The sequence below is a fragment of the Callospermophilus lateralis genome, chromosome 3, assembly GCF_048772815.1.
Source record: "Callospermophilus lateralis isolate mCalLat2 chromosome 3, mCalLat2.hap1, whole genome shotgun sequence".
Taxonomy (NCBI): domain Eukaryota; kingdom Metazoa; phylum Chordata; class Mammalia; order Rodentia; family Sciuridae; genus Callospermophilus; species Callospermophilus lateralis.
The window spans coordinates 45,940,966-46,085,144 of record NC_135307.1 but is presented as its reverse complement, the minus strand read 5'-3'; the positions used below and the strand labels follow the sequence as shown (position 1 = coordinate 46,085,144).

The following is a 144,179-nucleotide window of genomic DNA, read 5'->3' as shown; positions in this document are numbered from 1 at the left end:
TTCTTAAATATCTCAGACTCAGACTTATTTAACCAGATATCTGATGGCATTTAGGTGGTAGAAAATTATAACTTCCTTGGGATATTTTGGTAACATAATTAACTCATACTTCATTAAATGGCAAGATTATAAAACTAGCAGACTGCTATAAGCTACATAATGTATCTAGAGCAACAACTAAAAAAGTCATACAAAGATAAAAACTCAAAAACATGATAGATAAAATGAAATTCTAAAATTTTCAAATAACCTATGGAAAGACAGGAAAAAGAAAAAGGGGGAAAACAAAATAATATGGCAGTCTTTGGCCTCAACAGATAATAATTATATGCAACATAAATGTTCTAAACATACCAATTTAAAAATAGGGGTTGCACTGGGCCTAGTAGCGCATGCCTATAATCCCAGCAACTTAGGAGGCAGAGGCAGGAGAATACTAAATTCAAAGCCAGCCTCAGCAATTTTGTGTGGACCTAAGAAACTTAGTGGAACCCTGTTTCAAAATGAAAAGGGCTAGGGATGTGACTCAGTGGCTAAGCACCCTGGGTTCACTCCCTGGTCCCAAAAAATATAGAGATGATTTTAGTTAATAATGTATTAAAGGGCTGGGACTGTAGCTCAGTGGTAGAGTGCTTGCCTAGCACATGTGAGGCACTGGGTTCAATCCTTAGCACTGGATAAAATAAATAAAGGCATTATGTCCATCTATAACTAAAAAAAAAAAAGTTTTGAATAATGTTAATTAGATCAATTTATCCGTGAAGTGCTTGCCTGGTATATGTGAGGCACTGGGTTTGATCCTCAGCAAAGGTATCGTGTCCATCTACAACTAAAAATATTTTTTTAAAAGTAGTGTTAGTTAGGGGCTGAGGTTGTGGCTCAGTGGTAGAGCGCTTGCCTAGCACACCTGAGGCCCTGGGTTCCATCCTCAGCACCACATAAAAACAAAATAAAGATATTGTCCATCTATAGCTTAAAAAAATTAATGTGAATTAGATCAATTTAGCCATTCTACAGTGTATACATATTTTGCAACACCATGTTGTGCAAAATAATACATGCAATTTTTTGTCAAAAAAATAATAATCTTTTAACTAGATTGACCAGGGACTCAGAGGAGTCATTTTTCTTTTGAGACAGGGTCCCACTAAGTTGAGAGGAGAAGGAAATGGAAGGTTGAAAAACCGAAGCAGAGTGGATTTTTCAGGCAGTTAAATTAATACATATGATACTGTAATTATGGTTACATGACATTAACATTTGTTAAAGCCCATAGAATGTACAACACAAAAAGTGAATCCTAATGTAAACTATGGTCTGTAGTTAATGATAATTTATCAATATTGGCTTATTAATTGTACCACACATAAAATTGAAGCACAGGGCTGGGGTTGTGGCTCAGTGGTAGAGTGCTCGCCTAGCACGTGTTAGGCACTGGGTTCGATCCTCTGTACCGCATACAAAATTAAATAAACAAAATAAAGGTATTGTGTCCATCTAAACTAAAAAAAAATTGAAGCACAGTGGGCTGGGATTGTGGCTCAGTGGCAGAGTGCTTGCCTCATATGTATGAGGCACTGGGTTTGATCCTCAGCACCACATATAAATAAATAAAATGTCTTGTGTTCATCTACAGTAGATTTTCAAAAATTTAAAAATTGAACCACAGTAATATAGAATGTAACAGCAATCTCAGAATGAGCCAGGATGTGGAAACTGCACTTACTGCTCAATTTTTGTGTAAACTACAACTGCTCAGATAAAATCTATTTTAAAAAAAAGAAGAAGAGAACTGGAGGTATGGCTCAGTGGTAGAGCACTTGCCTAGCATGTGCAAGGCCCTGGGTTTGATCCCTAGCTTGAGGCCATCCTGGGGAACATAGGCCCTGACCAAAAACATGACCCTATGATGTGCTGTCTACAAGAAACACTTCAGCCAATGCAGTGGTGCATGCCTGTAGTCCTAGCTACTTGAGAGGCTGAAGCAGTAGAATCAGAAGTTCAAAGCTAGCCTCAGCAACTTAGCAAGACCCTATCTCAAAAAATGGTCAGGGAGGGGCTGGGGATGTGGCTCAAGCGGTAGCGCGCTCGCCTGGCATGCGTGCGGCCCGGGTTCGATACTCAGCACCACATACAAACAAAGATGTTGTGTCCGCAAATAATGCTAAATACTAAAAAATAAATATTAAAAATTTTTAAAAAAATGGTCAGGGATGTACCTGTGATAGAGCACTCCTGGGTTAAATCTTCAGTAACACACATAAACAAAGGAAGGAAAAACTCACTTCAAATTTCACTATACAGGCAGGTTGAATCAAAAATAATAGCACACAAACATTAATAAAAGAAAAATAGGAGTGGTTTTATTAATATCAAATGAAGTAGACTTAGAGCAAAGGAAATCTCCAGAGACAGAAATAGACATGATGATTAAAATATCAACCAACTAAGAATGGTAATCCTAAATATACATACATGGAGAGCTGCAAAACTTGGTAGAACTAAAAAGAAAAATAGACAAGTCTACAATTATAGGTAGAGACTTCAGTGCCCCTCTCGTAACAATTAATAGAACAACCTTGCAGAAAATCATCAGGGATATAGAAGAACTAACACCATCATCAACCAATAGGATTTAGAAGTTTATAGAACACTCTGCTCAACAATAGAATATACATTTTTTTCAAGTAGCCACTGAACATAAACCAAGGTAGAACATATGCTGCGCCATAAAACAAACCTCAACAAATTAAAAAGAATTGAAATTATGTTGAGTATAATCTGTGACAACAGAATCATGCTGAGAAAGCACTGTATCACTGAGCTGCATCCCCAGCCAAACAATGAAATCAAACTAGAAATAAATAATGAAAACATAATAGGAAAAATCCAAATACTTGAAAACTAAACACTACTAAATAACCCATGATCAAAGAAGAAATATCAAAAGAAAAAAATACACTCAGGAAGTAAAACATACATTAAACAGAAGGCAAATGAAAAAAAAAATCTTAAGCTAATTACTTCTTTCCCTAGTATTCTTTCGCCATTCAGCTTTTTTTCTCTGTAAAGTCTAGGAGAGATTCTGCAAAGTATTGTATTTGTTTTCCTGGGTGGCATAACAATAATGTTACTTAGAACAAAGATAAAGGGCCCACCAGTCCAGACCTTTTCTTGACAATTTCTTAAAGGGAAACAGATAAACCAAAAATCAAAAGAGTATGTGGAAATCCATAGAAGGCAAAAGATCTGTAACTACAAGTTATGAGTCATTGGACTCACTATGAATAATTTGGCTACATCTGGTAGAATAAGGAAAAGCTTGTTGAGTTCACATGTGTTAGAAATTCTAGCAGATCAAAGACTCAGCTTGAACTCTTTCCAAGTATAGCCAAAAACATCTGCCATTCCCTGCCCAAAATTCAGAAGTTCAGTATCTAACTATGCCTGTTACTTTGAAGGTAGAAATTCCAAAGGCAGAATCTTTTAAACTTATTTTTTAATGTACAAAAATATATATACATACATAATGTTTTGAAATGTAATACATTGTGGAATGGCTAAATCAAGCTAGTTAAACATATGCATGAACTCACGTACTCACATACTTTTTTTTAAGGAAACACTCTAAAGCTACTTTGATTTTTGAGAATACAACTCAATATTATTAATTTAGTCACCATGTTGTACAATTAGATCTCTTGTACTTATTCTCCTAACTGAAATTGTGTATCCTTTGACCAGCATATCTCTAACACCTGCTAGCTAACTCCCAAATCACTGAGAACCATCATTCTGCCGGCTGCTTCCATGAGTTTGAGTTTTTTAGATTCCGCATATGTGATATCGTGTGGTATTTATATTTCTGTGCCTAGCCTATTTCACCTAACATAATGTCCTCCAGGTTCATCATTTATTGCAAATGACAGAATTGTCTTTTTTTTTTAAGGCTGAGTAGTTATATCTTTATCTCACATTTTCTTTATCCATTTGTCAGTTGATGAACACATATATTGATTCCATATTTTGGCTATGGTGAATGATGCTGTGATGAACATGGGAGTGCAAATGTCTTCAACATACTGATTTCATTTCCTTTGGATATATAATAGTATGACTGAATCATATGGTGGTTACATTTTTAATTCTTTGAGAAACTTCCATACTGTTTTCCCTAGTGGTTATTTTTTTTTAAAGGCATAATCTTGAAGAGCTAACTCAATAAGATGAAGGCTTTAACAAAAAAAAAAAAAATTTACTTATGGCTGGGGGTATAGTTCAATGGTAGAAATCTTGCCTAGCATGCATAAGCCCCTGGTTAGACATCCAGCACCATGGGGTAGGGGGGATGGAATCCCGCCTAAATTATGAAAATGAAGAGCTGTGGGGGGGGGGGGGAGGTTGGGAATAAATTTAGGGCTGAAATGGTGCCCAGAGGAAAAAATTATCCTTTAATTAATAAAACCACTTATCAGTGCCAGTCCCCACTCTGAGCAAAGGGTTAAATGGCTGGAACTTCATTTCAGGTAATCACATATTATGACTATTAGAATAGATTTAGTTGCATTAAAAAAAAAAAAAAAAAAAAAAAAAAGTTCAAGTTGGGCGTGGTGCTGCACCATGCCTAGTGGCTTGGGAGGCTGAGACAGGAGGATCGCAAGTTCAAAGTTAGCTCAAAAACTTAGCAAGGCCCTGAGCTATTTAGCAAGACCCTGTCTCAAAATTTTTTTAAAAGGGGGGGGCACTGGGGAGGGCTGGGTTTGTAGCTCAGTGCCTGGCACATGTGGGGCACTGGGGTGGATCCTCAGGCACCACATAAATAAAAATATTGTATTCATCTACAACTAAAAAAAAAAAAAAAAAGTTTTTTTTAAGAGCTTGGGATGTTGCCCAATAGTTGAGCATTCCTAAATTCAATTCCTAGTACCAAAAAAAAAAAAAAAAAAAAAAAAAGCAAAGCAGTTCAAGCAAAGTAAGAAAGTAAGAGTAGCTTGAATAAGAGAAATTTTCCCATCACATACAAGTCCACAGGAAGGCTATCCAGGACTAGTAAGGTAGCTCCACAGCCATTAGAGATCCAGGCTTCTCCATCTTTTTGCTCTATCATGCCATACTCAAGCCTTTATTCTCAAGGTCACCTGCTGATCCAAGAGAGTGGTGACACTCTACTCCCCAAGTCTGTGACACAAGCCAAAAGAAGAAAAGGCAGAAAGGTGGAGAACAAATCTATCAGATGAGTCAGCTCCTTTTAAGCAGCCTTCTGCAAGTTTATTAATTCTGGTAGAATTAGTCCTATGGCCACACATTTTGTCAGAGAGGCTGGAAAATTCAGTCTTTTAGCTAGGGGTATAACCTTCAAATAAAAGGGAGACTATATATTCTTTATTAAACCAGAAAAGGAGAATAGACAACTTTAATGTGGATAAAAATTTCAAGTGAGATTAGAAAAGGAGGCAGCTTTGTAGGTCTCATCTACCCAGTATTGTTCCATCCTTTCCAATGTTAACTGAGTACAGAACTAATGGAGAAGAGGTAGATCCTTCCCCTCTCCACCCTTTTGAAGACAGAGTCAATGGGAGGAAAAATTATTTTAAAGCCATTTAAAGCACCTTCTGCTTTGGTTCTTGATTGTTTTCAAAGATGAAAACAATATGTTAGGGAGAAAAACATTAGAGCCCTTAATTATAATTTTGAATTTCAAGCCTATGACACTGAGAAACTGAAAAAGTGAACAAAAGTAAAAATCACTTTAGGTAAAATATCTGGATTTTTTAAATTATCATTTTACTAAGAAATAAATCTTCCATGTCACTCTCCCTGTTTCAAAAACTTTTTATAGTGTGATGTAATATTTGGATTAAAACCTCAAATTTTTTTTTTAATTTTAATATTTATTTAAGTTTTGCGTGGACACAACATCTTTGTTGGTATGTGGTGCTGAGGATCCAACCCAGGCCGCACGCATGCCAGGCGAGCGCGCCACCGCTTGAGCCACATCCCCAGCCCCTAAAACCCCAAAATTATTACCAGTAGAGGCTCCCAAATTGTCTCCATTCAAGTTGCCCTTAGTAGGTCACTAGTCTTAGGAAGGGACTGTTAATTTACAAGAAATAAACAGTTCTGTATATTAAGCAGTTAGATCCACCAACTTAATAAATATTCATGTCCTAACAGCTTAGTGCCTGCTGGACACTGTGTGACTTCTCAAACTTTGAAATGGGGTGGGACTCAACCTCCACCATCATTTCCTGCTCCATCCTGATTTAACTGAGATTGCCTTTTATCACAAAAAGTGGAAAAACCCCTTGTAGGATTTGAAGTGTAAACTAGCTCCAGATAATAGTTCCCATGGTGTCAGCAGATGTCGCTGTGTTTCTCTTAAAATTTAAAAATATTCAAGGCTCCCAAGAGGGTTGGCTGGGGCACCCCTGGGAGTTCCAGAGCACGGATGTGACATACTTTATAAGGCTTGCATTAACTACCCCATGACCTTTTCTTTAGTCTCATCCTTCTCTCCCTGTTCAATACACTCTATTTCCATTGGCCTTTTATTTTCACAAAAGATCCACATTCCTCCTTAGCTCAGTCTTTTAATTAATTAAATATATATATATATTCCCCCCCACCACCCCGTGCTGTTGACTTTGTTTAGAGGGCTTTTCAACTGTAGAAATATCCCATACGTCCCCTAGTCTGGAACTACTACTAAGATTATAAGTTCCATGAATCAGGGACCATGTGTATTTTGTTTCTGCTGCCTCAGCCTCCCAAGTCCTGAATTACTGGCACCACACCAGGTTTCACCACACCTGATTTAAAAACAAATTCAAGGGAAAGAATAGTCTTTGGTGGGGAAAGTGGAGAATAGAAGTTCATTGGATTAGACAAAGCGAAATGAAGGGAAGGGCAGCTGAATGCCCTTCCTATGTTCGTATATACACACAACAAGTAAAACTGCACATCATGTACAACCATGAGAATGGGATCTTAATTAGAATAAATTATACTCCATGTATATATAATATGTCAAAATACACTTTACTGTTATGTATATCTAAAATAATAATGATAAAAAGAATATTTTTTTCAACAAACGGGGCTGGGACAACTGAATATTCACCATGCAAAAAAGTGAAGTTGGACCATTGCCTCATCATATTAAAAAAATTAACTCAGGGTTGGGGTTGTGGCTCAGTAGTAGAGCTCTCACTTAGCATGGTAATGCCATGGGTTTGATCCTCAGCACCACATAAAAATAAATAAGTAGAATAAAGGTATTGTGTCCAACTACAACTAAATTTAAAAAAAAAAAAAAATTAACTCACAATAGAACGTATGAGGACTAGAGATATAGCTCAGTAGTCGAGCACATGCTTAGCATATACAAGGCTCTGGTTTCAATATTCACCAAAACCAAAACCAAAACCCAAACATAACAAAAAATAATAATAATAATAAGAGTTAAAACTATAAACCTCTTAAAAACACCTTAGATTAGGAAGTGTTTTCTTAGACATAACATCAAAAGCATGAGCAACAAAATAAAAACTAGGAAACTAAACATCAAAATTCAAAACTTTTGTTCTTCAAATGACACTATCGAGACAATAAAAAGCCCCTAAAATGGGAGAATATTTTTGCAAATCATATATCTGAAAAGGGATTCACATCCTGAATACATAAAGAACTCCTTACAACTCAATAAAAAAGACAAATAATCTAATATAAAAATGGACTTGAGACTTGATCAGACATTTTTCCAAAGGAAACACAATAAGCAAATGAAAAGATGCTCAACATCAGGAGCCACTAGGGAAATTTAAAACAAAACCACAGTGAGATACCACTTCACAAGCCACTTGAGTAATTAAAATAAAAACAAAAATGTGTTGCTAAAAAATGTGGAGAAATATACATGTATGATTATACTACTGGTGTGACTCTCCACCATGTCCAGAGGAATGAAAAGTTGTGCTCCATTTGTGTACAATGTGCCAAAATACATTCTACTGTCATGTGTAACTAATTAGAACAAATTTTGAAAATTTAAAAAAAAAAAGATCTTAACTAAAAAAAAAAAAAAATGTGGAGAATTGGAATCCTCACACTTTGTGATTAGAATTATAAGATGGCACAGATACCTTGGAAAACAGTTTGACAGCTCTCCAAAATATTAAACATAAAGTTATCATATTACCTAATAAGTCCACTTCTAGGTACATATCTAAAAGAAATAAAAATATATGTTGGTACAAAGATTTGTACATAAATGTTCACAGCACCATTATTCATAATAGCCCAAAAGTGCAAACTGAAATGTCTCTCAACCAATCAACAGATAAAGGAAATACATTTCTATACAACCGAATATGACTTGGCTATAAAAAGGAATGAAGTAGTAATACATGCTACAAACCTGAATGAACTTCGGAAATGTTATTCAAACTAAAGCCAATCACAAAATACCACATATTATTACAATTCCATTCCTGTGAAACATCCTGAACAAGAAAATCTACAGAGATAATAGAGTAATAGTTTTCAAGGGAAGAAAGAATGCGGAGTGACTGCTCATTGGTATGAGGTTTTCTTTTTGAGGTTATGAAATGTTCTAAAAGTAGATAGTGGTTTTGTAACTGTGAATATACTAAAAACATTGAAAGGGTGAATTCCAAGATCATTTAATATCATTATAGGGGCTGGGGATGTGGCTCAAGCGGTAGCGTGCTCGCTGGCATGCGTGCGGCCCGGGTTCGATCCTCAGCACCACATACAAACAAAGATGTTGTGCCCGCCGATAACTAAAAAATAAATATTAAAAAAATTCTCTCTCTCTACCTCTCTCTCTCTTCAAAAAAAATATGTCATTATAGCTACTATTGCAAAAATACATGTGAAAATTCTTATCTTCCTTATCACCTATAGAATAAAGTTCTAACTATACAGGATTGCCTACAAGTCTCAGAAGACCTTGTACTTCCTACCATTTCTTTATTCCCTATCAATTCCAGAGGCTCCAGCAAACTGCTTGGGATTTCTTGTGCTTTTTTCATGTGCTATGACTTTGTGCATTCAGTTTCTTTTCCTCTTCCCATTTGTCCCTAAGATCCAACTTATTCCTTTGTGCCCACAAGACATCCTGTGCATATGCCAGTAGCATGCATGTGATTGTTCCATAAATATCAGTTTCCTTGCAGTGTTTTACAGGGCTTTTGTGTGTGTGTGTGTGTATGTGGTGCTAGGGATTGAACCCAGGGCCTTGTGCACCCGAGGTAAGCACTCTAACAACTGAGTTATATCCCCAGCCAGGAATGACTCTCTTCAAGGGAGGGAACATTTTTTATCTTTGAATCCCTTGCCTTAGGAGAGGTACTTAATACATGCAGTAAAGAAATGATGGGCCTGGCAGTTGTGGCTCAGTGGCAGAGCACTTGCCTAGCATGTGTGAGGCACTGGGTTCAATTCTCAGCACTGCATATAAAAAATAAAATAAAATAAAGGTCCACTGACAACTAAAAAATTATTTTAAAAAAATGAATGAGTAGAATTAATAAACTCACTTCATTCTTGAATTAGTTTTTTTGATCTCCTACTCTTATTCATGTGTATTAATACTGTTTTCATCTTATGATTTTCAAGTCAATATGATTTTCTGTTTATGGTTTAAAAATCTACAGCTTTCCAACCTCTTATGAATTGGATATGAGGGGTCCCCCCAAAGCTCCTATGTTAATGTAGAAATATTCAGAGGTGAATAATTGAATTATGACAACTGTAATCTAATAAGTACATCCTAGTTTGAATGGACTGACTAGGTGATAACTGAACACAGGTAGGGTATGGCTGGGTACGTCACTGTGGGGTGTGTCCTGGAAGGGTGAATCTTCCCTGTGGCCCCTTCCCCTCTTCCCTGTCTCTGCTTCCTGGCTTATGAAGTGAGATCTTCAACCACACCCTTCTGCAATGATATGCTGCCTCATCTTGGGCCCAGAGCAATAGAGTTGGTCCATCATGTACTAAACTTCTGACCATGAGCCAAAATAAACTTTACCTCCTCTACGTTGTCCTTGTTAGGTATTTTGGTCATAGAGACACAAGGCTGACTAACACACAAGCCCTAGTAGGTAATGATAAATATATCAAGTGACCAACAGAAAGGAGAACTAAAAATACTCCCAGAGCCTGTCTCTATACTACAGATTTTACATACACAAATATACCCTGCTAAAGTGAAGCCAGAACATTCTTTTCCAACATCCATTCTCTACCCTATCTTTCAGCGTATGTATATCTTGCTTTCTCTTAATAAAATCAATGTGTCTCAAAAAAAAATTAAAAAAAAATTCTACAACTTTTGAGCCAAGCATGGTGGTGCACATCTGTATTCCCAGCACTTGGGAAGCTGAAGCAGGAGGAGCATTTGAACACAGCCTAAGTAACATAGCAAGACTCTGTTAAAAAAAAAAAATAATGATAATCTGCATTTATTTTAATATTTATTTTTTAGTTGTAGTTAGACACAATATCATTATTTTACTTATTTATTTTTATGTGGTGCTGAGGATTGAACCTGGGGCCTCACACGTGTTAGGCGAACACTCTGCCTATGAGCCACAGCCCCAGCTCCTGAATTTATTTTAATAAAGTAGGCTAAACAAAAGATTGCTATCACATAAGTTACTAGATGTAGTACACACCTATAATTCCAGTAACTTGGGAGGCTGAGGAAAGAGGATCACAAGTTTGAGGCCAGCCTGGACAATTTAACAAGACTTGTTTCAAAAAAGGAGTGTGTGTCAAGGTGTGAGGTGAGGATGTATCTCAGTGGTAGAGCACCCCTAGAATCAATCCTCTGTACTTCAAAAAAAAAAAAAAGAAAGAAAGAAAGAAAGAAAAGAAAAGAAAAAGAAAAACTAGTAATATTATTTTTAAGATAATGTTTCTTATGATTTTTTACTATCACAATTCAATTATTATCAATACATTATTAATATAGTGACTGAGGCTTTATAAATAACTGGTGTTGGAATTTAACAGATTACATCTGTGAATCAACAAATGAAAACTGGTATGTATTCATACGAGCTGCTGAAATTGGTATTCATAGAGTTTGAGATCATTTTTAACTATGTCACAATTTACTACATTTCTCTACTGCTACCTCATTACCTCTTCATGTGACACAGACTGCTAAGTTCCTTTATTGCGAGCTGTCTTCTAAATTAGAAGGAATTGAGATGTGTAAGATCCCAAGTGAGTTGTATGGATCGGACGGTGAGTCATGGAGATCAGACTCCCACAGACACCTCACACTGTGTTTATTTTCTAGTTCTAAGTTCAAATTCAGATGTAGAACCTGAATGAACTTTGAAAATGTTATTCAAATGAAAGCCAGTCACAAAAGACCACATATTATACAATTCCATTCCTGTGAAACGTCCTGAACAAGGAAATTCAGATGTAGAAGCTTCCTCATCAATCTTCTAGCCAGGCATGGGGTAGGAAGGATATCAGAGTTAAGGAGGCATGGGAGTAGAAGGGTGCAGCTTAAAGTGCTGAGCACTTTTGTGCTTACACTTGTCTCTGTCAGAAAGAGACAAGTGTGAGCTGAGAGTGTGATTGTCTCTTGACAGGGAGTGGGGCTCAAACAATGTAGTGGCTGAGGCTTCATAAATTATTGGTTTTTGAAACAAACATAGTTTTCCATATTCATCATTTTTTGTAGGTTTTGAAAAATGATTTTTAAACTTTCACATGCCATGGAACTCCCATTTAGATTGTTTCTTGAAAGAATCCTTTAGAGAGTGTTTGTTGCTCTCATTTCCTAAGGAATCTTGAGTAAACAGAAGTTTAGTTGAACCTTCAGAATCAATGAGGATGGGGACTGTGTCATGTCTATTGTCAATGAGTTGGTAAAATCAGCACTTTCATGAATACTGCATGTTTTTACTTATATGTGGAGTTTTAAAAAGTTGATCTCATAGAAGAAGAGGGTAGAATCGTAGTTACCAGAGTCTGGAAAAGGGTGGGAGGGGAGAGAGGATGGTTAACAGGTACAGGAGTGCAGCTGGGTAAGAATAACTTCTAATGTTCTATAGCAAAGTAAGGAAACTACGGTTGACAATTATATATTTCAAAATAGCTAGAATTTGGAATGTTCCTAGCAAAGAGAAATAATAAATGTTAGACCTGATGGATGTGCCAATTACCCTGATAATTATACATTGTAAACATGCACTGAAACATCACACTGGATCCCATTAATATATACAATTATTATGTGTTGATTAAAATTTTCAAAAAATATATATCTTAAAAATCAGTGCATTCCTTCACAGAAGAAGAAATATGATCAGTCAACAAATATATGAAAAAAAATGTTCAACATCTCTAGCAATTAGAGAAATGCAAATTAAAACTACACTGAGATTTCACCTCATTCCAGTCAGAATTGCAATTATCAAGAATACATGTAACAATAAATGTTGGTGAGGATGTGCAGGAAAAGGTTCACTCGTACATTGCTGGTAGAGTTTCAAATTCGTGCAACCACTCTGAAAAGCAGTATGGAGACTCCTTGGAAAACTTGGAACGGAACCACATTTGATCCAGTTATCCCACTCCTCACCATATACCCAAAAGACTTAAAATCAGTATACTGTAGTGACCTGGCCACATCAATGTTTATAGCAGCTCAATTCACAATAGCTAAGCTATGGAACCAGCCTACGTGTCCTTCAACAAATGAATGGATAAAGAAAATGTGATATATTGGGGCTGGGGATGTGGCTCAAGCAGTAGCGCGCTCGCTTGGCATGCGTGCGGCCCGGGTTCGATCCTCAGCACCACATACAAAGCAAAGATGTTGTGCCCGCCGATAATTAAAAAATAAATATTAAAATTCTCTCTCTCCCTCTCTCACTCTCTCTTTAAAAAAAAGAAAAAAAAAAGAAAATGTGATATATATAAAAATGAAATATTACTCAGCCATAAAGAAGAATGAAATTATGGCATTTGCCAGTAAATAGATGGAACTGGAAACTATTATGCTAAGTGAAATACTCCAATCCCCAAAAAACCAAAGGCCAAATGTTCTCTCTAATATGCAGATGCTAACACACACAAAAGGAAGAATAGAAGTTCATTGGATTAGACAAAAGGGAATGAAGGGAAGGGAGGTAGGATGGGAATAGGAAAATTAGTAGAATGAATCAGACACAACTTTCCTATGTTCATATATGCATACATAACCAGTGAAACTTCACATCGTGTACAACCACAAGAATGAGTTCCTAATTACAATAAGTTATATGTATGTACAATATATACACTCTACTGTCATGTATATCCAAAAAGAACAAATCAAAAAATCAGTGCATTCACTTTCATTCTGCATCCAGGATCCTTAAATCTGAGCTGGACATGAGTTTTACATACATTATATCACTTGATCTCTCCATCTCTTGAGAGGGAGGAGGTAATATCATCCCCATTTTACACATGAGAAAATTGATCCTTATAACAGTAAAGTCAATGGCCTGACATTATACCACCACAGTCAGAACTGAGATCCCTTTCAGAGGTTACTCTCAATTCCTAATAGTTGTTTGTTGCTGCCATTCATGTGTGGTCCAGTAAATGGGTAATTATAGCTCAGATGTGTGCTCTAGTACAGGATTATTCAAGGTTCTTCTGTCTCACCTGCTAATTGTTTGCTTGGGCTTGAAATTGTGAAGAGAACAGGTACACTGTGGTAGGCAGAGTAATAGCCTTCCAAAGATGTTCCTGTCCTAAGCCCAGAACTTGTGAATATGTTCTCTTACACAACAAAATAGACTTTATAGACATGATCAAGTTAAGGCTCTTACAAAGAAATTCTTTACTAAACTACCACATAGGGTCCAAAGAATTTATAATGTTCTTTATAAATGAAAAGAAGAGGGCTGGGGTTGTGGCTCAGTGGTAGAGCACTTGCCCAGCACATGTGAGGCCCTGGGTTCAATCCTCAGCACCACATAAAAATAAATAAATAAAATAAAGGTATTGTGTCCATCTATAACTAAAAAATATTTTTAAAAATAAATAAATGAAAAGTAGAAAGAGTCAGAGGAGGTGCAATGATTGAAGCAGAGGTCAGAGTGATGGGATTGCTGGCTGTGACACAAATCAAGGAATGTGGAGGATCTCTAAAAACTTGAAATAACAAAGAAACAGATTCTTCCCTACAGCCTCAAAAAGCAATTAAGCCTACGGATGTGGTGGTGCACACCTTTAATCCCAGTTGCTCAGGAGGCTGAAGCAGGAGGAGGAAGAGTTCAAAGCCAGCCTCTAAGTTGCCCTAAGCAACTATTTGAGACCCTGTCTCTAAATAAAATACAAAATGGGGTGGGGTGTGGACTGGGGCTGTAGCTCAGTAGCTAACTGGTAGAGTATTTGTCTTGCAGGTGTGAAGCACTGGGTTCCATCCTCAGCACCATATAAAAATAAATAAGTAAAACAAAGGTATTGTGTCCATCTACAACTAAAAAATAAATAAAAATAAATAAAAAGGGCTGGGGATGTGGCTCAGTGGTTAAGTGTCTCTGGGTTCAATCCCCAGTACCAATACCAAAAAAAAAAAAAAGCAATTAAGCCTTGTAGACATGTTGATTGTAACCCTGTAAGACTCACTTCTGACCTCCAGAACTGTAAGAAAATAAATTTGTGTTGTTTTAAGTCACTACATTTGTGATAATTTGTTTCAGCCACAATAAAACACCAATACTTGTGGTGTTTGACACTCAGGTCCATCCACTACATGGGGCCAAAATTCACGCAGCAATGATTGGAAGTGCTGCCGCTTTACCAAGCCGTGCTGTTTTGGTTATAACTCTCAGGGGTGAAGAAAGGGAGCTACTACTGATCCTGAGGTTCTCAGAGCTATCTTCACAAGTTCATGTGGAAAGACCTCACAATCTCTAGAAGCTTCCTTTTTGTTCTCTTAATAGCACTAGAATATCTTCAAATTCATTATTAAATCACCTATTGAGTACCTACTATATACCAGGCTCCAGAAATTCAAAGATGATAAGGACACAAATCCTCAGGCACTTACAGTGTATTTGGGTGACAGAATATGTAAACAAGTTATTATAATGCAACAAAATGTATTCAAAGACAAAAATATCTTCAGGCAAAAATTCCTAGAGCATGAGATCCATTAACTTGATCTGGGGAGTCAAAGGGGGACAGGCTTAGAGAGGGATTGATATCAGAACGGGATATATGTGTATGTGAGTGTGTGTGTTACATCTTTGGAATCCCCAGTTCTGGTGGGAGAGATTCTGAAACCTGATCTAGGCCTGTTCTCTGCTGAGGCTGCTGCAAATCTTCCAGGATGGAAGGGAGGGAGACCCTGAGAGGAAGAGACTGGGAAGAATGGTTGTGGATACCCACACACACAGCAAATGATCACTGTCCTGAGAACAATTCTTCATGACTTTCTTGGAAATTCAAGAAAGAGAAAAATTTCATAAACTGTAATGTGCCAGCTTATTTATTTACTTGGGATTTATGCTTAGACATTGGGAAATTTCCTCTTCATTTCTAAGTTAATCTTCCAATTAAGAAAATAAACGCACAATATGGACATAAAAATAAGCCTGTTTTTCATGGGCAATACCTAACATACTACACACACACACACACACACACACACACACACGTATTTGTCACATACTCCTCATGATTTTCTATCCCTAAACTTAATTCTGAGACACATACACACCAGTCCTACTGAACACGGATAGACTCAGAAACTAAATTTTAAAGCTAGAAAGGATCTTAAAGATAACTTAGTGAGAACTTGTACAGATGAAGAATGTGAGGTTTGGAGGGGATGAGAGATGGGGCAGAACCATGAGTAGCATTCAACTCTCCCAAAACTGCCCCCTCAAAGTTCTGGCTTACACACCACACTTCTGGTTCCGTTTGCTTCAAGATTCACCTGAGTTATTCAATTTAATAACTCAGACAATGACAATTCTACATTTTTAGTACAGAACGTTTTCACAAAATACATTTAACTGTTGATTAGAGTTTTAAATTCAATCTACCAATTTTACAAATAAAGTGAGGCAAAAATGGTAAAGATTTAGGAGAAAAGGTAGCACCTGCTTTTCATTATAATCGTTAAACATAGTGTTTAATTTGTAACGCGTTCATTATAAACTCATAGTGTTAAATTTTATGAAAATTTCCTCAAGATATAAAGTGACAACTTTTCTATGATAAATAAGATGTATTTGAGAATCCGTCTCGTCTCAACCGGGCAGGCTTTTTTAGAAGGGATTCTGATTGCCAAGAGGGAGGAATCTCCACTCCTGGGTTCATTTACCTAATGTCAGCCGTCATAAACTGAGGTATCAGAAGACTCCTAACAGCGAGTACAACCCGCTTCCTAGGAATCTAATACAGAAAAGGATATCACCAAGGAATGCTGCTACCTATCACTGTTATTTCGACTACAGAATTTTGAAGTTATTTTTCGCGGTTGCCTATTATCTGGTTTTTGCAGAGTACGTCAATCAAGTGGGAGTAACCCCTTTTAGTGTTTACCCTCATTTAGTAAGGAAAGGGTTATAAACAGTTTACACAGTTTGGTAGGGTTCCAAAAAGACTCGAAACGTTCAGATTCGGCCCGTTGGGGTGGAAACCAAGGGCGAAGGAACGAAAGACACCTCCGCGGGCAGTTCTTCACACACACACGACCCCAGCAGCAGCGCCCCGCGGAGGCAGGGTGGAAACGCCCCTCTGGGAGTCGGGCGCTTTCTCCAGCCGGCCGATGGGCGGTGCCCGATGGCTGAAGGCGACTCTGCCAGGCCCCTGGGCTCGCGTCACCGCCCCGCAGCGGCCCGGGCCTGCTGGGTTCGCTCTCCGGGGTCAGACGGAGGACGCGGGCGGGCTGGGGGCCCCCCCGGCTGCGGGGCGGAACGGCCTGGGAGCGGGGCGGCGCCGGCGGGGGACGGGGCGTGCCCACGTGACCGCCCCGCCCGCCTCCTGCGGCCCGCCAGCCCCGCCGCCTCCCCGGGGCTGCAGCTCCCGGCGTGCCCCGCACTCGCAGCCGCCTGCCTGCCCGCCTGCCCCTCCTTCTCCTCCTCCCAGATCCACGGAGCCGGAGCAGCTGCCGCAGTCACAGCCGCGGGCACTATGGTAAGGCGGGCGCGCCGGCCGGGAGACTGGGGCGCAGCAAGGAAGCCCCCCAGAGCGGCCCCGCACGACCCGGGGAATGGGGCCGCCATTTTAACCAGTTTTTGGCCTCCGAGGTGGGCGCTCCTGCGCTGTAGCCCCGCAGCAGACCCGCTGCTCTCAGCCGGCCGGCCTGCCCTCCGCAGTCAGGCCCAGCCCTGCTGCTGTCGGGATTCTTGAGGGCGGGGAGGGCCCGGGAGTGCGCGCGGGGGTGGGGGTGGGGTCGGGGCCGTGCTGCCCGGGCTGCAGGAGGGTGCAGCCCCCCAGGTGCCGCGTTTGCCCTTCGCTTCCTAATTTTTCCTAACACGCGCGCTCTAAAATTGGTATGTGATTTGCAGGCTTCGGGTCAGGGTCTAGATGGCCTGTAATAAAACTCTTAAGGGAAGACTGTAAAGGTGGGAAAACTGTTTTTTTTTTTTTTTTTTTTTTTTTTTTTTAATGCTTTCTCGTGGTAAAAAAGCTTCTACATTGGACTTTTTAGTTTTGACGTGTCTGCCTTTGAGCTGTGGGGCAATTATGTTGTAGCCGTAGGCGGTTGGAGTTTACACTTGATTCCCTTTCCTTATGAGGAAACGACAGTGGCTAGGATGACTTTAAAGAAAAAAAATAGTAGAAGCATTAACTGAAATCCAAAAGTGTTTTTTTAAAGGCCTGCAGAGTTGACACAATACAGAAGGTATTTTTGCCGCTGCTCCCGAAGCTCTGACATCACCCAATGAAATAGGAAACATTTCAGGGATGGGACAACTTGTATTTGTCCCTTTTGCTCCACCTTCCATTTGCTTTCTCTGGACACCTTTAAAAAGGATGAATGGGCAGGATGAGTTTGAGTCTTTAGATGTATCATGTACTAAATCTTTAAAATGAAATTAATCTGTTTGGACTGCTTGCATCCTTCAGTGCAATTTTTAAAGTCCAAACTAAATTGAATCCTCTGTAGGCAGACAATTTTGTTTAAATCCAGAATGCTTGTTCTGAATTACCATTCTTTGTTTATTTTCAGGCATCTGGAGTTACAGTGAATGATGAAGTCATCAAAGTTTTTAATGATATGAAAGTAAGGAAGTCTTCTACACAAGAGGAGATCAAAAAAAGAAAGAAAGCAGTTCTCTTCTGTTTAAGCGATGACAAAAGACAAATAATTGTAGAGGAAGCAAAGCAGATCTTGGTGGGTGACATTGGTGATACTGTAGAGGACCCCTACACATCTTTTGTGAAGTTGCTACCTCTGAATGATTGCCGATATGCTTTGTACGATGCCACATACGAAACAAAAGAGTCTAAGAAAGAAGACCTAGTATTTATATTCTGGTGTGTAAAAACAAAAGAAAAAAGTACTTTTAAAATGCAAGGATAATTATTATCATAGTCAGTTTTGCCTTTGTTCTTCTTATAAGTGAGATTCAACAATTGTTTTTTTTTTGTTGTTTTTTTTTTTTGTTTTCCTAGGGCTCCTGAAAGTGCACCCTTAAAAAGCAAGATGATTTATGCTAGCTCTAAAGATGCCATTAAAAAGAAATTCACAGGTACAAATATTGACTATTTTGTGTAGAGAAATTACTCTTTTCTAAGTATAATAAGATAATGGAATATTTTTTCTTTTTAGGTATTAAACACGAGTGGCAAGTAAATGGCTTGGATGATATTAAGGACCGATCAACACTTGGAGAGAAATTGGGAGGCAATGTAGTAGTTTCACTTGAAGGAAAACCATTATAAAATGACCATCAAGTGCCATCTGGATCTTAAGGGGTTTCATTTCTCCAGCTCAGTCCATTGGAATAGCATTAGGTGTTTTTTCATTTTTTTTTTTCTTCCCTTTCCTCTGGGCCCTTCCAACACAGTGAATGAAGGAGATATCATTCATTTAAGCAGCCTGTCAGTGATTGCCATTAGACTCTTCAATATGGTTATTTTTATGTAGAAGGAATGCCTTCCTGTCTTTATTTTAGCCAAAACAACTGGTTATATGCCTCCTTTGCAGCAAGCACTACAATGAATGTGATTGTCAATGTGAATAGTCTAGAATACTGCAAAGGGTAAGCAGATTGAATGCCTTGAAAGTATTATCCACTGGTCAGATGGTGAACTTTTTTCAGTATTATTATAGTTGCACTTGATTGTAGTTCTGTGAGGCGCTGGAGCATTCATACACCTCACCTGCCTTGGCAAGCCTTCTTTTGTGACATGGCAGCACGAATATAACACTATGCATTAAAAGCACTTTTTAAAAAAAAAAAAATGAGTTTAATCCCCCCAAAGGAATGCCAATTAAGTTTCATTAACTGTGTCATCAATTTATCCTAGTACCTCAGTGTTCATTCCTATTACCTACATATCTTCTTAAAAGAAATATCTGTTATTAATACCTTTTTGTTTTCCATTGAGTGTACACTACTGAATTAAGTGTAGGAGTTTTATGTTTACCATGTGAGTCTTGCAACACTAAAGATATTTTGAATATCAGTCATGATGGCAATTTCTGTATAAAAGAGCCTTAAATGGAACATTGTTTTGAGATCAAACTCCCCATCCTCACAAAAATGGCCACGTTGCAATAAAAATTGTGGCATGTTACAGAACGTTGCCTTGTTTTCCTTGGAAATTTTGCAAAATGTTACGTAGAACCACTTTTAGGGTAAACAGCTATAAATTTCTGCACTGCTCATTTGAGAACTTTTTTTGTACAACATTCATGCATGATATTTTCCAGATTTGTTGGATTTCTTTGGTTTAAACAATATTCTATCCTTAAAGACACCTAATATAAAACACCATTAGTAAAGAGTGGTACTTTTTTAAACATGTTTATTTATTACTTTATGTGTTAATATGGAGAGCAGTTTTTTTGTTTTTTGGCTTTTGGTTTTGTTTTTTGCACTTCGACATAAATATCCTCAATATCTCATTTGTTCTCCAGTTGTTTTTTTATTCACATTTACACTTAGAAATAATTGAGTAGAAGCAGCAGGAAATTTTTGTTGTTTATTGGGTCAAAATAATAATTTGTTAAATGGCCTTCAAAAGTTTAATGCTTCTGATATTTAGAAATATTCATTTTCACTACTGTAATAGAATTAGAAAAGAATTGATAGTCTTAAACATTATTGGTGGGATTTGGCGGTGGTCCAGATTGCTCTCCTTATAGAGAATTTGATCTACTCAGTGTGAGCAGTTTGCTGTTAGCCAGAGCTATTTATGGCAAACACATGCTTTTGTATCTTGTCATAGTTATCCACAAATGGCAAAACTGGACTTGATTCTACTGGTATGCAAAATAGGCATGCTAGTAAGCAGTGAGTTGTGGCTCAGAACTTAAGTCCATGTTTCTGAAGAATGCTTTTGTCAGAAAAAACATGAAAATATCCCTTTTTAAACATTTTTTGAAAGTATTTAGAAGTAATTTGAGTTTAATTAGGGTTTTTTTCATATTTTAAAAGTTTTTAGATAAGAACATTAAAAAGAGTATATGTCTAGACTTCTATTTAAAACTGTATGAATGGCTTGGGATCTTTTTTTCGCACTGAGCAGTTTTATTTCAGGTTTCCAACTGTCCATGTGAGTTGTCTTAGACAGTTTGATGACTTTTTGGAAAGGCCAAATTTTTAATAATCAAAGCAGGAGATTACTAATATATACTAAACCCTATGTGTAACATACTTGCACCATGGTCTTTTTCATTATTTCCTCATTCTTCTAGAAAATAAGGGATTTCTTAAAAAACAAATCAGTTATCAGAGTATCTTTGATCTTTATAACTAATTCCTTGACTTCCTTATATGCTCTTTAATAATTTCAGAGATTAAATGACTTTAAACTACAATATTTTGATTTGTTAGATTGACAAAATAGATATTAACATAGTTCTTTTTTTTATATATATGTATGTATATATATATATATATATATATATATATATATATATATATATATTAGTTTTAGCTGGACATAATATCTTTATTTTTATGTGGTGCTGAGTATCAAACCCAGTGTTTCACACATGCTAGGCAAGCGCTTTCCTGCTGAGCCACAACTCCAACCATAGTTAAGTTCATCTTTGAAATACATCTTTGTGCACAGAGCTAAAAATAATGATATCATTAATAGTAGATCACATGTTGAGACTAATTTGGCATTTGAAATGATCATTTTTATTTTATAATCATTTATAATGAAACAATGTTCCAGTTAGCTTTAAAATATATACGGTGCTAATTAGTAAAATATATTAAAGACAGTATTTTACTGCTAGTTTGCAAAATTATAAGTGTTTAAAAAATAAAATACATGAAAATATTTAAAGCTGTTAAGATGTGTTTACTTACACTTTGGAATATTAAAAGGTAAAAAATTAAGAGCAAAGAGGCACCATTATCTGTAGTCTTGATTTCAGGATTTTAGTTGATGAACTTTTTCATGTAGAGATATATTTTCTTTGAAAACTGAATGTTGAGGCAATTTTAGCATTTTCAGACAAATAGGAGCAGTTGGCATTTGTCCCAAACTGGCTGTCAGCTGTCGTTTTCCATCATTATCTAAAATAGTGTGACCGCCGTTGTGTATTTAATGTGCCTTTATACTAGATTAGAAGAAAAGCCTCTTAGTAGTTTTGAGTTTCTCTGATATACATCCTTTGTAGCAGCTAATTTATGGAATCCAACAAATGGATTTTGGGAGAAAATTCTTTTAAAAACTGTTCTCTTGTTAAGGAAAGATCTCAGCAATGGTAAATCATTGAGGGGTTTGACACACTTTTCGCCAGGTTTTCCTCTTTTATAAAATCATGTTCTGTTCTTATTTTTGTTTGTAATGGTAGTTGGAGATAAAAAAAATGTGAATTTTCACTTTTTTATGAAAATATTAACACTACTAGAGATGTACAGGCAGGCTCCACTGAATATTGCTTTTCAGACAACGTAAGTTTAGAGATATTGTATCTTAGGAAGTAAAGAAATCAGGTTCTTTTCTATGCTCTGAAACATCCAAATAATTGCTTGCTTTCTGTGTACAATTGGAACTTAACCCTCCAATCCAGTTTCCCCTCAGTGCAACTGAGCAAATTAATCTCTCTGACCCTTAGTTTTTTAAATTAATAACATGGGAATGATAATGTCTTTACTGTATCTGGTTGCTGAGTCAAATATAAAAATGCTTTTTGGAAATAGGAAAGTGCTATGTAACTGTAATAATTTGTTTAAACCATGTACCCTTAATAAGTGTAATCAAATAGATGAAAGAACTATGTTAAAAATAACATATCATTGAGCCTCTATTTTTATAACTTCCATTTAATTACATGAAGACTGATTGGCTGATACATAGCATCTTTTTCAGAAGTATAAAATGTATTGTTAGCTCAGAATTACAGCTTCTGGATTGATGTCCATGGCTACTTTTTTTTTTCCCATGACTGCTTTTAATCTTTTTAGTGTAATTTTCTTTCTTACGTGTGAATAGACAGATAATGGTCTTTTTCCCAAAATAATTTTGAAGTAAAGAGAAAGCTAGAAAGCTATGGAATATTTGTCATAAATGTATGATCCAGGTTGTTGAAATAGCATAACTTTTTTTTTTTTTTTAATGTTTTTTGTTACTGGGAATTGAACCCAGGGGCCCTTTACCACTGAGCTATAATCCAACCCTTTTTATTTTTTCAGACAGAATCATGCTAAGTTTCTGAGGTTCTTTCTAAGTTGCTGAGACTAGCCTCAAGTTTGGGGTCCTATCTCAGTCCTTTGAGTCATTGGGATTACAGGTGTGTGCCTGTGTCCAGCTGAGTTTTTTGTTTTCTTTAGAAAGTTCATGCCCATGAAATCGGAACTATTTTTATGTTTTCAAGATTTTTTGAATGTTTCAGTATTGTAAATTTATAGAATTGTGAAAAATAAGGATTATATATATACATGTTCCAGAAAGCTAAGATCTCATGCCTGTAATCCCAGCTACTTGGGTGGCTGAGGTAGGAGGATCACAAGTTCAAGGCTAGCCTAGTCAACTTGGTGAGACCCTGTCTCAAAATAAAAGGGCTGGGGATGTAGCTCAGAGGGAGTGCTTACCTAGCATCTGCAAAGGCTTGGGTTTGATCCCCAGTACTATATTTTTTGGAAATGAAAAAAACATCTCTCTTAATCCTTTTCCAAAAACTTGGATATATCCCTTCCCATGTTCCTCTACCCGTTTTTCTAGAAAGATTACTGTATTTATAGTGGTTAGGTACTAGGACTTTGATATCAAAGACTGCTTGGGTTATCCCATGCACACCATTAACACTAGTTGATCTTAGGCAAATCATTTAACATCTGAAAGCCTTAATTGTTCCATCTTTAAAATGGAGATAATTGTGCCCCCTATAATAGAATTGTGAGAATAAATGAAGGCACTTGTAATACTTCCTGGCACATAGTAAGTGCTCAGTAGAATGGTGCTAAAATTTTGATCCAGTCATGTGAAAGAGCTATTATGTCATGACAGCAAGCTTAAGATAGGCCAATCCCAAGCAAATTAGGAATTGTGGTCATCATATCAAAAAGGAACCAGGCGCAGTGGCATACACCTGTAATTCCTGTAGCTCAGGAGGCTGAGGCAGGAGGATTGTGAGTTCAAAGCCAGCCTTAGTAATTTAGTGAAGCCCTAAGCAACTCAGTGAGACCCTGTCTCTAAGTAAAAAGGGCTAAGTGCCCCTGGGTTTATTCCCCAGTACTCAAAAAAAAAAAAAAAAAGAATAGGCTGATATTAAAATGTAATAGTTTATTTGTAATGAGCTGCTTTGAAGACTCAAAGTCAGCATTTATTTATTTCAATTATATAAACCCATGAAGTATATTAAGTACAGTAATTAACCTCGGAAGAATTGCCTTATTGACTTTGCCTTTTTATAGCTTTCTTTGGGATTTTGATACTGGTAAACTGTCAGATACTATATTTTGCTGTTGTGGTATGCTCTCTGTAGCACTTGCTAATTGTTGCTTTAGGACCTTATGGACTAGGAAAACCGGGTTCATTATAACTGTATAAGAAAGTGAATAGATTGAGAAGTGAAGGATTGAGAGCAAAATGCTGGAGCATTTTTTATTATTATTATTATTTATTTGCCCATTTAAAGAACTGTGGTGTGCTTTTTAGGGTCTTGGTTTTAATTTTTTTTTACAAGTAAGGTTTATAAAATAGCTGAGATTTACATAAATACTATATCCCACTGAGGTGTATCTAAAATATCATTAAGGAAGTTGTATTTGCCTTTGTAGCTGTATCAGTAAAAAGACACAAGAAATTTATTTCATTATTGAGAGAAGGAAGGTTTAATATTTGCAGAGCTACGAATTGAACCCAGGGCTTTATACATGCTAGACAAGCACTACTGCTGAACTATACCCCCAGCCCTAAGGAAGTTATATTCTCAATAATTTTTTTATATTATTGAAGCAAGTAAATAAGATACAAAAACTGAGAAGAAAGTAATCTAAAAATGTAGCCAGGCTCTATAGCACCTACTTTAATCCCAGCGACTCTGGAGGCTGACAGGAGGATTGGTAGTTCGAGACTAGCCTTAGAGGTTGAATGAGACCCTAAGCAACCTAGCAAGATCCTGTCTCAAAAAATAAAGAAAGGGTGGGTGATATAGCTTGGTGGTAAAGCAACCCTGGGTTCAGTCCCCAGTAACACCCCCACAAAAAAAAAAAAAAAAAGTGCCAGCAGGGCGTAGTAGCACACATCTACACATATCTGCTACTCAGGAGGGAGGCAGGAGGGTTTCTGGAGTTTTAAGCCCAGCCTGGGCAACATATATCAATCTCAAAAAATAAATAAAATGTCAATTGACTAGAGTTTATTTGATTTTTCTTGCATGTACCCTAGACATGCTTACTAGGAAGTAGCTCTGGTTACTTTTCATCTAGACACTTTATCCACTACGTTCTTTTTTTTTTTTTTTTTTTTTTTTTTGAGAGAGAGAGAGAGAGAATTTTTTAATATTTATTTATTTTTTAGTTCTCGGCGGACACAACATCTTTGTTTGTATGTGGTGCTGAGGATCGAACCTGGGCCGCACACATGCCAGGCAGCGTGCTACCGCTTGAGCCACATCCCTAGCCCTCCACTACATTCTTGACCTTGTCAATTACTTTGGTAATGTGTAAACAACAATTTAGTTCATTTGACAAAACAAAAATTTGGAACCAATTTTTATTCAGAACTTTTTCCACAGAAATGAAAAACACTTAATATTGTGGCACAGTTTCTCTTATGTGTTCTCACTGGTGGAATTTCAAATATTTCCCTTGGGAAGTTGATAGTTACTGAGTGAATTACAAAATTCCTGGGCATATAGCCCAAACCTTCCTAATATGTATTCTTAGGAGTTGAAGGGGCCTGGGTGTTTTTTTTTTTTTTTTTTTTTTTTTATTAACAGCACATTATATCACCAGATAGAAGGAGCACCTCCCAAATGTTATAATTAGACACTATTATATAAAAGGTAGAAATGGTAACAGAGTATTTGTCCTACAAATCATAAAAATTTGCTATCCCATTCAAGAAACAAGATAATATAAGAGTCATACTTCAAAGAGTGAGAGAAAATAATTTAATGTGAAGATTAAATTATACCTTTTGTGTGCAAAGTAGTAATAGGTCAAAGAGAAAAAGTGGCATTCCCTTTACTCATGACTGCTTATTGGCAATTGTGTTGTGAAGCAATTTATAAGATTCTAAATTTATGCAGTTTCCATTTCTAAAAGTCTTATATGAGGGAAAAGGGAATGAGCAACAAAACTAGTGTTTACCATTTTCCTAATTTGAAATATATTTAGTTTTAAAAAAGATTGAACTGGGCCGGGCTCAGTGGTACATGCATGTAATCCCAATGACTCAGGAGGATAAGGCAGGAGTATCACAAATTCAAAATCAGACTCAGCAACTTAGCAAGACCCTGTCTCTAAATCAAACTGAAAAAGAGCTGAGGATGTGGCTGAGTGGTAAAGCACCCCTGAAAAAAGATTTAACTAATTTTTAAGAAAAATTTCCCCCCCAGTATTGGGAATTGAATCCAGGGCCTCTTGAAATAAGCAAGTGTTCTACTAATGAGCTATGCCCCCAGCTGAGTTTTAACTGGTTCTTAAAGGAAAATAAAATTATAATTTTTAATATTGTCACATATTGAGTAGTGTATATACCTTTAATAATTGCTAAATGACATTTATTTTTTAATTAATTATTTTTAAATTAAACTTAACAGCAGAACCTCTCTTTTTTTTCTTTTGCTTTTATCTACCTGCTAAAGAAAAATACTTTATCATGGTGTAGAAGTTCTTAAGAAGTACCAGATGACTGGTTTAGATATGTGTATATGACCTGGTTATAGATATAAAAATGTTTTGGAATTAAGTGTCATTGACATTACAAATTTTCCTGCTCTGAGATGGTAGTTTTAGTTCATTCAGATTTACTTGCCACTTATTGACAATTGAGTTATGAAGGAATATGTAGAATTTCAAATTTATGTTTGCAATATGTGAGATAAATGAGTACTAGAAAATGATTCTTGGGTTAAAAAAATTAAAAAAGAATGTAATGTGTTTTCGTGTGTTGTTTTGTTTTGTTTTTTGGCCTTTGGAGATTGAACCCAGAGGCTCTTTACCAGTCTTTTTTATTTGGAGATACTGAGCTACATCTCCAGTCTTTTTTATTTTGGGATAGTTCTCACTAAGTTGTGTAGCTGAGGCTGGCGTTGAACTTGCAGTCCTCCTGCTTCAGCCTCCTGAGTGACTGGGATTACAGGTATGCACCACCGCACCTGGCTTTAATGACATTCTTATAGTAAAGTCCTAAAAAATAGGCTAATGTTATATGGTTGATATTCTTCTGGATTACTCTTAAAAATGAATTGTGTTTTTTCATTTTTATTTCAAAAATATGCTCAGGTTGGAACTTCTGCAAAAAGAAAAGAACAAATTAAGTTGTGAGCTAGTTTTAAATGCTGCAAATTACTTATATTAAATTATAATAATTATTAGAGAGATTCTTGTAGTTAAAACTGGTTTTAAATTATTTATATATGTAGAAAGAGGGAAGATTTTGCTTTAAATACTGTTTGTGCAGATTCTTTACTACTAGAGCTCTGGCTCCAGTCATAGAGGAGCAGATTTGGATCTCAAAAATGATGCATTGCATCTACCTGAATACTTACTGCATGACGGAGTGCCATCCACCATAAATACCTGAAGCCATAAACTTTTCCTGTATTTCTCGTGCCACCTACTTTTATTACATTGGAACTTGATAATTGTGTGATTTTTTTACTGTTCCTCAAAGGAACTGTTTATGAAATAAAGTTTCCAATGTATCAGGACTCTTATTTTTCTCCTATCATTTGTATGATAAAGTTTAGTAGATGCTAGATCCTGGTGCACAGTGTAAATAAACTCTTCTCTAATCTACTTTGTCCCACTTAAATATTTAAGATAAAATATAATGTATGTTTTGCTCTAAGCCAGAAGCACTCTATATATGATGAAAAAGAGAGATTTACTAATTTGGTTAAAATTATACAAACCAAAATTACTAGTTGCTTCCTTAGTTTTCATTTAGCCTACTTTAAGAGAGTTTGCATTTAGTGTACTATTCTAAGAGGGTCTGGTAATCCCCATGATTAAAGCAACATAAGATTTATATTTACTGTGGAGAAACATGATCTTCCTGGCCACTATGAATCACTCTGGAAACATCCTATCTCTGTTTTCCAATTACGCAGATCATTATTAGATCAAACTCAGATCAGTTTAATAAACATGAAGCATCTTTTCTTGGTCTCACAAAGATTACTAATTTAGAAAAGGCAAGCATATAAAATATAATTATACAGTATGATAACTACAATAATATCTTTTAACTGCAAGATTTAGAAGAGGAGTGATTAACTTCAGCATTGGGATGGGTTTGGAGAAGGCCTTAGAGAAGTAATGTTCAAGCTGAGTTGTGAAGGATGATAGAGTTAACCAAAAATCAGGAAAGGATCGTCCCTGAGAAAGAAAAGTTGTGCATATGTACTGCAATGACTTGTCACAGTTGCCAAGTGTGAAAGCACTGTAATGAGACAAGTTTGGAAGATGTGGGTATTCATTGAGGGCACTGGATACCATGTTATAGGGTTGAATATGAAACCTGTGTATGTTGAAGGGCTCCTCTTTTATGTCAAGGAGTGGTGTGATCTTTCTGAAATGCAAATCTGATAGTTTTATGACAATGGTGAGAAAGTATGGAAGGAGGAAGAAATTGGAGGACTGAGTTACGGTAGCAGAAAGTACACTTAGAGTGGGTGTCTTTGAGAGGTAGTTAGGAGGACTGACAGGACTTTTTCATAATGAAAGGGTGCTAAGCTTTAATCATTATTTGGAAATTTTGACCATTTTTAGTATTGTTGACATTTAAGATCATTTAAATATCAGGTTAACTGAGAAAAGATGCAATCGAAAATTCATAAATGTGGAAATAAGCACTTTTAATGAAGTGATAGCATTTCGATAACATGAAATCATTGGTTTAAAAGTCATAAGTCTGGTGTTTGAATTTATTTGTAAGCCTGAATTTCAGTGACTTTCATGTGACAATGGAAACTTTTAAACTGCTATAGCTATAGCATCTCTGAGATGTGTACTACCCTATAGATTGAAAAATCACAGTAATATTTTCCTAAGATTCTGTTTTAAACTTGTCCATCCATATTGAAGCCATTTTTCTGAATTCTTAAATCAGAGTTTAGAAAGACCTTAGATTTAGCAATGGTCTTTATCTGCTCATTAGAGAAAGACTGACTCACTGGTGATTAAAAAAAAAAAAAATTTCAGGTCATCTAAAAGATCACTTTCTATTAAAATAGATTTTTAACTCTTACTGGTAAATAAAATATATTTATAAGCCTAATGTCTTAGTTCCTTTCACAGGTAATATCCAAAATCAAATGTTCTTTTTTCACTGCCTTGTTGTCAAATTACTTAACCATATTGGTTTTTAATTTTTCTTTTATGGTAAATAAATTAACTTTTCTGAAAAGCCTTACACTCATCAGGAAGCACTTATTGAGTGTCTATTTGTAGAACACTATTCCGGCCATCCTGAGAAATAAAGTTCTCAAGGGCACTTTTCTAATCCAGTTAGAGAAACAAAATAGACCTGTGAACTAATAAGAATTCAGTAATAAGCAATTGAGTAAGCATTGAGGGAATGTAGGACAAAAGAATCTAAGAAAGAAAAGATTTCCTAGAAGTGAGTTTTAAATAGCACTTAGGGAAATAAATGTTCAAAGAAAAATATATAGAATTGTTATTTGAAACAAGGTCCCAACAGACTTTCTTCATGAGAATAATCATCTCCTTAGTGTCAGGAATGAAAAAGGCCTTTTTTCTTTTTTTCATCACTTCCATTAAATCATTTTGGAGAAGGTCTAGGGCCTTCCATTGTTAAATTATATATTTAACAATTTCCATGTGGATAATTGTTAAATATATAATTTGTAGAAGCATATTATGTATGCTTCTTTGTTTTAACAAGTGACATTCTAATAACTCCTATAATATATAGATGGATATATGTGATATTTCGAGATATCCTTTAACTATTTTACATGAATCTGTTAGTAATTTCTATTGGTGATGAAGCTATAAGTAATGCTGGCAACTGTGGTTTATTTTCTATGTTAATAATTGAAAGAGCTGCTGGATTTCAGTTAGTGGTTAATAAGAGATAATTTTTGATAGGCCCTTTGAACTTTTTTTTTTTTTTTTTTTTTTTTTTGGTACTGGGGACTAAACCCAGGAGTGCTTAACCACTAAGCCACATCCCAGACCTTTTAATTTTGCTTGTTTTTATTTTGAGACAGGGTCTTATTAAGTTGCTGAGTCTGGCTTTGAACTTGTGATCCTCTTGCCTCACCCTCTTGAGTTGCTACAGGCATGCACTACCCTCTGGATGGGTCGTTGGAATTCTGTGGATGGCTTTAGAATTCCAGAGATCCCAGTTTAAGAGATCCTGACACTCAGCAATTACCTGAGACCCAGGCAGTAAAACACTGAATAGGTAGTTTGAGGCCTCAAATGCATTTTAGTCAAAGAAGATGCCTTACTTTATTTCATATATTGGAATTTTATGAAAGATTTTATTGATATAAAAATGGTTTCTGGAAAGCTGGGGGCTCATGGTACATGCATGTAATACCAGTGATTCAAAAGGCTGAGGCAGGAGGATCACAAGTTCAATGCCAGCTTCAACAATTTAGATTTAGCCTTAGCAACTTAATAAGACCCTGTCTCAAAATAAAAACAAACAAAATTAAAAGGGCTGGGGATTTGGCTTAATGGTTAAGCACTCCTGGGTTTAGTCCCCAGTACCAAAAAAAAAAAAAAAAAAAAAAAAAATTCTGTCTCAAAAAAAAAAAAAAATTAAATGGTTTTGGGATGTGGCTCAGTGGTAAAGCAGCCCTGGGTTCAGTCACAAGTACTCTCCTCCCCCCCAAAATGTGGTGTAAAGTAATAATTTTGAAAATAATTATAAATTTTTTAAAAATTTATCTTGCCGGCTGGGGATGTGGCTCAAGCGGTAGTGTGCTTGTCTGGCATGCGTGCGGCCCGGGTTCGATCCTCAGCACCACATACCAACAAAGATGTTGTGTCTGCCAATAACCAAAAAAATAAATAAATATTTTAAAAAATTATCTTGCTTTTGCAAATTTAAACTGATTTCTTTTGCAAATGTTTAAGACATTAGCATGCCATCAAGCTTATAACCCCATAAACAGAAATCAACAGTATATAGTTGAAATCATAGAACATTAATTAGATGCCTAGCAAAAATCTGTGTGAGTGCTGCAAGGGAAGAAAAATGGTCCAAGAGCAGAGGAAGAGAATCCTGGAAAGAAGACAGGGAATTGTCAACTGATAAGAGAAGAACACACCTTCTGTGATATTACCAAGCAAAGGGTGCCAAATGCTGTAGAAATGTCACGTACAATGAGGACAGAAAAATTACTGAATTTGGCCCTTATAGAAGTTATTAGCTTTTCCTGTGGTATTTCCAACAGAGTAAGAAGGGTAGATGCCAAACTGAAATGACTGAACAAGAGGGCTGGGGATGTAGGTCAATGGTAGAGGACTTGATAAGCATGTAATGAGGCCCTGAGTTCGATCCCCAACCCTAAAAAGAAAAAAAAAAAATGCAGTGTGTGTAGTATAGATCAGTGCTTTCTAAACTTCTGTGATGAAACATGGTATATTTAATCTCCAGTCTATCATGAAATGAAGACAGAGTACTATTGTGCATGAATAGTATAAAGATTGCACCAGGTGCAATCTACCCTGAGAGTTGGACAACAACCAAACTGGTCTATACTCTCTTCAGTCAAGTTTACTGGTTCTGTGTTTGGATGTCATGGCCTTAATTCTGTATAATAGCAGAATGTATTCTTTTAAAAAGCTTTTCTGTCAAGGAAGATAGTGGCCAATGCTTCATGGGGCCTGGAAGAGTTTGAAGAAGGGTTCTAACTATTATTTTTTGCAATTTTCTCTTCTGAATATTTCCTAATATTTTTCATGCTTCAGATTCTTTTCAGCCCCTGATTTGAATCTCCAGCACCTAAGGTAGTTCCTGATATACAAAAATCATTCAAATTAAAATGTTATTAAACAAAATAGTGAACTTTCATGTGAACTGTGGAGAATCTAAGAGATTCTGTGTTTCTAGGTTTTACAATAGAATATTCTGCCTCATCTAGTCTCTAGATATTTATTTTACTGCTAGTCAGGGAATTATCAGGGAGTCCTATCATCTTTTCAGTCTTTTGAGTTCATTGTCTTCTGATTCTTTTTTTTTTTTTTTATTTCCCAGTGCTGGGGATCGAGTTCAGGGTCTCTCTCACACATGCTAGGCAAGCCCTCTGTCCCAGCCCTTGGCCTCTGTTTGTTTGTTTAAATTATTATTAGTTTAGTTGTAGTTGTATGTGGTGCTGAGGCTCCAACCCAGAGCCTCACACATACTAGGCAAGTGCTCTATTGCTGAGCCCCAACCCCAGCCCTGTTTGTTTTTCTTCTTATTTTTAGTTTTGGTACCAGGAATTGAACCCAAAGATATTTTGCCACTGACTACATCCCCAGCTCTTTTTCTTTTTTTATTTTTGAGACAGGATCTCACTAAGTTGCTAAGGCTGACCTTGGACTTGGGATCCACCTGCCTCAGCACTGGGATTATAGGCATATGGAACTACACCAGGCTCACTCTGTTTATTAAGATGACATCCCTGACCTTTCCTCAATAAGATCTGTGCTTCAATTTTTTTTTTCTTTTAAATTGAGAGCAGCTTTGACTTCCCTCTTCAAGGACATACATTAGCAAAGAAATAGATATGGGAACATGTCATAGCCACAGAAGAAAGAGAATTGTATTGAACTGAACAGAGCTCAAATTTTAAGAATATGTTTTAGCATTAAAAAAAAAAAACTCTAGTTGTAAGTAAATCTCTTCACTTTCTTCTTTATCTAATTGGACAGATTTTTAAGCATCCCTCATCTCACCTAAAGCATTGCCCCTAGACTGCACAATGGAATTCATATCTGTCCCTGGAAAAATGAAAATTCATATATTAAATGTGGGCAATGTGAACAAGAGTCAATTTCTATTATTCATTCAGCAGACATTTACTGAATTCTTAGTATGTGCCAGATAGCACTGAGTCCCAGGGGTATAGTTTCCCTCTGGAGATGTGTAAACCTTAAATTCAATTGGGTGTGGCAGACTAGGCTTCTATGGTTACATATTCAGTGGGACTTTTTTTCCCAATGGCAGCTAGAAGACATTTTTTTTTTTTTTAAATACAGGTAAAGCACTTCCTTTGCTAGATTGTTAAGTGTAATCGTTTTGGAAGATTTATCTCTTTGTGAGAGGGGTCTTTTATGTTACCCAAGCTGAACTCAAACTCTTGGACTCAAGTGATCCTCCTGCCTCAGCCTCTGTAGTAGCTGGTACAGGAACGTGCCACCATGCTGAGCTAATCGGACTTTTTCTTTCTTTCTTTTTTTTTTTTTTTTTGATATTGGGGATTGAACTCAGGGGCACTCGACCACTGAGCCAGATCCCCAGCCCTATTTTGTATTTTATTTAGAGACAGGGTCTCGATTTTGCTGAGGCTAGCTTTGAACAAACCTAATAGTAGGGCTATTACTACTAAATTTGCACAATAAAAACTATAGTTTTAAAGTTAAATTACTTATCCAGAATTACATGACTAATGTGAGAAATAGAAAAGTCTGTGGTCCATTTTCAAAACAGTATTTAGCCTTAGTTGGGATGTCAGATCCAATCATAACCAATTTAACTACAGGCCTTCCTTTTGCCCTCCCCAATTTTTAAAGTAGCCAATTTTGTAGATTGTAACCCCAAGCTCCTCCTATCAGTGAACGGGGCAATGCTTCCTTAGGGATAAAAACAAGTGGACTGCTGGCCCAAGTGTGCTGTATTTTCTTTGGTAGCATCCCCTTCTGTGGAGTAGTTTGCCTTGCTGAGCTACTTCTGAGCACGTTTGATTTCTTGCAGCACCCTGGGGTTTCTGAAACTAAGAAAGTGAGAGAGATAGGAAGCTTGGTGTGGTTGCTCATGCTTGTAATCCTAGCAATTTAGGAGGATCACAAGTTCAAAGTCAGCCTGGGCAACTTAGTGAGATCCTGATTCAAAAGAAAAATTAAAAGGGCTGGGATGTGGCTCAGGGTAGAGCCTCCATGCGTTCAATCCCCGGTACTGCCAAAAAAAAAAAAAAAAAAAAAGTAGATCCAAACTCAAGCCATATGGAACTACAGAATCGTCACTTTTTAAAACAGGTTTATTGAAATCAACACGCATAAATCAAAGGCATTCCTGTATATCAGTGACAAATATTCTGAACTGGAAATGAGGAAAACCACCCCATTCACAATACCCTCAAAAAAATAAATAAATAAAATACTTGGGCATCAACCTAACAAAAGAGGTGAAAGATTTATACAATGAAAACTACAGAACCCCAAAGAGAGAAATAGAAGAAGATCTTAGAAGATGGAAAAATATACCCTGTTCATGGATAGGCAGAACTAACATCATCAAAATGGCGATATTACCAAAAGTTCTCTATAGGTTCAATGCAATGCCAATCAAAATCCCAACGGCATTTCTTGTAGAAATAGATAAAGCAATCATGAAATTCATATGGAAAAATAAAAGACCCAGAATAACAAAAGCAATTCAAAGCAGGAAGTGTGAATCAGGAGGTATAGCGATACCAGATTTCAAACTGTACTACAGAGCAATAGTAACAAAAACATCGTGGTACTGGTATCAAAATAGGCAGGTGGACCAATGGTACAGTATAGAGGACACAGAAACCAATCCACAAAATTACAAATATCTTATATTCGATAAAGGGGCTAAAAGCATGCAATGGAGGAAGGATAGCATCTTCAACAAATGGTGCTGGGAAAACTGGAAATCCATATGCAACAAAATGAAACTGAATCCCTTTCTCTCACCATGCACAAAAGTTAACTCAAAATGGATCAAGGAGCTTGATATCAAATCAGAGACTCTGCGTCTGATAGAAGGAAAAAGTTGGCTCCAATCTACATATTGTGGGGTCGGGCTCCAAATTCCTTAATAGGACACCCATAGCACAAGAGTTAAAAACAAGAATCAAAAAATGGGACTTACTCAAACTAAAAAGTTTTTTCTCAGCAAGAGAAACAATAAGAGAAGTAAATAGGGAGCCTACATCCTGGGAACAAATCTTTACTCCTCACACTTCAGATAGAGCCCTAATATCCAGAGTATACAAAGAACTCAAAAAATTAAGCAATAAGAAAACAAATAACCCAATCAACAAATGGGCCAAGGACCTGAACAGACACTTCTCAGAGGAGGATATACAATCAATCAACAAGTACATGAAAAAATGCTCACCATCTCTAGCAGTCAGAAAAATGCAAGTCAAAACCACCCTAAGATACCATCTCACTCCAGTAAGATTGGCAGCCATTATGAAGTCAAACAACAAGTGCTGGCAAGGATGTGGGGAAAAGGGTACACTTGTACATTGCTGGTGGGACTGCAAATTGGTGCGGCCAATTTGGAAAGCAGTATGGAGATTCCTGGGAAAGCTGGGAATGGAACCACCATTTGACCCAGCTATTGCCCTTCTCGGACTATTCCCTGAAGACCTTAAAAGAGTGTACTATAGGGATACTGATACATCGATGTTCATAGCAGCACAATTCACAATAGCTAGACTGTGGAACCAACTTAGATGCCCTTCAATAGATGAATGGATTAAAAATGTGGCATTTATACACAATGGAGTATTACTCAGCACTAAAAAATGACAAAATCATGGAATTTGCAGGGAAATCGATGGCATTAGAGCAGATTATGCTAAGTGAAGCTAGCCAATCCCTAAAAAACAAATGCCAAATATCTTCTTTGATATAAGGAGAGCAACTAAAAACAGAGCAGGGAGGAAGAGCATGAGAAAAAGATTAACATTAAACAGGGACGAGAGGTGGGAGGGAAAGGGAGAGAGAAGGGAAATTGCATGGAAATGGAAGGAGACCCTCAGGGGTATACAAAATTACATATAAGAGGATGTGAGGGGAAAGGGAAGAAAAATCAAGGGAGAGAAATGAATTACAGTAGATGGAGTAGAGAGAGAAGATGGGAGGAGAGGGGAGGGGGGATAGTAGAGGATAGGAAAAATAGCAGAATACAACAATCACTAGTATGGCAATATGTAAAAACGTGGATTTGTAACCGATGTGATTCTGCAATCTGTATACGGGGTAAAAATGGGAGTTCATAACCCACTTGAATCAAATGTATGAAATATGATATGTCAAGAGCTTTGTAATGTTTTGAACAACCAATAAAAAAATAAAAATAAAATAAGCAAAAAAAAACAGGTTTATTGAGATATATAATTCATAGATATACAATTCACCTGTTGAATGTGTAAAATTAAGTGATTTTTAGTATATTTACAAGGTTGTGAAACCTGATTACCTCAGTCTAATTTTAGAACATTATTGTCCTCAGATCAGCCCTTTAGTTGTTTCATTCCTAACATCCCTCCCTCTAGGCAGGAAATAATCTACCTTCTGTTTTTATGTATTTGCCTAATCTGTTATTTTATATAAGGTATATAAGTACAAAATACTTATATATTTTTATAAGATATAAAATACCTATGTGGTATTTTATATAAGTGGAATCATAAAATACATACAAGGTATTTTTTTAAAGAGAGAGAATTTTTAATATTTATTTTTTAGTTATTGGCGGACACAACTTCTTTGTTTGTATGTGGTGCTGAGGATCGAACCCGGGCCGCACGCATGCCAGGCGATCGCGCTACCGCTTGAGCCACATCCCCAGCCCCAAGGTATTTTGTCACTAGCTTTTTTCAAAGTTCATCCAGAATTTCATTCCTTTTTTAAAAAATTTTTTAATTGTAGTTATTGATGGACCTTTATTTTATTTATTTATTTTTATGTGGTGCTGAGGATCGAACCCAGTGCCTCAAACATTCTAGGCAAGTGCTCTACCACTGAGGTACATCCCCAGCCCTCATTCCTTCTTATTATTAAATAATACTCCATTGTATGGATATCTTACATCTTATTTACTCATTCATCAGTTGATAGACTTTGAGGCTTTTTCTATTTGGCTTTATAAATAATACTGCAATTAACATTATATACTAGATTTTTTTGTGTGTGTGGAAGATGGATATTTTCCATTTTTCTTGGGAATATATCTAGCAATCAAATACTAGGTATATGATTTATTTATTTGAGAACATTATTTTTTGTTACAAAAAATTTCTAAAGCTGCAAGTACTCATATCTGATAATAGTTTTGTGTTTGTTTTTGGTTTTTTTGCTGTAATGCAATACCTGAGGCATGATACTTATGAAGAAAAGCTCACAGTTTTGGAGGATGAAAGTCCAAACAGCACAGTGAAGGCTCTGGCAAGGGTTGCTTCTTGTCTGTATCACCTCATGACAGACAATAATTGCAGGAGTGAGTTAAGAGAGTAAACAGTCACATCTCAAAGCAGGAAGTAGAGCAGGCAAGGGTCAGACTTGCTTATTATTACCAACTGGGTCCTATGAAAACTATCTTAATCCCCTTCATAGACCCTTGGGGGCATTCAAGCCATATCCAAATCATAGTATATACCCTCCATTTCCTTTTTTTTAATTTTTTAAATTGTTAGTGGACCTTTATTTTATTTATATGTGGTGCTGAGAATCAAACCCAGTGCCTCACACATGCTAGGCAAGTGCTCTACCACTGAGCCACAACTCCAGCCTGCTCCATTTAGATTTATTGTCAATTTTTTGCCAGGTTCACATCCCCCTTATTTTCTCCTTCTTTTCTTTCTTTGATTTCACTTTTTAGAGCCAGACTCTTTAACTACTATGTTATATTTGTCCACAATTAAATGAATGAATATAGGTAAAATAATATAAGGCCTGGTCAATAATGGCTACTTAATGATATAAATTCCCCCTTTCCTCTTTACCTCAATAGATAAGAATATTATGTAGAATCTAGGGTTGCAAACTCCATATCAACACTAGAAGTTGGGCAAGGTGGTGCACACCTGTAATCCCAGAGGCTTGGGAGGCTGAGGCAAAAGGATCTCAAGTTCAAAGCCAGCCTCAGAAACTGGGTGAGACCCTAAGCAACTTAGCAAGACCCTTAAAATAAAAAATAAAAAGGGCTTTTGGTTAAGCACCCCTGGGTTCAATTGCTGGTACCAAAAAAAAAAAAAAAAAAAAAGAAAGAAAGAAAGAATGAGAAGTGAGGCTAAATAAACATTCATAGGCCTTTTGCAATATTTCTGGACCAAAATCAATGGGATTAGTTAGGTAACCTCTCAAATTGATGATGCAAGGGTCTAATTTCTGGTTGATTTTACTTGCAGTCTACCCAGGTCTGCTGCCTGACTCACTCTGGGCCAGGATTAGAAACTCTGCTCCCTGACTATGCATGAAAGAGGTCATTACCACATCTTTCAAAATTAACAGTTTCTTAATACCTGATATATATTCACATTTCCCAAATTGTACCCAAATGTCTTTTTACAGTGGTATGTTCACACAAGGGTCCAACAAAGTCTACTTGTTTCATCTGGTTTTTAAGTTTCTTATAATCTAGAACAGTCTTCAACATACTTTTTTTTTCTCTTAATGCTTGTTGAGGAAATAAATTCAGTTTGTTCCTTATTCTTCTAATTTCTGTATTTCTTGGAAACTGGTAGTTAGATCTAAAAGGTTGATTACATTCAGTTTAAACATTTTTGGTAAAGAGATGGTTTATCTGATACTGTGTCCTTACTGCTCCCAAGTGCTCACAATATCAAGTGTGGCAAGGACTGATCAGTCATACAGTCCCAACCTGATCCTTTCTGTAACAGAGTTGTGCTTCCCCTTAGAACAATAAACTAATCCATGGGTGATAATTTGGTCCTTCTATTTACCACCACTACATGCCATACTAAGCCCTGGAATATTAAAGGGAAAACAAAATAAGAATTTTCTTTTCTTTTTTGTTTGAATCAGTGAATTGAAATGATACATTTCATGGAGTGAAGTTAGAAATTAATAACAAAGAAATTCAGAAAATTTAAACAGTTCCTGAGTATTTAATTTCTAGCCAAATCAAGATTGTAAAAAAGAATTCACAATTTCACTTTTGTTGGAGAGATCATCCATAATTCCCCACATTAAGACAGGTCTCTTTCTAGTGGTACGTGCTGTCAGCATCATGTACCTTCCCTTTTAATCACAGTATGTATTTACTTATTTATTTATTTAATTGTTTTGCAGTACTGGGGATTGAACCCAGGGCCTGGCACATTAGCCTCTTCCTTACTACCAATGGACTATATCCCATCCCTTTTTATTTTATTCTGAGACAGAATTTTGTTAAATTGCAGAGGCTGACCTCTGAGTTGCATGCCTCATGCTTCAACCTCCCCAGTTGCTAGGATAAGAGGCATGTGCCACTATGCCTGGCAAAAATATATATATATTACTTAAAAAAATTTAGCTGGGCATAGTGGCTTACTCGTGTAATCCCAGCAGTTTAGGAGGCTGAAGCAGGAGGATCACAAATTCAAAGCCAACCTCAAGAACTGAGTGAGGCCCTAAGCAACTTAGTGAGACATGTCTCAAAGTAAAAAGGCTGGGGGCTGGGATTGTAGCTCAGTGGGGCATTGGGTTCAATCCTCAGCACCACATAAAAATAAATAAATAAAGATATTGTGTCCATTCACAACTAAAAAATATTTTTTAAAAAAGGCTGGGGATGTGGCTCAGTGCTTAAGCATTACTGGATTCAATTTCTGATAAAAGGAAAAAAGATTTTTTTTTAATAACCTGTCTTGGGAAAGGAAAAAAAATAGAAAAGAAAGCCATATCATGTTTCAAAAAGAAAAAAACAAATTTAAGTCATACCTAGAAGAAGAAATTTGAAGATTTTTACCATAAAGAAATAATAAACGACTGGGCACAGTGGTACAGTGTAATACCAGTGACTGGGAAGGCTGAGACAGGAGGATTGCAAGTTAAGGCCAGCTTCAGCAACCTAGTGAGGTTCTAAGCAACTTAAGAAGATCTTGTCTCAAAGTTATACCAAAAAAGAAATGATAAATGGTTGAGAGATAAATATGTTTACCTAAGTTAAACATTATATAATGTGTACATGTATCAAAACGTCATATGATACCTATTTGTATGTATAATTTTTATGTTTTTATCAATTTTTGAAAACCAGGACTTTTTTAAAAAGTGACTTATTGGGTAATGAGATTTGGAATGATTTTCTTCCTCTGTACTTTTCTACCTGTCAGATTTCTTTCTTTTTTTTTTTTAATATTTATTTTCTAGTCATAGTTGGACACAATACCTTTATTTTATTTATTTATTTTTATGTGGTGCTGAGGATCGAACCCAGGGCCTCATACATTCGAGGCGAGTGCTCTACCGCTGAGCCACAACCTCAGCCCCCTGTCAGATTTCTTTAATACCCAAAATGTATAAAAGCAAATAATTTAGAAAACTTAAAATTAGAAATGTGAATGCTTAAGCAAGGCTTAAATGTAAAACAAACAAGCAAAAGACTAAAACTTTTTACATTATTCCAGTCAAAAAAAAAAGTGGGGCTTAAACTAAGAATATTGAAAAAAATGAAGGACTACTGGATCTGGAGGATCATCTACAGAAAGCAAGATAATTGAAATTCAGGAAATTAATTCCTGAGTCACTTTCTAAAATCAAAATCAAAATGGAACAAAGAAAACCTAATGTTTCCCAACCTTAACAAAAGATGGGAAAGCAAGCATTAAACAGATTCACACACTGATGTGTAATTGCTACAGCAGTGTCACTACTCTTTAGTAGAGTGATGGCAAGCCTGGAATAATTTAGTCGAACTATTTTATCTGATTGTTAGCAATGCAGTGGGGCAACATTGGGACCCAAACAACTACCTAACCTTCCTGAAGGCTCAGCAGAATACCTACCCACAAGGGACTGAGAGGTAGAGAATCTCAGCTTCTTCATGGCAAATTGACAAGTCTGTTCCGCAATCCAGTTGATAATTTTGTAAACTATGTGGGATTTGCATGTCATGTACAGTCAAAGCAGTGTGAAGTCACATGACCAACACTGTAACAGTTGTTTTTTTCCCTAGTGGAAAGAATCCACCTCTCCCATTTATCAGCTTTATAATTGGGAGTAAAAACCATCTGTGAGCTTCCTTTCCTCATCTGTGGGTGGGGATGATAATTCCTTCCTTTCCAGGAGAGTGTACAGATGAAATAAAACAATGTGTGTGCAAGTCTAGGTCAGAGTGTGACAACTGGCAGGACAAATGTGTTACTTCCCACCTCCCATGAAAACCCAGCCCAACAAAACCAAGCGAACCGTGCCTATATCTGAGCACAGTTGTGGCAGTAAGAGTTGGAGCTCACCTCCTCCGTGGGGTGTAAGTCCAGTGAACAGTATTCTGGGAAAGTGGTGGAAGCCTCAAAGAGGGGATTGACACAGCCCCTGATTTCAGGGAGCTGCATTACTAACCTGTCCCTCCACCCATTAGACTGTTAATGGGAGTTTTAAATAGATGATGATCTCAATTTGCTTTCCTGAATGATTATGCCTCCAGAGTTTCTAAATATAAATATAAAAACGATACCTTCTGCACACATCCTCAAGTGTGTGCATGCACATGTGCACACACAGGCATACACATAGTCCTTGGGTCAGAAGAGTGATTTTCTACCTGTCACAACTTTTCCAGTTCAGTTTAAAAAATTTCAAGATGTACAACCAACACTATATGTTACTCATTTAGATTAACCAATTAAGTTTCACTGCATTTGTTTCCTCTTTCTCTTTAAAAAAATCATTTTACTGAAGCATTTAAGAATTAATTATAAACCCTGTGACACTTCATCCCAAAATACTTCAGCATATATTTCCTAAGAACAAGAACATTGCTCCTACCTAATCATAAAGTAAGTATCTCACTCAGGAAATTTAACATTAATATAATGCTAGTACTTATTTATAGTTCATATTCAGATTTTCTTGTATTTAAACCCATGATCCAAAAAGAAATAAAGGGGGGTAAATCTCACATTGTGTTTAATTGTTATGGCTCATCCAGTCACTTCCGAAATTCAGCCCTTCCCCCTTTGGAACTAGGGCTGTTGTTCTATTGATTTTTATTTATTTTTTAATAAGTCTTATAACTAAATGTGGGTCCTAGCAGTTTTTTTTCATCATTTTTGACCCCTGTACTTTAAACAAAGTGATTTGTACTGAATATAGTTGCACTTATTTTCAGTTCTTAGCTTTAGACAATATATTTAAATGGAATAATAAATGTTAGCAGCATATACCCAGTAACAGGTGTGGGCAGAAAAGAAAGAGAACATTCAGCTTAGGGCACATTCAATTCAAAGTAATGCCAGAATATCCAGTTGATAAGACATGGTTGGAAATGGGACCCTGAATCTCTCCTTAAATAAGGTAAAGAAAGTCATGCACAGAAGTTAGAGGGCTAGCCACAGACTGGGTAGATTTTTTCCCAGAGGAGGGAATCTTCTGTGAGAAAGGCTACTCTGAAACTTGGGAGACTTCTAGACTGCTTCTCCTGGAAGCACAGAGAGTTCCATAAAAACCAGGCAGGGGGTGTCCCAGGAGGCAAGGAAGAAATGGATACTCAGATAATGAGATAAAAACAATGAATCCCACTCATGAGCTGGTTATGATTTTTAATTCTAGATGGGGATTAATTCTTAAGTCTGAGACAGGAGAGAGACCCTGGGGTCCACAGCTTTGCCAGCTGGAGTAAGATCAAGTAACCTTCCAGAGGGGCAGGGAGCAGGCCAGGCTGGAGGTGCAAAGCCCCATGCCTCGGCTCTCCTGAGGCAAGACTCCGTTAGGTAAGGAAACCCGAGCAGGAGCTGGAACCGTGTGTGTGGTGGGGATTCAAGAGTAATCATCAGGAAGAGAAGTTGCTGAGGAGACCATGAAGGGACAAGCTGGGGGGACAAAAGCCAACTCGGTTAGGATGGCCAGGGAACAAGCGGAAAGAATCTGTGTCCTTGACAACACTGAGCCACTGAATTAACCAACTCCCAAACTGCCCCACCAGTCTACTTCTCATTATGTAAAATAAGTTTTCTTCAGACTATTAAAAAAAAAAAAAGCCTAAATTGATAAATTAAGAAACTTCCTAAAAATATTAGCAAAAAGTCTCAAGAGCCAAGTAAAAAAGCAAGAATATTTTATGAAATAAAATATCTAATAGGTGAATATTGCATAGTTACAAATGACTGCAGCAAATCCCTTCAACTTGTTCTATAGATCTTATACATATCATGAGATTTACAAATGTATGAAGAACAAGTATATCAGATAGTAAGTCAATAATTTTTAAAAGGTCAGAGAGAAAACCAGAAAGGCAGGCAAAAGGGAAATCTGCTCTATAGGCTCTCAGTTTCTTAAAACATCCCCCTCCATACACACTACTCACACATACACGCAAAATATGCCCCACAGAGAGAGGAAGTGTTGATGAATCCACAGGCATTCCTGATTATTCAGTGGGGGTGAACAAGAAAAAGCAGGGTACCAACTGCTAAAAGTTGAAAAGAGATTTGAGGTTCTCTTGCCACCCCCCCGCCCCCGCCCAACAAGGGAATATTTACTGGAATAACTAAACAGAGCCTTCACAATACCCTGGCTTTGATAGTTTCAAAGCAATGTGAGTAATGGAGGAGGGGAGAGTAGAGTCCCTCTCTACTGTGGTGATTCTCTGCGGTGAACTCTACTCAGCAGATACTGAATCATCAGGGTGAAATTACTAAACTCTTATTCATGTCAAAAAAATTAACCCCACAGCATTTTGGTTTACTGGTATGAATCTTACTTTAGAGGAGTTTACGGTCAGTTAATGAATTCAACAGGCTCTTGTTTGCAAATTGAACCCCAAAAGGTTGAAACATTTCCCCTTCAATTTACTATGAAAAGACTATGTACTAGAGTTATGGAAAAGGAAAAGGGAAGTATATTTTCTCCCTCAAATTTGTAGAACAACTGTGTAAATGAAACATCTCATTTTATTTAGAGTAGTAGTGACTACATTCTTTTTCCTCAAATCCCCTGATTTGTCAGTGGGGGTGGTGAAGATTTCAACAGCTGCACATTTCCAACATAGTATTCCCTAAATGGTGTCAAATGACGGGGAATGAAGTTTTGGTAACTCTGGATGATTTATTCAGCCACTTAGTCATCAGTTGTTCCATCAGAGGAAACAATGAGAGGCTTTTGTTTGTGTTTCTGTGTGTAGGGTGTGAGGGACAAAGAGAAGCAAATATCCATATAATGAAACCTTGGTCCTTTTTTTTCCTCTCAAAAGAGGTCTTTCTTTTCAAATTACTATATATACATTGTAAAAATAGAATATATACTGCAATGTGGCTCTTTCTACATTGTATTTGCTTAGAAAGCTTCTTTTTTCCCTATTAAAAAAAAAGTTACACATGAGTACATTCTAATCACAAAATATTCCAACGTCACAGAAATCAGTATACAGAGTAAAAAACTAACTTACCTTCACTGCCCTCACTTAACTTCCCTCTCCCACCATCCAACCCCTAAAAAAATAAAAAATAAAAAAATAGAGTTTGTTTTTAAACCTCTATCACTCTAGTTGTGTACAATTTCATAAGAAATAAGAACAGAAGGCTTAAAGAAAGCAGCAAGCAAATTCCAAACTATAGAAAATCAGGAGTCACTGAAAATGAACCCCACTATAGAGCACAGCCCAGAAAATTCCAAGAAAAATCATGACAGTGTCTGAATATGAATCAGGGTAACTCTCCTGAAAAAAGGCATACAGAATCAGAAATATCTAGGTTTGTTTTTTCCTACTCCTGCCACAAGCTCACTGCGTGTGTAAGGTAGGCCTGCTAATAGAGATATGAAATGAGAGCATGTGTGCAAAACACCCAGCAAATGCCCAACTATGTCTTCAACAAATATTAGCTTTCTGTCCACCACCAGACGAGCTTTGCTGGATCTAAGCACATATTGATTTATTCCTAGTAAAGTTCTAGTTATTTCTGACTGTTTGTAGGGAAAATGATAAATTCATTCTGTACACTGTTTATAAAAGGCAGAAAAGAGGCGGGTGCGGTGGCACACACTTGTAATCCCAGCAGCTCAGGAGGTTGAGGCAGGAGGATCGAAAGTTCAAAGCCAGCCTCAGCAACTTACCAAGACCCTGTCTCAAAATTAAAAAAAAAAAAAAGAACTGGTGATGTGGCTCGGGGGTTAAGTGCCCCTGGGTTCAATCTGCAGTGGTGGGGAGGGGGGCGGGCAGAAAAGAGCTTTCTTGCCAGCTGCTCAGCTCAGAGCATGTCAGTATTTTACAGTGTTAATTAAAGACCACTGTACAACAGGTCTAACATCACATTTGGGTTCAGAAAATAAACATAGATTAAGGCAAGAGAAATCCTGATAATAGTATATATGTTATCTCTGGAAATTCGTATAACATAAGTGACTGATTTGAAGAAAAAGCTGAATAATTGGGAATGTTTATACAAAATTATAACATTTTTGAAAATAGACTTTTTTTTGGAAATCAGTTTTAGTTTCACATCACTATTGAGCTAGGAGAACAAGATAACCCATAAATCCAGTACCCCCATACAACAGTATCCTACACTGGGCTAGAATATTTGTTATAGTCAATGACACATCATTATCACCCAGTCTAGTCTATAGTTGACATTAATTCATTCTTAGAATTGTATATTCTTTAGATTTTTGACAATTATGAATCTATCACCATAATATCATATGGAATGCTATCACTACCCTAAAAATCCTCTATGCTATACCTGTTCACTCCTCCCTCTCTCTTCATCCATGGAAATCACTGATCTTGTCTATTGTCTTCATAATTTTGACTTTTCCAGAATGTCATATAGTTGAATCATCTAGAATATAGCCTTTTTTGAAATTGATCTTTCATTTAGTAATATATATATATATTTTTAAATATTTATTTTTTAGTTGTAGTTGGACACGATATCTTTATTTTGTTTATTTATTTTTATGTGGCGCTGAGGATCGAACCCAGGGCCTCGCATGTGCTAGGCAAGCGCTCTACCGCTGAGCCACAACCCTAGCCCCTAGTAATGTATATTTAAGGTGCCTCCTTGACTTTTTATGGCTTAATATCTTATTTATCTGAGTGCTGAATGATACTCCGTTGTCTGGGTATACCATGTTTTATTTATCCACTTGCCTACTGAAGAATACCTTGGTTACTTTCACATTTTGGCAATTAAGAATAAAACTACTATAAAAATCTGCATGCAGTTTGTGTAGAGACATAAGTTTTCAAGTCATTTAGGTAAATTTCAAGGACAGTTGCTGGATCATGTGGTAAACTTATATTCAGTTTTGTAAATAACTGTCTTACAAAGTGGCTATATCTGGGCTGGGGTTCTAGCTTAGTGGTAGAGTGCTTCCCTAGCCTGTGTGAAGCACTGGCATATAAATAAATAAAGGTCCATTGACAACTAAAACAATATTTAAAAAAAAAAAATCCCACCAGCAATGAGAGCTTCTGTTGCTCCACATCCTGCCCAACCACATTTGAGGTTGTCAGAGTCCTGGATTTTGGTGATTCTAATAGCTATGTAGTGTAACTCATTTTTTTTTAATTTGCATTTTCCTAATGATGTTTGATGTGGACTTTTGTTGTTTTGGTATTGGGGATTGAAACAAGGGCCGCTTTACCATGTTCCCAGCCCTTTTTATTTTTTAAAAACTTGCCTCAAGCTGGCCTCCAATGTATGATCCTCCTAACTCTCAATTAACTGGGATTATAGGTGTGTGCACCTGGCTAATGTGGAGAAAACAAATTTTTTTTTTGGTGGGGGGAGTACCACAGATAGAACCCAGGGGTGCTCAACCACTGAACCATATTCCCAGCCCTTTTTATTTTTTATTTTGAAACAGGGTCTTGCTCAGTTATTGAGGCTGGCTTTGAATTTGCAATCCTCCTGCCCCAGCCTACTAGACCACTGAGAATTTCTTAAATATATACTTACCAGTTGTGTATTTTCTTTCTTAAGGTATCTCTTTAGATGTGTTGCCCATTTAAAAAAATATATGTATATATATATATGTGTGTGTGTGTGTGTGTGTGTGTGTGTGTAAAGGTTCATTGAAAACTAATATATAGGGGCTGGGAGTATAGCTTCAGTTGGAAGAGTACTTGTCTCTCAAACCCAAGGCCCTGGGTTCAATCCCCAGCACACACACACACAAAACAAACTAATATATGTATATATTAGTTTTAAATGGGCCTTTATTTTATGTATATATATTAGTTTTCAATGGACCTTTATTTTATTTTTTTATATGAAGTGCTGAGAATCGAACCCATCTAGGCAAGTGCTCTACTACTGATCCACAATCCCAGCCCCTGTTTTGCCCCTTTTTTTTAGTACTGGGGATTGAACTCAGGGACACTTGACCATTGAGCCACATCCCCAGCCCTATTTTGTATTTTATTTAGAGAAGGATTGCTTAGTGCCTCACCTTTGCTGAGGCTGGCTTCAAACTTGTGATCTTCCTGTCTCAGCCTCTGGAATCACTGGGATTACAGGTGTACACCACTGCGCCCAACTCTAATTAACATTACTTTTTAAAAAATAATTTTAGTTGTAGATGGACACGATGCCTTTATTTTTTGTTATTTTTATATGATGCTGAGAATTGAACCCAGTATCACACACATGCTGGGCAAGTGCTCTACCACTGAACTACAAACCTTGCTCATTTTTTTTTTTTTTTTTTTTTGATGGGATGTTCATGTTCTTATATTGTTGAGTTTTAAGAGTTCTGTATGAATTTTGGATAGTAGTCCTTCAGTAGATATATCCTTTGTAAACATTTTCTCCCAGTCTGTGTTTTATTTTCTCTTTCTTTCAGAATTATTTTAAAAACGTTTCGTATAGTATTTATATGACTATTTGGGTATTCAGAAGCTTCAGTTTTCATCACCAAAACCAAATCTGACCAGGCATAATGGCTGTCACCTCTAATCTCAAACACTATGGAGCCCCAATCTGGAGGATCGCAATTTAGCAACAAGCCCCTATCAAAAAAAAAAAAAAAAAAAGCCTGGGAATGTGGCACAGTTTTAAAATAAAACTGGAAAAGGACCAGGGAAGTAGCTCATCCTATCTAGGTAGAGCGCCCTTGGGTGCAATCCCAGTACAGAAGAAAACAAACAAACAAATATTTCTACAATCATCCAGTAGGCAAATTCATAATAAGGTTAAAGTATTTTGCTGGAGTTAATAAAAGATTAAGGCCCATCTCTGACTTCTGCAGAAGCGGTGTGAAATTTCTACAGTCTATTAAGCCTAGAGTGCCCTCTACTGGTTCCCTTCCTGAAAGTCAGGCAGCTAATGATTTCAGAGTACTCAAAGTTTTGAAATTAACACCATAAATATAAGAAATTTGTAATTTTGTGGATTGGTTTCTGTGTCCTCTATTCTGTACCATTGATCCACCTGCCTGTTTTGGTACCAGTACCACGCTGTTTTTGTTACTATTGCTTTGTAGTACAGTTTGAACTCTGGTATCGCTATACCTCCAGATTCGCACTTCCTGCTTAGTATTGTTTTTGCTATTCTGGGTCTTTTGTTATTCCATATGAATTTCATGATTGCTTTATCTATTTCTACAAGAAATGCCATTGGGATTTTGATTGGCATCGCATTAAACCTGTAGAGAAGTTTGGGTAATATCGCCATTTTGATAATGTTAGTTCTGCCTATCCATGAACAGGGTACATTTTTCCATCTTCTAAGATCTTCTTCTATCTCTCTCTTTAGGGTTCTGTAGTTTTCATTGTATAAATCTTTCACCTCTTTTGTTAGGTTTATTCCCAAGTATCTTATTTTCTTTGGGGATATTGTGAATGGGGTGGTTTTCCTCATTTCCATTTCAGAAGTTTTGTTGCTGATATACAGGAATGCCTTTGATTTATGCGTATTGATTTTATATCCTGCCACTTTGCTGAATTCATTTATTAACTCTAGCAGTTTCTTTGTAGACCCTTTTGGGTCTGTTAAGTATATTATCATGTCATCCGCAAATAGCGATAATTTAAGTTCTTCTTTTCCTATTTTTATGCCTTTAATTTCTTTTGTCTGTCTAATTGCTCTGGCTAGTATTTCAAGAACTAAGTTGAATAGAAGTGGTGAAAGAGGGCATCCCTGTCTAGTTCCAGATTTTAGAGGGAATGCCTTCAGTTTTTCTCCATTTAGAATGATGTTAGCCTGAGGCTTAGCATAGATAGCTTTTACAATGTTGAGGTAAGTTCCTGTTATCCCTAGTTTTTCTAGTGTTTTGAACATAAAGGGATGCTGTACTTTGTCAAATGCTTTTTCTGCATCTATCGAGATGATCATATGGTTCTTATCTTTAAGTCGAGGATGTGGAGAAAAGGGTACACTTGTACATTGCTGGTGGGACTGCAAAAGGGTGCAGCCAATATGGAAAGCAGTATGGAGATTCCTGGGAAAGCTGGGAATGGAACCACCATTTGACCCAGCTATCGCCCTCCTCGGACTATTCCCTGAGGACCTTAAAAGAGCATGCTATAGGGATACTGCCACATCCATGTTCATAGCAGCACAATTCACAATAGCCAGACTGTGGAACCAACCCAGATGCCCTTCAATAGATGAATGGATAAAAAAAATGTGGCATCTATACACAATGGAGTATTATGCAGCAATAAAAAATGACAAAATCATTGAATTTTCAGGGAAGTGGATGGCATTAGAGCAGATTATACTAAGTGAAGCTAGCCAATCCTTAAAAAACAAATGCCAAATGTCTTCTTTGATTTAAGGAGAGCAACTAAGAACTGAACAGAGGAAAAGAGCATGAGGAAAATATTAACATTAAACTGAGACGAGTGATAGGAGGGAAAGGGAGAGAGAAGGGAAAGTGCATGGAAACGGAAGGACACCCTCATTTTTATACGAAATCACATATACAAGATTGTGAGGGGAAAGGGGGGGAAGGGAGAGAATGGAACAACAACAGATGAGATAGAGAGGGAAGATGAGAGGGGAGGGGAGGGGGGATAGTAGGGGATAGGAAAGTTAGCAGAATACAACAGTCACTAATATGGTATTATGTAAACATTGTGAATGTGTAACTGATGTGATTCTGCAATCTGTATTTGGGGTAAAAATGGAAATGCATAACTCATTTAAATCAAATGTATGGAAGATGAAAAAATAAAAAAAAAAAAAAAAAAAAAAAAAAAACACCATAAATAAAACCTTTCATCTCCTGTAATTTCCCTGTTGAGTGGTCTTCTTTCAAAGGCTTATCCTCTAAATGGTAGAACAATGACTTTTTAAAAATATTTTTATTTGTAGATGCACACAATACCTTTATTTTGTTTAGTTTTCTTATGTGGTGCTGGGGAACGAACCCAGTGTCTCAAGCGCTCTACCACTGAGCCCCAGCCCCAGCCCAGAACAACGACTTCTTAGTACCAATTTGATTAGTTTGTCGGAAGAGTGTCTGAGATACCATTTTAAATGTGATAAGTCGTCTTTTGGATCCTGACATTTAAAGTAATCAGCATTTCAAAAGATTAATTCAATGGAATAAAGTGGCCCAAAACTATTTAACTTAATTTTGCATTTTAAAAATATACTTTTTCCACGAGCAGTAGTCACACATCTGTAATTCCAATTACTCGGGAGGCTTAAATAGGATTGCAAATTCTAGAACAGCTTCAGCAGTTTAGCAAGGCCCTGTCTCAAAAATTTTTAAAAAAATTTTTTTTAGATGGACAAATACAGTTATTTTGTGTATTTATTTTTATGTGGTGCTGAGGATCGAACCCAGTGACTCTCACATTTGAGGCTAGTGCTCTACTGCTGAGCCAAAACCCCAGCCCCTCAAAATTTTTTAAAAAATGAAAATGGCATGTAGCTCAGTGATAGTGCCCCTGGGTTCAATACTCAGTATTTAAATAAATAAATAATACTTTTAAGCCAGGTGCAGTGGTGCATGATTGTAATTCTACCTACTCTGGAGGCAGGAGAATCACAAGTTCAAGGCCTGCCTGGGCAATTTAGGAAGACTCTGTCTTAAAATAAAACTGGAAAAGGACCAGGGATATAGCTCATCCTATCTAGGTATAGAGTGCTTGCTTTACACGCATGAGGTCCTAGACACACACACGCACACACACACACGCACACGCACGCACACACACGCGTGTGCGCACGTGTGTGTGTGTGTGTGTGTGTGTGTGTGTACCTATATGTACACATATATACATAGATATACTTTTTGTTGAAGGGTACATAGAACTTCTGGATACCAGTTTTTAACTTCAACTTCCTTCTATAATTATTTCAAAATAAAAAGGTTTTAAAAATCCAGTGACTAGAGCAGGACACAATGGCATGCACCTTTAATCACAGTGGGGGTGATGGAAACCAGTCTAAGTTTGAGTTCCCCAGCAGAGGCCAAGAAGCAAGCCAAGAGAGTCCCAGAGTCTGCCCTCTGGAGTTCATTAATTTATTACAGAGGGGACATGCTCTCGGGATGGGGAGCTTAAAGTTGTTTAATTTTAATGTTAAAATGTTTTTTGTTTGTTTGTTTGTTTGTTTTTGGTGATTGAACCCAGGAGCACTTTGCCACTGAGATATATTCCCAGCCTTTTTATTTTTTATTTTGAAGTAAGATCTCACTAAATTGCTAAGGTCTTGCTAAGTTGGCCAAAGCCTCCTTGCTAAGGAGGCTAAAGCAGGGTTCATGAACTACAGAGGGCAGACTCTGGGACCCTCTTGGCTTGCTTTCTGGCCTCTGCTGGGGAAGTCAAACTTAGACTGATTTCCATCACCCCCACCGTTGCCCTGGATTGTACCCCCATCACAGATATCTACAGGGGCTCCTAAAAGAGGTAAGAAGGATGTTCTTCCCAGCCCAATGTTTATACATACAAATAACAGAAAGCTAAACTACTTTTTAAACATATATGCGTGCATGCGCTCACAGCCTGAAGCCAATCTTTCCCTAGAGGAATACCCAAACTTGCAAAGGAATACCCAAACTGGCATCTATGACCTTAGAAATCTACAAAACAGTCTATTGTCAGTACATTTCCCAGTGTCTGAGTTGTCTGGTCACATCCATCGTTATCTTGTCAATTATAAACAGACAGTCTCAGAGGTGTCCTGGTGGAAGTAGGTATGGGTGTCTGTCTCTCTCTTCTCCCATCTTTCTTCTGAATCTCTCCCCTACAAGGTTAGGGAACAGGGAGGTATCTGTGTGGAACTATGGGATTTGGGGAATATGAAATGAAAGTCACTGATCTGCTTAGATTCCCTCCCCCCATTTTAGAGATAAGGAAAATTAGCTCCAAAGATTCTGTAAACTGGGCTGGGGATATGGCTCAAGTGGTAGCGCGCTCGCCTGGCATGCATGTGGCCTGGGTTGGATCCTCAACACCACATACAAACAAAGATGTTGTGTCTGCCAAAAACTTAAAAATAAATATTAAAAAAAAATTCTCTCTCTCTCTCTCTCTCTCTTTAAAAAAAAAAAAAAGATTCTGTAAACTGCTGATCTGGAACTCAAACAGAGATCTCCTAGTTTCAAACACTTCGCTCTTTCTGTCAGGTTGTTTCTCTTTTATTTCTTTGAAGATTCATTTGTCCTGTGTTCCATTTCCTTTGAGCCTGACCTTAGGAAGTTATTTCTTGAAAAGCAGTTTTATATTTATTTACAATTGGATGTTTATGACCAATGATTTTTTAAAATATTTTTTTTAGTTGTAGTTGGACATAATACCTTTATTTATTTATTTATTTATTTATTTATTTACTAATGTGGTGCTGAGGATTGAACCTAGCGCCTCGCACATGCTAGGCAAGCGCTCTACCGCTGAACCACAACCCCAGCCCCACCAATGATGACTTGGTAAATTTCTTCTATCAAGATGTATCTATCCGGGGGCTGGAGTTGGGGCTCAGTGGCAGAGCCTAGGACATGTGAGGCCCTGGGTTTGATCTTCAGCACCACATAAAAATAACTAAATAAAATAAAGGCATGCTGTCTGTCTCCAACTACAATTAAAAAAAATTGTATCTATCAAAGTCCCAAGAGGAAACAGATGGCATGCTCAAATTAGGATAACTCAAGGGGTGTTAGTAAAGGTACTATTTACACATGTATGTATGTGTAATGTCTACTGAAACCACAAAGAACAACAGTACCAGGGTTTTTCCTACCTGAGTTCTGGAGGGATGAAAGGAGACAGGAGACTCCAGGGAGTCTTGAAGAGGAACCTGATTTGAGGGGAATTGTGACCTTCTATCAAGAGGCCCAGCCAGTCCAAGGTAACCTTTCAAGAATGAAGTTGGGAAATAATAATACCATCCTCACTGCCCTCTCTTCTGATCTCTTCTGTGGATCTTCATTGGTTGAACCCAATTGGAAGCCGAAGGTGTTGAACTTGTTCACACAGATCAATGGCCCTATACAACAGTGTGAAAAAGGGTAGAGAGTGTTGGGGGCAAATGGAAGACACACAAGGTTATTACTATTTAGTAGGGAATTTCTGGAGTCATCTAATGATGCTTCATCTAATAATTGGATCTCAGATTCTGTTGAAAAAATGATAGGGAAATGGACTTTGGGAGGGAGCTTTTCCAAGGGTCCTAGATTTACACTACATGGTTTATCCTGGGTAAGAGTGAACCTTCCCAAAACATTTTATATATATCAATATCACTGGGATTACAGGTATATGCCACTGTGCCTGGCCACATATAGATATTTTAAAATGGAAATGTTATAGTTTCCCAAGTCTACACAGATGTCACTGCAGGCCATGTTATTTCTAAAATGCAAGTCTGACCATTAGCCTCTCAACCTAAAATCCTTCAATGATTCACATTTCCTTTATAAATTCTGTGTATCCTAAAACATGGTGATTTAAAATAATAATAATAATCACTTATTTCTCATGCTTTCTATAGGTCAGGAATTTTATTTTTAATTTTTTTTTTTAGGTCAGGAATTTTAGAAGGACTTAGCCAGGAAGTTCTTGCTTGGGGATGCAAACAGATTTTGGCTAGGGCTATAGTCATCTGACAGCTTGAATGAGGTTGAGTGACTCAATTCAACACTGACAAATTCCCATTTCTGGCACATTGGTACTGGCTGTTGACTGAACACCTAATTTCTTTTCCACATGAGACTTTCTACAGGGGTACTTTAGGATCTCATCAGATAATAGTCAGCTTTTCCCAGAGTGAGTGATCCAAGAGGCCAAAGCAAAAGTACCAATGGATTTTATGGCTAAGCTTGAAAGATCCACACCGTCACTTCTGCTATGTTCTATTTGTCACATAGGTCAACCCTGATTCAATGTGTGAGGGAAATACCCAAGGATGTGAATACCTAAACACACACATCACTGGGGGCCATCTCAGAGACTGGCTATTCTGCATACCTGGGAAAATATCCAGTCTCCTTCAAGTATCCTATCTCATGAATCATCATGAGATGACTCCAGGAATTCCCATCCGCCCTTGTCATCAGAAACAAGATCCGTCTTGTCCTAGCACATTTCAGACTTCGCTGTCTCAGAAGTAAAATGTAGTTCTTAATTGATTCATTTATTCATAAGGCCCAGTAATTGCAAATGAGGAATCTAGTCCATTTGGCTTATTTATTTTAAGTTTCTTAAGGAAGAAACTTAAACGTGTAACATTATATGGTTAATATTACTGACAAAAACAAAATTATCTCTAGGTCATTTATATAAAACAGTACATATTAGTGGCTTAGGATGTAGCTCAGTGGTAGAACACTTGCCTAGCATGTGCAAGGAGCTGGGTTTGATCCCCAGTACCACAAAAATAATAATAATAATTTTAAAAATGAAAACAATACAAATTAAACTTAACATGTATATTTAGAGCAACAGAATATACTTAATATATAAAGTATAATATACTTAATAATTTAAGTATACCATTCTCAATATTCAAACTTAACATTGTTCGTAAAAAAATTAAATATACATATTCCTCATCTGTTCTGTCTTCCTAAAACAAAACGACCATAGCACTCTTCATTATCTCCTTCTAGACTAGTTCTCAACCTAGTTCTTAACATAAAGAATGGTCGTTTAACATTTGTTGAATTGGATCCAATAGTAACAAAATAAAATACCCCCTTGCTTTCTTTTTGCAGCTCTACCTCTGAATCTGCAGATTAGTAGACAGTATTGTGTTTTAGGTACTATACTAAGCCCCTTATATGTATTATCTCATTTAATCTTTATTACCAACTTAATGGAGTTAGTGCTTTATTTTACACATGAAATAGGTAATAGAATTGAGGCGTAGAGAGGTTAGTCTAGTCTCTACTATATTTATATTCTCCACATTCTTCATATTTATGAATTCTAGAAAGAGACTATTTAATTAACCTTATGCCTAGTTATGAATATATCCATTCATATGGATATGAATATATCCATATTTTAAAGTATACTATGCATTTATTTTAGAGCAATAGTATCAACATGATCTTTTCTTCAAGATATCAAAGAATGTGCTGTAGATGACCTAAACAGAAAGCCCTATATTCCCTGGTTCTAAGATATACTTTCAAAATTTAAAAATTAGGATGTAGCTTATAGTTGGTGTCACTTTGTTTCCCCCAGAGACAGTTGGTACATGTTAGAATTGCAGAAATTCATCCTGTCAGACGTTGCCTGTATCTCTCACTTCCCCTTGTTTGGCTGGAGAATATGATGACTCTGACAATACATATGCTTATAAAGCGAGGCTCACAGCCTGCTGCCTTCCAGGAACTTGCTGGCTTTCTGCCCTATGTATACATTTACAAAATGCATCTGCAGAGTTAAGCATTTTTCATTTTAAAAACTTCAAGGGCTTTGAAAATACTGGTTTCTACTCTCACATGTCAAAGAAAAGACTATTTATTTTCCTAGAAAAGGCCATTTTTTTCCTTCACTTTACAACTTGAACATATTTACTTAGGGACTGTGTGGTCATCCTCTTTACCACCATCACCAACATCATGATGTGCACATAGCAGGAGAAAAATATCAAAACTATCCCCAGTGTTAGTCAGAACTATTAAAGTTAAGGAGTACATTTTACAAGTAATTATAAAGATGGAGGCCCTTTGGGAATAAGTTAGATGGCCTGGAGCCAGAAAAGAGAGCACTAAACTGCTCCACAAGAAAAGAATGAAGACTGGGATAGTAGTTCAGTGGTGGAGCACTTGCTTAGCGCGTGTGAGGCACTGGGTTCAATTCTCAGCATCACATAAAAATAAGTAAATAAAATAAAGGTATTGTGTCCATCTACAACTAAAAACATTAAAAAAAAAAAAAAAAGAAAGGAATGAGCATTTGAGGAATTAAAGACACGAAATAGCAAGATGAGAAGGGCCTGGGGCTACAATCTGACCCACTTTCTGATCGAGTCATGAGCTTTGAGACCTCCTGGATGTGAGCTGCCTTTTTCTAAATGTGCACAAAGATACTATAATGGACCAGCAGGGACCCCGAGAGGGACCTACAAGATGTCTAGACACTATAGCCTAAATGGAAAAGATATAGGATGATGCCTCTGTAAGAGTGAATAGACCAGAGATTTTAGTTTTATTTTTATTTATTTTCTTTTTAGTTGTAGATGGACATTCCAACTTTATTTTATGTATGTATGTATGTATGTATGTATGTGTGTATGTATGTGTGTATGTGTGTATGTAGTGCTGAAGATCAAACCCAGTGCCTCACGCATGCTAGGCAAGCACTCTAGCACTGAGCCACAACCCCAGCCCAGGGATCTTACTCATTTACTTATTTCTCAGTGCTGGGAATAGAAACCAAGGGCCTCACACATGCTAGGAAAGTGTTCTACCACTACTGAAATATGCCCTTAGCCTTGAACCAGAGATTTTAAAGTTCGGAAATGTTAACATCCAATTTTGGGTTAGTTGGCCCTAGAAAGTCATCCCTTCAGTGTCTTTCTTCCTTCACTAAGACCCAGTCACATGTGGTGCTTCAGAGAAAACATTTCAAGGCAGTCTTTGGTGAGAAGATGAGCTAGGGAGAAGAGAGGAGAGACACTGAACAGCGAAGCTGTAATGTGTTGGAAGAAAGATCTAGAGCCAGAGGACACCAAGAAACCAAGAGCATACCTAGAGAATCCCCTGATAAACTGAGAATGCTATTTGGACCAAATGAGTTTTCCATTTAGAAGGACTTGGGGACATTCATGAAGCTGACATGTGTGTTATACAAATATAAATATAATTTAAAATCATTTAGGAAGTGAGATCTGAGAGGTTAACTAACTTAAACGCTGGGGGAAGAAAAACTCATCTGTAATTGGCACATGGACCCTGGGACTTCTGCTTTCTGCCATGAGCAAGTAACGGGAACTCATTTTGTTACACTGCCTTGTAATTTTTCAAAACTGGAGAAAACATTTAAATATGTGAAACAATAAGTTCAGACATTATCCTCACACAAGACAGTGATCTTTGAAAGGTGATAAAAGAAATGAACCTAAAGACAGCCTTTGCCTGGACAGTTTCCAGGCACCACAGAGAGGGAAAAACCAGAGTGGAGGCCAGAGGTCTCCCTGAGTTAAGGAGACAGATCCAAGAAATTGAATTTAAACTAAGTTGTTTAGAATTTATGGGGGTGGGGGGAAGGTATGTGTGTGGAGAGGCTCTCCAACGATTCGAAAAGGGGGCTAGAAGTGTTGGCATCCAGCTACTCAGGAAGCTGAGGCAGGAGAATTGTAAGATCCAAGGTCAGCCTCAGCAACTTAGCAAGATACCTACCTCAAAATAAAAAATCGAAAAGGGTTGGGGATATAGCTCAATGGTAGAGGGGCCCTAGGTTCAATCTCCAATACCAAAAACAAACTAACAAGCCAAAGGCTTGAAGAAGGTTCTCCTTAAATCTCCAATTGAGTTTCGAATAGTCCAAACTTGTGAGGAAAATATCAAGGCTACATGGTAAGAGTCACCACAATGGAGTAGGTAAGGTTTAATATATGTATTCTATTTTAGAAATATGACTTTTGGGGACTGGGGCTGTAGCTCAGCAGCAGAGCGCTTGCCTAGCATGCGTGAGGCACTGGGTTCAATCCTTAGCACCACATAAAAATAGATAAAATAAAGGCATTCTATCCATCTACATCTACAAAAAAGAAAAAAAAATTAAAAATGACTTTTGTCCCCAGAGAGAATTATTTTGTTATGATGAGGGAAAAGTAGGTGGTGCTGTAGAAAACCAAAACCCAATTCAAACTAGTTTAAGTAAAAAGGAGGATTTGTTAGAGGGATCCAGGAGTAGCTCATGGAATTGAGAAGGCTTAGTTTCCTATTGCTGTTGTGCCAAATTACCACAAATTTATTGGCTTAGAACCACACAAATTTATCCTATCATTTTAGAGGTCACAAAATTCAAGAGGCTACAGTCAAAGGGCTGTAAGCAGTTCTGCATTCCTTCCAGTGGATCTAAGGGAGAATCTGTTTCCTTGCCTTTTCCTGCTTCTAGAGCCTAGTAGCATTGCTTGGCTCAGGGCCCACTTCTTCTGTCTTCAAAGCCAGAAATGTTGGGCCAACGCTTTTCTCACATTGCCATCTTCTGCGGTGCTCAGTCACCTATAAGATCCCTTGAGGTTATACTAGGCTCATCTATATAATTCAGAATAATCTTTTCATCTCAAGGCCAACTGGTTAGCAATTTTTTGTTGTTGTTGTTGTTTCAAGGATTGACCTCAGGGGCACTTGACCACTGAGCCACATCCCCAGCCTTTTTTTGTATTTTATTTAGAGATAGGGTCTCACTGAATTGCTTAGTAAAGTTTTTGCTGAGGCTGGCTTTGAACTCATGATCCTCCTGCCTCAGCCTCCTGAGCCACTGGTATTACAGGTGTGCATAACCGCTCCTGGCCGATTAGGAAATTTAATTCCATCTGCAAACTTAATTCTTCTTTGCTACATAAGATAATGTATTTGTAGGTTTCAGAGATGAGAACACAGACTTCTTGGGGGTGGGGTGGGGCTTGCAATATGTTCTGCCTATCACACCACACAAACTTTGGAATTAGAAATGTGTCACTGCTGGGCTGGGGATGTGGCTCAAGCAGTAGCACGCTCCCCTGGCATGTGTGCGACCCGGGTTCGATCCTCAGGACCACATACAAACAAAGATGTTGTGTCTGGTAAAAACTAAAATGTAAATAAAATATTAAAAAAAAAAAAAAAAGAAATGTGTCACTGCAGCCAGGCATGGTGGTGCACATCTGTAATCCCAGCAATCCTCCTGCCTCAGCTTCCTGAGTAGCTAGATGCCAACACTTCTAGCCCCCTTTTCGAATCGTTGGAGAGCCTCTCCACACACACATCTTCCCCCCATCCCCATAAATTCTAAACAACTTAGTTTTCTCAAATTCTCAGTTCTGTCTCCTTAACTCAGGGAGACCTCTGGCCTCCACTTTGTTTCTTCTCTCTCTGTGGTGCCTGGAAACTGTCCAGGCAAAGGCTATCTTTAGGTTCATTTCTTTTATCATCTTTCAAGACTTGTCTCAAAATTAAATATAAAGCAGGCTGGGGATGTGGATCAGTTGTTAAGCATCCCTGGGTTCAATCCCTAGTGTCAATCAATAAATCATCATCAATAAATAAAATGAAATGTTCCACTGCAATGCCATCTATAATGACAACAGGACATTTGTCTGTTTCATAGAATGGCTTTAGGCAACTTTGCTAGAAAATAAACTCCATATCCTCAGGATGAAAGAAAGCTACAGAAAAAAGTGAATTTATGAGCATTTCCAATCTCTTTTTAGGGCACTCAAACATCAGCCCTGTTTATTTTGGAATTGTATTGTTACCAGAAAATAATTTATATAAGGAATATGTAGATAGTCATAATTTTTATAAGGGATATGTAGATATTCTCATGCCTTTTTTCTTGTCCCTTTATAATTCATGAGACAAATAATGAGCCAATTGATACAAAGCAAGTATTCACTAAATGTATTAATGAAAGACATTTTTGAATTTGCATTTAATTGGGACCTTATTTAAGTATACAGCAAAAACTCCTGTATGATCCCACAACATTTGTGTTTTAATGGCCTGCCCTGATTCACCACTGTCTCTTTTTTTTTTTTTTTTGTGGTGCTGGGGATTGAACCTGTGGCCTTGTGCATGCGAGGCAAGCACTCTACCAACTGAGCTATATTCCCAGCCCCCTTTCACTGTCTTTCTGAAAGATTGGACAACCTAAATCAAATACAGCTTATCTTTCTAAGTAAAGATCTCACCACCTACATGGTAACTGTTCATCAACAGGAGTTGAGAGGGGAAAGAGGTGTTTCCCACCTCCCTGTTACTATTCATAAGATAATTCTAAATTTTTTTCTTTCTGAAATTAACTGATGTTTAACTTTCCAGTCTCAAGAACAGTCCCCCTCATTCAGCACTGTTTTATCACTGAGCCACATCCCAGCCCTTTTTATTTTTTGAGACAAGGCCTCACTAAATTGCTGAGACTTATCCTTGAACCTGCCATCCTCCTGTCTCACTCTCCCAAGCAGCTGGGATTACAGGCGTACAATGATCATTCTTTGTAAAGCACAGATTTGTGGGCCAACTGGGATGTGATCTAGACAGGGCTCAAGGCAATGGCTGAGACAATGAATGCAAGTGGAAGCACAAGCAATCTCTTAAAACCACTGTCACCTCCACTCATGTGCCACTGGCCAAAGCAAGTCACATGATTAGGTTCAAATTCAAGGAGCCAAGAAGTATACTCATGAGGCTGGGGTTGTAGCTCAGTGGTAGAGGGCTTGCCTAGCATTTGTGAGGTACTGGGTTCAATTATTAGCACCACGTAAAAATAAATAAGTAAAGGTATTATGTCTATCTACTGTTGCAAGCCATCCATGGGCTGTGTGTGTGAGCTATGCTCATTGTAGCTATATGAGGGGACAGGTCAGGCATTGCACACTGATTGGGCTGCTAGATGCAAGTGTACCTCTCCTCTAGCTCTGCCTGTGATCCCACACAGCACCTGAGATGGGTGTGACTTGCCAAGATGTCAATCAATCTGCTGACCACAAGACATCACAAAGCAAGACTCCGCCTTTGAAACCTTCTCCCCTGCCTTATTTGGTAAAGAACATGCTATGGAAACTCCTTTGTATGTCCCCCCCACCCCCGATAAAAATAAAGATTCCAGATGCACACTCTTTTTTCCAGCTGACCCTTAATGTCACAGAGCAGTCCCACCCAGCAGTCCCACCCAGCAATCCTGACCTGAGAAACTCATGTCTGTGTGTTGCATGATTTCTTTGCCATTTTCTTAGCTTAATGTTGCAGTCAGCTCTTTTGAACTCAGTTCATCTCATCAGTGTGGGTTGCTGGCGAGAATCTACAACTAAAAAAGATTTTTTTTTTTTAAAGTACGCTCTCGAGGCTGAGGTTATGGTTCAGTGGCAGAGCACTTGCCTTGCATGCGAGAAGCACTGCATGCAAGATCCTCAGCACCATATAAAATAAACAAATAAAGGTATTGTGTTCATTAAAAAAAAAAGAAAGAAAAGAAATTTCTTTTTTTTTAAAATTTTAATATTTATTTATTTATTTATTTTAGTTTTTGGCAGACACAACATCTTTGTTTGTATGTGGTGCTAAGGATTGAACCTGGGCCGCACGCATGCCAGGCGAGTGTGCTACCGCTTGAGCCACATCCCCAGCCCTGAAAAGAAATTTCTTAAAAAAAAAAAAATGTACACTCTGGGTTGGGGATATAGCTTAGTTGGTAGAGTGGTTGCCTCGCATGCACAAGGCCCTGGGTTCAATTCCCAGTACCACACACACAAAAAAAGGACACTCTGTCCACAATGAGGTGGTGGCCAAGGTGTGAATACAGAGAAGGTTGAAGAACTGGAGACAAATAACTCAATCTACTACTGTGATTTAATACAATAAATGAACTGCAAAGACATAAAATGTGTAAGATCATTGTGGCAGGCTGAGTATGCCCCCCGAAGATGTCCATGTTCCTAGTTTCTGGAATTTGTTTCTACGTTGCAAAAAGGATTTTGTAGATGTGATTAAATAAGGATCTCTTTTTGGTACCGGGTATTATGGTTTGGATGTGGAGTGTCCCCCCAAAAGCTCATGTGTGAGCAATGCAAGAAGGTTCAGAGGAGAAATGGTTGGGTTGTGAGAGTCTTAACCCAATTAGTAAATTAATCCCCTGATAAGGATTAACTGAGTGGTAACTGAAGTGGTGGGGTATAGCTGGATGAGGTGGGAATTGGAGTATATATTTGTATCTGGCAAGTGGAGAGTCTCTGCTTCCTGATCACCATATGAACTGCTTCCTTCTGCCATACTCTTCTACCATGATGATCTGCCTCACGGTGAGCCCTAGGGAATGGAGCCAGCCTTCTATGGACTGAGACCTCTGAAACCGTGAGCCCTCAAATAATCTTTTCTTCCTTTATAGTTGTTCTGATTGGATCATTTAGTCTCTGCATCAAATAAGCTGACTAAAATACGGGGGACTGAACACAGGGGCTTTCAACCACTGAGCCACATCCCCAGCCCTTTTTTATATTTTATTTAGAGACAGGGTCTCATGGAGTTGCTTAGGGCCTTGCTAAATTGCTGAGGCTGGCTTTGAACTCACTCAGACTCCCAAGTTGCTGGGATATTAGGTGTGAGCTACTGCATCCAGCATGAAATTAAGGATCTTAAAAATGGGGAGATTACTCTGGATTTTTTGGGTAGGCACTAAATGTTGTCACTAGGGTAATTAAAAGAGAAAGAGAAGGGCTAGGCACAATGACACAAATTTATAATCCCAGCAGCTCAGGAGGTTGGGGTAAGAGGATCGCAAGTTTGAGGCCAGTCTCAGCAATTTAGTGAGGCCCTAAGCAACTTAGTGAGACCATGGCTCAAAATAAAAAATAAAAGCTAGGCATGGTGGTGCATGCCTGTAATCCCAGCAATTTGGGAAGCTGAGACAGGAGGATAAGAAGTTCAAAGCCAGCCCCAGCAACGGCAAGGTGCTAAGCAACTCAGTGAGACCCTGTCTCTAAATAAAATAATCAAGGCCCAGAAATTTTCCCAATCCTCAGCCCTTCTTCAAAGTCAGGAAAGACAGCTGATTTGAGCACCAGCAGGTCTTTTTCATGTTAAGCTCCTAGAAAACCTTGGCATTGAGTATTTAAATTGTGTAGAGATCTTCTGAGGGCTCAGACAAAACGTGGAAAAGCTCTATACAACCATCTCAATGCCTAGAGCTCTTAGAAAGATGGTACTCCTGACCTTCTTCTGGTCTCCATCACTTTCCATGTCCATCAAACCCCAAAGGATAATTTGAGTCTGGGGCTTCTCAGAGGCAGAAGCAGAGTTGAGCAAGAGAAAATCTCCTGAGGCTTCTTTCTGCTTTATGATTCAGAAAATGTATTGAATTACTTACTCTTATATTCTAAAACCACATTTTCCAGTCACTTCCCTGATCTTGCTATTTACACAATTTCCTTTGCCTTGCAGTTTCTAAAAAGGAAAGTCAGAACATGTGAGTCCTTGTTTTAAAAGCATATTGGCAGCATACACTAAATTCTAAATTATTAAACACATTTCTTCCCCCCTCTTGCATTTAAATGAATGGAGACCTTGTATACACACGGTATGGTAGTGTTTCAGAAACCAGTGAAAACCACCATCACCTGCCAAAGAATTCAATGAAAGGTTGAGATGTCAGTAATCACAAACGCCTAGCATGGGGTGAGAGTGTGGTGTTGGTAAGTTGCTGAAAGACTTTCAGTTTGGTTGATTGGGACCCATGGTCTAGAAGCCTCTGTGAAAAGCGTTCTCTAATCCTCTTTCTTATTCCTGGCAAAACAGTGAGATTACATTCCCAGCCCCACTACAGATAGGAGTGGCTGTGTGACTAAGTTCAGTGAAATATGATTGAAAATCATGTGCACGCATCTATCCCCAAAAAACCTCTTCCATGATTGTATTGGTTTTCTATTGCATCTGGAACAAGTTATCACAGTGTTAGTTACTTAAAACAGCACAGATTTTCTCTCTTATTTCTGGAGACCAGAAATTCAAAATTAAAATTTCATGGGGCTAAAGTCGGGGTGTTGGCAGGGATGGTCCCTTCTAGAGGCTGTCATGGAGAGTCCACTTCCTTGTCCTTTCTTCCTTCTTCATTCCTTGGCTTATGACCCCCTTCTTGGTATTATTCCAATGTCTACAATCATCACATCTCACATCTCTGACTTAATTCTTCCTCCTTTGATGTCCTTGCCTCCTCTGAGTGTATGTTTTCTGGGAATTGGGCCCAGGGCCTTGAGCATGCTTGGCAAGTGCTCTACCCCTGACCTACACACCCAGTCCTTGCCCCTTCCCCTTTTCTCTCTCTTTTTTTTTTTTTTTTTTTTTTTTTTTTGGTACTTCGGACTGAACCCAGGGATGCTTTAACCACCAAGCTACTCCCCAGACTTTTTTTATGTTTATTTATTTTTTTTTGTGGGGGGGTACTAGGGATTGAACTCAGGGGCACTCAAATACTAAGGCATATCCCCAGTCCTATTCGAAAAAGTCATCCTTTAAATTTTCTGATCAAGACAGAGTAGCTTTATATTTCCCAGCTTCTTTACTCCATTTTATTGCAATTCGATTAAAGCTCTTCCTTTAAGATTTATCAAGGACTCCTTACTAGGCTACTGCTACAGTGGGCCTATTGCTGTCTCAGGAAGATTTAAGTCCTCTAGCGCTTCTGCTGGCCCTCTGTTCCTATATTAGCCTTTCAACTCTGAACTTTTTCCTTTTATAAATGAGCCTTCCTTGAATCATCTTAATTTGAGTACCATCTGTTTCCTGTTAAAAGGCTGAGGGAGGACCGGGTTTGTGGCTCAGGGATAGAGCGCTTGTGGAGCATGCATGAGGCACTGGGTTCAATCCCGGCATCACATAAAAATAAATAGATAGACAGATAGATAGATAAATAGGTATGTTGTGTCCATCTACAACTAAAAAAAAATTAAAAAACAAAAAGGCTGAGTGATATACAGGATCTATATGACTGTACCACTTGAAGTCATGTGGCAGATGGCTACACAGGCACACACCTCCTACATAATGTAGAGTTGTTGCTGCTCAGCCCAGGGTTACCTTTCCCAGACTCCTTTGTGTCAAGGAGAAGGTGGATGCATGATTGAAGGTGGGTATAGGTGATGTTCCTGCTTCCAGGCTTGGGCCACAAAACTTTCCGCTTGATCCTGGTGCTCTCTCTGTCCTTGTTTGGCAACATTGGAGGCAGGTGATCTGAATCGTTTTCTATCATGAATGCCTGAATTCCTTTTAGGAATATGATTATTTATTTTGTGATCTAAATTTTTTTAAAGGCATAGACAAATATTTACTTAGGAAAATGAATACATAGTCAAAGGAGAATGGGGGCAATCTCAAGAGAGAGAGATGCCTGCTGGGTTCAGTGGCACACACATGTAATCTGAGTAACCTAAGAGGCTGAGGCAGGAGGATCTCAAGTGTGAGGACAGCCTCAGCAAATAAGTTAGACCCTAAGCAATTTAACAAGACCCTGTCTCAAAATAAAATATAAAAGTGCTGGGGATGTGGCTCAGTAGTAAAATACCTTTGGGTTCAATCCCTGGTACAGAAAAAAAAAAAAAAAACAGAGAGAGAGAAAAACTGAAAAACTGAGAGAATCTTTTGGGGGATAAAGCAAGAAATATGCATTTGAAGGAGGATGTGGTTTAATTTCTGAGGGGAAAAAAAAAATAGCTAAAGTAATGACTTTTAAAAAACCAAACTTTTTATTTTGGAATAATTCTACATTTGCAGAAAAGTTGCACAGATAGTACAGAAAGTTCCTATGTATTCCCCACTCAATTCCCCCAATGTTATCATCTTAAATTGTTGTGTACATTTCCCAAAACTTAGAGACCAATATTGATTTATTATTATTGACTCTACTCCAGATTTTATTCAGATTTCATCAGTTTTCCCACTAATGTTCCTTTTCTGTTCTGGGATCTAATCCAAGATACCACATTATGTTTAGTTGCCTCTTCAGCCCCCTCTGATCTGTGGCAGTGTCTCAGTCTACTTTTTTCATGACTGACTTTCCCGCCCACCCCCAGGATCAAGAATTGAACCCAAGGCCGTGTTCCTGTTAGGCAAGTGCTCTGCCACTGAGCTAAATCTCCAATATACAGGATCTATCCAACTTTGATTGTTTTGAGGAGCACTTATCAGGTATTTTGTAGAATTCAAGAGTAATCTTTTCATTGCATAAAATAGTATTATAAAGGGAACAAATCATCTTGAAATATAGACATTGAAATTTAAAACAAGAATGTGATACAATAATATATGTGTTCTTTCATTAACATTTTTTAAAACTTGATATAATGATGGGTGTAATAACTATCAGAATTTCAAAATAACTATGAGCGTAAACATTATTTCAAGATTCTGTTTTTTGGTGTGTGTGTCTGTGTTTTAGTATTGGGTATCAAACCCAGGGCCCTCGCACATGCTAGGTAAGTGCTCTACTATGGAGCTACATCCTATTTTGAGATTCTGTAATAACTATACAACTGTAATCTCTGATTTCTTTTGGTGACAAAGTTATGGGTAATACAACTGTAGTTTGTTGTCTACAGTAAAGGCTAGAGAAAATTAAAATGTACATTTTTTTTTTTTCTCCATTCAAGTCCAAGGATTCCCTGAATACTGTGGGGTCCATGATTGTCCTAAAAGAAATGGCAGAACCACAAAATGAGAAGAGACTAGGTTTCTAAATATGTGCATGCAGCAGGAACTTCATGCCCAAACTCTCCTGTTACCAAATGCATATTACATATGTAACAAATAAATCAGATGAGGTATTGATGGTCTGACTCCACTGGACAGGGGCTTACTTTTCTGGCTTGGGGGTTGTTTTTAGTTTAATTTTTCTTTTCTAGCTTCCCATTACCGGTCAGTGAGCACACTGTAATCATGAGGCCACATCTGGAGACGCAGCCATGGAGCAGGCGAGAGAATCCATATGACCTTGATGCTTGCAGCATTCTCATTTGACAGGCACAGAATCAACCTACAGACAAAGCACGGAAAACTTATGAATGCCTTGTTGCCCAGTTCCGAAGTTCTGGCAGATTGTGGAAACTGTACATTGAATCAGAGGTTACTATTTTATTTTTCATATATAGCATCTGATGGGAATCATAGCATAAACTATAGAGATAGGAAATATATTAGGAACATAGTACAAGTGAGACAAGGAAGATTTAAATGTCTCGTGTCTTTATTTTGTCAAATAGGTATGAAAGAGTAATATAAAAATGAGTTTTTGAAATTTGAGTCTTTGACAAGCTGATAATTGTTGCATTTTAGAGTTGCTACAATGTTAAAAACAGTTTCAATGTTAAAAATAAATAAATTTTAAAAAATCAGATGAACCAGATATGGTGGTGCTTGCCTGTAATTCCAGCAGCTCCAGAAGCTGATGCAGGAGGATCACAAGTGCAAAGCCAGCTTCAGAAACTTAGTGAGGTCCTGTCTCTAAATAAAATACAAAATAGGGCTGGGGATGTGTCTCAGTGGCTGAGTGCCCCCTGAATTCAATCCTTGATACACCCCGCCCCCCCAAAAAAAAAAACACCACAAAAACAAAATTCTTTTTCTTACTAAAGCTTGCCATTACTTGGAGAGTAATAAGGCATCTGAATACAAGGAGATGTAGGATCATAAGGCTTTTTTCATTTTTGCTATGGTAGGAGTCCAACTCAGGGCCTCAACAAGCGAGGCAAGTGCTCTCCTATTGAGCTGTACTCCATCCCGACATTTTCAGACTTTTTTTTAAAGGGCTGGAGTTAAAATAGGTCCAGGGATCTCAGCAGCAACATTTTGGGGTACTTGCCTTTTGCAATGGGCATAACCATTAAAGTGGCTCAGGTTTCAAATCTCATTCTCAGCTAAATTTTTTTTTTTTTTTTGTACTAGGGATTAAACCCAGAGGCACTTTACCACCCAATCTTTATTATCTTTTAGACAGGGTCTCAATGAGTTTCTGAGGCTTGCCTGGGATTTGCAATCCTCCTGCCTCAGCCTTATAGTCTCATGACTATAGGTATGGAGTACCAAATCCAGCTCTGCTAAAATTCTTTTTTTTTTTCTTTTTTTTTTTTATAAGTTATATTCCATGTATGTATACCTTTATTTTATTTATTTGTTTTTATGTGGTGCTGAGGATCAAACCCAATGCCTCACATGTGCTAGGCAATTGCTCTACCACTGAGCCACAACCTCAGCCCATCTACTAAAATTCTTTTTTGTTTTTAGTATTTATTTTTTACTGGTAGTTGGACACAATACCTTTATTTTATTTATGTATTTATTTTTATGTGGTGCTGGGGATTGAACCCAGGGTGTCACACATGCAAGGTGAGCACTATACCACTGAGCCACAACCTCAGCCCCAACTAAAATTCTTAAGCAAAATAATGTGAGTGGTCTGGCTTGTTCTGGTCAGATGCTTTCCTCTGGTCCAATCTATTATTTTCAGGAGTCTTCTGTCCCTGGTAGAAACATAGCTTTTGACGACTCATCATCCTTTGTGTGGGACAGGCAGTTCTAAGAAAATAATAATCTCATAATAACAAACATCTAATGAGCTGTCACCATGTGCCAGATCCTCTTTGGTGCATTTATATGAATTATTTTAAACTGCCCCAAGCCCTTTGATATTGGTACATGTGATTATCTCCTTTTTAAGGAAGAGGAAAATAAAAAACAAGCATAAAAGATGTTCAAGGTTACCCAGTAATTAAGTGGCAAGGCTGCTAATTATCCCAGGCAGTATGACTCCAGAGTCTGTGTTAACGCCACCATATTATGAGGAAACAGGCTCAGGAAGACAAAATGGCTCACCCATGGTTACAAGATTGCAGAGGCAGGATTTGAACTCTGCAGAAGGTCTCCAGACCTCTTGCCCTTTTCTTAACCATTGTAGGTAAAGAGGAAGCAGAGGCATCTCCCATGCCAGACCTTCAAGGTTGGACTGGATTGGGAAAGGCAAAGATGAGAAAAGAAGTCAGTACAGGTTGGAAGAACACAGAAAGACCTTACACCATCTACACATACCAAACTCTCACAGGACCCCTTTCTGGGTGAGACCATATTTTGATTGTTTTCTTCATAATGAGAGAGAAAGTTTAACACTAAAAATCTTTGTTGGTGTCCTGGCCTGCCACTTTATTCCCTACTGAATGTAGCATCTACACACTCTCAAGTCTGCTCCTGAACTGGAGAACTTCAGATGTCTGACAGTGTGTGGCCTAATTGGGGCAGTGCTGCAGAGACAAACGGGGTGTTCAGGGCGGATGACTGAGTCTCTGTGAGGGTTTTCAGGCCAATTGCTCCAGGAATTGGAAGGGCTCTCTGATCCTTGATTTCTTCTTTCTTGGGACTTATGTGGCAGAGATGAAGGCCACTTCACAGACTCCCTGAGACTTAACCCCATTTGTCTTTGCTGGAAATTGTTTCTTGTTCCCTGTAATCTGAGATCTTAAACAAAGGGATAAGCTTTTCTAGAAAGATAAAAGGAGTAGGTAAAGCCACAGGTTTTCTAATCAAAGTGTGGATTTTGTATGTATTACTCATTCTCTTTATGTAAACATAAGATATCTTTGCAGAAAAGAATGTAGGGAGCTTTCTTTCTTTTCTTTTTTTTTTTTTTTTTTTTTTTTTTTTGGTATTGGGATTGAACCCAGGGTGCTCTACCGCTGAGCCATATCCCTAGACCTTTTTGTCTTTTATTTTGAGACAGGGTCTCACTAAGTTGCTGAGGCTAATCTTGAACTTGTAATCATCCTGCCTCAGCCTATGGAGTTCCTGGGATTACTGTTGTGTACTATAGCACCTGGCTGGAATAACTTTTGTAAAAACTCTAGGCTCAAGTTCCTAAGAAAGAAAATCCCACTTCATTCTTTAATGTGGGATTCAGTTCACATGCTATAAAAGTCACCCTTTTAAAGTTTAAAATTCAGGATAAATATAATCCCCACCACCACCATGTGGTGAGGAAGAGTTGCTCGGAACCTATTTTGGTTCTGGTGGCTGCTGGATTGGTGAGGTTTTCCTTACTCAGTAAAATTCTGTTGAATTTAATATGTCGAAGCTTTTCATTCAATAGAGCCATGTGAGAAAGCGTGTGGGCAGCATGGCTGGCCTACCCAGAACACCTTTCCCTCTCTTCCTTTCTAACAGGGAAACCACCTCTGCCCCAACAAATCTTTTCCCAGGGGAAGTTGACATCATTTTGCTCCAGAATAGCATTTGTTAGATCTAGAAGTTATTCTCCTGCCCATGACTGGTTCAGGGACAAATAAAATCTACCATCCAGTAGGTTTTAGTGTCTTCATAATATTGCACAACTAATTCCAGAATGTTTCCATCACCCTAAAAGAAACCACATACCCATTAGCAACTATTCTGTATTTTCCCCACCCATAGCCTTGACAATCACTATGGACTTTTAATGAGGTGATGTGGGGGAGGTAATTTCCAATTTATTTCTGTTTTTTCTCTTTAAAAAACACATCAATATCTGGCAGAGCACTTTGTAACATGCTTTAGAAAGCATGTTAATAGAAACCTGTTAATGGTTTCACAGAACTTTTTGTTTTGAAAACAGTAGTGCCTCATTCAGTGTCCCACATGAGAGTGCTCAATTCAACAATGAAATTGAAATTTCACCCAGAATTCATTTGGTATTGAAAAATCATTCAAGCTGTGTTTTTCAGCATAGTAAATGTAACTGCTATTGTTAAAGTTGATTGTCTATTAGTTCACCAAAAGAATAAAAAATGTTCTAAAAGGTAATGTAATATGAGGAAGAGAAAAACAAGGAATTTTCAACTCCTGAATTCACTCTTTAGAAGATGAAAAATATAATATTGATGACAGTACACTGGGAGAAGAGGGAATAGCCAAAAAATGGGTGTTTGTATTAATAACTTTGTTCGAGCACATGCTGAGTCAGCAACATTGTTTACAAAGACTTAAAAAATATTGCAGATTTTGAGATACAAGAAAAAGTGCTCTTGCACTTGCGTTCTCTCTCTCTCTCTCTCTCTCTCTCTCTCTCTCTCACACACACACACACACACACACACACAAGGAAAAAGGAGTGAACTACTCTAGAGAAGTAGAAGATTGCCTTATCCAGGGAAGTATATCTTTTTATTTTGAAGAGAACCAATGGGTTAGTTGCTGCATAGAGTCCAATAATTTTATAAAATCTTTTTCCCCCCAGCACTGGAGATTAAACCCAGGGTTGCTCTATCACTGAACTTCATCCCAGTCCCCCTTATTTTTTTTGTAATTGTAAATGAATAGCATGCCTTTATTTTATGTTTATTTTTATGTTGTGTTAAGGATCAAACCCAGTGCCTCACACATGCTAGGTTAGTGCTCTGCTACTGAGCTACAGCCTCAGCCCCCATCCCAGCCCTTTTTGTTTTTTTGAGACCAGATCTTACTAAATTGCTGAGGCTGGCCTCGAACTTGTAGTCCTCCTCCCTCAGCCACCTGAGTCACTGGGCTTTTTTTTTTTTTTTTTTTTTTTTTGGTAAGCACTCTACCATTAATCTACCCCTCTTTACAGTGAAACTGTTTAAAATCCTCTTTTTATATCATTAAAGAAACACAGCCAAGTCTTACATTGCACAATATGTATATTCTTGAAAATCTGACTAAAAGTGGACGTTTTGGAAATTAAATATTTGAGATGCTTGAAAAGTTTTTTGACTTATAGTTAGCTTGGTAGAATTCTTTTTTTTTTTTTTTTTTTTTTTTTTTTTGGTGACACTGGGAATTGAAACAATCCCTCCTACTCCTCCTATCCCAGACCAAGGGGACTCCACCATTGATCTATATTTACAGCCCCTTTTATTTGAGACAAGGTCTTCTTAAATTGCCCAGACTGGCTTCAAACTTTTGATTCTTCTGCTTCATTCTCCCAAGTAGTTGTTCTACTTGGTAAAATTCTTGACAAGTAATAGATAGTAGTGTTTCTTTTCTTTTCCTTCCTTCCTTCCTTCTTTCCTTTCTTTCTTTTCAGTACTAGGAACTGAATTCAGAGGTGCTCTCTGCCACTGAGCTACAACTTCAGGCCCCTGATCCCTTATATTTCTAATTTTTTATGTTGTACTGATCAAACCCAGTGCCTCACACAAGCTAGGCAAATGCTCTACCACTGAGCTACAGCCCTAGCCCCATACTTTTAATTTTGAGACAGTGTCTCATGAAATTGCCCAGGCTGGCCTCGAACTTGTGATCCTTCTGCCTTGGTCTCCCAAGTCTCTGGGATTACAGGTGGTGATGAAAGTTTCTTAGCCTGCTCCAGTAGCTAGAACACAAGTAAAGTTGTTATACCAGATATTTTATTTCAAAAATTGTTCTAGGGGCTGTGGTTGTAGCTCAGTGGTAGAGTGCTTACCTAGGAGTTGTGAGGCACTGGATTTGATCCTCTGCACCACATCAAAATAAATAAATAAAATAAGGTATTGTGTCCATCTACAACTAAAAAAATATTTTTAAAAAACTGTTCTAAAGATTTGTATTCCTGGGCTGGGGATGTGGCTCAAGTGGTAACGCGCTCTCCTGGCATGCGTGCGTCCTGGGTTCGATCCTCAGCACCACATACAAACAAAGATGTTGTGTCCGCCGAAAACTAAAAAATAACATTAAAAAAAAATTCTCTCTTTCTCTCTCTCTTAAAAAAAAAAAAAAAGTTAACTAAGCAGAAACAGCTCAAAGCAAAACGCGAACTGAAAGGAAAAATGCTTGCTTATGCATAAGCCAAGATACATTCTTCTTATCTAATTGTAGCTACGTAATACTTTGTTTCTTTGAATAATGATTCCCGTTTTGTAACCACAAAGTACTGTGAGCCTGCCAAAATGAAAAGTATATATGATTAACTTCACAAGTAAAGATTGGGATTCAGCACCTTCACTTTGGTTTCTGTGTTGTTTCTCCACCCGCTTTCGTTTTCACCAACTCCTCACCATCATCTCCTGAGACCCCCTGTTGGAGCTGGACTCTGACAAATAAATCTGCACATGCCCTGGGATCTGAGATTATGTCACTTCTCTTAATTTTAAGCACTATGATCAAGATCAGCTAGTTCACCTTTAGTGCTAATTCCCAGGTCAGAATACCAGGAAAGCTGGAGTTGATTATTTCCCTAAGAGTAATGCAATTCAGCCTTTCCACTTTTGTTCTGTGGAGGTCCGACTTTTAGTTTTTGACCTTCCAGAAAGGTGCCTGCAGTGCTTGCTTATTTACTGATTTATTTAAATAAAGTGTGGTTTGCTTACCTTTATTTTATTTATTTTATGTGGTGCTGAGACTAGAACCCTGTGCCTCACACATGCTAAGCAAGTGCTCTACCACTGAGCTACAACCCCAGCCTGCCAGTACTTTCTGAGAGAGAGAGAGAGAGAGAGAGAGAGAGAGAGAGAGAGAGAGAATGAGAATATGTATTTAAAGCTTTTGACCAAATAATAATAGCACATCTAGAAAATAATCAGGGATCTTTCCAAAGATCACACTACTAGGATGTGCTTTACACTATTTTAAAAAAATAACAAGCCATAGTAAATATAGTTTTTTAGTTGTAGATGGACACCTTTGTTTTATTTATTTATTTTTTATGTGGTGCTGAGGATTGAATCCAGTGCCTCACACATGCCAGCAAATACTCTAGGACTGAGCTAAACTCCCAGGCCCAAAATATGGTTATTTTAAAATAATGAGGATTGGATAAATATATTGATATATCTAGTTGATAGATTATTATACAGTTACTCAAACTCATGCTAAATAATAGAAATATATTCAGTAATACAACATATGCTATAAAATATTATCTTGATTATATCAGAAAAATACTACATGAGATATAAGCATGGGAAAAATTTAAAAGAATATCTCTGACTTCTAGGCTTTCTAGTGAACATTAAGTATCACTTTACATTAATTCTTTCTAGTATTATATTTTGCCTTTAATTATTATAAATTAACAAATTGGTGGAGTAGAGGATACTAAATCTTGTAACCAATTTATTTATAGTATTCTCTTTTAAAAAAAATCTCTTTTTATAAAAAAATCAGTAAGGTCAGGTGTGACCTTTTTTTTTTTTTTTAAAGAGAGAGAGAGAGGAGAGAGAGGGAATTTTTAATATTTATTATTTAGTTATTGGTGGATACAACATCTTTGTTTGTATGTGGTGCTGAGGACCTTTCATTCTTGATTTTAGTATCCTGTGTCTTCTGCCTTTTTACCCCCCTATCAGTCTAGGTAGGTTTGTGAACTTTGTGGATATCTATCTTTCTATTTATTTATTTATTTATTTGCATTACAATTCTTAATACACCTTTATACCACAACTTATCATATCTCTGATTGTATATAAGGTATGTTGACACCAAATTCACATCTTCATACATGTATTCTGTATAATGATGAGGGTCTCCTTCCACCATCCATGCTATTCCCCTTCTCCCTCCCTTTCCCTCCCACCCCTATTCCCTATCTAGAGGTATTTTTTTTTTAAGAGAAGAGAGAGAGAGAGAGAAAGAGAGAGAGAGAGAGAGAGAGAGAGAGAGAGACAGAGAACTTTTTAATATTTATTTTTCAGTTTTCGGTGAACACAACATCTTTATTTTATTTTTATGTGGTGCTGAGGATCAAACCCAGCGCCCCGCGCATGCCAGGCAAGCACGTTACCGCTTGAGCCACATCCCCAACCTTAGAGGTAATCTTCCCTTGCTCTCCCTCCCAACCCCATTTTGAGTCACCCTCCTTATATCAGAGAAGACATTTGGCATTTGTTTTTTGGGGATTGGCTAACTTCACTTAGCATAATTTTCTCTAATGTCATCCATTTCCCTGCAAATGCCATGATCTTATTCTTTTTTATTGCTGAGTAATATTCCATTGTGTATAAATGCCACATTTTGTTTTTAATCCATTCATCCACTGAAGGACATCTAGGTTGGTGCCACAGTTTAGTTATTGTGAATTGTGCAGCTATAAACATTGATGTGACTGTGTCCCTATGCTATACCAAAGCATACTTTGGGTATAGTCTGAGAAGAGGAATAGCTGGGTCAAATGATGGATCCATTCCCAGCTTTCCAAGGAATCTCCATACTGCTTTCTAAATTGGCTGCACCAATTTGCAGTCCTACCAGCAATGGATGAGTGTACCTTTTTCCCCTGCATCCTCGCCAGCACTTGTTGTTTGTCTTCATAATGGCTGCCACTCTTACTTTATTTTATTTTTTATATTTATTTTTTAATTGGACACAATAACTTTATTTATTTATTTTACATATATATATATTTATTTATTTATTTTATATTTATTTATTTATTTATTTATTTTTATGTGGTGCTGAGGATCGAACCCAGGGCCTCTCATGTGCTAGGTAAGTGCTCTACCACTAAGCTACAACTCCAGCCCCATTTTTGTGGATCTCTTCAAAGTAATAACATTTGGGCTTTTTGGTTTTATTTCTTTTTTATACTCTGTATTTCATCAGTTATGGTACTAGTTTTTATTATTTTTCTTTTTTTCATTTTCATTCTCAAAAAAAATTTTTTTTTATTTCTCTTTTGATTTCTTCTTTGACTCATTGGTTAACAATGAGTTGCTTAATTTTCACATGAGTGAATTTTCAAATCTTGGCTTTTAATTTCTAATGTCATTCCACTGTAGTTAAAAAAACAAACTTTTATTAAATATATATGTTGTAGATGGACACAATACCTCTATATTGTTTATTTTTTATTTTTATGTGCTGCTCAGTATCGAACCCAGTGCAAGGCAAGTGCTGTACTGCTAAGCCACAACCCCAGCCCCAACTTATATGATTTTTAATCCTAAAAAAAATAGAAGAATTGTGGCTTGGCATGGTGACTCATGTCTGTAATCCCATCAAACTCAAGAGACTGAGATAGGAGAATCAAAAGTTCAAGGCCAGGGCTGGGATTGTAGCTCAGTGGAAGAGTGCTTGCCTACCATGTGGGAGGCACTGGGTTCGATTCTTAGCACCACATAAAAATAATTAAAATAAAGCTCCATCAACAACTAAAAATATATAAATTTAAAAAAAAGTTCAAGGCCAGCCTCAGCAACTATGCAAGACCCTATATCAAAATAAAATATGAAAAAAAAGGATTAGGTATGTAACTCAGTGTAAAGCATCTCTGGGTTCAATCCCCAGTAACACACACACACACACACACACACACACACACACGAGGATATTTTCCAAAATATGAAAAGTGATTTACTCATAGTGGATTATGAACCATCATTCCACCTAATAGATTTGGACAGTGTCGGATAACAGTCTTTGTTGGTTACTATTATCCCATGTTACTATTATCTTCTGTTAACATATTAAAAGTGTTTGTTTTTTATAGGAGACACTATGGGCTTTCACATCTATTTCCCCTCCTCTTCTTCACAACTCCAACTTTACTCACACATTTTAAATTTTATTTATTTATTTATTTATTTATTTTTGGATGTTGAGAAGTGAGCCCAGGGGCTCTTATCCACTGAGCTATATCCTCAGTCCTTATTTTTTTACTTTTATTTTTTTTTTTTTTGAGACGGGTCTTGCTACATTGCCTAGCATAGATTTGAACTTGTGATCCTCCTGCCTCAACCTCCCAAGTATCTTAGATTACAAGTATGTACCGCTGCTCCCAGTCAGTTTCTCACATTTCTTTAAGAAGCATTTTGGTTTGGGATGAGAGTTCCAGTTCCAGCCCCAGGGGTAAATTTTGATGGGGCTAAGACTTAAACTCTAAGTCAATCATATCAGTCCCCTTGTCAGTGGTTATTTAGGGGAGGGTAAGTAACCCAGTTCTAGTTCATGAAATATGGGAGTGAAGTGGGGGGTGCTTCTGAGTGTGTTTGTTGTTATGTCATAACGAAACCTAGAATTGATGAAGTCATCATGGACCATGAGAAGAACCAACTTTAGAATATTCTCCCTGGAGGTGGTAAAACAGAGTTGGGAGGAATCTGGGTCCTTGAACACATCATTAAGTCACTGATTGTATTATATCCAGAGATGTTTTATTTCTTGTTTGTTGTTGATACAAGAGAATAAATTTTTTCACTGTTCAAATTTAGTTAAATTGATGTTATCTGTTGCTTGTAGTCAAAAGCATTGTGATTGATATAGTTCATTCAGAAAAAGTGAAGTTCAGTAATCTTCCCATAGAGAATTTTGTTGTAGTGTGACTCTTAGGGGGGAAGGGGGGAACAAATGAGGAAATCTCCTAGAATATGAGAAGTGTGAAATTAATAAAACATCTTTTACTGAAATTGATAGGGATCAGGTAGACATGAACAATGAGAGCATGGAAAAGGAGGGGTTTACTCTACAGACTGAGCCAGTGTGCTAATTCTCAACATGTTTTTAAAGAAACAACTTACGCAAAATCATCCTGGGACTTAAGATAATAGCCTCATTCCACAGGGCTGGGGAGCTTTTGCCTAAGTCTCCTCCTTTGATAAGATAAAGACTTATTGTCTCAGCTAGAAACTGGAAAGCTCAATGGCCTCAAAGCTGTGAAATCAAGTTCTAGATAAAATCAGAAGGCAGGAATGAAGATGTCTAAAGTTGCATTTAGGTCCTTGGCCTATTATTTAATCTTATTGTAATTATAAATTTTCACCCCTGTGGGTTTCAGTTAGATACTCATGAGTGAAGCATACACAACAGAGATTTAGAAATTCAATATAATTCAACTATCAATCAAGAACTAGGAGTTAGTGCTCAGGCAGGACTCTCTAGAAACTTCCCCTCTCACCCCAATAAAATGGAGCTCACAAAGATGTGAGTTTTCTTCTTCTCTCAGAGGACCCATTGTCTGTCTGTCTGTCTCTCTCTCTCTCTCTCCCTCTCCCTCTCCCTCTGTCTCTCTCTCTTTTTTTTTTTTTTTTTTTTTTGGTACCAGGGATTGGTTGAATCCTGGGGGGTTCTTGACCAACTAGCTACATTCCCAGTCCTTCTTTATTTTTTATTTTGAGACAGGGTCTTATTAAGTTACTTAGGGCTGTGCTAAATTGCTGAGGCTGGCCTTGAACTTTCGAATCCCTTATCTCAGCTTCCTGAGTTGCTGAGAGCAAGCATCATTGTGCCTGGCTAACTTCTCTATACTTATCTTGCTTAAAATCATCTCATGAAGACACAGAGTAGAGAACCCAATGCATCTGCTACTAACAAAATCTTTGATTATTAGAACATGATAAAACAAAGGAATTTAACTTTTTTTTTTCTTTTCAGTACTGGAGATTAAACTCAGGGGTGCACTAACACTTCCTTTTTTAATGTAAATTTTTAAATTTATATATGACAGCAGAATGCATTACAAGTCTTATTACATATATAGAGCACAATTTTTCATATCTCTGGTTGCATACATGGTATAGTCACACCAATTTGTATCTTCATACATGTATTTTGGATACTAATGATATAAAGAACTCAAAAAGCTAAACACACACACAAAGAAAACAAATAACCCAATCAATAAATGGGCCAAGGACCTGAAGAGACACTTCTCAGAACATGATGTACAATCAGTCAACAAATATATGAAAAAATGTTCATCATCACTAGCAATTAGAGAAATGCAAATCCAAACCATTCTAAGATTTCATCTCACTCCAGTCAGAATAGCAGCTATTATGCATACAAACAACAATAAGTTTTGGCAAGGATGTGGGGGAAACGGAATGCTCATATACCAAATTGGTGCAGCCAATATGGAAAGCAGTATGGAGATTTCTTGGAAAATTGGGAGTGCAACCACCGTTTGACCCAGCTATTCCTCTTCCCAGTCTATACCTGAAGGACTTAAAAACAGCATACTAAGGGGACACAGCCACATCAATGTTATAGCAGCACAATTCACAATAGCTAAACTGTGGAACCAATCTAGATGCCCTTAAATAAATGAATGGATAAAAAAAATGTGGCACATATACACAATGGAATATTACTCAGCAATAAAAGAGAATAAAATCATGGCATTTGCAGGTAAACGGATGGAGTTAGAGAAGATAATGCTAAGTGAAGTTAGCCAATCCCAAAAAACAAATGCCCAATGTTTTCTTTGATATAAGGAGGCTGATTCATGGTGGGATAGGGAGTGGGAGAATGGGAGGAATAGCCACTTCCTTTTTAATTAATTTTTTTTTTGTAGTTGTAGATGGACAGCATGACTTTATTTTATTTGCTTGTATTTTTATTCAGTACCAAGGATTGGACCCAGTGCTTTACCCATGCTAGGCAAGTGCTCTGCCACTGAGCTACAGCCCCAGCCCACCACTGGGCCACTTCTGAAGCCTTTTTAAATTTTTTTCTTTTGAGACAGGGTCTCCCTTAATTTCCCAGGCTGACCTCAAATTTGAGATCTTCCTGTCTCCGCCTCTAGGGTCTCTGGGATTACAAGTGTGCATACCACACCCAGCGTCACAGTGCCCTTCATGTGAGTTTACCTTCATTTCTTTTCTTTTGAATTTCCTTAGCTTTATAACCTGGTTCTTGATAGTTGTTATTATCAGTTGCTCAATATAGTGAGAACTTTGCTCTGAAAGGAAAGCTCAGGAATTAATAAACAATTTTATTATTTCAAGATTGGGTTCTCTACTTATGTGAGTTTACTACTATGGATTATAGCTGCAGTAATTATATAATATATCTTTAGTCATAATTTTAGTTGTGCTTTCTTGTATTTTGAATCCTATCCTTTTAATTATTCACAATTAGTAATTTTAAAGTGTTTTCATTAATGTTACTGGACTTTGTTTTAATGTTGACATTTAAAACCCCTGGATAATGATCATAGGCATTTGAAGTAGTTTATATGGCACTTCTTGACCTTCGTCCAAAGCTGAACCTCCTATCAGTTGTACACAAATTCCGCTCCTTTATTATAGCTCCAATCTTCTTTCTCAACCTAGGAGAAGCTTTATAGGCATTACCTTTAATTCAGAAACAAGTCATTAGGAAATACTGGCACTTTTTGTTTTGTTGTAGTACTGGGGATGGAATCCAAGGATACTCAACCACTGAGTTAAATCCCCAGCCCTTTTAATTTTTTTATTTGAGACAGAGTCTTATAAAATTACTGAGGCTGGCCTGAAACTTGTAATTCTCCTGCCTTAGCCTCCTGAGTATCTGGGATCATTAGTACTGTTTATCAGTACCAGATTCTTAAAATATTCCTTCTGACACTTCAGTGACATTGCATAATGCCTCGTGACTCCCAGTGAGGAGGATCACTTTAGTAGTCATTAAAATGCATTGGGAAGGAAGAAACAAAGGATAAAAAATGAGGTTCTCCTCCCTACCATATTGGAGAGTAAACCTTTGTTTTTATTCTCTGCCTCAGTTCTCTTTACACACAAAACGAAAGCTATAAGAAGTTTTCATGGAAATATTAGTAAGTTTACTATTATTGTTTTGAGAATTTCAATCAAAAAAAAAATAGGATGGAGGGAGCTGGGTGGTGGTGTATACCTGTAATCCCAGTGACTCAGGAGGCTAAGGCTTGGAATCACAAATTCCAAGTCAGCATCAAGCAACTTAGTGAGACTCTAATTAACTCAGTGTGACCTTGTCTCAGAATAAAAAGTAAAAAGGAAGGGAATGTGGCTCAGTAGTTCAATCCTTGATACCAAAAAGGGGGAAAAAAAGGGCCAGGGTTGTGGCTCAGTGGTAGAGTGCTTGCCTAGCATGCGTGAGGCACTGGATTCCATCCCCGGTACCACATAAAAATAAAAACAAATAAAATAAAGGTATTGTGTCCATCTACAACTTAAAAAAAAAAAAAAAAAAAAAGGATGGAGGGCTTGGCAATACAGAGGAATTCAAAAGTGGAGGACCTGGAATGTAGGCTGAGGAGTTAGTTGATCATTAGGTAATGGAGGCTTGTAAAGATGTAAAGATTATTGAGTAGGGCAGTAGTAGTTTTATCACCAATATCCGAGTCTTAGGAGGAAAATTGGCAGTAGTGCGTAGAATAAAGAAAATGTAAAAAATAAAAGTTAGGATATTATTAAAGGTCCAGATAAGGGATGCTGATGGAAGTGGGAGAAATGGGACCAATTCAAGAAACATGAAGAGAATCAGTTGTAGAAGCAATAGCATTTCTCTGGATGTGAGGACAGAGAGGAAGAATTTGAACAGGACTGAGGTTTCTACCCTGAATATTGGAAGATGCTAATATCATTAACTGAATGGAAGCACAGAGATTGCGAGTGTGTGTGTGCGCACACACACACACACACACACACACGTGTGTTTGTTCGCAAGAGGTGAGTGTTTGGCAGGGGTTAGGAATGATTTATCTTGAAGTTTCTGTGGATACCGTGTAGTGCTATCTGGCTGGACAGCTGGAGTAGGTCTGGGGAAACTTCTTCCTAGAAAGGAAAGGAATACTCTTGTAATGAGAACAGCTCACTTTTATAGTGCTCAGCCATTAGCACCCCAAACCCTGAGGTAGTTATTACCTAGCCAGTAGTAAAAGCTTGATTATAGCCCCTGCTTACTGTATGAAGGCCCTTAGTTCCCACAACTTCCATAGGCAATGTGATATTAATTGTGATTAATTATCGTGTGGCTCATTACAGAGACTAGATTGAAAGGTTTCTCGCTGGAGCCCTTAGGGCAAGGGAACTAACTGGACAGCACGCTGGGTGGCCTTCGGCCCTTCTCGGATCAGAGCTCACTAGCCGCTAGCTGTCACCAGCTGGGTCTGGGGCTTGGAACCCTCCCTGACTTCGGGGCTTTCAAATGTCCCAAGGTACCGGCGTCCTTCCTCGCACACCCTTCCAGTCCCCTTACAGCGGGACGGGGCGGGGCTCCAAGGCCCCGCCCCCAGACCCCACCCCGCCCCACCCCCTGCCGCCGGCTCCCTCGGGCTGGCAGTGCGTTCGCGCCTGCGCTGGTCCTCGTCTCGGAGCAGCCATGATGGTGGGTGTTCTCAGCGGCGCCGAGCCCCGGGCGCGCGGTGGGGGTGTCGGGCGCGGGGCGGGCGCGGGGACCGCGCCGGCCTGGCACTAATGTCTCCTTTTGTGTCTTCCCCACCTCATCTTCTTCCTCGGCGCGCTCGGCCCGCCGACCCAGCAGGAAGGCCTGGACGATGGCCCCGACTTCCTCTCGGAGGAAGACCGCGGAGTAAGTTCTGTCTCGTCTTCTTGCGGAATCCGCCCTGCCCTGCCTCAGCCCCCGGGTATTACTATTGAGTAGGGGTCTCCACCCGCGCTGCGCACGTCTGGGTCGTAGTCCTCTGGATTTCCTCGCCGCATCGCGCCCCGCCCTCTTGCAGCCCTTCTTCCCTGTGGGCCGCTCGGTTCCTGATTTCCAGAGGACCCGGGGCGGCTTTCTTTTCTCCAGTCCCAGATCCTACCCTCCAGTGAACCTCCTCCCCCTCTCCCAGCAGGGTGCAGGTAGGGAAGTGGAGGTGGAAGCCAACCAAGCTGCTATGCTTCCACTCTCTCGCCACTTAGGCCAAGAAAACCCGTCCTCAGACCTTCCTTGGCGGCACCCTCAATTTCCCCCCGTTGTGAACCTCTCGAACCCTCTCCTACCCACCCTTCTCTTTCTCGAGCAGATATAGTACAGGTTATTCTACATTACCCTTTTGCAAGGATTTTCACAGTCATCGAACCTCAACTGTTCTTCAGCGTCCTACCAGATTTTTACAAAGTGCTGGTAGCCCACGGTATCTTTACTTTTTCTAACATCAAAAACAAACAAAGCCCCATCTTTTGCAGGGTTCCCCTGGTGTCTCCCTCAGCTTTATTGAGGTATGGCTGGCAAATAATAATTGTGTATACTTAGGATGTACAACGTAATATTTTGACATATGTATACATTGTGAAATGATTACCCTGTCAAGCTAATTAACATATACCTCACTTGAGTAATTGCCAGTTTACTTTTTTGATGAGAACCCTTCAGATATACTCTCAGTAAATTACAAGTATTCTTTACTTATAGTCACCAGGCTGAAAATTAGAACTCCAGAATTATTCAAATTATTGAAAGTTTGTACCCTTTGACCAATCTGACCAATCTCTCCTCTTTCCTCCAACCCTTCCCCCACCCCCTGCCTCTGGTAACTACTATTCTACCTTTGGTGTTAAAGGCCTTCTAGATTCCAATTTCTCCCAACTCTGCTTCCGATTGCCTTGAGCAAAGAATGTAATGTGTATGGTGCCTTGTGCAAATGAACATCGAAGAATATTGATACATGATAATTGCTGCTCAGTAAAGTGTCCCTGGTTCCTTCACATTTATCCATCTTAGATAATGTGAGAGCTACATCTTTAGTGGGTTTTTGGTAGGGGGTAAAATTTTGTTAGCTGTTTTTGCTGTGTTTAATGAAATAAGGTGGTAAGTATTAAGCTTTCAAATAATAAGATGCAGAGGATGCTGCATATTTTTATGAATGATCAATTAATAATTTTCTCATTTTACACAAAATTTAGGATTTTTGGTTAGTGCAAAAGTTTGTAGAACTTCTAGTTTCCAAAATTTCTTTCCAGTGAACTATAAAATGAAATGGGTGTGTGCAAATGTATATGTATCTTCTGGGATAAGAGAATTATGTGAGCATTTACAAATTATATTTTGGATTTTAAAATAGGGGAAATGAACAGAGCTACTAATGAAATTAAATAAATTCATTATAGTGCAATTAAACTGATTTTTTTTCTAAAAATAAAACATGACCTTCATTATTTAGATAACTTTGTGTTTATGTGATTACATGAAAAGAGCAAATAGGATTTTCTTTTTAAATTAAGATCTGATAAAACTACTAATTTTTGGAGCATTTACATTGATGATGTGAAAAGTAGAATATTTTCTGGTAAATATTTGTATTCATAACTTTATGCTTTTGTAAGATTTCCTTATAGGACTGGAAACACTTAAGTAATATGTCTGCGTTTTTCAATTATTACAAAATTCAAGAGAAGAAGACAAAGAGCATGCCTGACTAGGAGGTTCTTATAGAATCTTGGAGATGAAAACTTTAATATGAAATGGAATAAAACTGGGTGGAGGATTTAGCTCAGTGGTAGGTGCTTGCCTAGCATGCACTGGGTTTGATCTTTAGTACTGCAATAAAGAAAAAAAAAAAAAGAAAGAAAAAACATAGTTATGAGTTAGAAAGTTTTTAGATGTCATTGTGAATGTGTACATATGTCCAGTTTTTCCTTATTTTTGTCTTATAGAACCAGGTGAATTGAATTATAGTAATAATTATAGCTGAGCACATTGTTAAGCACTATTTTGGCATTATTTCATTAATAACATCTTTGAAGTATGCCCCTTTTATAGTAAATCCAAACCTTCCAGAAACTAAGAAAGTAGTCTAAGGCCACACAGTGAATGGGAGCTGGATTTTAAACCTTGTTACTGACATTGGAACTATTACATGTGTTTCTCAGAATGGCCTTGAAATATTTCCATCAGAATCACCTGTAGTGTTTGAAAAGCAAAACAAAAATTTATGGATCCCATGCTCTTATTAAATCAGAATCTCTTGGGGTGGGAAGACAATTTATTTATTTTTTTAAGTACTGGCGATTTAACCCAGGGGTGCTTAACCACTGAGCCACACCTTCAGCCCGTATTTTTATGTTTTATTTTAAGAAAGAGTTTCGCTAAGTTGCTAAGAACTTGCTATTCTCCTGCCTCAGTCTTTTGAGTTACTGGTATTACAGTTGTGTGCAACCATACTGGCCCAAATAACTGCTTTTTTTTTTTTTTTTTTTTTTTAAGTTATAGATGAACACAATACCTTTGTTTGTTTGTTTGTTTGTTATGTGGTGCTAAAGATTGAACCCAGTGCCTCACACATGCTAGGCAAGTGTTCTACCACTGAGCCACAACCCAAGCCCAAATATCTGCTTTCTAGTTAACATCCAAGAGTTTGTGTTGTGCACTGAAGTTTGATCACTGTTTCACAAAGTTACTGTGTGTTTCTTCATTTCAGGAACAGAAGTACCTGCCCTGTTTAAATTTCCTTAAATTGTACTTGTCCTGATAGAAATAGACTGCCACAGTTAGAACTTTAAGGCATTGCAAAACCGTTTATATCATCTTGTTCAGTCTTTAGGAAAGGGAGTCTTGGTAGAGAAAAGCATGAAATGAGTATTTGATATGAGTTGCAGAGGAAATATCCCAGCTTCAAAAATAAAAAGTGTACAAAGCAGCAAGTAGGTTTTCATCATGATAATTGGATCAGAACAGAATCTTATAGCATCAAGAAAGTATTGTTTTGTGAGAAACAAATAAATCAGTTTATAAGAACACACAGTGTTGAAAATTATTGGCCACATTTTGATCTCTTCAGCTTCATCTCAGCATAATAGATTTTTCCCCCAAATGAAGAACTGTAACATGTTATTTAGTAAACAAATGAGCCCTTTGAACTGAACACATTTTGCTGTGATGTGTTTGTTAAATTAAGTGTAATACATGCCAAAGTGATGGCATAATTCTCAGCATTTGGTTCCAATTCTAAATAATATATTTATTGTTTTAAAAAATTACTTTAGGTGGGGTAACTATATCTTATCCTGGACTCAGTCTTGTTCCTCCCTCTGTATTCCTTATCTTCATTAATGGCCTCATTTTATAGTTGTACAAGAAACCTCTGAATCATACATATTTTTATGTTAGAATAGTCACTGAGGTCAGTTAATTTCACCTTAGAAATGTGTATCCTATCTTTCTTTTCTATGGCTCCAGTTAATCTTTGCTACTTCTTGCCTGAGTTGTAGCAGTAACCATCATTTGTCCATCCTTAGCCTTTCTACTTTCTAATCGAGACTTCACATTTCGCATAGTTACATAACTGAAATAATTTAAGTCATTTTGTGAGTCAAAAGTACTTATGTTAACCTCATTCTTTTTGAAGTAAAGTCCAGATTCTTTAGGTTAGTATTTATAACTGTTTTCTGGCTGGCTTTAATATGCTGCCCCCACCCTACACATACCTTCGTCTGTTATCATTGCCCAGTTGCACCTCTGCACTTAAATGTCTGCTTTATGCATGCATTTGCATTTTTGTGTTGTGGAGTGCTTTCCTCCTCACTACCTTTTCTTTCAACACTTGGCACAGCTGTTTGCTTTTTATTTTGTACATGCACAGCATTTAGCTTAAACACATTCCACATTTATTAATAGTTTATTTTTTTTCCAATAAAAATGTGACATAGAGCTGAGCATCATGGCCCAAACTTGAGGCAGGAGGACTACTCAAGTTCAAGGCCAGCTTGGGCAATTTAGTGAGACCTGGCTCAAAAATAAAAAGGACCAGGATGTAACTCAGTGGCAGAGTGAGTGCCTAATATGTGCAAGGCCCTGGGTTGGATTCTCAGTACCACCACGAAAAAAGTAATATGGTATTCTCTGAGGCTAAAAAGATGAATAGGACAAAGTTCTTGCCCTGAGATCATAACAGTGCAAGGAGGAAGATAGTTATTATCCCTTTTGGTAAAGTGCCTTGAGCACAAAGAAGAGAGTGTTTAACTTTGGGGATAGGGATAGTAAAAGACAGAAGTTACAGGCTTGTATTGCACTGACTGTGTGGTAGGGACTATGTGTATTGACTTGGTTCTCAAATCTGTATGGGAAATAGCTGCTGCTGTTCCTATTTTGGATAGGAACATAGGTTTAAAAAGATTAAATAACTTCTCAAGGTCATACAGCCAGTAGGACTTGCAGTCAGACACTGTTGGTTTAGCTCTAGGGTCTGGTTTCGTTTCTTTTCTGTCACATCCTCACCCCCTTTTATTTTTTATTTTGAGACAGGGTCTTACTAAGTTGCTTTAAGTTCTCACTAAATTGCTGGGCTGGCCTCAAACTTGTGATCCTCCTGCCTCAGCCTTCAGAATTGATGGAATTACAGGCATGTACCACCATGCTAGGCTGGGTTCTTAACCTCTGTTCTTAACCTCTTATCATCAAATGGGCTGTGCTGACCTTTAATTTTTTAATTTTTAATTTTTGGTGTTGTTTTTCTACTGGGGATTTAACCAAGGGATGCTCTACCACTGAGCCATAAACCCAGCTTTTTTTTTTTTTTTTTTTTAGTTTTGTGAAAGGGTCTCTAAATTGCTGAGGCTGGCCTCAAACTTGTCCTCATGTCTGCGCCTCCTGAGTTACTAGAATGGATTACAGGCATGAGCCACATGCTGGCTAGCCACTTAATGTTGATTGATCAGGATTTTGTAGACTCTCAGGGAAGAGTGAAGGAGGACATACCAACTAAAAGGATAGCATGTAGGTAATTTGGGGATTGAACCCAGGACTTTGCATATATCAGGCAAGCATTGGACCACTGAGCTACACACCCAGCCTTTTGAGACAAGGTCTCACTATATTATCCAGACTGGCCTTCACATGTGATCCTCTTGTTTCAGCCTCCTGAGAATCTGGGGTTACAAGTGTGTGCCATCATATCCAGCTCATTTATGATTGTTGTAGCCACATTTAGCAGCTCAAATGTAAAAGCAAAAGGAAGGCCAGGTGTGATGTCACACACCTTAACCCCAGCAGCTGGAGAGGTTGAGTCAAGAGGATCACGAGTTCAAAGCCAGCCTCAGCAATTTATCGATGCACCAAGCAGCTCAGTGAGACCCTGTCTCTAAATAAAATGCAAAATAGGGCTGGGGATGTGGCTCAGTGGCGGAGTGCCCCTGAGTTTAATCCCTGGTACCAAAATAAAACAGGAAAGTTGTTGATTAAATTGATCCTGAATATGGGAATTTATAAGCTAAGTATGGTGAAAAAGCAGTAGTGTTAAAGGAACCAACAAGAAAGAGGTGGATCGCAGAGTAGGTGCTGACAGACTGGAAATATGGAAAGGTCATAGAATTGGAGGTGTCAATAATGCAAAATCATATGTATAGTAAAAGTGGCAGAAAACAAGAAATTATTTCATTTTGTATTAAAGTTGATTGTTTCCTTGCTGCAAACAAATTCATGAAGGTGGGGCTTTTTTCTTAAGTCCTTCATAATATGTGCTGAAAGATTTATTAAAGAAATGCATATTGCTATATTGCCTAGAATCAAGGGTCTACATTTGTTCTACCAATAATGTTAACTTTTAACTTACAGGTAGACACCATTAGTACCACCCCACTGGTGATTTGTTGTTTCTAGTATGACATGTGAGAGGAAATCTGGTTCAAATGTCATTTTCTAGAATATGTATAATTAAACATTAACTGCTGAGTGTATAGGGTATACACTAGTAATGGAAATATCATAGAACTTCTTATAAAAAATCGTAACTAGGCTATTAGTTAAATAGTGTGAATTTGGCCTGAATTAATGAGCTTAATGTAATTCTATCTCATGGGGTTTTTTTTTTTTTTTTTCATTGATTGTACTGTAATTACCTGATTTTGGGGGGAGGGGAGGGATCTAACCCAGGGGTGCTTTACCACCGAGCTACATCCCCAGCCCTTTTTTTTTTTTCAATTTATTTTTTTAGTTATAGGTGGACACAATATCTTTAGTTTTATGTGGTGCTGAGGATTGAACCAAGTGCCTCATACATGGTAGGCGAGTACTCTACCTCTGAGCCACAATCCCAGCCCCCCAGCTCTTTTTTAAAAAAATATTTATTTTTTAGTTGTAATTGGACATAATACCTTTATTTATTTATTTTTATGTGGTGCTAAGGGCCAAATCAGGGCCTCACACATGCTAGGTGAGTGCTCTACCACTGAGCCACAACCCCAGCCCCATCCCTTTTTGTTTTTTTATTTTGAGACATAGTCTGAGTTGCTGAGGGTCTCGCTAAGCTCCTGAGACTGGCCTCAAACTTGCAGTCCTCCTGTCTCAGCCTCCTGAGTCACTGGGATTAGAGGCATGCAACACCACACCTGGCTCTGATAACAGTTTTGTAGTCCAGTTATGGTTAGAATCTTTATTTCACTCTTTTATTCAACAAATATTTGTTGAAGACCACCATTTGGCAATACAGCAGCAAACCACATGGACAAAATTTATGTCCTTATGGAGCTGAATTCTGGTTGGGGAGAGGTGTTAAAAATAATTATTTTATATATATTAATTTTTTTGTTTTAGTTGTAGTTGGACACAATAATTGTTTATTTTTATGTGGTGCTGAGGATTGAACACGTGCTAGGTGAGCGCTCTATCTCTGAGTCACAACCCCAGCCCCTAATTATGGTATATTTGATATTGAATAAGTACTGTGAAAAAAATGAAGGAGGAATAGGGATTGTTATATGGAAGGGGACAGTGTTTCAACTGTAGTTTTAGATGGGATGACAAGGAAAGTTCTTTGGGGAAGGGCTTCAAGACTTAATGGAAATGAGCCATACAGGTAGTTATCTAGGCAGAGTAAATAGTAATTGCACAGATTCCTTAGATGGCGGTATGCTTGTGTGTTCAAGGAACAGAGAGACCATATGGCAGTATTGCAGTGAGCCAGAGGTATAGAAGATTAGTTGGAAATGATGTCAGATGGAGATTTTATAGTGCCTGATGGACTACTGTAAGGACTTTAGCTTTTCTCCAATTGGAAATCCTTTATGTAATAAGTTATAATATATTACTATACTATATAAGTCACCACTAATACCTAGTAATGAATGTCTTCTTTACTAAGTAATTATAAATACCAGCAGGATCTGGGCAGGATCTTAGATTTTAGTGATACTGTAATTTTATTGCTTAATTCATATTCTGTCCTGGTCTTGACCAGGGACTCAAATAATTCAGTCAGTCTCTGACAAAAGGAAAGTACAAAGTTTATTGGCCTAGATAAAGATTAAACCACGTGGGGCGCAGTGGTGCACACCTGTAATCCCAGCTGCTTGGAAGGCTAAGGCAGGAAGCTTGTGAGTTCAAAGCCAGCCCAGCAAAAGCAAGGTGCTAAACAAGTCAGTGAGACCCTGTCTATAAATAAAATACAGGGCTGGGGATGTGGCTCAAGTGGTAGCATGCTCGCCTGGCATGCGTGCAGCCAGGGTTCGATCCTCAGCACCACATATAAACAAAGATGTTGTGTCTGCCGAAAACTAAAAAAAAAGAAATAAACATTAAAAAATTCTCTCTCTCTCTCTTTAAAAAAAAAAATAGAATACAAAATATGGCTGGGGGTGAAGCTTGGCAGTGGTTGAGTGCCCCTAAATTCATTCCTCAGTACAAAAAAGAGAAAGATTAAACTACTGAATGTAGTCTCATCAGAAATTTACTCAGATAAATTCAGTTCACTAATTTCAGAAAGTTAATTAAAAGTTTCAGAAATGTTAATTAAACAAGTTGTGTGCATTGAGACCCTCTATGATGACAGTGTGGTGGCACAAGTGTGTAATCCCAGAGTCTTGGGTTGCTGAAGCAGGAAGATCACAAGTTCCAAAGCCAGTGTCAGCAACTTAGTGAGGCCCTAAGCAATTTGGTGAGACCCTGTCTCAAAAATATAATAAAAGGGGTGGAGATGTGGCTCAGTTGTTGGGCACCTTTGGGTTCAATGCATGGTACAAACAAAACAAAACCCTGCATGACACATGCCTGTAATCCTAGCAACTCTGAAGGCTGAGGCAGGAGGATTGCAAGTTTGAGACGAGCATTAGCAATTTAGCGAGACCCTGTCTCAAAATAAAAAGGGCTGGAGATGTAACTCAGTGGTGAAGCACCCCTGGGTTCAGTCCCAGTACCAAATAAAATGAAATAAAACCCTCTAAAGTTATTGAGTTTCTTTAAACAGGGAAGAAAATCAGCTTGGAAAAGCTGTACGTTTAATTAACATTAAATTTATGTAATGTTTTTTCAAATTTAAGGTATAATTGAAAGATCTATTTTTTCCATGTACCACAAAGGAAAAAAATACTAGTTAAATTTAATTATCAAATGAAAGACATTCCTATTTCAGATATTAAAATACAAAAGGCATCAATAGTTGATGAAATAAAGCACATTGACTTTCATTGAAATTTTGTGCTAATATAGGGGTGATTTCATTTTAGAGACTTGCTTTTCCATTATAAATATTAGTTGTTAGAAGTAGGAATTTAAAAAATTTAATGTATGCAAAGCAGATCTTACTGTCAAACAAAATAATCCTTTATGTCTACTTTTCTGTATACTCAGGAAATGGGAAATAATCATTTGGGAGTGTAAAGAATAAGTAGGAACTGACTGTAAGAAGGTGCAATATCAGAATGTACACGTTAGCTGGTGTTTTGAATTTATTATGAAATGTAAATGAAAGACATCAGAATCTCACTATCACCATTTAGCATCATGCAGAATTGCCCCAAAATATCAGTACGTGTGGTACACTTATACTTTCTTGAGATCAGTTCTAGAACTAAGTTGTAAAAGAACGAAAAAGACAAGTAGTAGATTCAATGTTTGTTAAAGAGATATGCAAATAGATAACATGCTTTAATAAGGCATACAAGAGAAAAAAATAAAGTATACAAGTGACAGAAGATTTAAGAGTAATGAAAGAGAAGCATAAAACTATTAAAAGGAGCATAAGGGTACTTTCTGTGAGTGATGTTTCAATTGTATGTAACCTATATGTTTATTAAAACTTCAAATTTATATAATTAAAGTCTGCGTTTTATTGCATTTAAATTATACCTAAAAAAATAGAATCTGGGACCATAGTGTTAAGTGTCTAACACCGGGGATATTTTATATAGATAAAAGTTATAATAAAAAGGTTATCAAAAGGAAAGGTACTGTATTTGGTATGGAAGAGAAATATAACTTGAAGTAATCTTAAATTGGAAGAATAACTGGCAGCCACTCAGATTAAAATCCCTGATGGGTATATTTTCATCTGACAGAACAGTAGTAAAAATCAAATGAAAATTGAACTCATAAACATGAAATCTGGCAAATCTATTTGATATAATCATTAAAAAGAAAATGTTAGCAGTTTGACACACCATGAAGACATGGAAAATGCTGAAACATCTCTGCCAGTGTTTCCAACTACAGATTTTTAAGGCCCTTTACCTATAGGTTTTGTATTTTTTTTTAGTTGGATCATTTTACTTATTTATTTATATGCAGTGCTGATAATTGAACACTGTGCCTCACACATGCTAGGCAAGCACTCTACTGCCAAGCTACAACCCCAACCCAGGTTTTGTATTTTTAATAAGTGTCAGGTTAAGTTGTGTTTGGGAAATGCTAGACTAGGCAATGAAAACATAAAGAAGTGGAGAAATGCCAACAGTGTTGTTATTCCAGAAACTGTATGGTAAATGCACTAGTGTCCTATAGCGGTTTAACAAATTACCACAAACTTGGTGGCTTAAAACAATGGAAATTTATTCACTCACAATTCTGGGGGCTAGAAATAAGAAATTAGTCACTGAGCTGAAATCAAGGTGTCCTCCAGAGGCTGTAGCGAAGAATTTGCTGCTTCTTTGAGCTTCTAGTGCTTGCCAGAAATCTGATTTGTGGTGCATTAGTTTTAATCTCTGCTTCTAGTTGTTAATTATTGAAGTTATTGTCTGTGACAAATTTCTCTTTGCCTCCCATTTATAAAGGAATATGTGATTGCATAAAACAGCATACTCTCCCTGTGTCAAAACCTTAATTGGGGCTGGGGATATGGCTCAAGCAGTAGCGCGCTCGCCTGGCATGCGTGCAGCCCGGGTTCGATCCTCAGCACCAGATACAAACAAAGCTGTTGTGTCCACCAAAAACTAAAAAATATTAAAAAATTCTCTCTCTCTCTCTTACAAAAAAAAAACAAAAACCCTTAATTGACCTGAAGGCTGGGAAGGCTGAGGCAGGAGGATCGAAAGTTCAAAGCCAGCCTCAGCAAAAGTGAGGCACTAAGCAACTCAGTGAAACCTTCTCTCTAAATAAAATACAAAATAGGGCTGGGGATGTGGTTCAGTGGTTGATTGCCCCCGAATTCAATCCCTGGTATTAAAAAAAAAAAAAAAAAAAAACCTTAAATCACATCTGCAAAGTCCTTTTTTGCCATACAGGGTAACATTACTCAGCCTAGCACAGTAAATACCTAAAAAGTGGCCTAGAAGTGAGGTTTAATAAAAAGGACACAGATTTCTTAAATTAGAACTAAGATAAAGGGTTGAGGAAGAGGTTGAAAAGGACAATGTGAATACCTGATAAAACTAAATTAAAAAAAAAAAAAAAAAGAACAACTCACTCTCAAATGTTTCTAATATTTAAGGGGTAACAAGATAGTTGGAAAGTGGAAAAGAAACGCTTAATTTATTTTTTTATCAGATAATGGGCTACATGTAGCATTCAGAACAATAATGATTTTTTTAGAACATGCTGTTTTTATGTGTAAGTTTACAGTATCAGTTGTGGGGTGTGTGTGTGTGTGTGTGTGTGTGTGTGTGTGTGTAGGGAATTGAATCCAAGACCTGAGCTATATCAACTGAGCTATATTCCTAGCCGTACAGTATGAACTTTGAATGATATGTTTGCTTATTGAAGTTTAACTTATTAAAGTTATCAATAAAATTTTTATTAAAGGCCATCATATGGGACTGGGGATGTGGCTCAAGCGGTAGCGCGCTCACCTGGCACGCATGGGGCGCGGGTTCTATCTTCAGTACCACATGCAATCAAAGATGTCCGCCGAAAATTTAAAAATAAATATTAAAAAATTCTCTCTCTTTAAAAAAAAAAAGGCCATCGTATATAGTATCACAACAACTTACAATGATTTATTTCTTTTGTGAATTTTAATTTGTATTTTATGTAATAGCACTTATTTATGTTTTATTAATTTTTTTGGTGTTACTGGGAATTAAAACGTGGCGCTCTGCCATTGAGCTAGATTTTTAACCCCTTTTCTTATTTTTTATTTTACGATAGGGTCTTCCTGAATTGCTGAGACTGGCCTCAAACTTGCCATCCTTCTGCCTCATCCTGTTGAGTTGTTGGGATTGTTACTTATTTTTAAAAAGCATGTCACATGGGCTGGGGTTGTGGCTCAGTGATAGAGCGCTTGCCTAGCATGTGTGAGGCACTGAGTTCGAGTTTCAGCATCACATATAAATAAATGAATAAAATAAAGGTCCATCAACATCTAAAACATATTTTTTTAAAAGCATTTCATGTAAGAACCAGTTGCAAAATTAAATGAGTATAAGTTACTTTTTAAGTCACTAAGCCATATTTAAATAAGGAATTTTATGAAATTAATATATATTTTTTGAGATGGAGTCTCTCCATGTTATCCAGACTGGGTTCAAACTTGTGATCTCCGCATTCAGCCTCCTGAGTAGCTAGAATTACAGGTTTTGTGCCACTATACCCAGCTCAAATTAATTGTTTTAGATTTCTGATACAAAGACTTTTTTCCCTATTTATAAAAGGAATACATGCAACATTGTGGAAAATTGGGAGAATAGAGGAATATATAGAGAAAATCTGCTGCTTTTTCACAATTTTGGTGTATTTTTTGTAAGTCTTTTTGAGATAGTGGGTGACTGATCTTGAACTCCTAGGTTCAGATGATCCTCTTGCTTCAGCTTCCCAACTGCTGGGACTATAAGCATGTACCACCTTGCCCAACTATTGTACGCATTTAAAATAAATAAATAAGAGCAATGTGTATTAACAGTTTTTCTTCTAGCATTTTTTTTTTCACTTACATTGTAATTAAAATTTGAGAAGCTAGTAACTAGATGAGATTACCAAGTCCTGGGTTTTACAACTAGAATATTTGAAACAGGCTAGTTAATTAGACTTTATATATTTTATATCTTGTAGCTGGCTAAGATTTTGTTTCTTTAGTGTATTTGACTCTTGTTAAGTCTCTACCCAAATATATTACAATACTTTTTGTTAAAGAGTAAACATGAATGAAATTTAAGAATTATAAGTAGAATTATGGAATTGTAGGAACTGGGGATATAGCTCAGTGGTAGAATACTTGCCTAGCATGCATAAGGCCCTGAGTTCAATCCCCAACACCTCAAAAAAACAAGTAAGTGTAAAAGTTATCTTACATAGGCAAATGAAAACTCTAAATAGGGAACTTACCCAATTCTTCAAATGCACTGTAGCTTATAGCTTTATTATTGAATATTTACTATGTTAGTATTTTTCATAGTACTTTACATATATTATATGTAATATATTTAATAGTTTTATTATGTATTTTTAAGCAGTAAGGAATATAGTAAGCAGTAAGAGTTAAAATTGTTCATTCTTTTTATTATTTTTCTTTTATTATATTCCTTAAGTTTAGAACACTTGAAATTTAATGGACCATCTTCTAGAAAATGGTTTTCTTTTATTAATTAATTTATTTTTAATTGGTTCTTTTTAGTTTTACAAGACATAATCCATTTTGATATAATTATAAATAATTATTAGAATACATCTTGTTCTAATTCAGACTCCAGTATCTCTTCCTCCCCTTCTCTTTCCCCACCACTGTTCCTTTCCCTTTTTTGATCCTTTTGTCATTTACCTGTGGTTATTATTTTTTAAATTAATTTCTGGGTGTACATGATGGTGAAATTCACTGTGGTTTATTCATATGTACATAGGAAAGTTATGTCAGATTCATCCCACCCTCTTTTCTTTTCCCATCCTTCCTCTCTTCCCTTCATTCCTCTTTATCTACTCCAGTGAACTTCTATCCCTACCCCTTTAGCTTCCACATATCAGAGAAAATATTTGGTTTCTTAGGATTACTTAGCATGATAATTGCTGGAACCATCCCTTTACTGGCAAATGCCATAATTTCATTCTTTATGTCTGAACAATACTCCATTATGTGTGTGTGTGTGTGTGTGTGTGTGTGTGTTTCACATTTTATTTATCCAGTCATCTGTTGAAGGGCACCTATGTTGGCTGTATCACATATCACATTATTGTGAATTGTGCTGCTATAAACATTGATGTGGCTGCATCACTTTAGGATGCTGATTTTAAATCCTCTGGATATTTACTGAGGAGTGGAATACTGAATCAAATGGTTCCATTCCTGGTTTTTTGAAGAATCCCCATACTGGTTTCCAGAGTGATTGCACCAATTTATAGTCCCACCAAGAATGTATGAGTGTACCCTTTGGAAAATAGTTTTTTCTTTTGGGGTTAAACTATGATGGATCATGGTTAGTTTAGCGACTCAATGCAATGCAGAGTTTAGTTGAATGGTGTAGAATGAAAATACCATTTACCTAAAACACCTGCCTCTAACTATGTATGTAGATAAAATGAGCTTTTATTACTTGCGATTCTTTTGTGTGTATGTGTTTTTTTCCCTCCATTATCCTATTGTCTGGAAGAAGAATAAAATTATATAAAAGCACACAGAATTTCTTTAAGATATTACTTATTTTCTTTTTCTAGCTTAAAGCAATAAATGTAGATCTTCAAAGTGATGCTGCGCTGCAAGTGGACATTTCTGATGCTCTTAGTGAGAGGGATAAAGTAAAATTCACTGTTCACACAAAAGTAAGTGGGATTTTTATATTTTGTCTTTTGTTGTGTTAATGTTACTTATATAAGGGGGAGGACAAAGGGGAGATTATAAACTAAAATTGAATTCCATGAATGTATGAATTTGTTGGTTTGAACCTAACTACAATGTATAACTTTAAAAGCTCTTAAAAAAAAAAAAGAAAAAATATGATAATATGCCGACGTGAACTTGGGTTTTGAACACAATTGAAAAGGGACATAGTTTACAATTTCTGCTATTTTAACAAAAGAAGTTTTATGGAAATTACTTTTGGGGAGTGGGTACTGGGGATTGAACTTAGTACTTTACATATACTAGGCATGTGCTTCACCATGCGCTATATTCCAGACCTTTAAAAAATTTGGAGATGGAATCTCACAAAATTGTCCAGACCGGTCTAGAACTTGGGATCCTCCTGCCTTAGCCTCCCTAGTAGTTAGGATTATAGGTGTGCACCACCACTCCTGTCAGGAAGTATACTTTTTACTTTTGTTTTCTGGTACTGGGGACTTAACCCAGGAGCACTTTACCACTGAGCTATATCTGAAGCCTTTTTTGAGTTCTTTTTGGTTTTTATTTTGAGACAGGGTCTTGCTAAGTTGCTGAGGTTTACCTCGAACTTGGGATCCTCCTGTCTCAGCTTCCAGAGCCTCTGGCAATACAGGCAGGCACCCCCGCACTTGGTGAAATGTACTTTTATTTATTTATTATTTTATTTTTTAGTTGTTGATGGACCTTTATTTTATTTATTTGTATGTGGTGCTCTGAATTGAATGCAGTGCCTCACGCATGCTAGACAAGTGCACTACCACTGAGCCCCACAACCCCAGCCCCGAAATGTACTTTTTTAAAGATGAACATTTTAAAGCATAATCATAGAGCCTACAATTATGTGTAGGTTTTTATCTATTTTTTGCTATAATTTTATTTTCAATTTTGTTGTTGTTCCTTCAGTTAGATTGCTATCCTACACGTTCTTTTTTTTTTTTTTCCTTCTCTGGTAGTAGCAGTTAAATCCAGGATGTTTTACCACTGAGTCACATCCTGAGCCCTTTTTATTTTTTTGATTTTGAGGCAAGGTCTCTTTTTTATTTAAAAATAAATAAAAATGTCTTGCTAAGTTATTCAGGCTGGTCTTGAACTTGTGATCCTGCTATCTTATCCTCCCAAGTAGCTGGGATTACATGTTTATACGATAGCACCTGGCTTCAAATTATCATTCTATTGCAGTTGGGCACATTATCAGATTGTAGATCTATTTTTGTTTGTTTGAATAGTTGAGTTTTATAAATATCAACAGAATAATTTTTATTTTAGTTTTTATTCCCTTGTATCATCCCTTTCTTTCTCTTCCTTTTGTCCACCTTCCCTGTTCTGCTTGTTTTACCTAGTAGGATAATTCTTAATTAATGGTAGCAGTATGAGATAATAACAGCCTGTCAACATTTCCCAAAGATCTGAGGATAAATTTGACTAAGTGCCTTGGAGTTTTCATACTAGAGTTTAATGTCACTGGTAGTCTTTCACATAAGGCTAATTTTTATTTATTTTTGGTACTGAAATTGAACCCAGGGGTGCTTAACCATTAAGCCACATCCCCAGTCTTTTTTTTTTTTTTTTAATATGTTTATTTTATTTATTTATATGTGGTTCTGGGGATTGAACCCTGGGCCTCACATGTGCCAGGTGAGCACTCCACCGCTAGCCACAACCCTAGCCCCCTAGCCTTTTTTTTATATATTATTTTATTTTTGGTACCGGGGATTGAACTCTGGAGCACTCAACCACTAAGCCGTATCCCCAGCCTTGTTTTGTATTTTATTTAGAGTCTTACTGAGTTGCGTAGCACCTTGCTTTTGCTGAGACTGGCTTTAACTGTGATCCTCCTGTCTCAGCCTCCCAAGCTGCTGAGATTACAGGTGTGTGCACTAGGCCCGACCGTATTATTTTATTCTTTTGAGACCGGATCTTGCTAAGTTGCTTAGGGCTTCACCAAGTTTCTGTGGCTGGCTTTGAACTTATTATCCCAGCCTCCCAAGTTGCTAGGATTATAGGTGTGCTCCACTGTGCCCAGCTAAGACTGAATTGAAGAATTGAGATGTATTGTTTATCAAAAGTTGTTAGTGTAATTTTGACTTTTATTCAAAAAGAATCTGTCTTTGCAGAGTTCATTGCCAAATTTTAAACAGAACGAGTTTTCTGTTGTTCGACAACATGAAGAATTTATCTGGCTTCATGATTCCTTTGTTGAAAATGAAGACTATGCAGGATATATTGTAAGTATTGAGGTTTTATTTAAATCCCATTTTTAAGAGCATTTTGTATATTCTTCTCTATTGCAGTCTTGTAGCATTTTTAGTAAATGATAAGATTTTTATTTTTTATTATTTTATTTTATTTATTTGGGGAACAGGGATATTGGTGATGAACCCTGGGGCACTGAGCTCTATTCCCAGCCCTTTTTATTTTTCTTTTATTTTGAGACAGGCTCTCACTAAGTTGTCCAAATTGACTCTGAACTTGGCATCCTCCTGCCTTAGCTTCCTGAGTTGCTGGCATTACATTCATGTGCCCCTGTGCCCAGTTTTGTTACAAATTTCCCAGTTTTGTTACAAAACTGGGTTACCATCTTTTATCAAAGTTGTCCTGTTTGGATCTGTGGGAATATGTTATGCTTCCTCATTTAAACTTAAATTCTTTCTGTTAGAAATGAAATGAATTTTCCTAGAAATTATTTAAGGGATTTTATAAATCATACTGGCTTTGAACCGTTAAGTGGATAGGTATTTACTTTTGGAAGCCTCCTTAAGGTGTTATCATCAATAATCAATGGTTATTATGCCTCAGCTTTTGACCACACTTAGATTTGTGAAATTTAATTTGATTAGATTTTTTTCTAAAATCATTGTGACCCGATTCCATCTCTATTCTTGGAACCACCACTCATTTTCAGTCATTTGTTCCTTTTAATACCTTAGATTTTGGTGAATGACCAGTATACATTTTTCTTTTCTCATTCTAGTTCTACCTTTTTCCCCTACCTTCTTGTGTGATGGTACATTTTTCTTTTTTTCTTCCATAGACTCTTCAAAGACTAAGACTTATTTATCTTTATATACCTGTTGCACAGCATTATGCCTAGTATGTATATACTAGATGCTTGGAGAATGTGTGTTGAACTATGCTTGATACTTTCTGACCCTAGGTGTAATCTTTTATTTTTTTGGTTACCAGGGATTGAACTTGGGGCACTCAACCACTGAGCCACATCCATAGCCCTATTTTGTATTTTATTAGAGACAGGGTTTCACTGAGTTGCTTAGCGCCTCACTAAATTGCTGAGGTTGGCTTTGAACTTGTGGTTATCCTGCCTCCACCTCCCAAGCAGCTGTGATTACAGGCGTGTGCCATCACACCCAGCCAAGGTGTAATCTTTTTCATGTAGGTCTTTGTTTTGTTTTTTTAGCGGTGCTGGGGAGCAAACCCAGGGCCTCATGCATGCTAGTCAAATGCTCTACCACTGAGCTATATCCCCAGCCCTTATAGCAGTTCTCAATTTAACTTTTCTTCCTTTTGTTCCACTTCCTTTCTTTGGCTTTTCATCATTGTGCCCTTATTTGTTATTTGTCGGCCATTCCTCTGAAGATAATTTTTTTTTATATCTTTACCTTGAGTGGTATATCTCTTCTAGACCTTACATGTTTTTAAAGGTTTTTACCCTACATGTTTTACCTTATTCATCTGCTTCACCTATGGATAAATAGAATGAGTTTAGTCATTAATTTATCTTATTAGTTTTTTTCTTTTTCTTTTTTTTATTTTTAGTTTGTTAGCTTTTTAAAAGAATCTTTTTGCTTCTGGTAAATTCCTCTAATCCAGAATCCTTTTAAACATTTCCTGCTGGATAATATTTTTAGTATTTGTTAATTTAGAAAATACATGTAGTATAAACCTACTACGAACCCATTAATTAAAAAACTTAATTGAGGGCTGGGGTTTTGGCTCAGCAGTAGAGTGCTCACCTAGCATGTGTGAGGCCCTGGGTTCGATCCTCAGCACCACATAAAAAATAAATAAATAGGGCTGGGATTGTGGCTCAGTGGCAGAGTGCTTGTCCCGTATATGTGAGGCACTGGGTTCAATTCTCAGCACCACGTATCAATAAATAAAATAAAGGTCCATAGACAATTAAAAAAAATATATATATACATATATATATGTGTGTATATATATATATATATATAAATAAATAAGTAAAATAAAGGTATTGTCCAACTACAACTAAAAAATAAATATTAAAAAAAAAAGAGGCTGGGGATGTGGATCAAGCGGTGGCGCGCTCACCTGGCATGCGTGCGGCCTGGGTTCGATCCTCAGCACCACATACAAACAAAGATGTTGTGTCTGCCGAAAACTAGAAAATAAATATTTAAAAAAATTCTCTCTTTAAAAAAAAAAAAAAAGAAAAAGAAACTTAATTGAGGGGCTGGGGTTGTGGCTCAGTGGTAGAGTGCTCACCTAGCCATGTGTGAGGCACTGTGTTCTATCCTCAGCACCACATAAAGATAAATAAATAAAGGTATTGTGTCCATCTACAAAACTTAATTGAAATGCTGGGAATTGATATTGGCCAAGTTATATTGTTATATTGTAAATTGTGTGCATGTATGAATGTGTAACAACCAATCCCATCAATGAGTACAATTATAATGGACCAGTTTTTTTAAATTAAATTTTTTTATTTATATGTGACAGCAGAATGCATTGCAATTCATATTACACATATAGAGCACAATTTTTCATCTCTGGTTGTATACAAAGTATACTCACACCAATTTATGTCTCCATACATATACTTTGGATAATAATGTCCATCACATTCCACCATCATTTCTAACCCCATGCCCACTCCCTTCCCCTCCCACTCTTTTGCCCTATCTAGAGTTTGTCTATTCCTCCCATGCTCTACCTCCCTACCCTACTATGAATCAGCCTCCTTATATCAGAGAAAACATTCGGCATTTGTTTTTTGGGGATTGGCTAATTTCACTTAGCACTGTCTTCTCTAACTCCATCTATTTACCTACATATGCCATGATTTTATTTTCTTTTATTGCTGAGTAATATTCCATTGTGTATATATGTCACATTTTTTCTTTATCCATTCATCTGTTGAAGGACATCTAGGTTGGTTCCACAGTTTAGCTATTGTAAATTGTGCTGCTATAAACATTGATGTGGCTGTGTCCCTGTAGTATGCTGTTTTTAAGTCCTTTGGGTATAGACTGAGGACAGGGATAGCTGGGTCAAATAGTGGTTCCATTCCCAATTTTCCAAGAAATCTCCATACTTCTTTCCATATTGGCTGCACCAATTTGCAGTCCCATCAGCAGTATATGACTGTAACTTTTCCCCACATCCTTGCCAACACTTATTGTTGTTTGTATTCATTTTAAAACGGACCAATTTTTTAAAAGTGGGAAAAAACCAACAAAAAATAAAAATCATATTTGTATTTAATCATGCCTTTACAAAAATGGCATGTGTATTTACTGTATACATTTATTCAGTCTGTAGTCAGAGCTTAGAGCACATAGGAATTTGAGGATTCTGGGTTGCTGTGTAGGAGTCTGCAGATGGACGTTTGAGAACAATTGTAAAACCAGAAAGTAGTGTTATGCTATATTTCGTTTTTGGTGTAAAGGACTTCAAGGATCTTAATTTCTAAAATTAGTGAAGCTCTGGAAGCACAGCATGGTGGTACAGACCTGTAATCCTAGCTACTCGGGAGCTGAGGCAGAGAGATTACAAATTAGAGGCCAGCAACAACCTGTCTCAATAAAAATAAGAAAGATTGGGGAAGTTTCCCAGACACCGTCTTATGATGGTGGTGGTACAGTGTGGAAAGAAATGATAGTCCCTTAAAATAAGTGATTTACTTTTATTATAGATTCCACCAGCACCACCAAGACCTGATTTTGATGCTTCAAGGGAAAAACTACAGAAGCTTGGAGAAGGAGAAGGGTCAATGACAAAGGAAGAATTCACAAAGATGAAACAGGAACTGGAAGCGTATGTGATGTTTTCTGTTGTTGTTTTGTTAGTTGTGTTTGTTAATGCCTTTTTTTGTGTGCTGATAGTCCATTCTTTTAATCATTTACCATTGTGACTCTGAAAGATGCAAGTTTAAATCACACAACTAGTGTTAATGATCATGATCAGAGCCTACAGGAAAATTATAGAATCATTGTCTCCCTTGTAAAATTACTGTTGTAAATAAACTCTGGAAATTATAAACAGAGGATCCAAAAGCTTGTAAACAATAGTAGAAAGGGAACATGATGTTTTAAAGCAGAATGTATATCTTTTTTCACAAGGCCATAGTCATTTCCAATCTGGTTCTCTTTTTTCAACTTGTGTATAATACTAAAACTTCTGTTTCTCATAGAAAGTGTTGAGCACTTTCTTCTTCTTCTTTTTTTTTTTTTTTTAAGTGTAGTAGTTTTTTTCTCCTTTTCTCTGCCTTTGACTTCTGACCAAAAGGGAAAGAATAGAAGCAAAGGAATCAGAGAATAGTTTAGAATTGTTTTTCATTAATTATTGGTTCTATATACACTATTAATGTGTTAAGTCCTTGGAAAATTGTGATAATTTAAATTTCATTTTTAGCTTATTTGCTAAAAATACAGTTTTTCCCCTTTTATTGAACATTTATGCTTTGGAGTTTCTAAATTATTTCTATTTTGAGAGTTGTACAAGGAAATAATTGTCCTTGCTTTATTGTCACTTCCATATCTTTTTTTATGGTCATTTCTCCACTTCTTGCATTTCCTTTTCTTCTCTTCCACTGAATTTCAGTTTTCAAGCATATATTTATAGAGCTACTAGACTCCGCTTCAGAATAGCTACATAAACTCTTTTGAAAAGAAAAATTATCAAAATATGTCTTCTTTGTCAAAGTATAAAGTGACAGATATTTTAATTATTCTGTCAGTATGGGTGCAAGCAGTAATCTGATAGCAAACATTTTTAAAGTTTATAAGATTGAAAACTGAAAATTAGGAAAGCATAATAATATTGGAGAATCTGTGATTTTCCAGTGGCCCTGATCATGATTCTTTTGTGGTCTGGTTAGGGGTTGGATAACAGAACCTTGGGTTTATTCTACTGCTACCTCCATCCTCTGCATCCTTCTTTTTTGTCTTCACTGAATGACTACCCTCACAGAGATCAAACTTCTCCCAACATTGATCCTGCTGGTTTGCTGGTATGTAAAACTTATCCTTCTTGCACGTAGTTGAAGCAAGAATATTGGGCCTTTTGAGTGTTTTCCTTCCCTCAAACTGACGTGTATTACTATATGTTCACTAGGATTCATTGATGATGATATTAAAATCTCTTAAACAGATTTCTTCAGTGTAATGGCAAAAACCAGTCTATGGTGTGTTTCTTGTGTGTTTGGGTCATTAGATGAAAATAATGATTAACATTGAAAATATGCTGAGGTTTGGATTTTGGTATGTTTTGTACTAAGGTGTTTAAAATTAAAATCAGTAGTAAAAATTGAAACCTAAGGTTATATCATAATTTCTCTGGAGGTAAAAATAAACACCCCCGTAAACCTTTAACATCAGCTTGCATAGTGAGAAAAGTTTGTAAAATTTAAAAATATTAACATTTAGATATAATAAGTACTATTAACCAGCATGAAGTCTTTTTAAGGGCTGTGTTTTATATATTTATATAACAGTTCAATTAAAACCTTTGTTTACATGAATTGTATTTTGTATTCCTGATTTTGCTTTTAGAATAATCCAAAGTATTACCTGAAAAAATTTATTGCAGATGACTTTCTAGTTGATAGTTTTTTGCCTTTAATTTTGTGTGTTGTTCTAGTGAATATTTGGCAATATTCAAGAAGACAGTTGCAATGCATGAAGTGTTCCTATGTCGTGTGGCAGCACATCCTATTTTGAGAAAAGATCTAAATTTCCATGTCTTCTTGGAATATAATCAAGATGTGAGTATCAAGTTGATGAATGCAGTAGTTCAGGTTTTTTAAAGAGTCATTAGAAAAGTTGGGAAGTAGTTAGTATAAAGCCTTTTTAAGAATGTTTTTATTTTTTAAAAAAAGTTTAAAGGGGCACATTTTCAGTAATACTGAAATATTTCATTATTTGAGTGGATTAATTAAAGAAATGGTGGTAAATAATGTTCTATTCTGAGCACCTATAATCCAAAAATATAAAATCCAAAACTTTCTGAGAACCAACTTGATGCTCAGTTTTGGAGCATTTTATATTTCTGGATTAAGTCTGCTCAGTTAGTAAAATCTGTGCAAATATTCCCAAATTCAAAAAACTCCAAAATCTGAAACACTGTGTTTCCAAGTATTTTGATAAAGGTCACCCTGTACTTTTATCAAGTTGATACTGATATTTCATCCTGAATAGTGAACTTAAGAAATAAAGTGTGCTGGAGATGTAGCTTAGTAGTAGAGCACTTGCTTAACATGCCGGAGGCCCTGAGTTCAATCCTCACATACACACACACACACACACACACACACACACGGAAGATAGAATAGGGTTATCAAATTGATTAATATTTTAAAATTTGAATTTGGGCCTTCTGAAGCTTTGTGGAGAATTCCAGGGAGGTTCTTGAGCTAAAAAATTCTAGATTATGGCTGGACATGGTGGTGCATACCTGTAATTCCAGTGACTTGAGAGGGTGATGCAGAAGGATCATAAGTTTGAGACCAGCCTCAGCAACTTAGCAATTTAGCAAAACCCTGTCTCAAAATAAAAAAATAAAAAAGGGCTGGTTATGTAACTCAGTGATAAAGTGGGTTAAATCCCCAGTACCAAAAAAAAAAAAAAGTGCTAGATTGCTTTGGGTAAATCACTGACTCCTGATCTGTTTAACTGACATTCTTTAGTGCTGATGGCTTCTAATGTTTCTCACTCCCTTCTTGCTTCCCTGCCTAAAAATTGCTAATGGCAAAAAGAAAATTAGGTGACTGAGCATTAAAGGTTTTTTCCTAAGAGGAGGAAAATTTATTTGGCTCATGGTTTCAGTCTGTGGTTGGTTGGTATCATTGCGTTGGGAATGAATGGAGGCATAGCATCATTGTGGAAGGGCATGCAAGGGAAAGTTATTTTATGGCAGCTGGGAAGCAGAGCAAGCTAAAGATTTCTTTATTCATAGTGCTGGCAAAATTTTATTTTAGTAGATAGGTGATACATGTCATAGAACTTATATTTAGATGACAAGACTAATTCATAGCTTTTATGGAAAACATGTAGGATAGTGCTTAATTTAATTACAAGTTAACATCAGGATCAAAGAATTTTGCGAATATAAGCTTACTTTTCTGGTTTGGTTTTAGTAAATATAAATTATACATTAAGTTCAAGGCTACACTCAGCAATTTAGTGAAACCCTGTCTCAAAAAATAAATAAATAAAGTCTAGGGATGTAGCTTGATGGTGAAGCATCTCTGAGTGCTTTCAGAAAGCTTAGGGGTTCATACATTTTCTTACACCAAAGCAAATTTATTATTTTTTCCTTATAAACAAGCATTTAAACAAACATGCCAGGCATGGTGGTGCATACCAATAATCCCAACTACCCAAGAGGTTGAGGCTGAGGATTTTGAGTTTAAGGTCAGCCTGGCAATTTAGTGAGATGTTGCCTAAAAAATGTATTTGTGTGTGTGTGTGTGTGCGCGCGCACGTGTGCACATGCACGTGTGCCTATATACACACACACATATGTATATATATATATACATATGTGAGTGTATATACACATCCGTATGTGTATGTGTGTGTGTATATTGGCACATACACACTTAGTAAGGAGGATGATATATTCTAATAACCCTTTTTTAAAATATTTTTTTAGTTGTAGTTGGACATGGTACCTTTATTTTATTGATACTTTTTTTTTTTTTTTTTTTTTTAATGTGCTGAGGATTGAACCTAGTGCCTCACACATGATGGGTGAGTGCTCTACCACTGAGCCAGAACCCCAGCCCCATAATAACTCTTTTAATATCAGCAAGTGGTGTTTTGGAGAAAGCCTAAGAAGATGGACTGGAACTGAGTGCGATGGTGCATGCCTGTAATCCCAGCAACTCTGGAGGCTGAAACAGGAGGATTGCAAGTTTCAGGCCAGCCTCAGCAATTTAATGAGGCTCAAAGCAACTTAACAAGACCCTGTCTCAAAATAAAAAATAAAAATGGCTGGGAATGTAGCTTAGCAGCAAAGTGCCTGTAGGTTCAATCCTACCACTCACCTCACCCCAGAAAAAAAGGACTGGAAAATGTTCTTTAATTGTTTACAGAGTATTGTGGGACAGATGAACAGTTGAAGTATCAAAGGGCCATGGGACTTAGGGGGAGACCTAGAAAGCCTTGTTCTTGTATTTAATTGAGAAAGGGCCACTGTTATGAGAAATAATAGCCTTTAATTTGCTTTACTTATCTGGCTTGCACCTTTTCTGTTTCCAGTGGGGAATAGTCTTAAGTCTGTTTAACAACAGATTTTTTTTTTTTTTAATTGTATCAGGGATTGACCCCAGGGACACTTAACCACTGAGCAACATCCCCATTCCTTTTTATTTTTTATTTTGAGACAGGGTCTCCCTAAGTTGCTTAGGGCCTAGCTAAATTGCTGAGGCTGGATTTGAATTTGTGATCCTCTGCCTCAGCCTCTTGAGCTGCTGGGTTACATGTATGGGCCACCAAGCTGGGCTGACTATCTATCTATCTATCTATCTATTTATTTATTTATTTATTTTTGGGTAGTGCTGGGAACCTAGGACTTTATGCATGGTAGGTAAGTGCTCTGTCACTGAGCTAAGTCCCCAGCCAACAGAGCATAATATATTTAATCCCCTAACTTCATTAAATAAACTACCTCAATCAGTAGGCACACATAGGATCTTTTCATTGCCTTAGTATTACAGACTCTGAACAGACTTTTGTCTGTTCTCTTCTTCCTATTTCCATTACTCATTCATACATCAAGACCATTGGCTTCATTTTGACTCTTGTTAGCAGTTCTCCTGTGTACCTTTCTCTCATCTAGAGTACTTTCCCTATCATTTATAACAAACTTCCATCTTTTCATTTTCTGTAATAGCAAATTTCAACTCATATCAGTTTCTCTTGATCAGATGATAACCTTGGTTTCAGGAAAGTGGAAAACAATCAGAAATCAAATTCCTAAACTTCCTATGTTCCCCATAATGATCAACCACCTTGGCAGCAACACTCATTTAGTAACTTTTATGTTTTAGTTTTGCTTCTTATTTTCTAGTTATCTTTTATATCTTTTTCCTGCCTAACTTGCCTGGCTAGAATTTCTAGGACATTGTTAAATGAAGTGGCAAAAGCAGACATCCTTTCCTTTTTCCTGATGTTAAGGGGAAAGCATTCACCCTTTCACCCTTAAAGATGATGTTAGTTGTAGACTCTTTTTTTTAGTTGTAGATGGACACAATATCTTTGTTTTTTTTGTTTATTTTTTATATGGTGCTGAGGATCGAGCCTAGTGCCTCATGCATGTGAAGCAAGTGCTCAACCACTGAGCTACAACCCCAGCCCAGTTGTGGACTTTTTATAGATGTTCTCTGTCAGCTTGAAGAACAATCCAGTTTTAGTGTATGATAACTAGCACCAGTGTGTCATGGGAGAAAGAGGCAGACAGATCTAGGATTGCAGAATGCAGTTTTAGAGGTCTTGCTAAAAGTGTGGTTCAAGGTAGCAACATGACCAGTTGGATCCACACAGTTTGGGTTAGAAGGATATGTGTATATATAGGTTAGGACAAAAGTGACTTCATCTTAGCTAGAATATACCTCTTTAATCTTAAGCTCTAATATTAAAGAGTCAGGCACATTCCTTAGAGCCAGAGTCTAGTTATAAGGTTCCATATAGCCCTCAACCAACTAGGGTTACTCTGGATCAGTTATGGTAGTTATTACTCAAGATGTCTAAGTCTTGTGGCCATTGAAGTCATGGCAGTGTGTAAGGAAATTAGATGGTATGTTGCTTTATAGGGCACCTTGAAGCAGCAAGCACTAGGAGTCAAAAAGAGTTAGCTGCTTCTCACTTTTACCCTTGGATGACCATTCATGCCATTCAAAGTCATCTTTTGTGTTCCTTATACTATGAGTTGCTGACCCCAACACAGGATAAAGAGTTGATATTTGGATGAGTTCAGAGTGAGAAATTTGCAGAATATATTTTCAGAGGTATTATAGAATCATATGATGATATATTTTACCTCAGTAAATTTCATGTTTAAAAGGACTCCTGAGTTAAATTTTTTTAAACATTTTTATTCGTTATTGATGAATTTTTAATTTTATTTATTTATTGGCATGTAGTGCTGAGAATCGAACCCAGTGCCTCACACATGCTAGGCAAGCGCTCACCACTGAGCCACAACCCCAGCCCCTGAGTTAAATTTTTATTGTTATTGTATTATATATAGTACTTGACAAAGTAAGGTGAAAGGGCTACTTATAACAGAATTATCAAATATGCTTGTAAAATTGGACTTATCTAGACCTTATTGTAATCCACCTGAATCTTTTAGAGTAAGGCTGGAGTTATTACCAAACTTTTTAGTACTAGGGATTGAACCCAGGAACACTCTACCATTGAGCTATATCTCAACCCTTTTTTATTTTGAGACATGATCTTGTTGAGTCGCTCAGTCTGGCCTTGAACTTGCTGTCTACCCACCTCACTCCCATAAGTATCATAGACACAGCAGAAGCCTATAGGGATTATAGGTGTGTACCATCATGCCTAGCTTAAAATCCTCTTTTATGCCGTAAAGTTTGAAAACTGTTAATACACATAATAAAATTTCCATTTTAAGTTTAAAAACTGGGATTCTTTTGAGATTATAAATTAAATGTCTAAGATAAAAAAACATACTACTTTGCATTTGTAACCTTAAAAAATGCTAATTGTAATTACCTTTCTTCAGTTGAGTGTGCGAGGAAAAAATAAAAAAGAGAAACTTGAAGATTTCTTTAAAAACATGGTTAAATCAGCAGACGGAGTAATTGTTTCAGGAGTAAAGGTAAGACTTGATTAACAGTGTTATTGGTTGAAAATTTGCTTCTTTCATTATTTAATTATTTATTTTTGTGGTGCTGGGGATTGAACCCAGGGCCTTGTGCATGCAAGGCAAGCATTCTACCAGCTGCGCTGTATCCCCAGACCAAATTTACTTCTTTTAAAAGGGAAATAGATTGAGATTTTGTATGTTCAGAATTAGAGTAAGAATTTGGACAATAGAATCCTTAGGCCTGGGAAATTGTGTCCCTACCCTGGCTCTCTTTAGTGAGTTATTTTCTCCAAGGAGTGAGAAGTCTGCAGTCCAGGAGATTTATCCATCTGGAGTTACTTCTTTACAAAAAGACCATGTTGCAGATACCTCAACTCCCGTGTTTCCTTGCCCAAATCCAAAGCCACCTTCCAGGTTCTGCATAGATGTCTTCTCCCCAGCTGTGCTGCTGCTGTGCATTTCATGGATGGTGAAGGGGTGATTGTAGGGCAGCTAAGTAAAGGGGAGGGGCAAGGGAAAAGATCAGTGTGCAGGTTGAAATGTTCACCTATATATGCCCAAGGACCCTCTAGGTATAGGTTAGAGCTGTAGGGTGGAATAAGAAGAGGGGCTGCAAATGTTTTTACACTTGCCCTTAGCTTAGCCTTGCAAATATTAAGAGATAGACCTAGAATCAGATTTGAAGTTAGAAGATCTCATTTGAAGTTTTAGTGTTGCCTTCTGCTGCTATATGTTCTTGGGGAAAGTTTCTTTCTGTGAATTTTATTTTTTCCATTTCCAAAGTGGGGTTAATAATATGACCTAGCTCACAGAATTATTGAACAGATTGAATAAGATAATATGTGTAATAATACTTAGAAAGCTAATTATTTATTAAATTAATTTTTTACTTACAGTTTATAAAAGTCTTGATATAAAACACTAGTTCTCAAAATGTGGTGTACTGAAACCTAGACCTCAAGATCCTTTTATTTTTATTTATTTATTTTTATAAGTGGACACAATGTCTTTATTTTACTTTATGTGGTACTGAGGATAGAACCCAGTGCCTCATGCATGCTAGGCGAGTGCTCTACCCCTGAGCCACAACCCCAGCCCCCAAGACCCTTTTAAAGCAAGTCTTCAAGGTCAAAACCATTTTCATAAAATTATTATGATACTTTTTGCCTTTTTTTACAATGTTGATACTTAAAACTAGCATATATGAATTACAGATTTTTAAACATTTTTGTCAATACTAACTCTTGCTGCTTGTGTTCTATTGATGTAAGTCTCAGTATTTTTCCAATGAAACATTGCTAATTTAGAAGGGGTAAAAGTACTGTGAATATATGATTTTTCACTTCTCCTGTATACATGGCTTTATTTTTTTTTTAAAGATTGACTACAGTGTTAATCATATCATTGCTCCCAGATAGGTAATTTGGCCAGTTTCCCCAGAGCAGTCAGCCCTAATGAGTAAGGTGTAGAAGCCACAGAATAGCTCATAGATTGCCTATTAGACCAAGAAAATCAATGTTTACTTATAGTGACAGAATTTTTCTTTTTCTGAAAAACAATTGATCACTCCCACTGGCATTAGGGTGTCTGTTGAAGCAGAGCACAAGTAGGAGGAACATATTTCAGAGTAAAACATGGGAATGTGAACCATAAGAGGTTCTCTGAGCCTTCAGCTACAAAACTATAGATGTCTTTTTAAAAAATATTTATTTTTTAGTTATAGGTGGACACAATATCTTTATTTTATTTGTTTGTGGTGGTGGGGATGGAACCCAGCGCCTCACGCATGGTAGGCGAGTGCTCTACCTCTGAGCCATAGCCCCAACCCTAGATGTCTTACTTGATAGAAAGGTAAGCCAGATACTTAAGATAGGTGTGGTGGTACATGCTAGTAATCCCAGCTACTTAGGAGACCAAAACAGGATGATGACAAATTTGAGGCCATTCTGGACAACATAGCAAGCAAGTCCCTCCCTCTCAAAAAAAAAAAAAAAAAAAAAAATCCCAAAACAAAGAAAAATGCATGTCTATTAAAGTCTTAATATGTTCATAAAGTCGATTTTAAACTCTTGATTTTTAGAGGATATAGCTGTGCTGTTTTCCTGATAATCTTTGTATGTTTATAATGTTGACAAAGTTATTTCTATATCATACTAAAGCAAAATAAGTGAAAAAAGCTCATATTTTCTTTTGATCCTATAGGATGTAGATGATTTCTTTGAGCATGAACGAACTTTCCTTTTAGAATATCATAACCGAGTTAAGGATGCGTCTGCTAAGTCTGATAGGATGACAAGATCCCACAAAAGTAAGATTTTTTTTTTTTTTTTTTTGTGGCTTTAGCTTGAAATTTTTAATGGAATAATAATAATAAGGCTGACTTGTTACTTAGAGTTTGTAAAAGTCTTGATATGAAACAGTGGTTCTCAAACTGTGGTTCTATTGAAGCTTAGACCCCAAGTGAGTCTGCAAGGTCCAAAATTATTTTCATAAAAATACTGTAGATACTTTTTTGCCTTTTTCACCATTCTGACATTTACATTGATGATGCAAAGGAAAAGATGGATAAAACTCTTTGTGCCTTAGTATATATAAATCAAGGCAGTAGCACCAGACTTTACTAATAGTCACTGTAGTTTTTCCTGCCATGACTTACAATTTTCTAAAAATGTAACTTTGATGTACCAGCAAAATTTATAACAAATCTCCACCCCAGAGTTCACATTCTTTAAATATTGAGTGATAAAATGGGAAATATCTATAAAGCACTTTGCATACTGAAATGTTACGATTCTCTCTGGAAGAGCATTTTAAATACTGTTGAGTTGTGACTGAACTAAGTGCTTTTTCCATGGAATACCATATTTACTTGTAAGAACAACTAACAGATTTCCTAAACAACCAATGCATAATGCCACAAATTGTGTATATAAAAGATTTATTCATAGTACAAGATAGATCAGTGAGCTTTATGAACAGTTTATTTGAGTATATTTAGTATTTTTTTATAATTAGTATTTATAAGATTTGGTGTCAGAGTGTACAGTTTAATCATAGTAAAAATTGTGAACATGTATCCATAACCCCTGAAAGTGGCCTTTAGTGTATACTTTTTATTGTTGAGTTTTTTTTTTTTTAATCGAATAGTATTCTATCGTATGGATATGCCAACATAATCATTTGTTCATTTGCCTATTGGTGAACATTTGGGTCATTTCTAACTTGTGTCTATTACATTATCCACCTGCATGTCTCTTTCCATGGATGCAAATTTAACTTTTTAGGAAACTGGCACTTTTTTCAAAATGATTATCCCATTTTGCATTTCAAGAGCAGTGACGTGAGAGTTCAGTTGCTCCCCATCCTTGTCAGTCTTTTTTTATTAGCATTATTTTTTAACTAATACATAAAAATATAAAAATTATGTATATTAATACAATATTAAGTTTAATTTTAATATAGGCATATTGTATAATATTTAAACCACATTAAACATCTGTCTTCTGAACATTTATCATCTTTATGGTGAAGACTTTAAAATCTTTTCTTTAGCTTTTTGAAATGTACCTTATTCTTACCTCTTGCCACCCTACTGTGTAGTAGCACACCAGAACTTCTTTCTCCTAATAAAAAATATGGGGAGAAAAGGACCGCCTTGCTCCTAACTACAACTTAATACCCATTGATCAACCTTCTATCATTATTCCCTCCCCCTTACTCTCCTTAGCCTCTGGTAATCACTGTTCTACTCTCAACTTCTATGAGTAGGGTCTACATATGAGTGAGAGCATGTACTTGTCTTTCTGTGCCTGGCTTATTTCAGTGTATATGATGATCTCCAGTTCCATCCACATTATTGCAGATGTCAGGGTTTTATGTCTGAACAGTATTCTATTTTTATATTTACCATGTTTTCTTCATTCATTCATCAGTTGATTGATGGTTATCTTGTTTACAGTTTTTTTTAATATTTATTTTTTAGGTGTAGTTGGACACAATACCTTTATTTAATTTATTTATTTTTATGTGGTGCTGAGGATTGAACCCAAGGCCTCGCACATGCTAGGCGAGCGTTCTACTGCTGAACTACAACCTCTTGTTTACAATTTTTGGCTATTGTGAATAGTGCTGCAATGAACGTGGGAATACAGATGTCTCTTCAGAATTCTGATTTCACTTCTTTGGGATTTATCCCCAGTAATAGAATTGTTGGATCATATGGTAGTTCTACTATAATTTTCAAGGATTCTTCATATTGTTTTCTGTAATGACTTTTACTAACTTAATAATCCCACCACAGTGTGCAAGCGTTTTCTTCATAGGTCGCTAGCTTTTACCTTTGATTTACATTTTCCTGGTGATTAGTTACGTTGAATTTTTTTTTTTTTCTTGCAATACTGGGGTTGAATCCAGGTTCTCAGGCACAGTAGGCAAGTGTTCTACCACTGAGCCACATCTTCAGCCCCAGCCCTTTCTGATTTTGAGACAAGGTCTTGCTAAGTTGCCCAGGCTGATCATGAACTTATTATCTTCCTGCCTTAGCCTCCCAAGTAACTGGGATTACAGATGTGTGCCATAATGCTTGGCACTATTGAACATTTCTTAATATATCTCTTGGCCATTTATATGTTGTCTTTTTTTTTTTTTTTTAAGAGGAGATGGGGAGAGAGAGAGAGAGAGAGAGAATTTTTTTTAATATTTATTTTTCAGTTCTCGGCAGACACAACATCTTTGTTTGTATGTGGTGCTGAGGATCGAACCCGGGCCGCACGCATGGCAGGCGAGCGCACTACCGCTTGAGCCACATCCCCAGCCCCATATGTTGTCTTTTAACAAATGTCTAGGTTTGTTGCACATTTTAAAAAATATTTATTTATTTTTAGTTGTAGTTGGACACGATATTTTTATTTTATTTATTTATTTTTGTGTGGTGCTGAGGATTGAACCCAGGGCCTTGCACATGCTAGGCGAGTACTCTACCACTGAGCTACAACCCCAGCCCATATTACACATTTTTTAATTAGGTTATTCCTTTTTTTTTTTTTTTTTTTGCTATTGAATTTTTGGAGTTCCTTATGTATTCTAGATATCAATATCAAATATACATATTATAAATATTTTCTGTCATTCTTCAGATTGTCTCTTTATTATTTCCTTTGCCGTGCAGCTTTTTTTTGATACAGTCCCACAAGTTTTTCTTTTTTTGTTTTTTTTAATTTTTTAGTTGTAGTTGAACACAATACCTTTATTTATTTATTTTTATGTGGTGCTGAGGATTGAACCCAGGGCCTCACATGTGCTAGGCGAGTGCTCTACCACTGAGCCACAACCCCAGCCCCAAAGTTTGTTTTTCTCTATTTCCTGTATGTTGGAGATTTTTCTCAAAAAAATCTTTGCCTAGTTTTTTTTTGTTTGTTTGTTTGTTTTGATACCAAGGATTGAACCCAGGGATACCCACTGAGCCACATCCCCACCCCTTTTTAGTTTTTTATTTTGAGACAGGGTCTCACTAAGCTGCTTAGTGCCTCTCTACATTGCTGAAGCTAGCTTTGAACTTGTGATCCTCCTGCCTCAGCCTCCCAAGCTTCTGGGATTACAGGTGTGCACCACTGCGCCTTGCTAAATCTTTACCTATTCTGATGTCCTAAAGTATTTCCCTTGTATTTTCTTCTGGTGGTTTCATAGTTTCAGGTTTATATAAGTCTTTAAACTATTTTGGATTCATTTTTGTGACTGGTGAGAGGTAGGGGTCTAGTTTTATTCTACTGGATGTAAATATCCAATTTTTCCAGCACCACTTATTTAAGAAAGAGGGCTCTTTCTTCAATGTGTTTCTTAGCACCTATGTCAAAAGTCAGATGACTGTAAATCCATGAGTTTGTATCTAGGCTCTATTCTCTTGCATTGGTCTGTGTGTCTGTATTTATTGCTAATATTATCAGTTTAATTACTAAGCTTGGTACTCTGTTTTGAAGTCAGCATATTGTGTCCTGCTTTGTTCTTTTTCCTCAAAATATCTTTTGCCTATTCAGTGTGTGTGTGTGTGTGTGTGTGTGTTTGTGTGTGTGTGTCGGGGAGGTTCCGTATGAATTTTAGGACTGTTTTTTGTAGTTCTGTGAAGAATGCCATAGGTATTTTGATTGGAATTGCATTGGATCTGTGGATTGCAACTTTACTAAGTTTGTAGTGTGTAGTGTGTACCTGGCATACTAATAGGCTTTAATTTATAAGAAGTGTATTAAATTGTCCATGGTGGCACATGCCTATAATCCCAGCTACTCAAGATGCTCAGGCAGGAGGACCACAGATTTGAGGCTAGTTTCACCAGCTTAGCAAGACTCTCCCTCAAAATGGGGGGGGGGGGCGGGGAGAAGAAGAAGAAGAAGTGGGAGTAGCTCACTGGTAAAGTGCTTCTGATTTCAATTCCTTGTACTGCAAAAAAACAACAACAAGAATTTCATTGATAATGATTTTAGAGTTCACATTACAAGTAATTATTGAGTTTGGTGTAATAATGAAGAAGAATATCCATGATTATTTGAAAAGGTTAGTAGAATACCTCTTCTTTTTCTAGTTATATATCCGTGTAGGCTGGATTTTTTTCCCCCCACATACTTAAAAGCAGTATTATCATAGTAGATCGAATGAAAAGCAGATTGAATGAAAGCAGAAGCAGATAATGAGAATCTATTGTCTATTGAACCAGGTACAACAGAGATATATAAAAATGTAATGTTGTCATGCTCCTCCCTAATTTTTAAAAAAATAGCTCTTTTTCATTTGAAAGTTTACTTATATAAATATGGGTTTAAACAGACTGGTTTAAATGTAGCTCAGTGGTATGTTAATTTTATTCTTTCCTTTTATTTATGTTTTGTGGTCCTGGGAATTGAACTCAGTGCCTTATGTGTGCTAAGAAGCACTCTACTTCTGAGCCACATTTCCAGCCCTAATGCTATTAATTTTAAATAAATTACTAAATGTTCAAAATTTTTGTTTTACATTTTTAAAAAATATACAGTATATATTGATAGATAATAACACATGTAAAAAGAAGCTCTTCAGATTCCTCAGTAATTTTTAAGAATATAAAGGAATCCTAAGATTAAAATTTGGATAACCTCTGAAATAGAGTCAAGTCAGTAGAGTGAGTACTTAGAATTATTAACCTCCATTTTATAGTAACAGGAGAAAATAAGTCTCTGGCTTGGCTACTTCTGTTCTTGTGTCATTCTTTTGTGAGGGTTTCTGTTACCAATAACCAAGCCAGGAAACCTGCCTGGATCCCAGCTGGCCAGTTTCAGCTACTGTTTCAGTTAACTTTTCATCACTGTGACGAAAAGACCTGACAAGAACAATTTAGAGGGGAAAAGTTTATTTTGGCTCACAGTTTCAGAGGTTTGATATTATGTTATTGGAACAGTTTGCTGGCTGGTCACCCTGCTTTTTTCTTCTCCAGAATTTTTTAATATCTAAAATCCTTCTCAGGTGGAGTTCACCACTACTATGACATAAATATGTTCAATAAGATCCATTGTTACAAGATAAAATCTAAACTCTTATCATGGCCTATATGATCTTTTATTCCATTCACTCCCTTATGCATCCTGCAGTCCTACCCCAGGCTCTTTGAATATACTATTCTTCTTTATGATATGTATTTCTCTTATTCCCTTTATGCAAAATGTTATCCTTTTGTTTGGTAAAGACTTGCTCATCATACAAACTCCAGCTCATTCTATAGTTTTGTAAATCCTTTCTTGACTTACTGAAGTAGGAATCATCTGTTTCCTCTGTTCTTAAAGCAGTTTTCACATATACCCAATATAATATCCATTGAATTGTTATGGTTGTTTGTGTTATTTCCTTTACTTGATTTGGTATCTCATATGTTGCAGATAGCTGTTCAGTCAGTATTTTTAAATTAATGACCAAATATATTCTTGAAACTTTTTTCATAGGTGCTGCAGATGATTACAATAGAATTGGTTCTTCATTATATGCTTTAGGAACTCAGGATTCTACAGATATATGCAAGTAAGGATTCTAATTAAAAACATTATTAGATATAAGCAAAATAAAAATGTGTTGGCATACTTGTAATCTCTAGGCAGGCATTTTGGAATATTTTTGTCAAAGCATTGATAATAAGGAATGTTTTTATAAACTTGAGTTGATTCATTTTTTTCTTATCTAATATTTTTTAAATCTGAAAAATAAAATAAGCTTTAGTATGTAGTTTTAGTATTTACAATCTTCTGTTAGATGAAAGTGGGATATTTGTATATTAGAGAATTTGTCAGTGTTGTTTATCATAAATAATAAATGTTATTTTGAAATTCTATATACAGGAGTCGGGGTGAGAGAGAGAGAGTGTGTGTGTGTGTTTCATTGGAGCTTGGACTTTTTTTCCTTCCATACTGGGGGTTGCACCCAGGGACACTTAACTGAACTACATCCATACCCTTTTTATTTTTTTTATTTTGATACAGGATCTTGCTAAGTTCTTCAGGGCCTCGCTGAGCCTGGCCTCAAACTTGGGATTCTTTATTGACTTTATGCTAGTTGTTTTAACTAGTTAATTTTATTTGCTCTTATAATATTGTTTATTGAAAAATAATTCAAATATATATTTGTTTGCTTATTTATTTATGATATTAGGGATTGATCCTAGCAACTTGTGCATTCTAGGCAAGGGTTTTACCATGGAGCATGTCCATCCCCAGCTGTTTTTTTGGGAGTGGGAACGGGGACCAAGGATTGAACTCAGGGGCACTCAAACACTGAGCCACATCCCCAGCCCTATTTTGTATTTTATTTAGAGACAGGGTTTCACTGAGTTGCTTAGTGCCTCGCTGTTGCTGCGGTTGGCTTTGAACTCACAATCCTTCTGCCTCAGCCTCTTGAGCCACTGGGATTACAGGTGTATGCCACCGGCCCAGCCTTAGCTTTTGTTTTGTTTTGTTTTGTTTTGAATATTTATTTTTTGGTTGTAGTTGTCAATACCTTTATTTTTATTTATTTATTTATTTATTTAATGTGGTGCTGAGGCTCTAACCCAGGGTCTCGCAGGTGCTAGGCAAGCGCTCTACTGCTGAGCCACAACCCCAGTCCCTCAACCTTAGCTGTTTTATTTCTTGTATTTTGAGACAGAATCTTGCTTAGTTACTGAGGCTGGCTTCAAACTTGTGATTCTTCTGCCTTAGTCTCTGGAATAGCCAGAGGCATGCACCACCACTTAGATCAAATACATTTTAAAACAATGTTTAAGTGGGAAAACTATTTTCATGATTCATTTCTTTTTTCAAGACATATTCTTGAACTTTCCTCTTCTCTAAATGTGTCTAGTACACATTTAAGGGCCAATATTTGGAACAAAGCAAGAGATCATAACTTACAATAATGAAGATTCTATCTCGCCAAAGAGTTAAAATTTTTTTTCTCTTGTACTAGGGATTGAATCCAGAGGCATTCTGTCACTGAGCTATATTCCCAACCCTTTTATTATTATTTTTTAAATTTTGAGACAAAGTCTCACTAAGTTGCTGAGGTTGACTTTGAATTGATCCTCCTGCCTCAGCCTCCCAAGTTGCTGGAATTATAGACATGTGAAAAATTAATACTTAAGTCTTTGATAAGAAGAAAAAAAATAAACCTTGCCATGCTATCAAACAATCTGTTAAGGCAAGTTGTGTTCAGTAAAACAAAGTTTATTAAATAGTGTTTTTTTTTTTGGCGGGGAGGGGAGGGGTGTCAGAGATTGAACTCGGGAGCACTCCACCACTAAGCCACATCCCCAGCACTATTTTGTACTTTATTTAGAGATAGGGTCTCACTGAGTTGCTTAGGCTCTCAAGATTGCTGAGGCTTGCTTTGATTTTCCTGTCTCAGCCTCCCAAGCCATTGGGATTACAGGTGTGCACCACTGCACCTGGCTTAAATTGTGGTTTTGCTTTCTGTAGTTTGCCCTAATCCAATTATCATGCCATCTATGATTATGTATTTTACAGAATGCTTTTTAATAGTTTCACGTGGCCTTGAATATGCTAAACATACAGTCTACCATTGAGCTATAAACCTAGTCCCTGTGATACTGGGTTGGTTTTTTTTTTTTTTTTTTTTTTTTTTGGTACCAGGGGTTGAACCCAAGGGCGATTAACCACTGAGCCATATCCCCAGCCCTTTTTTATATTTTATTAGTGACAGGGTCTCACTGAGTTGCTCAAGGCCTTGCTAAATTAGTGAGGTTCATTTGAATTTGATATCCTCCTGCCTCAGCCTCCCAACCACTTGGGATTATAGGTGAGCCCACCATGCCAGGTGAGATAGTTTTTAATTGATATCAGCATTTGACAGACTGTTTAGTAAAGGGAAAAAAGTAATGAAAATGAACAACCAATTCCTAGCTCAGAATTTGAGCTAGGAATTGGTTGTTCATTTTCATTACTTTTCAAAACAAAGTAGCTATGTTTGAAAATGTTTAAAATAAAACTATCACTGAGCATGTAGCATATGCCTGTAATCCCAGAAACTCAGAGGAGACTGAAGCAGGAGGATCCCAAGTTTGAGACCCAGCCTCAGACTCTTAGTGAGATCCTCAGCAACTTAGTGAGAGTCTGTTGCAAAATTAAAAGGACTGGGGAGGTAGCTCAGTGGTAAAGTATCCCTGGATTCAATTACAGTATCAAAAATGTAAAACATAACTCTCCAGTAACTTTAAGAAGTTCTCCAGCTTCAGTGCTGTCCAGTAGATCAGTCAACCTTTTGTCTCTTTCAGTGTAATTGCTTTGTATTTCTGTGATAATGTTGAAAGTACAGCCTCTATTTAGTATTATGTGATATATTACTTGAAGGAATACCAAGATAAATTTTAAGTTTGGTATATGGCTTAGATTGTGTCTTGAAATGAAATGGGGAAATTTCCTATAACAGATTTCAAGTAATGTGTTATGTTGGTGGAAGTATGGAAGGTTTTTCCTGAACTAAATGAAGTCTCCAGTTAATAAGACCACTGAATGTTTTATGTAAGGAAACAATAATGCTCATTAATGAAACGGTTTGGGAACATACTCTGTAAATATCTGATGTGGGAAATTATTTCAAATGTAGCTTCTGATGAAAATATTTTTCCCTTCCAGGTTTTTCCTCAAAGTTTCAGAACTGTTTGATAAAACTAGAGTAAGTACTAAATTCTGGAGATCTACTGCATAATGATATATCTGTACTATAATGAACAATATTTTATTGTATACTTAAAAATCTGCTAAAAGGATACATCTTGTGTCATGTATTATTACCATAATAATTTTTTTTTCCAAAAAGGTAATTAAGGATCTAAATCTCTGCATATAGTAATGTTTAACTTGTTGTAGTTGTGTTTAATTTATTGAGGAAGATGAATGTATTTCAGGATTATGACAGATTTTAATTCCACTGAGAGTTTTTCAGGAAGTTGTTTTTGTTAAAAGAGTTTTGGTATTTGTATAAAAGAAAACATTCATTAGGAAGACCGAGTTTGGGGCTGTTGCTGGGGCTCAGCGGTAGCACACTTGCCTGGCATGTGTGAGGCACTGGGCTCAATTCTCAGCATTGCATGTAGATAAATAAAATCAAAGTCTATAGACAACTTAAAAAATAAACTAGGTCTTCTTTTTTTTTTTTTTTTATGAAGAACAATCAATCCTTTTCTGGAGCTTTGTAAATTCAGAGGAAGTCTTAGATTCATTTTAACTATATCAAGACTGAATTATGGGCTTGGGCTGTGGCTCAGTGGTGGAGCACTTGCCTCACATGTGTGAGGTAATGGGTGTGATACTTAGCACCACATAAAAATAAATAAATAAAGATTTTTTAAAAATTTAAAAATTAAGGACCATGTTGCTTTTAATATTCTGTAACATGCTGGTTTAAAAATTAATAGCGTTATCTCAGTACCACAGAATAAATAGTAAAAACAGTGTTGGGCCTACTGGTGTAGCTCAGTGATGGAGTTGTTACATGCTTAGCATTTATGAAGCTGCAGGTTTGATCAGTAGTCCCCCGCTCCCCACAAAAATGAATAGTATCATGGGCAAGCTGGTGCACATCTGTAATCCTAGCAGCTTGGGAAACTGAGGCAGGAGGATCACAAGTTCAAAGTCAGCCTCAGCATGTGGCAGGGCCCTAAGCAACTTAGTAAGACCCTGTCTTAAAATTAAAAATAAAACATGCTGGGGATGTGGCTCAGTGGTTAAGTGCCCGTGGGTTCAATCTCTGGCACCATAAAAAAAAAAAAAAAAAAAATTATCAATACAAGGCAAGTATACAACTGTGGTAAAGTTGTACTCACTGTAGTAATAATTTACTATAATAATTTACTGTTAGAGTCTAGATAATATTTAACAGTTGATAAAACAGTGGAAATGTTTTTCAGCTGTTTAATGGTATTTAGCTGAGAAGTGGTTGCCAGTCCAGTATAGAAATCTGCCAATTGAGTTATATATAGTAGGGATAAAAAAAAAAAAGAAACTTTCTCACAAAGGACAAATCCGTAGGTGGTGACACCCTCATATCCATAATGCCATTCTTATCCCTTTCATGTTTGTATTACTGAGCATCTTCTAGGAATATATGGTGGTTTTCTGTGCATTTACATAAAAAGCATAAAGACCTATCCCAAAATATAATTGTGTCAAGTACGCTGAGAAATAGACTTCAAGATAGGATTAGACGTACAAGAGATATATTGTGAAGAATAGAAAGGAAGGAGCACAGTAGGCATAAAGAACCTTCAGACTACAGTACAGTGTGGGAGGCCATCCTCGCATGTGATTTGATTTACCTCCCTGGCTGGGCGAGAGGCGCTTAGACACAACTGTGTCAGAGCTATTCCCCACCTTTCTCCAGGTCCGAGGGCTTGTCCGCGCAGAGGCGTGTCTGGCCACTGCCCCAAAGACCCAGTCATCGCCCCTGACCTTGGGATGCTGCCCCCCTTAACCTTCATTGAATGGGATTTTCCCTGGAATTTTTTGTTCCCCAATAAAAGCCCACTCCCTGGCGTGTTCTCTCTCTCTTGCTAGTCTCTTCTGTAAACCTCGCTACCGCATTAGGTGGCTGGGGGCGGGAGTTAGGAGAAGCCGTCCCATATACATGTGACCTTTTCCACAAGACTGCTTGTGTTTTACAACCTGGTGTTTAGTTTCTAGAAGTGAGCCACCCCATATAACAGGAATTGAAAGCTACTGGTTTGTTAAAGCTGAGACCTGGAAACCGGCACAGTGCTTACTAGTGGTCAGTCTAAGAACCTTGATTTAAGGGGCGGAGGCATGCAACCTACTTTTCAATGGTAGGAGGGGAGTCATATTTTAAAACACCCATACTATCTACTATTATCAATCTAAATAAATTTTTAGCATACTTTGTAAGAAATTCCTGGGCTGGGTGTGGAACTCAGTGGTAGAGCACTTGCCTCACATGAACAGGGCCCTGAGTTAATCCCCAGCACTTCAAAAGAAAAAGGATTCCGTAAGTTTATTTCTCCACAATGTAGTAATTTTTAGAAGCTTCAAGTTTTTTTAACCTTCTATTGCAGTATATTAGATAGTCGTATATACATTAGAAGTGTATATATGACTCAGTGAAATTTCACAATTGTTGTCAACACCAAGATCAAGAAATAAAACATTACCAGCTTCACAGAATGCCCTGTCCCTCTTCACCTACCTCATAAGACACCACTTTCCACAAAAGTAATACTTTCCTAGTTTCTGACACTAGAGATTTATTTTGTTTCCGTTATATAAACGCTTATGTAGTATGTATTCTTTATGTCTAGTTTTATTTATTCAACATTGATCCCCATGTTGTTGCATACGTGTAGTTCCTTTTTTCTGATTGCTGTATAGTATTCCATTAATTTATCTGTTTTACTTTTAGTTGGTAGTCATTTGTATAGTTTGTTTTGGGTTCTGTATGTCGGTGTTATTGATTGTGGTACTGGGCTTGAACTCAGTGGTTCTCTCCCACTGAGCTACATTCCCAACCCTTTTTATTTTGAGACAGGGTCTAAGTTGCTGAGACTGGCCTTGAACTTGTGATCTTCCTGTTTTAGCCTCCAGAGTCCCTGGGATTACAGGTGTGCACCAGTGTGCCCAACAGGGGTTCTTTTTTTGTATATTGGAAATTGAAGCCAGAGATGCTTTATCACTGAGCTGCATCCCCAGTTCTTTTTATTAGGCAGTAGGATCTCACTAATTGCTGAAGCTGGCCCTGAATTTACAATCCTCCTGCTTCAGCCTCCCAAGTAGCTGGAATTATAAGCGAGCACCACTTCCCCCAGCGGGTCTGGGATTCTTTACAGATAATACTGTTAAGACAATTGTATGGGCTAGGGTTTAGCTCAGTGGTAGAGCGCTTGCCTAGTATGTGTGAGGCCCAGAGTTTGATCCTCAACATCACATAAAAAATAAATAAAATAAATTTATTGTGTCCATCTACAACCAAAGATATTTTTAAAAAAAGACAATTGTATATCCTTGGCAGAATTCCAGTATACATTTCTGTTGGTATATATAACTAGGAAGCAAATTGGTGGATCATAGGGTATTCATATGAAAAGCTTCAGTAGATACTGCCAATTTGTTTCCCAAAGTGATTGTACCAATTTACACTTCTAGCAGAATGAATGAGAACATTCAGGTTATTCCACAGCTTGCTGGTGTGCATGTAGGGTTTTTTGTTTGTTTTTAACTTTTGATGATAATTTCATATTTATGTAAAGTTAAAAAATAGTACATATTTATTCTGTTTTGTGTCCTTTTGTGTACATCTCTCCTTTTTTACAGATAAGAATTATTAGATTTAATATGGCCCTTACTGTTATCCATGATTATGTCACCAAATGCCCAGTGTATAGATTTTTCCCTGTTATCTCATAAGTAGCTTTTTTACAGTGTAGTCTGAGTCAGGATCCAAATGAAGCCCGATATTGCATTTGATTGACATGATACATTTCTCTTATCCTAGGTCTCTAGTCTGGCATGGCTACTTCCCATTTCCATCCCAGCTCAATTTACTACATGTTGATTCTTCTTTGATGTCCTCAAGGACTTTTTATTAATGCTTTGACCAGATTTTCTACTTAAGAAGGTTTGGTTTGAATTATCTAATCTGCCATTGCCAGCCTTTGTTATCTTAAAATCATATGTACATAGCATTTGCCATTGAAATAAACAGATAAATGAAGCTATTGACATTAACAAGCTATTGATGTTGACACCTGTTGTAGCCAAGAACTGGAATCAGATATAAAATCTTTCTATAAGTTCACTAATGTCATTGATCTGATTTTTCTGTTCATATTTTGTCAGAAGGCTGGGGATGTGGCTCAAGCGGTAGCGCGCTTGCCTGGGTTTGATCCTTAGCACCACATACAAAACATATTTTGTCAGAGTTGCAAAGAAAAGCAAAAAACTAGAAGGAAGGAAAAGGGAAAGGAAGCTAGATAAAACAAACAGATACTGCAATTATTTATACCTTTTAATTTTTCGTAATTATTAATGAGAATGTTGAGTGATAATTTATTGATTTCATACCCAGTTTCCCCCCTTTTTTTCAGAAAATAGAAGCAAGAGTATCTGCTGATGAAGACCTCAAACTTTCTGACCTTTTGAAATATTACTTAAGAGAATCTCAAGCGGCTAAGGTAACTTTATTGTTTGTTTCTTTACAGGTTGCTGGACTTAAACTGTTTAAAGGATGGCTTATTTGGGGATATTATATTTTCAAATGTAAATTTTTTTTCTCCTCTTGGAATTGTAGATCAGGGAATCCCACATAAAAGTTTATAAACTTTTTGGGGCTGGGATTGTGGCTCAAAGGAAGAGTGCTTGCCTCGCATGCATGAGGCACTGGGTTCGATCCTCAGCACCACATAAAAATAAAATAAAGATATTGTGTCTGTAACTAAAAAATAAATATTTTTTAAAACGTTTATAAACCTTTGATATAAGATGATCTAGAAATTAAAAACCAAAAATTTGGTATATTTCTTTAGGTAAACTCCTGCAAAAACATAAATGAAGTTTGTATGAGTCCTCCATCGAGGATGAAAGCACCATGAAACAAAAACATGCTTAATTTTAGGGCAATTCACATTTCTTGTTAGAAAGCTATGTGCAAAAAACCTCTTAGTAATCAAAAACATTTTTTTAAATATTTTTTTAGTTATAAATGGATCTTTTATTTTATTTATTTATTTATATGCTGTGCTGAGGATCGAACCCAGGGCCTCACAGATGCTAGGCAAGTACTCTACCATTGAGCCACAATTTCAGTCCTCAAAAACATTTTCTAACATAGATGTCTACAAAGCACTAAAAACTTAAGATATTCTACAGAAATTCCTATCTGATCAGAGGTATTGATTTTTTTTTTTTTTTTTTTTAATATATTTTATTTAGAGACTGGGTCTCACTAAGTTGCTTTAGGGCCTTGCTAAGTTGCTGAGGCTGGCTTTGAACTCACAGTCCTCCTGCCTCAGCTTCCAGAGCCACTGGAATTATAGACATGTACCACTATGCCCGGCTGACTTTTTTTTTTTTGTACCAGGGATTAAATCCAGGGGCGCTTTAATTACCAAGCCACTTCCTGATCCTTTTTTTAAAAAATATATATACTTTTTAGTTGTAGGTGGACACAATACCTTTATTTTATTTTTTTGTGGTGCTGAGGATTGAACCCAGTGCCTCACACTTGCTAGGTGAGTACTCTGACACTGAGCTACAACTCCAGCCCCTCAGTTCTTTTTTGTATTTAATTAGACATAGGGTCTCACTGAGTTGCTATAGCGCCTTGATAAGTTGCTAAGGTTGGATTTGAACTAGTGATCCTCCTGCCTCACCCTCCTGAGCCTCTGGGATTACAGATGTGTATCACCTCACCCAGCCTGGCTGACATTTTTTAATCAAATAATCAAAAACCTTTTAATTTTAATTTTGAGTATTTAGACACTTATAAGTATATTGTCCACAGCTGGGTGCTGTGGTATATGCATGTAGTTCAAGCATCTTTGAAGGCTGAGGCAGGAGTATCACAAGTTCAAGGTTAGTCTTAGCAATTTAGTGAGACCCTATGTCAAAATAAAAAGGACCAAGGATGTGGTCAGTGGTAAAAGGGCCTCAGGATTCAATCCCCAATACAAAAAAAAAAAAAAAAATATATATATATATATATATATTGTTTTATTTTACACAAAACAACAAATATGTACTTATTTAATATATATTGTAAACACTTAACCAGAGACTTAATTTAAAACAAAAGCAAGTTATTTCACTTCTGGGTGTCATATTTCTATACATACTTTCACAGCGATTTTATTTGTAATAGTTTTAAACTGTTAACAACACAGATGTCTAGACAGACTGTGCTATTGGCATACAGTGGAATACCACTCAACAATAAAACGGAATGAGCTACAGATAAGATGAAACAATGTGATGAACTTAAAAGTAATTTGGGGCTGGAATGAAGCTCAGTTGTAGAGCACTTGCCTAGCATGCATGAGCCCCAACATGTGGCAAATGAATAAATGACCCCACTTTATTTTTATTTGTTTTATTTACGGAATGAAAGAGACCAGGCAGGGCTGGGAATGTGGCTCAAGCAGTAACGCGCTCGCCTGGCATGCGCAGAGCACTGGGTTCGAGCCTCAGCACCACATAAAATAAAGATGTTGTGTCCACCGAAAACTGAAAACTAAATATTAAAAAAAAAAAAAGAAAGAGACCAGGCAACAAAGTCTCCCACCCATGTCCCGCCCTGGTGGTGGGAATGGGGTTCCCTTCAGTGGAATGGGCTAGCTGAGAAATAAAAGGAAAAACAGAACCATAGAACATAAAAAGTAGTTTCAAAAGCAGGGGCAGGACTGGCAAGGTGACCAGACAGATCAGGCTCCTGACAAAATGGGGCCTGTGCCTGCTTTATTTATATCCAGAGACATTGAAGAGATTCTATAAAATGTTCTTTTCCAAAAAAGGTTAAAGGTGGCTGGCATTGTGGTTCCGTGGTAGAACACCTCACATGTGTGAGACACTTGGTTCGATTCTCAGCACCACATATAAATAAATGAATAAAATAAAGGTCCATCAACAGCTAGCTTAAAAAAAAAAAAAAAAAGGTTAAAGGTAGGCTGTTCAGTTCTTAATGGGTTATGCCATCATCTCTGGTGCTACTATGAGGAACCTTTCTAGCAGAGCAGGGGGAAGGTCACATGCTTTTGGCCATCTGTCACTGCAGAAGAGCCACTAGAAGTTCCCAATGCCAGGCCTATCCCTCCTTGGCTTCCATGCCAAGAGAAGGTACTCATGTATTTCATGGATGGCTTCCCACCAAAATCTATAGTTTACACTCTTGATTTTGTGTGTTCTTTGAGTCTGGAAAAGGTATAGACATGTACCATTATTATAGTATCATATAGGATAGTTTCAGTGACCTAAAAATGTGCTATGTTCTGTCTGTTCATCTTCTCTATCCCCAGCCTGATATAGTTTTTATTTATTTTATTTTTTTGATTTATTTTTATTATTATTGGTTGTTTTTTAAGACAGGGTTTGTGTTGCCCAAGCTGTTTTTGAACCCTGGGCTCAATGATCTTGCTGCCTCAGCCTTCTGAGTAGTTGGAACTATGAGCATGTGCTACCATACCTGGCTAACCACCTATCTTTTACTGTCTTCATAGTTTTGCTTTTCCTGAGTGTTATGTAATTGGAATCATACAGCATGTGGCCTCTTCAGATTGACTTCTTTCACTTAGTAATAAGCATTTAAATGTCTTCTGTTGTCTTTTCTTGGCTTGATAACTAATTTCTTTTAATGATATGTAATATTTCCTTATTTGGATATACCATAATTTATCCATTCATCTACTAAAGACCATGTACATTGCTTTCAAGTTTTAGCAATTATAAATAAAGCTGCTATAAATACCCATGTGTAGGCTTGTAAAGACATTCATTGGTGTAAGTAAAGAGTGCAGTTGCTGGGCTGGGGCTGTGTAGCTCAGTGGCAGAGCGTTTCCTTCATGTGTGAGGCACTGAGTTCGAGCCTTAGCACCATATAAAAAAATAAAGGCATGCTGTCCATCGATAAAAATTTTTTTTAAGTGAAATTGCTTTGTCATAGAGTAAGACTGTGTTTAATTTTGTAAGAAACTACCAAACTGTCTTCCAAAGTTGGTGTACCATTTTGCATTTCTACTAGCAATGTCTGTATCCTTGCCCGCATTGGTGTATATTGTCAGTGTTCTGGATGTTGGCCATTCTAATACATATATAGTGGTATTTCATTGTCTCCCTCCCTCCTTCCTTTCCTTCTTTCTCTTTCTCTTTTTCACTGAGCATTGAACCCAGGAACACTTTGCCACAGAGCTACATCCCCAGTCCTTTTTAATTTTTTTTAATTTTGAGACAGGATCTAAGTTGTTGGAGTCTCACTAAGTTGCTGAGGCTGCCCTCGAACTTGCAAACCTCCCTTGGCCAGTCCAGTCACTGGGATTATAAGCATGTACCATCATGCTGACTTTCCTTGTATTTTACTTATTTATTTATTTATTTTCATATCTGAGAACTTTATTGGACACAGCTGGGCGCCAGGGCCTGGTGGCTGGCGCAAGGGGCGGTTCCATCCAAGGAGTCTCGGCAAGGGGGACCCCGCAAGGCAACACTCTACCTAAAGGGTACTATATAGTTGGGAGACGAGGGTTGCTCCACAGACGCATGAACAGGTCAAATCTTTTATAAATAAACATCCAGTGAAGAGAAAAATGACAACTCTAATTCATCCTTATACACAGAGCACTCTAGGGTGGGGCCGGAGGCCGGCATCCTCACTGGTCGGGGGCCTGGATGGGAGATGAGTGGGCCCAATGTCCACAGCACGGGGAGGAAGGGGCCAGGCGGGGCAACAGACAATGGGCACTAGGACACTGCGCATTTACAAGACCAACTACGGAGGAAGGGGTGGCTGCCCATGCATGTGTGTCAGGCTGTTCGTTCTGGAATGAGGAGGGGAGTGGTCTTTACATCGTGTTCTGTGGCTGGTGAGCTTGAGGGGCTACTTTGTGGAAAGTATGAGGGCCACGATGAGACCGTAGAGGCCAAGCACCTCAGCCAAGATGAGGATCAGGATCATGCCCACAAACAGCCGGGGCTGCTGGGCAGTACCCCGAACAACGGCGTCCCCCACAATGCCAATGGCAAAGCCAGCTGCCAGGCCACTCAGGCCCACGCTCAAGCCTGCACCAAGCTGGAGGAAACTCCTGTAGAGGCTAATACCATCATTCAGGGAGTTGGCGATGAGGACTGCCACCACCAGGCCGTAGATGGCGATGATCCCAGCCATGACAACTCGGATGATGGACTTTATGATCAGCTCCGGCTTCATGACTGACATGGCTGCGATGCCGGTGCCACTCTTGGCCGTGCCATAGGCGGCACCCAGGGCGCTGAAGATCATGGCGGACGAAGCGCCCATGACCGGGAAGAACGAAGCATACTCGGGCTGTTCTTGGTCTCGGACCTGTCTGTGGGCGGGGCGGGGCGGGGACGAGCTCAGCGGGCCGAGTGGGCGCTGAGGCGAGCGAAGGCGACATGACCCGCCGCTGCCCCTTGTATTTTAATTCACATTTCTCTAAAATGATGTGAAACATGTTTTCATATGCTGATTTGTCTTGTGTTTTGTTTTTGGTAAGGTGTCTCTTGCCCATTCTTTTCTTAATATTTATTTTTTAATATAGGTGGACACAGTGTCTTTATTTTACTTTACGTGGTGCTGAGAATTGAACCCAGTGCCTCACGCATGCTAGGCGCATGCTCTACCTCTGAGCCACAACCCCAGCCCTCTTTTGCTCATTTTTAAGTTGGATTGTTTATATTTTTTCCTAGTCTGTGACTTGTCTTCTCATTTTCTTTTTTTTTTTTTTTTTTAATGTGGTGCTGGGTTTGAACTTAGGGCCTTGTGCGTGTGGGACAAGTACTCTACCAGTTGAGCTGTATCCCCTTGTCTTCTCATTTTCTAGGCAGCATCTTTTGCAGACAAATTTTTATTTAAAAACAAACTTATTTTGGTGCTGGGATAGTTAACTTTCATGAAGGGTGTAAAATCTAAGTATAATTTAAACATTTTTTTATTGCATGTGGATTTTTATTTGTTTCAGAACCTCTTATTACCGTGTGGTGGCATACACCTGTATTCCTAGCAATTTGGAGGCTGAGGCAGGAGAGAAACACAAGTTTAAGGCCAACCTCAGCAATTTAGTGAAACCCTTTCTCACCCCCAAAAAGAGGGCGGTGGACTGGGAATACATCTCAGTGGTAAAGTGTCCTTGGGTTCAATCCCCAGTACTAAAAAAAAAAAAAAAAAAAAAAAAACAGAACTCTTTGAAAAATCTCTTTGTTCTTTGTCTTATCTTTGCTCCTTTGTGAAAAGATCAATTGACTGTATTTGTGTGGTTCTGGGCTGTTTTTGACCATGTTGCTAAAACAATGTTCCATTGATCTATTTGTCTGTTCTTTCATCATACAAAACCATCTGTAGTATAGTAAGACTTGAAATTGGATAATGTTAGTCTTGCAATTTTGTTCTCCTTCCATATTGTGTTGGCTATTGTAGGTTCTTTGCCTCTCTGTTTAAACTTTAAAATCAGTTTGTTGATATTTACAAAGTAACTTGCTGGGATTTTGATTGAATTGCATTGAATATGTAAATCAAGTTTGGAAGAATTGCTGTCTTGAAAATATTGAGTCTTTCTGTCCATGAATATGGAATATCTATTTATTTAGCTTCTCCCTCCCTCCCTCCCTCCCTTCCTTCCTTCCTTCTTTGTTGGGGCTGGGGTACCAGGGATTGAACTCAGGGCCACTCAAATACTGAGCCACATCCCCAGCCCTTTTTTGTATTTTATTTAGAGATAGGGTCTCACTGAGTTGCTTAGCGCCTCACTTTTGCTGAGGTTGGCTTTGAACTTGAAATCCTCCTCCCTCAGCCTAAGGCACTGGGATTACAGGCATGCACACGGCACCCAGCTTCTTTTATTTCTTTCATCAGAGATTTGTAGTTTTTTTCATGCAAATGTGGTATATCTTTATGAAATAAATGTCTAAGTATTTCATTTTGTTTCATTTTGGGGAGTGTTACTGTAATTTTTTTTTTAAACAAATTCCAATTGTTCATTACGGATATGTAAGAATGTGGAGGCACAAGCCTGTAATCCCAGTGGCTCAGGAGGCTGAGTGAGGAGGATCTGGAGTTCAAAGCAAGCCTCAGCAAAGATGAGGTGCTCAGCAACTCAGTAAGACCCTGTCTCTAAATAAAATACAAAATAGTGCAGGGATGCAGCTCAAGTGGTTGAGTGCCTCTGAGTTCCATCCCCAGTACCAAAAAAAAAAAAAAAGTTATTTACTTTCGTATATATTAACCTTGTGTCCTCCAGTCTTGTTATAATCATTTATTAGCTCCTATTCCCTCCAGGAGATTTTTTTTTTTTCCCTTTATTTCAGATTTTCTGCACAGTCAGGTCTATGAACAAAGACAGTGTTATTCTCCTTCCTGATCTGTATGCCTTTTATTTCCCTTTCTTATTGCATTAATTAGGACTTTTACAGTGTTGAAAGGAGTGATTAGAAGAGACATCCTCCTTGTTTTCTTTCTGATCTTAGCAGAATACTTTTAGTTTCTCCCATTGAGTATGATGTTTTTTTTTTTTTTTTTTCTTATCGAGTTGAGGAAAATTTCCTTCTAGTTCAAGTTTACTGAGTCAGTCAACTGATTTTGACAGCATTGCTAAGATAATGCAGTAGGGACAAGAATGATTTTGTTGGGCGAGGGGGCCCATGCCTATAGTTCCAGTGGCTCTGGAGGCTGAGGCTGGAGGATTGCAAGTTTAAAGCCAGCCTCAGTAAAAGGGAGGCGCTAAGCAACTCAGTGAGACCCTGCCTCTAAATAAAATACAAAATAGGGCTGGGGATGTGGCTCAGTGGTTGAGTGCCCATGAGTTCAATCCCTGGTATTCTCTGCACGCCCCCCCAAAAAATTGATTTCAACAGCTGATACTGGGACAGCTATAGCCACATGCAAAAGGATGAAATTTGACCCCTTCCTAACAGAACATATAAAATAGCTAAAACTGAAAAACTTTTAGAATACTACCCAGACATAAATTTTCTTGATCTTGGATTAGTTAGGTAATGGTTTAAGCTTATCAACCAGTGAGAAGAATAAAACAAACTCTATTAAAATTAAATTGTCACTGCGTACTGTAGCACATGCCTGTAATCCCAGTAACTCGGGAGCCTGAGGCAGGAGGCTCATGAGTTTGAGATTGGCTTATGTGATTTAGTGAAATCTTGTCTCAAAATAAAAAGGGCTGGGAATTTGTCTCAAATTCCTGGATTCAATCCCAGTATTAGAAAAATAAATACATTAATTAATAAACTTAAATATTGTATATGTCAACTTACAAATGATATATCTGTACAATGAAATACTATTTTGCAATAGAAAGGAACGAAGTAACTAATTCATGTTACAGTGTGGATGAACTTGAAACTTACTAAATGGTAGAAGCCACAGACACAAAAGATGCATATTATATGATTCAGTTTTTATGAAATGTTCAGAATAGACCAATCTATACTAGATTAATAGCCACGTATGCACGCCTGTAATCCCAGCTGCTCAGGAGGTGAGGCAGGAGGATTGCAAGTTTGAGGCCAGCCTGGGCAACTTATTGAGATACTGTCTCTAACAAACCAACCAGTGTCGGGGGCGGGCGGCGGCAAAGTATGTAGTTCAGTGATACAGTACTTGCTAGCGTATGCTAGGCTTCAGAGTGCTAAAAAAGAAGAAAGAAAGAAAAAGTGAAGGGAACAAAAGCAGAATAATGGTTGCCAAGGGCTAAAATTGGTTGTGGTGATGGTTTTATAATTGTCAACATACTAAAAATCATTAAATTTTGTAGTTTGTTTGTTTGTTTTATTAGCTACACATGACATTACAATGATCTTGGCAATTCATACATTTGAATCAATTGGAGTATAATTTCTCATTTTAAATTTTGTAGTTTAAATGGTATGTATGGTGTGAATTATGTCTCAGTAAAAATGTTAATTAAAAAAGACATCTATGGCCTGGGGGTGTAACTCAGTCAATGGCAGAGTGCTGCATGTGCAAGGTCCTGGGTCAGAACAGAATAAATAAACAAAAAAGTAACTGTATTATTCACTATATAATTTTATATCTGGAGGTGGTGGTAATGGAGATAGTAGAGTGAAACTACTAGAAACATAACATCATACATTATGATACATTGTTGTATAGGATCTCCTCTACCGAAGATCTCGATCACTAGTGGATTATGAAAATGCTAACAAAGCACTGGATAAAGCAAGAGCGAAAAATAAAGATGTTCTACAGGCTGAAACTTCCCAACAATTATGTTGTCAGAAGTTTGAAAAAATATCTGAATCTGCAAAACAAGGTACTGTTAACTTACCTTTTAATCACAAGATATGCTTCATGATTATTATGTGAATTAACTCTAATTTATTTTTTTGTTGTTGTTCACAGAACTTATAGATTTTAAAACAAGAAGAGTTGCTGCATTTAGAAAAAATTTAGTGGAACTTGCAGAATTAGAACTGAAGCACGCAAAGGTAGTATTGTGTTAAAAGATTTAATAAATTTAAATGACATGACATTTAAAATTGAGTAAGTTATAAAATTGATAATCCTTTAATGATAGTTACCTTCTATAAGGACATCCTAAGAACTGTTCTTGAATGAGAATTATGTTTTCCAAGATGATTACACTGCTTCAAAATAGTGGGTTTAACTTTTTACTAGGGATTGAACTCAGGTGCTTTACCACTGAGCTACATCTCCAGTTCTTTATTTTGTTAAGACAGAATCTTGCTAAATTGCTCTGAGTCGCAGGGATTATAGGCATGCTCCACCCTGTTAAATATTTGGTTTTAGTAAAAAAATGGCTTCCTTCTGGTCTGTTTGGTATTTGTTTACTTTGAAGTAAGCCTCTTTTTATTATTGTTTCTGTTGTAGATGGACATAGTAACTTTATTTATAATTTTTATGTGGTGCTGAGGATTGAACCCAGTGCCTCACATGTGCTAGGTGAACACTGTACTTCTGAGCCACAACCTCTTCTTGCATGTAATATGAAGGTAAAGCTTGGCTCAAACTATGATAATTTTTTTTTGTGTGTGTGTGTGTGGTGCTAGGGATTGTACCTAGGGCCTTGTGCATGCAATATAAGCCCTCTACCAACTGAGCTATAACGCCAGCCCTCAAACTATGGTAATTTTAAAAATAGATAATCTCAGAATTGAGAAATATTTTAAAGATTATTTAATTCAAGCAAGAATATTGCTCTGAAAGAATCTAGGACCTAACAGGAAAATTTTTTTAACTAGTTTTTTTTTTTTTTTTTTTTCCCCCAAGTATTTTTAGTTTTTTTTAAAAAAAAAAAGAAAGAAAATTGTTTGGGGCTGGGGATGTGGCTCAAGCGGTAGCGCGCTCGCCTTCCATGCGTGCGGCCCGGGTTCGAACCTCAGCACCACATACAAACAGAGATGTTGTGTCCGCCGAATACTAAAAAATAAATATTAAAATTCTCTCTCTCTCCCTCCCTCTCTCACTCTCTTTAAAAAAATAAATAAATAAATAAATCAAGTTTTATAAAAAAAAAAAGAAAGAAAGAAAATTGTTGATGGTGAACACACGGTTTTGGGAACTTTTTTTGTGTGTATGTGTGGTTCTGGGGTTTGAACACATTCTAGGTATGCACTTTACCACCAAGCTATACCCCCAGCACTATAAGTTTTTTATATTAAAGAAATTTTAAAAAGAATAAACCAAAAATGTTTATTTAACATTTCTGTCTTTAGAGAGACTTATAATAATAATAATACTTAATAATACAAAATGTATTTAAATTTCTCCAAGAAATTAATATAAACTTTTAGGTGTTTTTTTGTTATTGTTGTCATTTTTGTTTTTTTGGGGGTCAGTTAAACCAATAATGTTTATTATTAAGGATAAGGACCTTTAAGGGTCAATATCACTACTGAGCTATATCCCCACCCACCCATCCCGTTTTTTTTTTTTTTTTTTTTTTTGTACTGGGGATTGAACTCAGGTGCACTCTACCACTGAGCCATATCCCCAGCCCTATATTGTATTTTTTTTAGAGACAGGGTCTCACTGAGTGCTTAGTACTTCACTTTTGCTGAGACTGGCTTTGAACTAGTAATTCTCCTGCCTCAGCCTCCTGAGCTGCTGATATTACAGGTGTACTCTACTGCACCTGGCTATTTTTTATTTTGAGACAGGTTCTCGCTAAATTGTTGAGGCCTGCCTTTAAATTGCTGTCCTCCTGTTTTTATAAGATAGCTTTTGTGTCTGTTTCTGTGTTGATAGGTATTGAACCCAAGACCTTGAGACAACCAAGATGTGTTCTACCAGTGAACTACATCTGAGCCAAGATAGCTTTTTTCACTGCCATATTGCACTGGCTGGATTTGGCTTATAATGATACCTTTTTCAGTATGTTAGTTCTTCGCTGGGTGTGGTGGTGCATGCCTGTAATCATAGTAACTTGGGAAGCTGGAGGATCCGAGTTCCAGGCCAGCCTCAGCAATTTATCGAGGCCCTCAGCAACTTAGCAAGACCCTGTCTCAAAATAAAAAGGATTGGGGGGCTAGGGTTGTAGATCAGTGGTAGAGCACTTGCCTTGCATGCCTGAGGCACTGGGTTTTATCCTCAGCACCACATAAAAATAAATAAATAAAATAGATTGTGTCCATCTACATTGTTTATATTAAAAAAAAAAAAAAAGATTGGAGATGTGGCTCAGTGGTTAAGCACTCCTGGGTTCATTCCCCAGTAACCCCCATCCCAAAAATGTTTTGATAAGCTTGGCATGATTTAATCTTATTGAACCTGTGTTGGTTTCTAATGTCCACTGTTTTATTCTTTTTAAAGAGATTTGAACTAGCAAGAATTCTGCTGTAAGGGCTGGGGATGTAGTTCAATGGTACAGTACTTGCCTAGCATGGGCAAGGCTGTGGTTCAATCCATAGCACCACCATCACTACAACCAAAATAATTATTAAATTTTGTAGATTGGGGGTTGGCAGTCTAGTCTGTTTTGGTACAGTCTGTGAGCCAAGAATGATGTTCACATTTTTAAATGTTTGTTTAAAAGCAAATGAAGAATAGTGATAATTACATGAAATTCAAATAAGTATCTGTAAATAAGATTTTCTTGGAACACAGCCATTCATTCGAGTTTGTCTCTGGCTGCTTATGCCATGGAGTAGTTGAAACAGAAACCAAATGTCTCTCCAGTGCAAAAATATTTACTGTTTAATCTTTTGCAGAAAAAGTTTGCTGATTTCTGCCTCTGGTTTCTAGACTCTGTACCTTTATAAGCCTTTTGAAATGAGTTTTTCTCTGTATTCAGATTTCTTCCCCCTCCCTCATTCTTTTTTTGTGGGGTGGGGGGCAGGTACCCGGGATTGAACTCGGAGGCATTCGACCAATGAGCTACATCCCCACCCCTATTTTGTATTTTATTTAGAGACAGGGTCTCATTGAGTTGCTTAGTACCTCACCATTACTGAGGCTGGCTTTCTCTATATTATTTATTTGTTTATTATTTAATTATTTTTAAAATTTTTATATATGACAGTGGAATACATTGCAATTCTTATTACACATATAGAGCACAATTTTTCATATCTCTGGGTGTATACATAGTATATTCACACCAATTTGTGTCTTCATATGTGTACTTTGGATAATAATGATCATCACATTCCACCATCATTAATAACCCCATGCCCCCTCCCTTCCCCTCTAACCACTCTGCCCTATCTAAAGTTCTCTATTCCTCCCATACTCCCCCTCCCTACCCCACTATTTTTTTTCTTTCTTTTTTTTTTACCATACGATTTATTTTTATTTTTTTTTAGTCATACATGACAACAGAATGTATTTTGACATATAATACATATATGGAATGTACATACATCAATCATAATGTCTGTTCTATTCTGCTGCCCTTCCTATCCCCCCTACTCCTCCCCTCCTCTCCCATCCTCTCTATCCAATCTAATGTGACACACTTTTTTTTTCTTTTTCTCATCACAACATATATTCTGTATAACAATGAGGTTCTTCTTCCATTTTCCGTGCAACTCTCCTTCTCCCTCTTTTTCCCTCCCACCTCTCTTCCCTATTTAGTGGTAGTCTTCTTCTCATGCTCTTCCTCCCTATCCCATTTTGAGTCACCCCCCTTATATCAGAGAGAAGACATTCGGCATTTGTTTTTTAGGGATTGGCTAACTTCACTTAGCATAATCTGCTCTAATGCCATCCATTTGCCTGCAAATGCCATGATCTTGTTATTTTTTAGTGCTGAGTAATATTCCATTGAGTGCTGAGTAATACTCCATTGCCTACCCCACTATTTTTAAACAAAAGTTTATTCTTAAATTTGCAACAGACTTCAAGATAACACTTCATTCTAGCTTTAGGTGGCAAAAGATACTATAGCAGGGAATTCAGATATTTAAATATGAATGAAATCAAGGTCACACATCTTCATCTCAGGCTCAAACAACTACGTACTTTTTGACAGATTTCTTAATTTCCCCTGTGACCTAGGGGTCTTTTCCCACAGGCCTTCACATTTAGCTTCTCTAGTTTCTTCTCTTTTTGTTTCTGCTCATCTTTCTCATCCATGTCTTGAGTTGTTTCAGGAGCTACTTGCCACTTTTGTACCTGGACATTATTCCTGCCTCCTGTTTCCTAGACCCTGCTCATTGTATTCAGATTCTCTTAAATGCTTTTGAAAATCTGAACAATCCCATTTTTTAAATTATAAGATTTGTACATCTTTATGAGGTACATTATGGTAATTCAGTACATGTACACAATGTAAAATAATGAAATCAGTAGTAAGAATTTCCATTTCTCCAACATTAATTATTTTTATGTATCATACTCTACTGGTTTTGAAATATAGTTTATTTATTTTATGGTTCAGGGATTTGAACCTGGGGGTACTTTACCATTGAGTTATATCCCCAGCCCTCTTTTTATATTTTATTTTGAGAAAAGGGTCTCACTAAATTGCCTAGTGTGGCCTCAGTTTTAGGATCATTCTGCATCAGCCTCCTGGGCAGCTGGTATTGTAGGCATGGACCTCCTCATCTTGCTGTTGTAGATTAAACAAACACTAGTTACCCTACTGTGCTAAAGAAAAACCAGAAGTAATTCTTCCACTCTTGTGTTTTAATGCCCTTTATGTAACTTGTTCTGTCCATCTTTTATCCCTGCCCTTCCCAGTTGAACAATTCCATTGTAGAATCCACATAAATTGTTTTGAAAATACTAGATATTAGTAAAATGTACAGTAAGGTGGTTGGAAACTACTTTGGATTTCATTTATTATAGTTATGCCTTGCCACATGATTGAAATCCAGTTATAACGGCAAGCTAGATTAGATCACTCGTATTCTTTTTTTAAAAAATTAATTTATTTTTTAGTTGTAGTTGGACAAAATACATTTATTTTTATTTTTATTTTTTATGTGGTGCTGAGGATCAAACCCAGGGCCTCACATGTGCTAAGCAGCACCCTACCCCTGAGCCACAACCCCAGTGCCAGATCACTTATATTCTTGAACATAGTCTTATTGTTTCCCGTGCTGGAGATCTAACCCAGGCTAAGCACATGCTTCCCTGCTGAACTATACCCCCAGCTTGTCCACTGACATTTTTGAAGAGTACAAGACTATTTATAGAATACCCCTGTTTTAGTTAGCTTTTTCACTGCTGTGACAAAAATAACTAATAAGAACAATTTTAGAGGAGGAAAAGTTTATTTAGGGCTCACAGTTTCAGAGTCTGAGTCCAGAGATGGCCAGCTCTATTCCTTGAGGCCTGAGCTGAGGCAGAACATCAAGGCAGAGGAAAGAAGCTCAGGTCATGGCACCAAGAAGCAGAGAGAGAGACAGAGAACGACAGACTCTGGCTCACCATGGACAAAATATAAACCCCTAAACTAACTTTTAAAAAAAATTGGGGAGCTAGGGTTGTGGCTCAGAGGTAGAGCGCTTGTCTACCATGTGTGAGACACTGGGCTTGATCCTCAGCACCACATAAAAATAAAATAAAGATATTGTGTCCACCTGTAACTAAAAAATAAATACAAAAAAAACCCAAACCCTTTTATACCAGGGATTGAACCCAGGAGTGCTTAACCATTGAGCCACATCTCCAGTACCAACCCACCCCCCACCCCCCAAAGAAAGATACTTTATACTTTGTAGTTATGAGGGAGGTATTCTGTGGAGAGAAGTACTTTGGGACTATATAAATATCCCATAACCAGTACTTTCCAGTATAACTTTGTACAGTAATAGCAGTGTTCTAGAATCAGCACTGATGACCACTGATCACTTTTAGCTGTCAGACACTTAAGATATGGGTAGTGCTACTGCAGAACTGAGTTTTTAACTTCATTTAATTTTAATTGATGAGAAATAGTTACTTATGGCTAGTAACTGTAGTACTGACAGTGTATTTCCACATTGCTTTTAGGATCCATTGATGAAAGCTAGGTGCTACACTGTAATCCCAGCAACTTGGGAGGCTGATGTAGGAAGTTCAAGGCCAGTCTGGACAACTTAGTGAGACCCTGTATCAAAAATATGAGAAGGGTAGGGGATGTAGCTCGGTGATAAAGTGCCTCTGGGTTCAATCCCTAGTACTCATTCACCCCCACAAAAGTGTCTGGGGATGTAGCTCAGTGGTAGAATACTCTGAGTTCAATCCCCAGTATTATGTCCCACCTACCCCACCCCACCCCCCACCAAAAAAATAATGATTCTTGCCTGAATCACTTTTTTTTTATGATAGTTGCCAAATGTCAATTTCCTTCCTCCTTTTGGGTGTGTGTGTGTGTGGGTACTAGGAATTAAACCTAGAGGCCCTTTACCACTGAGCCATATCCCTACCCCTTTTTTAAAATTTTGAGATAGGATCTCATTAAGTTGTCAAGGCTGTTCTTGAATTTATGAGCCTCAGCTTCCAGAATCACTGGAATTACAGGCATATGCCAACATGCCCTACTTCTTTTATTTTTTTTAGTACTGTACCACTTATCTACATCCCTAGTCCTTCTTTTTGTTTTATATTTTGAGAAAGGGTCTCATTAAGTTCCTGAGAGTCTCACTGAGTTGCTGAGGCTGGCCTTGAATTTGGGATCCTCTTGCCTCAGCCTCCCAAGTCTCAAGGATTGCAGTGTCCAGCTTTTTTTTTTTTTTTTTTTTTTTTTCTCTCTTCCTTTCTCTGTCTCTCCCTCTTTTTTTTTTTTTTTTTTTTTTTTTGATGGGGCTGGGGAGCAAATCCAGGGCCTCACACATACTAGGCAAATACAGGTACCCTGCCACTGAGCTATAGCCCCAGCCCCAAATGTTTTTTGTTTTTTTTTTTTTAATTCCATCATCATTCTTCCATTGTAGTTGACTTTCTTCTGTAAGGAAGAGCTGTCCCTTCACCCCCTTTTGCATATTAATGTAACTTAACTGTCTTTGTCCTTATTATCTATAAATTTGGATGCAAGTTCATTGGTTCTACCCAGGGGTATGCAGGTACAAGGGATAATTTTATAGAATACTTTTGTAAGTGGTCTGTGTTTACAAAAAATTGTACATTTATGCTAATATATATATAACTAAAGAAAGCAATAAAACCTGTAGTAAAATTAGGAGTCAAGTTCAATAATTAAACTTAGACACAAAAGGCATATTTTATCCTTACTAGAACATGTCAGATAATCCAAAGCACTAATATTGGTCTAGACAGAAATTTACTGAAGTATCTGGTATTTTTTTGTCTTTAAACCTTTATTTGACTGTAATGAATGGCTGTTTGCAAAATTTGGGTATCTTAACAAATTTTAAATGGTTTGATTTCTAATCATGTATGTTTTCAGTAAGATGTTTTCAAACTGTTTTGAATTAAAGACATTCATAACTTCTTTTTTCTTTTTTTTTTAGGGTAACCTCCAGTTACTGCAGAACTGCCTGGCAGTGTTAAATGGAGACACATAAGCCACATTCTACTTCCTATTAAAAAGGGCTGCCTTCCTTTAAATCTTATTTTTGTTTTCTTAATGATGTTAAAGCATTTATGCTCACTGAAAACAAAACAGCTGACAAAGTGCATCTACTCTTCTTTTTCTGAGAAATAGTGGAGCAGCACTGTGCACCCGCAATGCCCATCTGTGTGATGTGAGGCTGCACTCTGCTCCTCTAGACAGTGGTCTGTCATCGTGCACTCGTCCTATTCAGAAGCCCAAAGTTCGGTCTTTATTTTTAAGTAGCCTCTATAACTGTGTTTACTTTATAAATAGTATTCCTTATGGCTGCCAATCTTATTTACCTTTAAATAATTTCTGAAGTTTAACCTTTTTAAAATACATTGTTCAAACAAGATAAAGATTGCCTTTCTGAATTTTTTTTAAATTTCATTTTTAAAAAGCATTGTATACTTTATTTCATTCATTCTTGTAAAGCATCTTAATCAAACTTACGTTTAATTAAACAACATGAAAGGTTTGGGCCAGACTTTATGTAATCTTTAGAAGTATGATTTCTGAAGAAAAGCAAATGCATTTGTATGTTTGCCTTAAACTTGTAGACTAAACCAATTATTGTAAAATAACCAGCGATAACAGTTATAGTTTTTAACTTTGTGGTCATGGTATCACTCTAAAATTTTGGAGTAGTTCTAATAAATCTACTCCGATATTATGCTTTACAGTGCAGGTCTTGATTTCTCCTTTTTCCCCCTATTTCTTTTAAAATGGCATATTGAACCAGGTTCACTAATCCCTTTAGAAAAGAATGAACTGCTCACCCATGTGCACTTCACAGGTGGAACTGGGCAAAGGCAGGAGAGGAGCAGCATACAGTCTATTTTTCTGGATTCCGTCCCTAACTCAGCCAGTTAACCATGAGATGTATGCTATTGAGCCACTTGGTAGTTATGCCAGTATATAGACTGATGTGTAGAAGGGGAAAAGTCTGCTATAAGTACAGTTCTTGCGTGTGAAGAAAAGGGACTATTTGGGATGAAAGTTGGTGTGCATATAGGATACTAATTGTGAGTAGTTACATTACAGATATTATTGGCCTTTCTAATGTGAATGAACATTATTGTCATTTCTACTTTAAAGTTAGATTGAGTGGTTGGACTTTTCCACTGTCTTTTTCTAACTTCAGGCATTTGAGCTGGTCACCCCTTGAATGGGTTCTTAATTTGTTTACATTTTCCCAAATGGTTCTGAAGATTGCCTGGTCACCTGGTCTCTGTCTTATTGCCAGTCACAATTCCAGCCTTTCTCAGCAGCATGTTCTCTTGCCTCACTCATGTACTGGTTAATGTTTTGTCTTTTTAATTGACATGTTCCCCAATGCCATTTGAACTGTTGGTTTTTCTGTTGTTGGCTGAGAGAGCTATGTACTTTGTCCTTCATGTAACCTTGGTAAGAATATGCCCATGCAGTTTCCACCAGTGGTGGGATGTTGGGACCTAGCTTCTGGATTCAGCTGTAGTCCTTCCCCAGAAGCCCTGTGGTCTCAAGCAAGTTTGAGCAGGTTGCTAGATGTCTGCCTCTGTTCTCTACTATAAAGGACATATTGACCTACCTCACAGGGGTGTTGTGAGGATTAATAAATGTTGGTACCTTACTTTGGAAATGTGAAGATGCTGTGTAAATGCTAAGAAATAGAAAGTACAGGGCCAAGAGCTAGACAGTTTTTTACCTACCTAACGGATATTCTTTCTTTGAGGAGGATGTAGAATGGAGTACGTCCCTTGACCCCTGATGACTTTTGTTGTGTTTTTTTATGGTGCTAGAGGTTGAACCCAGGGCCTAGAGCATGCTAAGCAAGAATTATACCACTGAACTACATCCCCAACCGCTACAACCCCCTCCTTGTTTTTAAATTTTCAGTCAGGGTCTTGCTGCCCATGCTGGCCTTAAACTTGGGATCCTCCAACTTTAGCCTCCTGAGTAGCTAGGATCAGAGGTGTGTATTACTACACACCAAGCAAATAAATTATCTTGTATTGTGTGCGCCACCCCCATCCCTGCAGGCAGTGGGACTGAACCCAGAGCCTGTACATGCTAGTCAATTGCTTTACCACTTTACCACACTCCTCCTGGTTTTTTTTTAGAATGCTTGTAGGGATCAAGATAAACAGGAAGGAGTTAGCATTAGATTGTGTGCTGGGAGTGGGGAGAGTGCTTCATCTATACATACTATGCAAGGCCTTCTCACAAAACCTTCAAATAAGGTAAAGAATGTGGGTATACTAAGTTGAGATTTTTTTGTGCTCTCAGAACAAACATTTTTTTCAAAGCTCAGCCA

The 144,179-nt window shown here is 37.3% G+C and overlaps 2 protein-coding genes and 1 pseudogene across 3 annotated transcripts; 2 read left to right on the top strand and 1 right to left on the bottom strand.

Moving 5' to 3' along the window:
• The first annotated feature begins 17,051 nt into the window (after positions 1-17,051).
• On the top strand, positions 17,052-22,741 carry Cfl2 (cofilin 2). The gene is made up of 4 exons (XM_076850185.2): positions 17,052-17,190; positions 18,230-18,537; positions 18,676-18,752; positions 18,833-22,741. The coding sequence occupies exons 1-4, from the start codon at positions 17,188-17,190 to the stop codon at positions 18,943-18,945; spliced, it is 501 nt and encodes a 166-aa protein (XP_076706300.1). The 5' UTR covers positions 17,052-17,187; the 3' UTR covers positions 18,946-22,741.
• A 59,283-nt stretch (positions 22,742-82,024) lies between these two features.
• On the top strand, positions 82,025-143,495 carry Snx6 (sorting nexin 6). 2 transcript variants are annotated; one of them, XM_076848212.2, is made up of 14 exons: positions 82,025-82,076; positions 82,233-82,280; positions 96,474-96,578; positions 98,751-98,861; positions 102,536-102,657; positions 104,482-104,605; positions 109,597-109,692; positions 111,883-111,988; positions 117,642-117,717; positions 120,819-120,858; positions 125,276-125,362; positions 134,035-134,194; positions 134,284-134,369; positions 141,801-143,495. In XM_076848212.2, the coding sequence occupies exons 1-14, from the start codon at positions 82,071-82,073 to the stop codon at positions 141,852-141,854; spliced, it is 1,221 nt and encodes a 406-aa protein (XP_076704327.1). In that variant the 5' UTR covers positions 82,025-82,070; the 3' UTR covers positions 141,855-143,495. The 2 variants fall into 2 exon arrangements, with proteins under 2 accessions (XP_076704327.1, XP_076704326.1); XM_076848211.2 differs by having other exon boundaries at positions 82,036-82,076; positions 82,230-82,280.
• Positions 129,380-130,212, bottom strand: LOC143393770 (V-type proton ATPase 16 kDa proteolipid subunit c pseudogene; annotated as a pseudogene).
• Positions 143,496-144,179: the final 684 nt, after the last annotated feature.

Excerpts from the sequence above, each read along its gene's own strand:
- Cfl2 (XM_076850185.2), top strand. Across the intron at positions 18,538-18,675 it reads GACCTAGTATTTATATTCTG|GGCTCCTGAAAGTGCACCCT; the intron begins GTGTGTAAAAAC and ends TTGTTTTCCTAG. Across the intron at positions 18,753-18,832 it reads CATTAAAAAGAAATTCACAG|GTATTAAACACGAGTGGCAA; the intron begins GTACAAATATTG and ends TTTTCTTTTTAG.
- Snx6 (XM_076848211.2), top strand. Across the intron at positions 120,859-125,275 it reads AACTGTTTGATAAAACTAGA|AAAATAGAAGCAAGAGTATC; the intron begins GTAAGTACTAAA and ends CCTTTTTTTCAG. Across the intron at positions 134,370-141,800 it reads TAGAACTGAAGCACGCAAAG|GGTAACCTCCAGTTACTGCA; the intron begins GTAGTATTGTGT and ends TTTTTTTTTTAG.